Below are 144,179 nucleotides of genomic sequence, written 5' to 3'. Positions count from 1 at the left end.
TAAAATCTTGTTTTGTACTTTTCCCATACTTTGAGTAGTGCTGCCGTGACAAAGTGGTTGGAATTTTTTTTCTACCTTAGCTTTTTGGTACCATAGGTACCATAGGTACGCATGCCACCCCTGGCGAAGGTCGAAGCCCTCTAAGCTTAAGATTTTCCTTTTCACTAATGTGGCCCAATCCTTCACCCAAATTAGCACGAGTATTTATTTTACTCTCATTGCCTTTTACCAGCAATTTCTTCACTTCCCCAGATTATTTCTTGTTCATATTCAATATTCCTACAACTACTGAGTAAAACTGGGTGCCATGGCAAATGATAGACTGCCAAAACTGTGCCTGTTAGAGCAGATAGAAAATCAACATCAGACCTCTTGGCTAGTTCATCTGACAAAATACATTAGCAGTTGTGGACTTCCGATTCGGTATCCAAATCTCTTAGAACAACTAGACCCAAAAATAGTTGCTCAATGAGTACTGGATATAGAAGGCCAAAAAGACATTGCTACCCTCAGTAAAGCTGGCTCATTGAAATGGTTAAGCCGCTTTAAACATACTTTCCAAACAGCCCGGTATTAGACAGAAATGCCTAAACACCTCAGGAGGGTATTTACCAGAGCTCATTTTGAGCAGCTGGATACGATGGTCAAACACGGAAGGTTTAATAAAGTTCCATACAACAAACAACTTTGTATTTGTGGAGCATCAGAGGTGGAGGATATCGCACATGTACTGTTCAGCTGTGAATTGTATAAGAGAGAGAGAGAGACCAATGCCTTGGGCCATACATTATTCACAAAACACACTGGAACCCACATATTAAAACTTCTTTTTTGTTAGCTGGCCAGAATCCTAAAATAACACACAAAACAGTCCTTTTCTTATTCAAAGCAACACAGCTGAGAATTGCATATTTGGAATCAATTGGGGTAAACTGTGGAGGTGATGCAGATATTTGACCTGAATGAGATCTTGTTAACAGCTTGTTTATTTTAACTTCTTTTGTACCGCGGGTTGTATGTTGTATGTATGTCTATGTGTTAAATGTTTTGAGACGGCCGATGGGCTAATCAATAAAACGTGATTTGATATTCAATGTTCCCATTTTCAGAAAGGAAGGACATTAATCTACCTACTGAGACATTATGTAAACGGCACAAATAGGAATTGCAAAGTATGTGATGCAGTTAATGTAAAATATGAATACTCAGTGGCAACACTGTGGTAGGCAAGTCAAACACAGACAAACCTCATGTTCAGAACACTCTTCTGTTTATTAAAATGAAAGAGTTGTGAATGCATTGAATGTATTTTGATCTCCTCGCACCAAGTCTCACTGGTGACAAAGATGAATGCTTACCTTTGTTCAGCTGCACAAGACTCAAATGGCAATGAGGAATAGTGTTAATGGTGGTTTATTTGGTACTGAATGTTAATATGCTGCAGTTCATTATATTCAAGCATCTTTAAAATGTAGCAAGTACAAAACTACCATGGTTAAAGATATTAGAGATACTGAGATAGAAGCCTGTAAAATAAAAAAGCTGATGTAATTGAATATGGCATGCATTTGTGGGCGCTTTTCTTTGTCTAAAGGTCCTTGTGTCTTTTTCTCTACTGACATGATGCCTATGGAATTCTTACTCAAAAAGGATGGGTTTTGTCATTGCTTAGAGCATAACAAGTATGGTAGTTTTGTTTGTCTCCATTCATTTTTACGTCACACAAACCAACAATATTCATTTATGAAGGAACATATATCTAAAGAAGAATCACACTATTACTAACTCAAACTGAAACAGACAGTTGCTATACTAGCTCAGAGATTTTGGAAGTCCAAAAAATAACATTTTCAGCTCTTGAAGTAGTAGTGCTAACTTATTTCTATACACTCAGCAGTAAGCTTCACTGAGACGGACACATACTCTGGTAGGTTTCACTATGCAAAGATTTTGTAAAAATATTTTTTAAAATATATTTTCTCTCTTACTTGTTTAGGGTTTGAGATGTTATTCTTTCATGCTGGAAAAGTAGCTTCTGTCATATAACCCAGTTCAATGTGCATTTTATACAGCTGTGTGGAAGGGGCCTTAGTACCAACCAGAGAGAAAGTGGCAGCTCTATGGACTTTGTATTGTGGAAGCTTCTTGTCTAATCACCACATTAAATTGCCAATGTAGATGGAGGCAATGAGACATTTTTCACTGGAATTTTTAAAGTTCTGTGTCACTTTCCCTCATAGCTGAGGGCTTCCTTTCTCAAAAAATAACATAGAACAGGAAAGTAAAAAAGAACACTATGACAAGTAATTTCTCTCTGGTTGGAACTAATGCCCCTTCCATACAGCTGTATAAATCCACATTGAACTGGGTTATATGGCAGTGTGGACTCAGATAACCCAGTTCAAAGCAGATATTGTGGATTATCTGCCTTGGTATTCTGGGTTATATGGCTGTGTGGAAGGGCCCTAAGAGAGGCCATCTCACAGTCTTCAATGTGCCTGTTAGCTTCCTGTCCAAAGCATTAACCCATCATCACATAACAACAAAGGAACTTCATATGTATAGATCTGTACTGGATTGTGACCAGAGATGAAATATACCATCCCGAACAGTCTATAGGTTTAATGCGGTATGTCGATGGTCCAGGTATCAGCTCAAAAGCAGGGGTTTGGAGAGGTTAGCTTGGGTATTTTGCTGTTTTGGACCAAAAAAAACCCAACCAGGAAACTTTTTTTGTAAGCATACTGGCTGGTAGATTTGAGGATCTGTGGTTCAAAAAAGGAATGATTACAAAGTTATTTATTATTTATTTATTTACTGCATTTATATACCACTTTTCTCACCCCTGGGGGGACTCAAAGCAGTCTCCAACATAATAATGGCAAAATTTAATACCAAACCTAAATGTGAAAACCAAATCATAATATCTAAACAATAACATATAGCTATGAATTAAAAGCATTAAGACAATTAAAACATGAAACATAGACAACATTTAAACATTAAGATATAGAATTAAAGCATCCTAGTATAAATATTAAAATCAAATAATCCAAAACCATAATCCAAAGCCATTCCAATTGTCAATTGTACATATTCCCTGTTCATTTCTTGTACTGCAAAGGCTTGGTCCCACAGCCATGTCTTTGTTTTCTTTCTGAAGGCCAAGAAGGAGGGTGCTGATCTAATCTCACTGGGGAGAGAATTCCAGAGCTGAGGGGCCACCACTGAGAAGCCCCTGTTTCTCATTCCCACCAACCACACTTGTGAAGGAGGAGGGACCGAGAGCAGGGCCTCCCCCGAAAGTTTTTAACCTCCACGATGATTCATATAGAGAAATACATTCTGACAGGTAAACTGGGCCGGAACTGTTTTCAGTGTTAACCAGTATAGAGAAATGTCTATGATACTTAACTGGTACTTGAGAAGTCCAAGATAATCATCATGGGAACATGAAAACCTTGCCCCAATCTGACCAATATAAGATCATGCCAAGGAGAGGAAAGCCATGCCTTATGCCTTGAACTCATCTGAGGAAAAGTGGAATTTCAATGTAATAAATTACCATACTTCAGAACCATTGTTATATATTTTTCTGCGTACATACCCAAAAATGTAGAAATTACTTTATAACCATTGTTCAGTTATTGATTTGGGAGCATATTATTTTTTGGGAGAGAAAAAACAGTACAAACCTAGATCGATATATAGTGAGATGAAAAGAACCTCAGAATTGCTTTTTTCTTTTTAAAAAAACTGTTGACTGAAAACAAACCAAATATAGAAAAAAAAAAACAACATATGGTGGGCTGGCATGGTGTAGATCACAGTAATAACTCTGAAGTGTGCAGTTTGATCTTCAGTTATTTACTTATTAGCCTGGTTACTCTCAAGGGACAGCAAATGCACTTCCAATAACACAGGGAAAAGGTTATAAAAACCCCATAGTTTTCATTAATTGGCCCATAGAATAGTTTTAAAATGGGTTTAATAAACAAAAATGGGTCAAATTTTTAGCATGAAATAGTGTGGAATTGTTAACAGGTATTTTTGGCACAACTTATTTGCAGTAGGGTATCAACTAGTCATGGGCTCAAAATTTGTCTCAATTGTTTCATCTGTGTTTTTGTTTTGTGCCATCCATTCATTTAGCATGATACAGGAGACCCCTCACCAAACGGAAAAAGCAGTGAAATGAAAGAAAAGTGGGAATGGTAACCATTTGGTCCCCTGATTTTCGTCTAATTGGCAGCAATGGGAGGGATTACCAAGCTCCCGTTCCCCTCAGTTTTAGGGCTAGAGGGTCTCACCATTTCACTGATCCACAGGCTTACTCCAGCATTCATTTGAGTTGTTAGGGTTGGTGGGTTAGTAGGATAAACCCATCTCTGAATCCAGATAGGCAAAATGCAGTCTGTGTCTCATTGTTGCTATTTTTGCAGCCCTTGGCTCTTCTTCAGGCTCCATATCTTTCTAAATGGGTAGCAAGGCCCTCCTGCACTTTTCAATACACAATAACTTGGAAACAAACTCTCTTTAAGAAAGCACCTGTGACTGCCACGGCTTGCAGCTGAGCGCTGAGCACCAAGTGCCTCATAAGAGGTGCTCCACTCTACACTTGGCACTGAGCTGCAAGCCCTGGCAGTCATGGGCACATTGGGCCTGCAGACCACACACACACTCAAGGACCCAGCAACTACCAGGGCTTGCAGGTGAGCACTGAAAAACAAGTGCCTAGTAAGAGGCGTTCTACGCTCTACTCTGCACTCAGTGCTCAGCTGCAAGCCCTGGCAGTCATGGGGGCTTTGGGCCTGCACATACACACTCTTAAAGAGAAGCCTTGCTACCCATTTGATAATGGAGCCTGAAGAAAAGCCAAGGGTTGCAATAACAGCATCAATGAGCCACAGACTGCATTTTGCTTATTTGGATTCAGAGAGAGGGGTTTATCCCACCAACACTAACAATTCAAATGAATGCTAAAGAGAGCCTGAGGATCAGTGAAATGGTGAGACCCTAAAACTGAGGGGAAGGAGAGCGTAGGAAGCCCTCCCATGTTGGCCAATGGGACTAAAGTTTTCGTTCATCAGGACAAAACAATGAAACAACTCATTCAGAAAGGCCACATTTTTGGAAGCAGCACTTGAAAACGAAAACTTGGCCATACCTATGAAACAAACAGAAATGGATAGCGATTCTATACCAAAACACAAGACTAGTGTCAACAGCATTAATAATACACTTTCATGAAGGACCTATATTCGTAACTCCCACAAAGTGGAGCAATGACCCAATGCTCATATGCATCATATTTTCCTACACTTTATTATTGTATACTTGACAGCCAGCACCTATATTATGAAGTGGCTGATGAAAGCAATGTGTTTGAAGTGATCTGAAAAGTCTTTCATTCATTATTGAAAGCCTCTTTCCTTCTACCATAGACAAAGAAAGGTTCCCAGAACAGCTTATAAAGATCACTACTTAGATCTGGGATCTGAGAGAATAAGGGATGATTCCTCTATTTATTTACTCATTAAGGCAACAATTATTCCATCTGCATTCTATAAAATAGAACTCAGTGTAAAATTGATAAGAAAATGACATAATTTTTTTAATGAATTCCTTAAAAAAAGCATAGGCACAAGTAACCAGGTTTATCTATTCCTTACCATTTCCAAGTTCAAGCACTGTTTACATGTATGCATGACTTTTGGTTTCTCAACACTTAGATGTCTTCATAGTTGAATGTGGGAATTATTCATGTTTATGATTTGCTGCAAAATCTTATTCTCGGCTGTGGGTCATTCACACAGAGAGATATGGTTTCAAGTGAAGAAAGTCTCTGTGCATTGCAAACTTCTCAACCCTGCTTCATTAAGAAGAGAGCACTTGAAAAACACAATCCAGGACTTCTTTTCTCAGGTTGGCATTACTTTGCATTGCAAAAAGCACAATGTCAAATGGTGTGTCTTTGCTTTTGATGCCACAATATCATTCATGTTAGCATTTTGTAAGAACCATCTGGATCCAGCTGTACATGATTGCTATCCCTCTCTTTAGATTCCCAAGGAACCAAGTAAAGAAAGAATGATATTCAGCTGCACTTTTGAATGCTCTCATTTTAGCATATGGTGCATTACAAAAAGAACAGAAAACTTAAGAAAGTCAGCCCAGGGTAGCCCATGCCATCTGCCAGTGGCTTTTAAGTAAATGAATTATCAAAGAGTGAGAAAGAAAGACAGCAGAATGCCTCCTTTTCACTTGCACTTTGCTTTTATCATCTACATCTTCAATTCATAATTTCTTAATGGACAGAAAGAATCTTAGCACATTCAGCCACTGGTCTAAGAACTAACTAGCTTCCCAATAAATTTATTACTATTTTCATAATTTTTTCTCAGAAATTGTATCTGATCCTGGTTTGAACAATAGACTTACTATTGTAATTTTTCCCATTCTCTATTTTGGCTTTCAAGAATATGTATCTCCCTCCCTATCTTTGATTTGGTACAGAATTTCTATGTTTACATTTTTCTCCTTAAAATTGTTCAATCTCAATTTTTGGTCCTTTAGCTTCAGCTACTGTTTCTCATAAGTTGGAGTTCAAAAGTGGTTATTTATCTAATTTAGCCTTGTGTTTTTCCTAAATACATTTTTTTTGAGAGTAAGTGCTTCTAAGCAAGTCCCTGACTGGAGCCTTCTTCCGGTTCTTCCGGAGGTGGATAAAATCAATTGAAAGTCTTGAATAGAACAGGTGGCATACCAGTCTCCAGCCTGGTATGTTTTTGCAACACTTTCCCACTCATAGTCTAACACTGAATTATGCTAATATTACACATGTAACAATCTCTGGCTATCTGCTTATATATTTTTTGAAAATATTAAAAGTTGTCAAATCTAACTTTTGTATGGTGACTTGAAAGGTAATCAACCTCCTACCAATTTTATTCAGGTATAAAAATGTAATGAAAAAGGTCATATGAAGCCATTTAAAATTATTGTAATTACAGTTAGGGCAACAATAGGTGTTCTCCCCAACTTTAATTACAGAAACTCTGTTAAAACCTACGAAATGAAAAATGGAAACTTTGATTTCAGCTCAGCTGATGAGCTAAAATCAGCTGAGCTAACTCTATTCCCAGGAAACTAGAAAAAAGCATGGTGTATAGTTAGCCAAAGATAACTCAATATCACGTTATAAGCTGTGAGTACACAAACTTTCCAGTTTGATGGCCACATCTGTTATCAGTAGAAAGGGAAAAGGTCACGTGAACAATTTTCCATGCACTCGCATATATATGCATGTATATACAAAGGAATTGGGAGATTTCACTCCCTGCCCTCTGGCAACTAGTGTATTTGGTGAGGGGGAAGGGAGAATTATCCTTCACTGGTCATATTTGGGTAGCCATATCAAAAAGCAGGAAATGACACCTTTCACCCATCTATCAGTACATCTTAGTAATGTTTTCACACAATTATTTATTCTGGAACAGAAAGTGAATTTAAAACATCAGGTTTGCTTCAGAGTGCCTATACAGGCACCCTGGGAACCGACTGAAAGATCAAAGAGATCTCTTGCACCACATTCTAATCCAGATTAAGTTTCTCCATCAAAAACCAAAATGTTTTCACCCAGCTGCCATGGCCAGCTCTGATAGTGAGGATGAGGGGTTGCTAGATAGGCCAGCAGAGGAGGTCAGCAGATCGCAGAGTTCTCCTCATCCTAGCTCAGCCATTGATAAAGATGAGCCTTCAACAGAAGCAATCACTCCTTAGTATTCTGAGCAAGCTGAAGCAAGCACATCTGAACAGGCTTAAATATTCCCCCATTTTTGGAGCATCTGAGAGAAAGAGCAGAGTATCACAGGTCTAAGAGTTTAGCAGAGAAACTATCATTAAACAAACTACAGCATAGGATAAAAGACCCTAAGTGTTGAGTCTTGTTGTGGTGGACAACATCATTGTTGCTTGTCTTAAAACCTGATTCTGTTATTTTTTGGATTACAATTTCTGACCCTGGTATGTGGCCTTGGCTTTCATTTGTTCCTAACTTTTTGTGACTTGGCTCTGTTGCTTCAGTAGCTTGACTTTGGCTACTTAGATTTTGGAATTTGGCATTTGCTTGCATCTTTCTGGTTGTACTCTGTACTTCTTTTTTCTGGCTTGACTTTGGCTGACTCTCCTGTTGTTTGTTGAAGCTAAGTTCTTGATAATGTGGATGGGTTTACTAAACAAGCAGAAAATGTTCTATGAGATAATGTCTACTGAGACATCAAAAAATATGGACTGCAAGCCCTGTTGTTAAGATTCCTCACTGTTATTCAGCTGATGCAGATGTAAAAGATATAATTATACTGCTCAGTGAAATGCTTGCTGGCAGACTCTATAATGTCCTATGAATTGGTTCAGCATTCATGCCCTACCACTTGGCTCTGAAAAGGTTGTGTTTGCATAGAGATGTTTATACCTTTTTGAAGAGTGGGGGGAAGTGTGGCTACATTGCCAAACCATGAACTCAACTTTTAAAAGTGTGTAAGAAATCAATCTGGTACAGGAGGTACTTTTCAACATCTCAGTTCCTGCTATACATACAAGGTCAGCCGTTCTCCCAATCTGTGGCATGAAAAGAAAACCACTCGAGAATGGTAGGAAGGTTATGCAACACGGTAAATGTAGCCTCTACCTCTCTATGTCATTTTCTGTATTTGTTGTTTCAGAACTTCAGTATAAAGGTCAGTGAGAAATGAAGACATTTCAATAATGAAGACTTAATGTATATTCCAGAATATTTTTTCCTACAACATAAATAAGAAACTCAACTTTTATTATATCTGCTTTTGTTTGTGTTGTCCAACATTTGTAATATTTTACTCATTTGTGAGGTATTGTGTCTTGTACAAATCTTTGATTCATTACCACTTTTAGCATTTCAGTTTGTTCGTCTGTGATGCCATAACAGGCATAATTACCAATTATGACCTGCAAGTAATCATCATGACAGACCTGCTGAGCCAGGCCCACAGCTAAAAATGAAAACAGCTTTGCTGTCAAAGGCTTTCATGGCCACTGGGTTACTGTGAGTTTTTCAGGCTATATGACCATGTTCTAGTTCGAAAAACTCACAATAACCCAGAAAACAGCTTTGTTGTTCCACATCAACAAAGCAGTTCTAACATTTTCCATCTCTGAAAGGAACACGTCTTATGTAATTCTATTAAATCTTCACTGTGATTTTCCATATAGAACCAATCTACCTCTAATTTCTTTTTCCATTACAACAGAAGACACACTATATATATATGCTGGGAAAACAAACCATTCCATTCCAGCTTCTGTGAAGATCAAGCTAGGCTCTGAGGGAAATGTATTGTTATTGTTTGTACTATTCAGAGTCTTGATAATAGGACCCTATGATCTCTGTCATTAACACATCAGTCACTATCTCTTATGATGAACTCATACTTAAAAACAGCTGTGACAAATCAAAGTTGATCTCTTTATGTGCCTTGAATATCTAATATCAAGTAGTTTTCTCTCTGTAATGGAGACACTGGGCAAGATTTTTTTGTGTGGCATCCCATTCCTCCAAATGAGGAGAGTCGTAAAGATTATTGTTTGAGCTAGTACAGTGGGCTTACCTTATCTGCAAGGGTTTGGTTCAGGGATCTGCCACAAATAAACATTATTATTATTATTATTATTATTATTATTATTATTATTATTATTATCATCATCATCATCATCATCATCATCATCATCATCATCATTAAATTGTGGAAATTAATGTCAATGCTTTAGCATGTTTGTGCTCGCATCACCATCATTTATTAACATTGGGCTCTATGATCCATGGCTTCTGGAAACTGCCGATCTGGATTAGGCAGATCCAAAGGGTCCATTTTATTATTTTAGTACAATTAGGCATTGTCTGAAATATGCCACCTGTTTATTAGATCGCTTTATTGTATTATGGGATTATACTATGCACAACATGTCTATGCATGGTACCATCATGCAGTAGATCAGGGGTTCTCAAACTTTTAAAGCCTAAGGCCTCTGCAGAGGACAGTTTGAGAAGTACTGCAATAGATAGGCCTTCAAGTTAGAGTGCACTGCAGGATGTACTTGCACAATACCTTTGAAAGTACAAATGCTTGTGCCATTGTTATGCTTGAAGAACTCTATTAACACAGCCATGATCAGAATGCAATTCTTCCATAATGTCCTGAAAAGGTCAGCCACTAGTATACACACCTGGAGAATTTTAATCAATATAAACTGTAGCCAATGGAGTGTTATGGCCCAATTTTACCTCAGGGAAACTGTGTGTGTGTGTGTGTGATTACTTAGCTTCTGCTCTCTTTCCATTTTTGGAAGTATGGGTATAACCATTCATTTCTGTGCCTATCAATCTCTGAGATCCAGAGAAAAGAGCAATTACAATAAATATTTTAAATGCTAGTGACAAACTTAAATTAATTGACACATTTAAATATCCTGCAGCACTCTTTAGTTTAGATCAAGGAAGTGGTCCTTGCTTAATCCAATCTCATTATTCCAACATAGGTCAGCAGGGAATGCTTGGCTTTGTGCACTGAGAGGGAGGGAGCATACATTTGATGGTCTCCAGGGGAAGAAGACCAGAAACCTTTGCAACCAATGTAATAAACCATGATTTCATGCATGGGGTCAGCAAAAACAATATAAAGCATTCCTGCCCTTCCACTTGGTTCTTTATGATCTTTGCATTGTGATCCCTTCCCATGATGTTTCCTTGCTATCCCCCGCTTCCTCCCACTTCCCGTGGGCTCCATTTCTCTGCACTGCCAACACACTGCTGGCACAGAGCCCAACAGAATCCCGCCAGAAGTAACTTTGTATCATATGATGGGCTCAGGGGGACTCTGTGCTGGCTGCATGCTAGCAGTACAGAGAACTAAAGCGAAGAACAATGTGATGAGGTCCTGAAATTAGCTTCTTACTTTGGGGCCAAGTAGAAACTTTATCTTCTTAAACTGGGGCTTTTTGCTTACTCCACACTGTATCTGGAGGATATAGATTTTCAATGAGCAGGAAGTGGGGAAGGAGAGATATAACATTACTTTGGTGCAAAGTATAGTTCTAGAACTGTCCCTCTAAGTTCCTGGGATCCAGGCTTGAGGAGGACCATGTCCTTGAGATGCTTTTCACTTGTAAAAGTCCTGCGACTTGGGTGAAACTTCCTGGGTTTGCTTTCCAGCAAATGGTCAACTTAAGTGCAATCCAGTTGCTGGATTTCACCCTGGACCAAGTATTTCACCCAAGGGAAGACGGAGGAGTTATTTAAGGGGTGATACTTGCCCTCAGCTGAACCCCTCCTCTTGCTTCTTCTAGGAGGGTTCCACAGGTCAGTAAAGTGCCCCGTACTTATGGTTCCACAGTAGGTTTTATGGTTCCACAATAGGCCATGCAATAGCTTGTAGCATTATCAAACCAGGTTTTACGTCTGGCACTGAAAAGATGTCCAGGATCTTCATTGCAAAAGAGTAATCAAAACAAATTATAATAATACTTTTGCAATATCCCTGTAAGTCCCATCAAATGTCTTAAGTGTGTATATGCAACAGAATGTGATTTCACACAGTGCTGTGTGAAATTTGTGGTGCATTTGCTCACTAAATAGTCCCTGTGAGTCACCTCGTAACACTGGTGGAGTTATTGGTCTGCCTGAATAGAAGCTCAGTGAGAACTTAATGTAAAGTTACTGACATATTTTAAAAGAAGGAATTATATACTGTATAATTACTGCCTTCCCCCAATCACAGATTATGTTACTCTGGGCAATTCCAGTGTTTGAGGCAATAAAACAGCTATTAAAACAGATGTTACCATCTCTTACACCTAACACTGCTACCATTATAATGCCTACATCTCAGAAACAAAACATGTTTAGAAACTCTAGATAGTAATTTACAGTAAGAAACAATTACTGGCATCATTCCAAATACCTTAAAGAAAAATTTGGGAGGAATAAATGTACTGTCATTCCCATTAAATAAAAGGAGGAAAGGAAACTTACTCCAGACTTGCCATACTCCACACTTAAGTATAACAATCCCAAGAAAATAAACTGGTTGGTCTTCAGCAACTATCTAAACAGAGAGAATGGACCTTTAATACTTTATGCTGTCAGAATTCAAAATACAACTGAAGACCTGTCTCTTCCAGTAGGCTTACCCAGTCAATTTTAAACTGTGAACTTTACATTTTATTAATATTGGTGTCAGTTTTTGTTCTGTGTATTCTAATATAGGCATTTTAATAGGATTATATTTTATCTATATGTTTTAACCACCTTATATCCTGCCTCTAGTAGTAAGGAGAGGTCGGTAGCAAATACAATTTGATGATAATGATGAATTCTGTTAAATCGATGTTTCAAGTTATTTCAGTTGGCATTTTAAAATAATGCATAATATCTAAAATTAATTGTCCTTTTAACGGTTAAATATCCAAATGATGACTACACAAACCACAAAGCACTGATGCACATTAAGGGCTTTTTGTGTGCTTTTGTGGGAGTTTGTTGTCTGATCACTGAAATTTGAAGTGACCTTAGAACTGCATTAAATAACTAGTCAGTGTACAGGTGACCTATGACTCCAGGCAACAAACTTTCGAATCTCTATTCAGCAATGAAAACCCATTCAATGATCCTGAGCAAATCATACAGTCTCAGCTTGAAATGAAGGCAATGACAAATATCCTCTGAATAAATCTTGTCAAGAAACCCTTATGATATAGTTGCTGTAAGTCTGAATCAATTCTAAGGCACACAATACCAACAATGTCACCTTTATAGAAGTACATTGGAAGCGATAGAGAGTTCATTCCTACTGATTTTTATGAAAGCCCTGAATCTCTTCTAAACTATTCTGTATACCACCAGTGGTACATATATCATGAGTAAGGAATAATTGCTAAACTAATAACACATGGGCCATCTAGTCCAACCTCCTGTCATGCAGGAAAAGCACAATCCACTTAAAAGCCTCCAAAGAAGGAGCTTGTATTGTTCAGGTGGAATCTTCTTTACTGTAATTTGAACCCATTGTTCTGAGTCCTAGTCTCCAGGGATTTTTGGATTTTCTCCCTACTCTATCAAAATAACCTGGATGGATTTGTATGCTATGCCACTTGACTTGGGTTATGTACTTTTTGCTGTTTTTTTCTCAGGCAGCTATGTATCTCACACCTACTTGGAATACTGAAAAATAGCCCCGTGGTACTTGGCTTTCATGTAAGTGCAGCAGTCAATCTATTCTTGTTTTAAGTCTGAATTTTATAAGAACATATCCAAACCCATTTAGGTGACAGGTTTCAGCACTTTAAATATATTGATTATTTATGGATTAACCTCCTTACTAATATGAATGTCACTAATCACCACTAATTTAGATAAAATGCCAGAATCCATCAAAACAATCAACTCAGAGTTCAAAAATGCATGTTCACAAAGGGTGACTTTAGGTTTCTTTTAAAATTATTTTTTAATTAAAAAAACACAAAACTTACAAAAAGACATTTCAGATATATAAAACTACTGAGACTATAACTCTGCAACTAAACAACTATAAAAAGATGGTGATAGAAGCTCTCTACCTGATGGTAGTTATCTCTTATTAATCTGCTCCCTTGAAACAATAATGTAAGCATGAGGCAATAGTCTACTAATTCATGAATCCCAAAATTGATAAGTGCCTTCATTGTTGCTTTAAAAAAGTCATGAACAGGTCTCAACCTTTCCTAAAGCTAGTCAAATATTTCTTCTTAATCAGCCAATCAGTCAATATATCCATTACTACAGTTTAAGATATCTTCTTCGGTCATTCTTCTTGCATTGGGATAACTGGTTCTTTCCATCTCTGAGCATATACAATTCTTGTAAGCAGTTATCAGCAGTTATTGTAACATTCTCCCAAATGTTATTTCTAGACTGTTGTTCAGCATTTGCATCAAATAGAACACATCTTATGCTTTTTCTTAACAATATATTCCAAAATTGAATGTATTGTGGTCCAATATTTCTAGGCCTTTCTGCAAGACCATCACATTTGGTAAAATATCCCAACATTGTCCTCACATTTCCAACATTTCTTAATGTTGCCTTTATACATCTTAGAAAGCCCCTCTAGCCTAAAATACCATCCATAGAACATTGTGTAAATATTTTCTTTCAAAACCTTACTCAAAGTAAATTTCAAACTCTCATTGTTCCAAATGAATTTGTATACTAATATTTTGAGACCATTCAATTCTTCCTCTATTTCATATTTCAACTGCAATTTAAATATTTTAGCAATAAAGGAGTCATCATTAGTCTTGTGCACGGATTTGGTTTGGCCGACTCCCTTCGACCAATCCAGCTTGTTCAGCTGACCATAAGAGTAAAGCCACCTTGTTTTTGTTTTCAACCAAAACAGGCCATGAGACAGTCAGTCATGGCTCCTCCTCTTCTATTTGCCATCACATGGTGCTCAATGAGGCTGCTGTGTGCTCGCATGGGATTTTTCTGTGAGTTGTGTCTGTTGGGCCAATCAGAATAAAACTCCGTAACATGTGTTACACAAGCTGTGTCTATTTAATGAGGCAAGTTCCTCAATTGCTCTCAGGAGATGACCCAAATGTTATGAAACTTGGTGGGCTAACAATTATAGATGTGTCCTCCAAATGTGGTCATTTTCATCCCAACAGCCCTAAAAATGACAGGAAGGAGAGCCCAGGGAGCCCCCCATTGCCACCAATGGTCCGGATCTAGACACATTTTTCAGCTGTGGACCGAAAATGGCTATTCGGCCATCCAGGGGTCTCCCAAAATTCGGCAAACAGAAACGGATCAAGTTTGGCTGAAATGCACAAGCCTAGTCATCATCTGATCATGGTAAATTTTCAGGCTTTGATGTAACTGTTTCAAATACATCTTTGTTCATCTTAAATTGTTCACCTACTTCTATATGTAAACTGCTGCACCCTACACCATTAATTCCTCCCCCATCTTTAACCAGTATTGATCATTATCTATAGCTAATATTAACAAATTGTTATAAATTAACCAATTCCATTTAAAGGAATTTCTCTTCATGAGCAATGCTTCATGTGAAGAGCACCATAAAGACAATTCTGAATAAGATCTATTCTTATATTAATTCCAAACTTGCAATAATATTCTTCTTATGAAGGGATTGTTAAAACTTGAGTCTGATATTCTTTTGCGACATTTGTGATTTCAAGTGTTGAAGTTAGGAAGAAAAGCAAATATTTATTCTGTTCTGTGTGTTTCTAACTTACAGTAGTTCTGCCAAACAAACTTCAAGAATACCATTCAAGCCCAGCATAGCCTGTGAGATTAATAAAGTTGTTTTGTGGTACAAGAAACAGTGTACTTTTTCTGTCTATTTTCTCATTCTTTTCTATTTTGTTTGAAATGGCTGAGAAGCTTGCTCTTTTTTTCTCCCCCAAAGTTTACACCACATGGAAAAATAAATTAGTTCTACACCTATCTAGCCTCTAGCTAGTTGTAGAACTACAATAATGTATTTCTTCCATAATGTAACTTTGTGGATTGGGAGGACATGAAGTTCCCATTCCCAGCTATTCCAAAGAATCATAGAAAAAAAAACTTCTTGTACGATAAGATGTTAGCTTTCTGAACTAATCAGAAGGCATAGTTCTGATGTGTTGTCTTTCTCAATTATTCCTATAGGCAAGAAACCAGACCAGTAGGATCTATGGAATGGCAACCTCAATACCTATGCTGCTCAGGCTTTCTAAAAGGGGAAATAGGATTTTTTTTCAAACTGCCAGAGATTAGCACTTATACCTATTGGGTGCAATTGTTTGCACAACTTTCTGGGAAGAGTTCCAGAGATAAGCAGCCAGCAACTCAGGACAACACTGGTTCAAGAACGACCATTTTGAGTAGCCCTGCTCTCCAGGACCAACCTGGAAAACTAGCCATAAAAAGTGACGTAGAACAAGAAGGGGGAAAAAATCTGTCAACAAACAGGAAAATAAAGAAGAAAATGTAAATCAATAGTGGGGGATTTGCCAGAGAAAAATCCCATCCCTCTGCAACATGTGAGCATTGCAGGGTGGGAAGAATATCATCTTATTAACATGGAAAAGAGTATCAGAAGTTATTTTGCCTTTAGTGCTGGCATATCATACTCCATGGGGTGCAGGTCAATGCTACTGAGTCTTCTCCACAATGGAACTGTTCTTCAGCATTATAACCATGTTACAGAACACATGTATCAAAAGGTATTTCTGTCATGGAGAATATGTGCAAATTGATAATGTCTTTCAAATATTGGTACATTTAATTGCATGCATTTGTTAACCAATGTTTTTAGGGAGAAATTTGGGGGAGGTTAGTGGAATGGATTGTAATTTTTTGAGATCATGGCAGTTCCAAGGTCTCAAAGCAGTTGTAGGTGCAAGATGTGATCCAATAAACCAAGTCATTCTTCAGTGATTTGCAACCTAACATACTGAGCTAAAAAGAAATACTGAGTCTGTAATTTGAAAAATTTCACCTTGTTTCAGGCATGATTTTATGGTTCACCTTGCATCCAACATGTGTCATTCCTTCTGACTGAAAATTTCAGTTTCAGGAAAAAGGAATGTGCTTATGGATGAAGGGTTAGTTAACTTTGGAATGACAAAAATGTTTAAAAATTGTTATTTTGGAATCAGGATAATTCTAGCTGAGATAGACTGGGGCCAGGGCCGGCCCTAGGTAATTTCAAGTGTAAGCAAACAGAATCCCCCCCCCCAAACCAATCACTGAAAAATCAAAGCATTGGATAAGCGAAAATGTTGGATAATGAGGGACCAAGGAAAAGCCTATTAAACATCAAATTGCATTGTGATTTTACAAATTAAGCACCAAAACATCATGTATTACAACAAATCAACAGAAAAAGCAGTTCAATACATGGTAATGTTATGTAGGAATTACTATATTGCTAATTCAGAACCGCACATTGAACTGGGATATAGGGCAGTGTGGACTCAGATAACCCAGTTCAAAGCAGATATTGTGGGTTATTCTGCTTTGATATTCTGGATTATATGGCTGTGTGGAAGAGCCCTAAGGGTCCTTCCACACAGCCACATAACCCAGAATATCAAGGCAAATAATCCACATTATCTGCTTTGAACTGGATTATATAGAAGTGTGGACTCAGATAACCCAGATCCCTTGCCAGGCCCCAGTAAGATCCCAGCTGCTCCCTTCCCTTCTTCCTACCTTCACCACCTGGGATGGGCGCACCGGGGCCCCACCACCTGGGAGGAGGAGGCAACCCTGGGAGGAGGAGGAGGGGGTGTGTGCCTGCATGCATGCATGCATGCATGCATGTGCACATACGGGAGCACCTCAACTGCACCACCTAGAGGATGGCACCTTCAGCAACCGTGTACTTTGGCTAACGGTTGAACCGCCCCTGACTGGGGCCTTCCAGGAGAGATGCATTAAGGATGTACTGGAAAGCCTTTCATCGGCTTTGTCAAGACATTTTGGTCCTTTTATCTCACAATTATAGTACTGTGGTGAATTCACTTTAACTGCCATGACTGCATCTTATTGAATCCTGGGATTTGTATTTTGATGAAGTACTAGAATACTTTGGCTCAAAATTCTAAACACACTTTAGAATTTAACACACTGCGCCACCTGGGACTTCACAATTCTAAACACCTCTTCTAAAACTGCAAATCCCAGGATCCCATATGATGGAACTATGGCCGTTAAAGTGAAATCATAGTTCTATGGTTATGAAGAGGTGTTTATTAGGCTTGTCCGATCGATGGAAAAAATGTTTCAATTCTCGTTTCTAAAGTAGGGGGTGCCGGCTCTTCGATATAGAAATTATTTCTTAATTTTTCACCCAAAATGTTCGGATATTTCCGAAAATTCGTAATGTTTCTAAAATGTTTCTAAAATGGCGGACACGCATGCGCAATCGCCAAAAAACAGGAAACCGGGGGGGACTTTTCTGGGGGTCTCCCGCCCTCATTTCTTGAGCTATTCTCATCAAATTTGGTACAGTGGGAGAACACATTCCGCACTCTTTGCTCAACAAATTGCAGAATGTTTCCTGACTCCTATGATTTTTGGCGAATTTCCATAACTTTTTATAATACACTATTTTTCAATATTTGAAGAAACCTGTTCCTGGTTTGAAAGTCTTATTTCCTGTTCAATTGGGTTCTTATCACTGTAAAAGGCCCTCTTCTACTTGTGTAGACTTTGGATTAGAAATGCAGCACACGCCAAGCAATGCCTTGACAGGATTGGCAATGTCCTTTGGAAACTATAAATTGCTGTGGACCCTCTATTGAATCAAATCAATGTCTGACTTTGTGATTGCAGAAATAAAACTCAGCCCAAGGCTTGGGAATAGAAATGGAGCGTGAGGGAAGCAATGCCTTGGCGGGTGCCCCACGTCCTTTGGAAACTATTTCTTCCAATGTACCCTTTAGGTTTGAAAACAATGTGTGTCTTTGTGATTGCTGCAATAAGACTCAGCCCGGGGGCTTGGGATTACAAACGGGAGGGAAGCAATGCACTTGCAGGAACGCAGACGTCCGTTGGAAACTATTATTTTCAAGTCCCCCCCCCCTTTCAGGATTGCAAAGAAGGGCTGATGTGGTGATTGCTAAATTCAAAAAAAGAAAACAGAAAGGCAAAGGGACTCCCTCTGGAGTAGAAAAGTAAAGCACCCCAAGCTCTGCACTTGCAGGAACGCAGACGTCCTTTGGAAAATAAAAGTTCCCTAAAGCCACAGCAAGGACTCTGCCCCAAGCCAATTTCCCCCCCAAAAAAACACAATATCGAACCAGCAACAGACACTCTACTCTCAGTCACTTTGCCCTCTCTCCCCCAAGCAAGCAAGCAGCTTCCCAGCGCGCGCGAACCACCCTCTCTCCTCGGTATCCTAGCCCAGAATGGCTTGGCTCAGTTGGGGAGGGGATTTTTATAGAGATCCTCCACGTGGACGTGGCGGACGCTAGCCCCCACCTTTTTCAGCCATCGTGGAAGTCTCTGATTGGCCAGGGAGCGGTAGCCATGTTAGGCTGCGCTAGGTTCCCATTCATGTTAGGTTGCAGAAACAAAAAAATAATAATTTTTTTAAAAAAAAAATTTGGAAGGAAAAAATTTAACGAAAATTTTAAGAAACAATTAGAGAATGGGCCAACGATGGTTCGAATTACATTGCCAGTTGCACCCAGGGAAAACGTTTCAATACTCGTTTCAAAAATCGAGAACAATCCGAAATAATTACGAAACGAGAAACATAACAAAAATTTGGACAACCCTAGTGTTTATAAAGATTCTTGGGTGGCTATACGTGTACCATGGATGGCTTTATGAGTACAGTAACCTCCCTTCCCTCCAACCCAAGGAGGATGTGTGGGTGTGGTTCTGGACACCTTTCTTCAAGGTGTTAAGGCAAAGACTTTTCTCCACTGCAAGATCAATAGTTGAGTGTTAACTGATCTGCCCTAAGAAGGCTTTCCATTTCTGCTATAGCAATAAACATAGTCTGCCCATGAAATCTCATCTGTTTCATGTGCATATCTCCTATGGGACAACATAAGATTGCCAGACAGCTGGACAAAATATTTCTTACTCTCAGGCCCTAAGCATTCAATAGTAAAGTGTGAGGTTCGGCCCAATCCAGGTCTGGCTAGACTGCTGCCCTCTGGCAGAGAAAATCTAGATTGTGTGGCAGCAAAAGCTGTTTAACATGGAGTTCAGGGAGAGCTGAAAACCATGACCTGAGACCTGACACCTGAGAATGATCAAGAGATAAGTCTGTTTCTTTCTACCCAAAAATAAACAGATTACTCACAATCACCCTATCTATCAAAAAAAATGATAAAAGGCAAACAAGAGGAAGTAGCAACCATAAATCAATGTTTTCAGGCCCTTCTGTGGCCAACTGGGAGAACTGACTCATCATTCAGTTCACTGGGAATACTGGTGTCAAGTTGGAGCCGGAGCATGAAAGTTCCTGGTCCCACAAGGATTGCCTTCTCATGCTAGGCAGACAGACAAATCCTATCAGTCCTGGTTCCTACCTTTCAGAAATAATGGAAAGGACACATCATAATCACAAGTCCTTTTTACACTATAGGAAAATAATAATGAATTGGAATATTTCTCAAAAGTGATCCAGTCCAAACTCCTGCTAATGCAGGAGGTCTCCTCAAATACCATCACTGTGGCTAACCACTGAAGGTACATCATTGCTATTATTATCACAATGTGTGCTTTTCTGTTTACTATATCCTTATGAATCTAAACATTTAATACTAATGTTGTTTAATACTGTTTCAATATTTGTATATTTGTATATTTAAAATTGAACTGAAATGCTTTTAATTGTGAGCCACCTTGAGTCTCCATATGCAGAGAAAAAGCAGGATATAAATAAATAAAGAATCTTTAGTTAAAGTTTTCTAAATAAGAAAATCCCTAGAGCCTTTTGATAGGACAACCCTTATACACATAACCAGTGATAAGGGTGATGGAAGCTGCCATTCACTATGATCTGGGGACCTACAAGTTTCCAATCTCCAGTTTAAAAGATGCTGTCTAGAGTTCTCAAGCAGGCAAGGTGGGACTGAGAAAAGTCTTTGGCTATTGAAAAAGAGAAGTTAGGAACAGAGCAAATGATGAGTAGGACAGTAGCAAATAAGCAGCACATTGCAAAAAGTGATCTCAAAGTGTGGAAAGGAGAAGTGGATTCATGTTTTGTGACAATAAAATGGATTCAAACCATAAAAATAAATCTATGCTGCTTCAGAAGGACAAAAAATGTGTATAACAAAACTGGAGCAATTTGGTAAAAGACTTCCAGGGTAAGAACCCATTACAGAATGGATGTGGAAAGGATTGACGAAAAGAGTATTTGAAGAAATAAATACCATGCAGTTGTTCTAACCTTACTCGTGCCAAGCCACTGGAACTAATAAGAGTAGCAAGCACAGTGAGCTCAACAGATAGTTTTCTTGTATAGTCTGAGAGGTTGCCAAATCCAGCTGTATTGGGGATCTAATGAGATCATTTTGTCTGGTGTGCTTTTGTGGTGTAATGTATCCTTAAGATGGTTTGAACTTATGGCTCACTAAAAATAAAAACTTGAAAATTGTAGCAAGTTGGGCCACATTCTGCAGCCTTCATAATATATGCTGGGTATGCGCTTCTTTTTCAGAAATGTGGGATGCATCGAGATATAAAGATCAACACAGTTTACAGTGTTCCCTCACTTATCGCAGGGGTTTTGTTCCAGGACCACCCGCAATAAGTGAAAATTCGCAAAGTAGGGACATTATATTTATTTTAATATTTATACATTATTTTAGTAGTTATACACTATTTTATCAACCAGTCGTGTGTTGATAAATCGCCTCCTTCTCCTCCCGTTGCCGCTTGGGCTCCTTTTCTCTCCCTTTGGCTTCTCCTTCCTCCCTTCCTTAGGCTGTAAATTGAAATTATTTATGATATTCTTTTAGGGTTTATTGAAAAACCACAAAACAGCGAATCCGCGAAAGGTGAACCGTGAAGTAGTGAGGGAACACTGTATTGAAGTCCTACTTCCTAGGCTCCATTCTAAATAGTTCTACATCATTCGTTTGGCTCACTGTTGATTTAGGCCAACATGGCAACACCAAAACAAAGGAAGAATGTATCAGCAGATAGGGAAGTACGAATAAATTACTAAAACAGTCTTCCCCAAACCTTTGGTGGAAGAACATTGTAAAATTGGAGGAGGTGATAAGATAGTAGCACTTCCCACTTGTTATTGCTCCCAAAGTGACCTCAGATTTATTTATTTATTTATTTATTTACAACATTTATATCCCACCTTTCTCACTTGAAGGGACTCAGGGTGGCATACACAATGGGCAACAATTTGATGCCTACACATAGTTAAAACATAGCAATGAATAAAATCCAATTACAACACTTAAACAATATAAAAATATATAACATATGGTTAAAATCAGTTCATCCAATATCTTCGTACTGTGGCTGTAAGTCAGTCTGGGTCGTCTTTATCATTTAATCATTGAAAGCCTGGGCACATAGCCATGTTTTCAGGGCTTTTCTATTTATACATAGTGTTCACTGGCAGCTTGTTATGGCACAAACTATCCACTCACTTGCATCCACACAATAAAACAATGATGCACATAAGGTGGGAAATGAAAATGGTAAAATGGAAACCAATGAAGAAAGGACCCTGTTCTAGATGCTTCCATCATAGCCAACAACAAAGAAGGAGAGAATTCAACAAAGAATATGAGTGCCCCCCTGCCTTGAAAAAAATGACATTTTGAACTACAAATCCTAGACTCCTGGGAGTAACATCTCCAGATTTTGAGAAATAATTGAAACAATGCTCTTCTTTTCTGCTTCAAAATTGTAAACAGCATAATTTCTATATCTTGAAAATATGACCACTATTGCTTCCAACTGAACATTATTTTTTCTCCTGGGTCTCTTTCACATTACATAGTTATAGCACCCTTGTTCCACTTTAAACGACCAGAGCTAAAAGTATACAACTTTCTATGGAACTGTGGGGTGTGCAATTTAAGGATCAACATTGAATATTCTCTGCCAGAAAGCTCCAATAGTGCCTCAACAAACCATAAACTCCCAAATTCCATAGGATTGCAGCGAAAGCAGTTAAAACTGAAACATGGTGCTCTAATTGTGTAGAAGAAAAGAGATCCAAGGGAGAAAAAAATCTGGTATCTTTATTAGTCTGATCAATTATGTTTTTCACACATAATAAAAAGGAAGTAGAAGTTTCAATCCAAGAAACTTCTTTCTAAGGATTCCCAGGAAAATGTCTTAGCCATCTGTGTACTTTCTGACTGTCACATTGCAGCTCATTATAATCAGATCAAAATCAGTACAAGTAATTATGAAAATTATCTCCTTATTTCCACTCCCATCTTTGACTGATTAAACCCTCATAATATTTCTACCTCTTCAAATGTATTTTGCCACATGTCTTCAATTTAAAGGTGTTGTGGTGAGGTCAGAGTCTTTATTTTAAAAATGAAAAATAGTGTGTTTCTTTGGGAAGTACTACTCACAGCTAATATCGATGCTTCCTGTAATTGTTGATGGGGGTCACAACAAGATTTTAGTCTATACATTTTGCAGGGGTTCCTTCACAATTCACAATTGTAGTACCATGAGTCTTCTTCACCAGCCATGGCAGCATCCTATAGAATTAGGGAGACACTAGAGCTTTCTGCTTGAAAAGTATCAATACACATCCCTAAACTACAGATTCTGGGTTTACCACATGACAGAGACATGACAATTAAAAGTACAAGATAATTTTATAGTAAGAAAGTATCCTAGAATGCAGATGGGAAGATATGCCTGCATCTATTATGACTGAAGTCAGCTCCAAATGAAAGTCCTCCTTCTTCCAGCTCATGACTTCTATGGATGAAAACATCAGAGAAGTAGAAAGTAACCGCCCTCCATTGTGTTTGGACTTGGTTCTATGACCTACTGAATGCTAATTTGCCATACACAATAAGCTATAATAATAAATTATAGTTGAAGAATATTTAAAAGCAGCTGCATTAAAACAGTTTAAGGGTGCCTCAATTAAAATAATTGAAACTGTACAAATTGGATGGCAAATCCCATCATTCCTCACTATTAGTTCTACCAGCTAAGCCTGATGAGACTTGCCATCCAGCAACATTTGAGACATCACAAGAGATTTAAAACAGCCCATTCCCAAGATTAGTGTTCATAGAAATCCAGCAACAATTCCTTTCTTTTTGCTAACTAGATTACACTATGTTATATTTTGCAATCTATCAAGGTTCACCTTATTGTCTTTCTCCATTTGCTAAGAGAAAGCATGTTTTATTTATTTCCCTACAGGATATTCTATGTTAAGGTGCCAAAAAGGAAAATATAAAGATCTAAAAATCGAGCTGTAGTTCAGTTTTAGCTACTGTACACTGTACCCAAGCACTCAGCACCACCTCTGGACAACAGCAGAAAATGCAAGCAAGAACCTAGGTGAAAACAACTAGTTTAAATCCTAAGCACATGGGAGAGATTAATCTACCATGCAGATTCATAAACAAAGGCATCAAATCCTTTGTAGAAAATGACAGAACTGATAGGCAACAAAGGAGAAAGTGCAGGCTTCTTTCTAATATGGAAATCTAATCAAGAAGCAGAAGTGCTTTCTCCTCACATCCCCCAAAATGGTGTGTCGTGCATTGCAAAATGAGTTCATTCTTTGTATCTGGGATCAAAGAAATATTAAAGAACTGGTTCTACATTTGCTTCCTTTTGTAAAACAGTAATTTCAGCCAGAGTGCATTTCCATAATCAAACTTCATAAGTAGCTGTCTCTATACATATGTATGTCAACCTACATTGAATTCTACAATTATTTTTGTGCACAGGTTTGCTTAAAATCTTAGGACCATTCACAGCACACTTTTTTCTTTAAAGCAGGGCCGGGAAATCTCCTGCATCCGGACCAGATTAAGCCCACAGGGGTTTCCCATACAACCTGCCACTTCCCCTGCTGCTTGATGAGGATGGGGAAAGGGGTCCTTTACCGAAAAAAAAAATCTAATTTGAGGTAAGTAGTCTCCCCTCCTTCCATATCACTGTAAGGTTTTCAATAATACTTTTCTTTTATCTGTGGAATCGTTTAAAAGTCTAATTGTAGCATGATGGGTATTTTGCAGAGAGGACATTGTTAAAGTGTTGAAGTCCAAATTTCTTTCTTTCCCTAACTTGGAGACAACCCCATCACCTCTCCATGCAAGTATAGCAACAAGTGTTTTCCATGTCAGCAAGGCACAAAAAAACCCTCTGGGTTTTAGTAGTGTGAATTTTAGATGGAGCTATCCAGGGTGTTGAATCTATTTTAAGGGTAAGGTTTCGGTTCTTTAAAGCACGGAATGGATTCTCTGTTCCACCAACAGGAAAATAATTATTTGCCACAGTCTTCCCATTACATTGTATCAATATTTCAGGACAATTCTACTACCGTGTTTCCCCGAAAATAAGACAGTGTCTTCTATTATTTTTTGCTCCCAAAGATATGCTAGGTCTTATTTTCAGGGGATGTCTTATTTTTCCATGAAAAAGAATTCACATTTATTGTTGAACAAAAAATGAACATTTATTATATAATGTACAATAGTTGTCATCACAAACCAGCATAACCAGACAAACTGTGAATCCTATCAAGAATTTCTTCTTACTACCATTATTTCCATGTACAACACTCTATGGTATGCACATTTACCAATCCTGCATGCTCTGGTGTTCTGTTTGACAGGCGCTTGGCCTGCTTCCATACAAAAACTTTGCTAGGTCTTACTTTCAGGGGAGGTCTTATATTTAGCAATTCAGCAAAACTTCTACTAGGTCTTATTTTTCGGGGATGTCTTATTTTTGGGGAAACAGGGTATATCATGAGGCTGACCTGAATTTCTTAAACAAACCTGAAGTCTTGGCTTTGAGCAGTCACTGTCTACAATAATTTGAATGATATTGCTTGTGAGCCTTAGTCATATCCACCTTGGTGATTTGTGCCAATGTATATTGTTCCATTTAGTGTGACCTCTGGACACTCCTTGACAGTCTTATCACTTCCCCATTCTAATTCTCTTCTTTAATGGAAGAAAAGGAAAACTGCAATACAAATGTAATACATTTTGGTTCATCCATGGCCATCATGTTGGTGAGAGTAAAACACAAATGACCTTCTAGATTGTTGTAATCCTCATTATCTTCTTTTTCTCCTCCAGTACCTCCTTGTTATCTTTTCTTTTAAAAAGTTTTCTCTATATAGTTCTAATGTAGCAATGTGTAATGTGCTCTTTGCTGTGTTTGTTCCCTCAGAACAAGATGGTTGAAGTCCTCAAAACAAGAAGACTCACATACATGCAGGCCCGTAGCCAGGATTTTGATTGGGGGGGGGGGGGGGGTGGCTGAGTCTGAGTGAGAGAGGATCTACCCAAGCAAACCTTTTGTATCGTTATCCCAATACCCTCATGCATATGGGATATATTGAGCATGGTGATCAGATCATGATATGAATAAACATAACAGTTTAAATCATAAATGTTATTTATTTACTTTCATTAACAAAATGTTTAGAAAACTTTTTGACTTATTTTTTTACTTTACAGCAACAGTCTTCGTTTCTTCTCCCCAGCCATTTTGTCAATTACTTTTTCTGGTTTGATAGTGATTTCCCTATGGATGAAATCATTGCTAGTCCACTAAGTCTCTGGTCTGTCATTAAACTTCTAGATACACTTTTCACTCTCTTCATGGTTGAAAACAATCTTTCCACACTGCATGTCACTACTGGTAGAGTAGCTAACACAGTCAAAAGGAAATTTATTGACCAATAGTAAGTTTTGTCACACAGTTCCAACACTTTAAATACCTCAGTATCTTTCTTAATTGATGATGTAATATTACACCACATTATGTACTCAGTCTTTCTGGAAGCAAGTGCTGCATCATTTTCAAAGTATTCTGACAGTTGTTCCATATGGTGAACTTTGTCTAGGCTGAAAACCCAGGGCGCGAAGGCCTATTGCGGCCTCCGAATGGTCTGTGGTGCAGCTGCATCCTTTTTGGCGCCTGGACTGTCAGCACACTCCCCTTCCTCTCCCGGCACCGAAGGCTGAAACCAGGAAAGAGAGTGCGCTGAGGGCCCAGGCGCGGACAATGACACCACCGTGCCACGTACCAGTAAGGCCTTCTCGCGGACCACCCTGAGAATTTAGGGAAGGGCTGAAGCCCCTCAACGCCCCCCCCCCCCCCCGGCTACATGCCTGCATACATGTATTCCTTCTCCTCCAGTTCTTCAAGTCACAAAGAGAGTGTGCTCAATGAGGAATGATCTTGCTCTAAAAAAACAAAAAAGCATAGCAACATTACAGTTTACCACCCTTTCACTATCACTTTAATGCAAAATTGTCAGATGAAAAATCAACTCCTATGCAAATACTAGGGCCTAAGTATCTTAAATGAGCTATATCCCATCTGATCATGGAAGCTGAGAAAGGTTGGCCCTGGTTAGTGCTTTGATGAGAGAAGGAATGGCTATATTTTAGAGGAAGGAACTAGCAAAACCACCTTTGATTAAGAAAACTCTTAAACTCTATAAAGTTCCTGGAGTCACCATAAGTCAACAAGCAACTTGAACAGAAGCAATGGGACATTAGTTAATTTCTAAATTGGTTTTAGTACTGAAGCTGGTCATATCCCTTTAGATGAGCTACACCTGTTTTCTGCAAAAAGGTAATATTTCTGCTAAGCCTGCAGCTGATATTTCACCAGGCAGAAGCCATTTAAAGATAACCTTGAATGAAAAGCTTTCCATGCTTCTATGTGTCCAGATAAGTGGCTAATAATGTAATCCTCTATCAGCAATGTCTGCTTTAGTCTACTGAATTCATTAAGAATAAGTATTGGAATCCAGGATTGCAGCCAAGTACCTTATCTGGGAGGAAACTGACAAAGAATCTTTTAGTCAATAATGCTTTTCTTAACAGGATTGCCACTAGGCCCTAAATTCAAGGAAACATTTTTCCAGGACAATGGTCCATAACCTAAATCTAACTAGATTAGACTAATTTAGACTAGCAGTAGACTAAGTTAGAGGACACAAAGGAGCTTTGCTGCTGGAACAACAGCTTGGCGAACACTATATTACCCATGACCACAGGGAACCGCCAAAAGGCTAAACGGAGGGCTGCACAAACACAGCAAGGACCAAGTACGGAAAGCACAATAATCCCAAATAAACAGCTCAAGGGGAGGTCACAGGGGCTTACATGTCTTTACACCAATGCTCAGAGCATGGGAAATAAGCAAGACGAACTCCAACTCTTAGCACAGCACCACACATACAATGTCATAGGCATCACTGAAACCTGGTGGGATGACTCCCATCACTGGAATGTAGCCATTGAGGGCTATAACCTCTTTCACAGAAATAGAACAAAGGGGAGAGGAGGGGGAGTAGCTTTATATGTCAAAAACAGTTACATTGCAGAAGAAATGCAAGACTGTAATCTGGGAAACCAGCTTGAAAGCATCTGGATAAGAATCAAGGGAACTGGGACTCAAAAAGATCTTGTCGTGGGTGTCTACTACAGACCTCCAAGTCAGGATGAAGGACTCGATGAAGCCTTCTGTCAACAGCTGACCAAACAGGCACAAAGAAGAGATATAGTAGTCATGGGCGATTTCAATTATCCCGATATCTGCTGGAAAACAAACTCAGCCAAGAGTACAAAGTCCAACAAATTCCTTACTTGCCTTACAGACAATTTTATGGTCCAGAAAGTAGAAGAGGCAACAAGGGGATCAGCAATTCTTGATCTAATCTTAACAAATGTGGAAGACCTGATCAATACAGTTGAAGTCGTCGGATCCTTAGGGGCAAGTGACCATGTGCTCTTTCAGTTTGCAGTACAAAGGAATGCTGAAACTAAGACAAGTCAAACACGCATTCTGGACTTTAAGAGAGCTGACTTCCAAAAAATGAAGGAATTACTGAGCGGCATTCCATGGACGCCTGTATTAAAAAACAAGGGAGTTAAGGATGGATGGGAGTTTTTCAAAAGTGAAATACTCAAGGCGCAAATGCAAACAGTGCCAACAAAGAAGAAAAATAAGACAAGTGCAAAGAAGCCAGAATGGATGTCCAAAGAACTTCTAACTGAGCTAAAGCTCAAAAGGGACATGCACAAGAAGTGGAAAAGGGGAGAAATCACCAAAGAAGAATTCAAACGTATAGCCAACACCTGCAGGGAAAAGGTTCGCAAGGCTAAAGCGCAAAATGAGCTCAGGCTTGCCAGGGACATAAAAAACAACAAAAAGGCTTTTTTGCTTACGTTGGTAGAAAAAGGAAGAAAAAGGAGGCGATAGGGCCACTGCAAGGAGAAGATGGGGTGATGGCGACAGGGGATAGGGAAAAGGCAGAACTGCTTAATGCCTTCTTTGCCTCGGTCTTCTCACAAAAAGAAAGCCATCTTCAACCTCAACAACATGGAATGGACGAAGGATTGGGGGAAATCCAACCCCAAATAGGGAAACAAGTTGTCCAGGAACACCTGGCCTCTCTAAACGAATTCAAGTCCCCAGGGCCAGATCTGCTACATCCAAGAATATTGAAGGAACTAGCGGAAGTTATTTCAGAACCACTGGCAATTATCTTCGAGAGTTCTTGGAGAACAGGAGAAGTCCCCGAAGATTGGAGGAGGGCGAATGTGGTCCCTATCTTCAAGAAGGGAAAAAAGAACGACCCAAACAATTACCGTCCGGTCAGCCTCACATCGATACCAGGCAAGATTCTGGAAAAGATCATTAATGAAGTGGTCTGCAAACACTTAGAAACAAGTGCGGTCATTGCTAATAGTCAACACGGATTTACCAAAAACAAGTCATGCCAGACTAATCTGATCTCTTTTTTCGATAGAGTTATGAGTTGGGTCGATACAGGGAATGCTGTGGATGTAGCCTACCTGGATTTCAGTAAGGCCTTCGACAAAGTCCCCCACGACCTTCTGGCAAACAAACTAGTAAAATGTGGGCTAGACAAAACTACGGTTAGGTGGATCTGTAATTGGCTAAGCGAACGAACCCAAAGGGTGCTCACCAATGCGTCGTCTTCATCATGGAAAGTGACAAGTGGAGTGCCGCAGGGCTCCGTCCTGGGCCCGGTTCTGTTCAACATCTTTATTAACGACTTAGACGAAGGGTTAGAAGGCACGATCATCAAGTTTGCAGATGACACCAAACTGGGAGGGATAGCTAACACTCCAGAAGAAAGGAGCAGAATTCAAAACGATCTTGACAGACTAGAGCAGGGGTCCCCAAACTAAGGCCCGGGGGCCGGATGCGGCCCTCCAAGGTCATTTACCTGGCCCCTGCCCTCAGTTTTATAATATAATATTTTTATATCAGTTTTAATAATATAATATTGTATAATATTGATAGAAATATTATAATGTAATACAATGTAATAATAATAATAATACCATATAATAATATTAATTATATATTATATATTACATGTAATATTACTAATAATATTACAATATAGTGGTATAATTCAATATAATAATATATAATGCTAATATTGTTCTATGCTAATAATATAATATATTTTATCTATATATATAAAAGAGTGATGGCATCACGGCAGCGGACAAAACAACAAAAGTAAACACCCCACAACCTCGAAAATTGGCATCACAACCCCTCATCTATGCCTCTAGGTTGATACAACAAAAAGAAAAGAAAAATAAAGTCCTAATTAGGGGAAGAGGAATAATTGTTTTTATCCAATTGCTGCCAGTTAGAAGGCTAAGCTCCGCTCACTTGGTCTCCTAGCAACCCACTCAGCCCAGGGGACCCTTTACCTTAACTACCACCAATTCTTCAATACTTTATTTCCCATACCACCATACTTCGCCACAGCAACGCGTGGCCGGGCACAGCTAATATAGATATAAATTGTAAGCCGCTCTGAGTCCCCTTCGGGGTGAGAAGGACAGGATATAAATGTAGTAAATAAATAAATAATAAATAAATTTTTGACTTAGGCTCTCCCAAAATCTGAAATGACTTGAAGGCACACAATAACAATAATCCTAATTAACTTGACTATCTTGTTGGCCAGAAGCAGGTCCACACTTCCCATTGAAATCCTGATCAGTTTGAGTTGGTTAAAATTGTTTTTATTTTTTATTTTTAAATATTGTATTTTTCTTTCGTTGTTTTGTTGTTGTTGTTGTATTTGTACTACAAATAAGACATATGCAGTGTGCATAGGAATTTGTTCATTTTTTTTTCATCAAATGATCATTCGGCCCCTCAACAGTCTGAAGGATTGTGGACCGGCCCTCTGCTTTAAAAGTTTGAGGACCCCTGGACTAGAGAGATGGGCCGAAACTAACAAAATGAAGTTCAACAGGGACAAATGCAAGATACTTCACTTCGGCAGAAAAAATGGAATGCAAAGATACAGAATGATGCAGCTGCTAAGAAAGCCAACGGGATTCTGGCCTGCATCAATAGGGGAATAGTGTCTAGATCCAGGGAAGTCATGCTCCCCCTCTATTCTGCCTTGGTCAGACCACACCTGGAATACTGTGTCCAATTTTGGGCACCGCAGTTGAAGGGAGATGTTGACAAGCTGGAAAGCGTCCAGAGGAGGGCAACTAAAATGATTAAGGGTCTGGAGAACAAGCCCTATGAGGAGCGGCTTAAAGAGCTGGGCATGTTTAGCCTGCAGAAGAGAAGGCTGAGAGGAGACATGATAGCCATGTACAAATACGTGAAGGGAAGTCATAGGGAGGAGGGAGCAAGCTTGTTTTCTGCTGCCCTGCAGACTAGGACACGGAACAATGGCTTCAAACTACAGGAAAGGAGATTCCACCTGAACATCAGGAAGAACTTCGTCACTGTGAGGGCTGTTCGACAGTGGAACTCTCTCCCCCGGACTGTGGTAGAGGCTCCTTCTTTGGAGGCTTTTAAACAGAGGCTGGATGGCCATCTGTCGGGGGTGCTTTGAATGCGATTTCCTGCTTCTTAGCAGGGGGTTGGACTGGATGGCCCATGAGGTCTCTTCCAACTCTACTATTCTATGATTCTATGATTCTACCCAGCATCCTCATCCTCTGATGAGAGTTTCACTATTCTGGATAGCAGGGCCAGCATATCTAACTATGAACTATGATAATTTGAAATATAGGATCATCCTACAAAAAGCATGATGTGATGGGTTCATTGTTCTTGTTTTCAGATGTAACCTGAGATCATAATGTCCCAGAGGACTAGATAATAGAGTGATTCCTTGACTTAAGAGTTTAATTTATTCTGTGACTGAGCTCTTAACTCAGAATGCTCTTATCTCAAAGTGAATTTTTTGATTGAAATCAACTTAATCAATTCCACTTCCCAACCCCCTCAATTTTGTTATGTGCTTTTAAATAAGAAAATATATTGTATAAATAACAAATCTATCTATATATAAAGGTAATGGAATTTCAGTCTAGGAGTAAACAACAAAACTAAGAGCCACAGAACCACAAAACTTGGCAACAGAACCCAACGACCTTGCCGCTAGGTTCCTACAACAAAATCCAACATCTGAAACTGAACAGGGAGCCAAAAAACCCAAAAAACAGGGGAAAACTATCTGCACCTGCGCCGAACATGAACTGGTGTGCGCCCAACACACCCCACCCCCAACCCTCAACCGTGGCTCACACGCCTCTCACGTGCTCCCCTTTTCCTGCTGCCACCGCCATGTTTGCCACCATCCCCAAGGCACCACGCTAGAGGAGAAAGGCAACTAGCGGGGCTCACCATTTAAAATGGTATGGCTTGGGCACTGACGCTGCTGCTGAGCTCAGAGGAAGGAGGGAAGAAGGAAAGGAGAGAGGAAAGAGGGAAGGAGGGAGAGGAGGGAAGGAATGCTGCCCCTCTCTCCCACAAGGCCATTGCGGAAGGCCCATCGCCCCATCCCCATCACCTTGTTGTCGACCGCGTTTTTAGAGGATCGGGCCCCTTAAGGAGAGAGCCGATCCGGTCCTGAGAGAACGGACCTTGGCGGAGCCAATAGGAGAATATGAGCCGCAATACAACCTGAAGCCGAAATGAAGAAGGTCCGCCAAAGTTGAAGGAAAATCCGCCAAGGAGTCTTTATTGAGCGATTCAGCTGAAAAGGACTCTAGTAGTGATCATTCAGTCTACTAGGGTACCATATATCCAAAATAAAGCCATATTTATACAATGTTTCAGTCTGACAGCCCCTTGAATTTCCCGCCCTGCTCCCCCGCCCATCTGATCGCGGATAGGCTAGAGTGTTGAACGAGGCGGGCTTTCGTTTCCCGCCTTGCTCTGCTGGCCCAATAGGGAGCTGCTTTTTGTCCCCACTCGGGCCAATCAGAGAGGAGAAGGCGGGAGTTATTGAAACAATGAAGTTACTTGAGCAGGAAGGATCGGATTAATTCCTGCCCGGCCGAATTCTAAAGGGATTAATGACAGCAATCAAGGGTTCCTGTCACGTACACAGATTTCAGATATGTCTTGGGGTGTCAGGGGTGGAAGTAGGGATGGGTGGTGATGGGCTCAGCAGGGCGCCTTCCTGAGGTGTCCTGAACTTCCTTAGTGGAGGAGATATGACAATGTTTGCCTTGAGGGCGAATCACCTTTAGGTCAAAATACTCCGAATTCGGCGACTCAAGCCCTATATTGTCCATGCAATCTGAATCTGATTAGGTTAAGCGGCAGCGGATTAACCTTTTGTTTTTGGGAAGGTAAGCCTGGGCCATAGAAAATGGGGCAGGTCCTGGGGTTCAAGTTGAGTTCGAAATATTCCCTATCTGATTTCATGACTTGGCAATTATATGAAATAAAATGAAAAATAAAATAAAGTTGGAATATAAACCCAGCTGGGAAAAATACATATTTTCCGGGGATCCCAAAGAGTACAAATACATATAGGCAGATAGATAGATTTCAAGGAAGTAAGGGAGAATCCATAGAGGTGGGTTACATTGCATGAAGGGGAATCATGAATGATATAAACAATTTGAAAACATTTGATAAGAACGAAGTTCACAACATCTGGGGAACCCAATATGGAAATTCATAAAAGTGGAGTTTTAGCAGCATGATCTCACAATTCATGAAGTTAGCCCAACGATTAGAAATTCATACAACAGTGATTCATGAGGGTGTCTAGGTACATAGAATATGAAAATTCACGGATACATGAGGAAAAGAGTTCATCTGTGGTGGAAGGAATTCATAGAGATGGCATGGGGAAGGGGCACATGTGGGTTGCAGTCTTTGGAAGTATAAGAGTTCATAAGTCCAGGGATAGGCCTGGGGAAGAGTGTTCTTCTCCTTCATAAAATTATGAAGGTATGAATGAAACGTGGAGGGCGCCCGTCCAGGCACCCTCCTGGCAGGCTGTAGAGAGGGCGAAGGTCCTTGGAGAACTATGTCTCCCCAGCGGGAGAGCGATCCCCCATCCCCAGTTCACAGAAAGGGACCAGGGATCTCCTAAAACCATCCCGCGGGTCGCGGGGAGAGGAAAGTCCGGGATAAGGCTGGAAGAGAGCAGTCGGTTCCGTTTGACAGTCAGCTGATGAGGTGCCGAGAACTGGACCGATTTTGGTTCCGCTGGTGGTCCTTGAGTCAGGAGCCTTAGAAAGGATTAGGACTAAAAAAAGAGCGTGCTAGGGGTAATTTTGATAAAGATATGAGCCAATTTGTATCGTCCGCTGTATTAACCTATGGCGGGGAAGCCTCCGCCAGGGTTTAAAGATCAGATGGGTTAGTGAGAGAGAGAGGGAGAGAGAAATTGCATGCAAAGGAAGGAGTCAGAGAAAGACACAAAATAACCAGATAGAGAGTGTTACTGCTAAAATAAATGCTACTTTTATTGGGGGATTTGTTACATAGTTCAGGGAAGGGGAAAGTGAAGAAAAAAAAAGATCTTTTAATAATAGTCTGCTGCGGTCCCGCTCCGTTCCTTTTGGTGATGGATCTGCGGAACTCTCCGCTGCGGGTTCAAATTAATTTGAAAGCCGGGGTCTCGGTCATCAACCTCCATCATCTTCACTGTCTCCTCCTCCTCCTCTTTGCTCTCATCCTCGCTGTGCTCCTGAGCCTTGGTGCTGGCGCTGGCACTGCGGATGAAAGGAAAGCCAAGCGAGTGGTGCAGAAGGAGGCTGAGTTCGACCGGCTCTACTCCGAGTCCATCAACGCCACCCTCCTTGACATCTACGTCTTCAACCACAACATCACCCAGAACAGGGTCAGCTCCAAAGGGGGGAGAGGGGGAAAGGGGGCCTCTGCACCCGTGCAGAGCGCCCAGGGAAGGAGGAAAGGAGGAAGGGAAAGGAAGAGGAAGATGGCACCTGGAAGGGAAAGAGAGAAAAAGAGAAATGAAAGGAAGAGAGAAAGATGGAGGGAGAGAGAGAGAAAGGCAGTGAGAGAGAAAAAGAAACAGAGGAAGATAGAAAAGGAAGGAGGAAAGAAGGAAAGGGAGGTTGTTAGGAATATTGGGACTGGGAGTCCAAAACACCTGGAGGGACAGCCCAAGTTGGTTCATGCCTGAACTACACCTTCCAGGACTCAACATCCAGAGACATTTTTACATTGTAACTCCAGCTGTCTGTATGTATGTCTGTGTCTGTGTATGGCTGGACTTACACTTTCAAAATGACCCTGTTCAACCTTACAAACACATTATATTTCTTTAGAGAGAGAGAGAGAGAGAGAAAGAGAGAGAGAGAGAGAGAGACCCCTTGGACAGATAGGCCAGGTAATTATATAATATATATGCATATGTATATATGTGGGTGTGTGTATGTGTACGGCTGGAATTGCACTTTCAAAATGTCCCTGTTCAGACTTACAAATTATATTCATCTAAATTAACCATCAGGGCCAGCTAACACCTCCAAACAAAGGATTACCCCAGGGAAAAAACACCCAGGTTTCAAGCTGCAAGGCCATTACATGCTAATCAAGGTAACTAATCACACCATTCATACCTGCCGCACAGAGACTACTCACTGTATTCCAGCTCACCAAACAAGGATTCCCATAAGAAGAAAACGGCCAGGCTTTGAGGTTCCAAGGCTATTCACTACTATTCCACCTGACCAACAAATAATTCTGAAAAGCCACAGCAACGCATGGCCGGGCAAAGCTAGTACTATATAAATGCACTTATGGAACAATAAAAAAGGATGATCAACTTTAAAATAGTAGATGTACAAAGTCGTGGCAAGGAAACACATTTGCAACAACGAAATATTTATGGTCACTGTAACAACAATGCAAAACCTGCACATTCATGTGGAACAATAAAAGAAGAAAGTCAACTTAAAAATGGTAGAAGCACAAAGTGGTGGCAAGGAAGCACAAAAAACAAAGTGCTGAAGCATCATTTTCTTCATAATGTACTCATTCCAGCCTCCCCCCTCTCTTGCTCCCTCTTCCTCTCTCTCTTCATGAAGTCAAACATGCCAGGAATGAAAACCACACAAAATCAACCCAAAGTTCCTTGAAGCAGACAAGAGCAAAGGGGACAGCAATCTCCCAAAGTATACCAAGAGCACAAGGCATGGAGGTACGAGGCATTCTCATGCTAGCACTCCCTCTGGTGCTAGCTGTCAACTCAAACTCCTGCTCTTAAGGAGCAGGAGTTTGACTTCAAGGATGCCACCATCATCACCCTTTTCAAGAAAGGGGATAGAACAGACTGCTGGAACTATCGTGGTATCTCCCTTCTAACCTCCGCTGGGAAAATCCTCGCAAGAATCCTTGCAAACTGCCTTCTCCCTGTTTCAGAAGACACCCTCCCAGAATCCCAGAACGGCTTCCGTCCCTCCAGAGGAACAGTGAACATGATCTTCACTGCACGACAGCTCCAAGAAAAATGCAGGGAACAAAACCAACCTCTGTACATGGCATTCATTAACCTTGCAAAGGCATTCGACACAGTGAATCGCAGCGCTCTCTGAACCATCCTCCAAAAAATCTGATGCCCTGACAAATTTGTGAACATCCTGCGGCTTCTCCGTGATGACATGATGGCAACAGTCTTGGACAGCAACGGCTCCCAAAGTGACCCATTTAAAGTGGAATCAGGTGTCAAGTAGGGATGTGTTATTGCCCCCACCTTATTTTCCATCTTCATCGCTATGATACTTCACCTTGTTGATGGGAAGCTTCCCACCGGAGTGGAAATCATCTATCGGACAGATGGCAAGCTATTTAACCTCAGCAGACTGAAAGCCAAAACTGAGGTCACCACAACATCTGTTATAGAACTCCAATATGCTGATGACAACGTAGTCTGTGCGCATTCAGAAGAAGACCTACAAGCCACTCTAAACACCTTCGCAGAAGCATACGAGAAGCTTGGCCTCTCACTGAACATTGAGAAAACCAAAGTGCTCTTCCAACAGGCACCAGCTAATCCCTCTGCAATGCCAGGAATACAGCTTAATGGTGTAACATTAGAAAATGTTGACCATTTCCGCTACCTTGGCAGCCACCTCTCCACAAAAGTCAACATTGACACTGAAATACAACACCGCCTGAGCTCTGCGAACGCAGCATTTGAATCATGTTGAATCCTGTAAACCCAGCTAGTAGTCATTGATACTGATAGTGCTACAATGGGTCATGACTGGTAGTGTATGTAATTGTTATATCTGATCAATAGAGAAAGGAAGATGAAACTTCGTATGACTGATAAAGAGGTTTTCAGCCCATCCTCTTCACATCTTCTAAGACAGCAGGAGCAATCAAAAAAGAGTTGAGTACATGTCTACTTCAGAACTACCTCCCAAAGTAACTGATTTATTAAACAGGACCTAGTCATTGTTACATGGAAGCATCGTTTCTAGATTGTATCACTTTAGATTACATCTGAGGAAACATAATCTTGAATATCTATGCAAATTTCTCTGTCCAGGGGAATTCTCTGGGGGTGACATTTTTCCAAGAAGCCACCCTAGAAGTACTTTTCCAGTGTGTGATGGGAGCTGGTAGGCTCCATAACAAAAGTGCAAAAAGCCTGCCATAACCACCAAATTTTAGCCCATGTGAAGAGGTCCTTAGAGACTAACACCATAAGGTTATTGTGTTGTGATCAGCTTTTTGTTAGTTCAAGTATCTCTGTTCCAAACCTCAGAAGTAACATGTTGTTAAAAATGAGCTACCTAATTATTTTTTTAGTACCAAGAGGTAACATCAAGAACACTCACAAGTTGGAAAAACAGGTGTCTTTCAACACTTGAGGGAATGTCCCTTATGAAATTATGCTAAATATATTAGCTTGTTTGATATTTGGAATATCCTTTAATAGAGAACTTACTCTATTTGGTTGTTATTCCTATGATGATATGCACTTCAGCATTAGAAGACTGAATTCTATATTGTTTATGTAAAACTAGCTGAAGTAAACAACTTGTGGATATAAGAATGAAGGAAAAATGTTAAACTAAAGAGAAATCAACAAAAAGGAAGCAGGAAATCCTTTTAAAAAACTATTTATACATGAATGTACATATTTTGTATCTATATGTATAACTCTTCATTTTGTTTTTTTTGTTAAACATTTGAATAAAAGATGCATGTGTGTGTGTATGTGTGTGTATAAAAAGAGGGGGGGACTGAATTTTTACAGTATCTGTATACAAGCCAATCTATTTTGCTATGCCTGCCCCTAACATCTTGCTGAAAGCTGCTGCTAATTACAGGAATAATGATATTGGGTTTTAGGTATTCTGTTCTAGTATTTCAAATAACTCTGGAGGAAGTTCTTAACTAGTTGATCAGAAACAATGGAAAGAAAGTGTGTGTGATATCAAATGCCTTCAAATAAAAATAAATCACACTTAATGGGAAAATTGGTTCTTCATTTTTCCCTTGGTTCTTCATAGAGAGGAATAAGAATGGGTTGTATTCTTTATTTGAAAACGCTCACATGACTTTTGGGTCTGTGAAGAGAGAATTGAGCAAACCTGTTAGAGTCCAAGATGCTTCTTTACTATTGGACAACAGTTGTGCAGGAAAGCAAGGTTATGAGGGTATGTGAAAGTATGATAACATGCTGAAGAGAGGTACTGACATAAACAGAAGCCAGAGCCATGGCATGGAAGCCTAGTACAAACAAACTCACTGGATTAGTCAGTTAACAACCATGGGTTTCAAACCAGGTGTTGGGTCTCAAACCAGGAAACTATCTTCCGCAAAGAGTCACAACACTGGGGTTTTTTTTTATTTTAAAATCTCAGCTGTTGATTGATTACAGATCTTTTATCAGCTCATCTTTGAGACCTGCAATACCCTGGCCCTTCCTTTCCTATACTTGAGAGGTGTGGGCATGTTTAACCCCCTCTGTAGCTTGCTCAGATGTGCTTGCTTCAGTGTTTTTCAACCAGGGGGTCGGGACCCCTGGGGTGGTCATGAGGGGGGTTCAGAGGGGTCACCAAAGACCAGTATTTTCTGTTGGTCATGGGGGTTCTGTGTGGGAAGTTTGGCCCAATTTGATCATTGGTGGAGTTCAAGGGGCTCTTTGATTGTAGGTGAACTATAAATCCCAGCAACTACAACTCCCAAATGACAAAATCAATCTCCCCCAACCTCACCAGTATTCAAATTTGGGCGTTTCAGGTATTTGTGCCAAATTTGATCCAGTGAATGAAAATACATCCTACATATCAGATATTTACATTACGATTCATAGCAGTAGCAAAATGAAAGTTTTATTTCTCTGACTTTACTGGCAACCAAGAGGGTTAGAACTATGCCTTCAGTTATAGTGGCTGCTTTCTTGCTCTCTCACTTTCATCTTCTTATCTCACTTTTCCAAAGAAACACTCAAAGTTAATAATAAATGTAACTAAAAACATGCCAAAAAAAATCCCATATTGAATCAGAGGTTTTTTATACATACATCAAAATAGAATAAAGCAGCTTCAAGCATTTCACAATCATGGACCTGAAATTAATTCAATATTATCAAAGTAGAACACTGAAAAATTATCTTATAAAACATAATCTGAATGACCTCATTTGATTCCGTTCATTTCCCAAGTTGTTTAATTAGTTAACTATCTCAATTTGTAAGTGATTCAGATATAGAAATTGATATTTTTTAAAAGAAATCTAATACAGTCAGTTTAAACTAATTCGACAGAACAGCATATGAACAAATCAACAGAATCATAGGATCATACAGGTGGTAAAGACCACAAGGTCTATCCAAACCCTGCCATGCAGGAAGAAGTAATATGCTAATTGACTTGCTTCAGTTAGGGAAAATTACAAGGAATAGCAAACTTCATTTGAATGAATGAAATCTAGTCGATGCATATTATAGAGTTACACTGGATGACCAAAATTCCACATTTTGTCAGATTCAGGTAAATAAAATGGAGGTCATACAGTATAAGAACAGTGTGATGTCTATAGGTAAAATACAACACTTAATCAGGAGAAAAGAATGATATAAATTAATATCAACAGCATCGTCATCATCATCACATGAGTGGATCATGAGCACAAACATCTTGGATAATGCAAAATTCACAACTACCCTTTTGAAATATTGTCACTGAAGCAGCTTGGAGCACAATGGTTAGAACTAATTGAGTAACACTGGGTGATGTCTCTCAGAGGCACATGGTTTGGGAGAGTAGGAGCAGTGACAGAACAGCATTGTCACTTAGTACAAAGTCATCATAGCAATTGTGTTATGAAAAGACGTGATGTGAGAATTTTTTGGTAACTTAATGGGCACTCTTTTGTGCAGTGATTATTGGATCATTTATCATTTGGTATGATACATAAAAAATGCCATCAAAAGCTTGGGGCTGGGGGGTTTTTTAGCAACTACTCCACTATGGTGCATCTTAAGATTTCTTGTGCTTATCAGTATCATGTTTCATTGCAAATTTTGCTTTGACACCACATTGTCAGAGGGATGCACCCTTAAGTGAGAAATCAGTCTGATGTAACTTTGCCCATATCCGTTTGTCAAACTTTGCAGTAGCTGGTACCATATCACTAAAAAAATAAGCTGTTATTTGGTAGCTACAGAGAAATCATTACAATTCTAGTTTCGTACTGCGCCATCTGCATCTTAACAGACTATCTTGAGTATCCGCATAAATCTTTCAGCTTCTCCATATGGTTGTGGCCAGTAAGATACTATTTTATGAATATTGAACCAAAGATATTTTGAAAACTGAGTAATTCCCATACTTTGATAATGTAGTCTATTCACAATAGCAGGAATACCATTAAGATGAAAAAAAAAACCTTGTTAGAGAGGCAATGGCCATTTCTATCTTGGGATAACAGCTATAATCATCAATAAGAGCAGCAGCCAAACTGCTAACTAGTGCTTGCTAAAGGGAGCATACAACTCCTCTGTTGCAAAAGCTCCATTGGCTGCCAACCTGTTTCCGGGCACAATTCAAAGTGCTGATTTTGACCTACAAATTCCAATATGACTTCAGTCCAGGTTATCTGAATTACTGTGTATCTTTCAACAAACCTGTAAGACATCTATGATCTACTGGGAAGTGCTTTTCCTCTGTCCCACCATGTGCAAAGCGTGTTTGGTGGAAACACAAAAAAGGGTAATTTCAGTGGCTGCTCCCAGACTGTGGGACTTCCTCCCAAGAGAGACCAGGATGGCCCCATCCCTGCTGGCTCCCCGCAAGTAGATAAAGACCTTTCTCTGACAGCAGGCATTTAGCGATGGATATGGGGCACATTGCTGGGGAGGTTGTGGGTGGAATTCTTGGGGGAGGGGTTGTGAATTTTAAATGTAATTTTAATTATATTTATTATATTTTAACTGTTTTTCCACCTAAATTCAAACAGTACTATTTAAGTGGGTGGTTTGTTTTTGCAATTTTTATATTTGCTTTGTTTTAAACTGTGACTAGATTGTGTGGTTGTTAGCTGCCTAGAGTCTCCATAGGGAGAAAGGTGGGTATAAATAAAGTAAATAAAATAAATAAACAAACAACAATAATATGTTCTCCATTGGGAAGATTACAGAAAAAAAATACTGCAATCCACCAGTGGAGAAATCATTTGTAAGATTGTCAGCTCCAAGAAATAAGACTATGGACCTCTTCACATGGGACATTTTTGCCCCTTTTTACCACTTTTGATCACATCAAAGATGGGACCTGCAGTATGACACCACACAACGTATGGCAGACCCCACTCACATTCCTCCCAAAGTGGAGGAGAAGTGCCGAAAGTCACTTTCTCCTCCATTACAGGGAGGAAAGATTAGTTTGGGTAGTTCTAATGGAGCTACCTGCATTTTCCTTCCCTTTTTGCCATGTGATGGCAGAAAGGGCAGCAGGATAACATGCGTTGCCGCCCTTTCTGCCATTTGATGAGGGCTGGGAAAGAGTGCCAAAGTACCCTCTCCCATCCTCTTGTTGTCTTTCCTTTCGCCGACGATTGGGCCACTTGAAGAGGTCACAGATCTCTTAGAAGAGCTTTCATATTAACCATATCCTGGTGGCCTGTATAAACCAAATCAGTTGCCCACTTTCACAAAGAATAAAAGGGGGGGGGGGTGATACCCTAACAGAGATCATTCTTTGTGAATGTCAATAAGTTCTCTCTATGTTAACAAATGATCAGATCAACATCCTATCTGTTCGGAATATCTTTCCACCAGACCTTGCAAATAGTCTTCATGACTATTTTGAGACATGTATCAGCTTGTGTAGAAGTCTCTTATGAAATTAATTCCAAAAGATGCTGCAATTCATCTGTTTTTCAAAAAACAAGTTATTTCCATTTTCAAGGAGCATAAAGCACTTTGAATCAGTCTTCAAAGTGTTTTCAGCTGTGTGGGAAATACAAAAGTGTTTCAGCTGTGAGTTTTGGGGCTATGACATATCATTGTTAGCATGTTGGGAGTGTCAGTTTAACTGCTTCATTTCTGCACGGCCAAAGTAATGTATAAATATTAAAATAAATATCGTGTCCCTGCTTCGCAGATTTTCACTTATTGCGGGTGGTCCTGGAACCTTAACTACTCTGAACTGCATTATATGAATCTACACTGACCATATAATGCAGTTTCAAACTTCATTACATGGAAATGTAAATCCAGTCTGAGAATAAGAAAGAGAGGGAAAGAGATCCAGAGTAATCAGGTGCTAGTTTGCTGTCACCAGCTCGCATTGATTGTAGACAGTTTTCTGTGCTGTTAGCTAGCCATCTGTTTAGTTGGAAACAGTTTTAGGAATAGTCCACTGTAACATTTTCCTCTATAGTGAATGATATCCGTTAACACTGATTCTTAATCGTGTCATTTTTTATTTTTATTTTGTGTTACTTCTGTCAGCTCATGTTTGTTCATGGCATTACTAAACATGGGAATTGGTAAGAATGAAGTAAAAGAGAAAGCAGTAAATCTTGTTCTGATCCTATTAGTTCCAATATAAAGATTTCAGACATCATTAGAACAAAGAAAATAACTTGTGCAAGAAAATATGACATATCTGTTTTCTTCCTCAGTTTTGTAAGCTAAGCACAAATATGAGAGGTTCCAGTCACCGTATTATCAATTATAGTGTTTTGATAGCCTTTTATCACCCTTGGCTGAAGGTTTATGGCTGAGTCATTCATTTACTTATCCAGTTTAATAGTTTTGTAAGAATGGAGCTATGTGTTCCTCTGTGGCACATATTACTCACTACTAGGGTTGGGTATAAATAGCACGCACACACACAGAGTTCAAGCACAGCTTGACGGTACTCTAGAACATACTACAGCTTCTGGAAGACCTAACAGCTTTTGTGACTAGATGTGACTTTGTCCAATTTCTTAGGGAGAACAGATCTGGCCACAGTAGCTTTAAACAACTCCTCCTCTGTACATGAGGCAGGACATCGTGGGCAAGCATATATATGCAGAGTTGTTTGTTCTGCACCACAGTCACACAAGGTGGAGGATTCCTCCAGGTAGTGCCATCTTGCCAGTAACTCTAATAAAGTTAAATAAAATAAATTATACTTACCCAATAGTATAAAGCAGGGGTCCTCAAACTTTTTAAGTGGAGGGCCGATTCACAGTCCCTCAGACTGTAGGGTGCGGGACTAGGATGAAATAGTCCAAAATTAAGATGGTTGTTGTTGTGTGCCTTCAAGTTATTTCAGACTTAGGTCAACCCTAAGTCTAAGGTTTAGGACAGAGGCCAGGTCAATGACCTTGGAGGGCCTTAGTTTGGGGACCCCTGATCTAGACGATCTCATAAGACCATAGGTAAGCAAAGAGACCTCCAAAGACCTTCGGGTGAGAAGGGCAGGATATAAGTGTTGGAAATAAATAAGACCATCTAGACAATCTCATAAAACCATAGGTAAGGAAAAGGACCCTCAAAAACCATCTAGATGGTCTCCTAAGGTTGTAGCTAAGCAAAGAGACCTTCAAAGACCATCTAGATCAGGGGTCCCCAAACTAAGGCCCGGGGGCCGGATACGGCCCTCCAAGGTCATTTACCTGGCCCACGCCCTCAGTTTTATAATATAATATTTTTATATCAGTTTTAATAATATAATATATTGTATATATATATAATATTGATAATAATCTTATGTTATACAATATAATACTAATAGTAATACCATATAATAATATTAATTGTATGTTATATATTACATATTATATAATAGTATAGTGGTATAGTTCAATACAGTAATATATAATGCTAATATTGTGTTATGCTAATAATATAATATATTGTATGTACATACAGCTGCTCTGAGTCCCCTTCGGGGTGAGAAGGGCGGGATATAAATGTAGTAAATAAATGCAGTAAATAAATAATTAATTTTAGACTTAGGCTCGGCCAAAGTCTGACATGACTCGAAGGCACACAACAACAACAACAACAACAACAACAACAACCGTCCTAATTAACTTGACTATCTCATTGGCCAGTAGCAGGCCCACACATTCCATTGAAATCCTAATAGGTTTATGTTGGTTAAAATTGTTTTCATTTTTAAATATTGTATTGTTCTTTCGTTGTTGTTGTTGTTGCACTACAAATAAGACATGTGCAGTATGCATAGGAATTTGTATTTTTTTTTCAAATGATAATTCAGCCCCTCAACAGTCTGAAGGATTGTGGACCGGCCCTCTGCTTAAAAAGTTTGGGGACCCCTGATCTAGATGATCTCATAAGACCATAGGTAAGCAAAAAGACCTCCAAAGACCAGGTAGACTTAGATCAACCCTAAGTCTAAAGTTTAGGACATGGGCCAAGTAAATGACATTGGAGGGCCGCGTCCGGCCCCCAGGCCTTAGTTTGGGGACCCCTGGTATAAAGTATGCAAGCAAGATCACATTTTTTTCTAAACTAGTCAATGAGGCTCTTGTATTCAACCACAAAAAGGAGCCAATATCATACTCAAATATAATTAAGGTAAAATCCTTGAACTGGTAATAAAAACATCCAAAATAGATCCAAGATTATATCTTGTCACCAGTTTCTCTATTTTTCAGGACTAATTTGACATACTTGGCTAGTAAGACATGTAATAGTCATTTCCTTCTAACAAAAATGTTACTTTGGTGAGGAGATAGCATTGCTAATACAAACAGTCAGAGGGTCAAGCTACTGAGTTCTTAAATCTAAACATTAAGAGTATTCAAGAAAAAATTACATAAATCTTCTATCTTTCTACAACTATGTGGGCAATGCCTATCTGTGTTGTGTATGCATACACATATATTGCTCTTTGACTCCAATTAGATGCCAAGTATTCAGTCTGCACTTAGTTAAAATGATCTTAAGGTCAAATAAGCAAGTACAGAGGCAATTTTACAAGATAAATGGCAAAGTGCTTATATAACAGAACAGAATACTTGTGCAGAATTTTCCTGAAGAGCCTATCATCAAGTTTGCAGATGGGCCGAAACTAACAAAATGAAGTTCAACAGGGACAAATGCAAGATACTCCACTTAGGGAGAAAAAATGAAATGAAATACAGAATGGGGGACGCCTGGCTCAACAGCAGTAAGTGTGAAAAGGATCTTGGAGTCCTCGTGGACAACAAGTTAAACATGAGCCAACAATGTGATGTGGCAGCTAAAAATGGCAATGGGATTTTGGCTTGCATAAATAGGATCATTGTGTCTAGATCCAGAGAAGTATTGCTCCCCCTCTATTCTGCCTTGGTCAGACCACACCTGGAATACTGTGTCCATTTCTGGGCACCACAATTGAAGGGAGATGTTGACAAGCTGGAAAGTGTCCAGAGGAGGGTGACTAAAATGATCAAGGGTCTGGAGAACAAGCTCTATGAGGAGCGGCTTAAAGAGCTGGGCATGTTTAGCCTGCAGAAGAGAAGGCTGAGAGGAGACATGATAGCCATGTACAAATATGTGAGGGGAAGTCATAGGGAGGGAAGCTTGTTTTCTGCTGCCCTAGAGACTAGGACGTGGAACAATGGTTTTAAACTACAGGAAAGGAGATTCCACCTGAACATCAGGAAGGACTTCCTCACTGTGAGAGCTTTTTTGCAGTGGATCTCTCTGCCCCGGAGTGTGGTGGAGGCACCTTCTTTGGTGGCTTTTAAGCATGACCATCGGTCGGGGGTGCTTTAAATGTGATTTTCTGCTTCTTGGCAGGGGGTTGGACTGGATGGCCCATGAGGTCTCTTCCAATTCTATGATTCTGCGATTCTATCCACATTGCCAATGCCTTGGCACTTCTAGTTGGGCATCATTATAACCTTTTGCCACCAAATAACACAATGAGAATCTCAAACTAGGCACAAGATGAAACATTTTGTTGCCCATTATCCTAGGCTCATCTCTTCATATGTCATTAAAACTAAAGGGAAACTGGCTGAAAAATAATTTTAGGACAGTACAATATGACTGCTTTCTAGATCAAGATTTCATTAAGCAGAATGCAGACTCTATACATATTAATATCTTGGGAAAAGATCTGGAAATTCCCAGAGCTCTTATTAGAAATGTATGTTTTATTCAATCCTACCCTGACATATCTAAGTTAAACCAAACTGCAGCTGCGTACAACAACTGAGGCCCAATTTACTGTGCCATATAATGCTATTTGAAACTGCATTACATGGTCAATAGAGACTCATATAATGCAGTTTAACTGCACTGAACTACACATATGGGCCTCCACTCTATGATTCTATGTGATACAGGAACACCTAGTTCCTGAATTAATGAGCTAAACCCACTGAGAAAGAAAACACAATGGCCACTACTAAACTCACTTATAAAAGATAATCATCTAAATAGCGAACCACTCCTCTGCTCTCCATTTTAAACTTAATAGTCCATTTGAGGAATGCATTGAACCTCTCAAAGGCAATACATTACCTAAGTAGATCCAACTCACTATGAAAAATAATGATGCTTGGTAAGATAGAAAGCAGTAGGAAAGGATTGCATTTCAGATGGATAGACTTATTCAAGGAAGCCACAGCCCTGAGTCCATAACACCTGAGCAAAGCTGTTGGTGACAGGATGACTCTGTCCCCGTCTACACTGCCATATAAGGCAGTTTCATAATGCAGTTTATCTGCATTAAACACATACAATGTGTTCAATTGTAGACAAATACAATGCAGTTCAATGCAGTTAAATTGCATTATGAAACTGCCTTATATGGCATTGCAGATGGAGCATAGAGGCCTCTCATTCATGGGATTGCCATAAGTCTAAGCCGACTTGAAGATAACAACAAGATAATGAGCTATAAGGAAAGATCTGCATAGCAGTAAAATATAAGCTAAAATGACATCCTTGACTCAAGAAAGGTCATTTTTCAAAACTATAGAAAATTTGCAGATGTAATTTTGCATCATGGCACATGAATGTTCTCAAATAACTGCTCTTTACTCACTCTCCGCAAAGTTTTAGTAGTCTTTATAGTTTCCAAAGCTGTTAACAGTTAATACGAATTCAAGCAATCCCTTTTTACAAAATGTGACTGTTCTTGCAGCTTTTGGATTTGCCCTCCTCTACCTATGTGGGTTGTCCTTCAGTTGGACTGATCCATTAGCAAAAATGACTCCAAAATCATGTTAAGACAATGGATACATGTCACCCCTTGCACATACACATACAATTGCGCTAAGGGTAGAATGTTAAAAGGGGCTGCTTCCAATTTTGAGAAGTAAAAAATTGTAAAAGCTTCCCCATGTTAAGTTGCATTTCTCATTATAGCATAGGACATCAGAGCCAGTCAAATAAAATAGGTGATTTAAATTAGGAGTGGCAATACATTCGGGGAAGTAAGATTTTACCCCTTTATTTTACAGAAATAAGTAAGAAACAAATGAAGCCAACATTACAGTCACTGTGTGCAGACCAAAGTGTGTGGTTCATTCATTTCTCACCAGATAAACATTTCAAGAACATTTGTCCATTGCTACATTTGTGGTTTTGGAACTACTTCTCTGACTCATGCAAATGTAAGCTTGCAAGCCATGTTTAGAAGAAGACTGAAGCAGCAGTTATGCAGCTAGTCTTTTATTATCTATGGCTGAAGATAATTTTCCCCACAACAGTTTGTGATGTCTGTAGCACATGGGGCAGATTGTCTTTTTGATTTTCGATTTTTTCTTCTGCTATATATTTAGAAAATAATGTCCCCCTCCTCTCAGAATACCACAAAATCTGAATCTGAATTAATGTAAGAGAAAACCACAACAGTGTAATTTTAGTATTCTTACTGACATAAATCAAACTAATAGAGGAGCAATCTGCAATCCAGAGGCCAATTCAAAACCTGTTGAAATCAATATGTTCAGGTCTTTGATAGGAATGATGTGCCTCCTCACTAGTTTACTAGGTAGGAAGGGAGGGAAGAATATAAAGAAATACTGAATGGGGTGTCAGAAGAAGAAACTTATCAAGAAAAAGCACAGAAGCAAAAAAGAAAAAAGAATGAAAGGGAGCATGCCCCCTACACTTTAAACTTCGACTTCCTCCACCAGGATTCAAAGTGATATTTGTAATTATATTCACATTGAAAACAGATTTCCCAACAGTCCCCATAAGGTCCATACCCATTAGATGCAGGTCTTTCAAAAAAAAAAAGCCTGGATCTAATAGGGAATCAAATTAATTTGGGACAAAGCAGGTTTTTCCTGCTTTGTCCTGAATTAATCCTCTTTTATGGGAGGCATCGTTTGGATGCCTCCAGTAAAAGCCCAGCACGGCCCACATTTTGGGACATGTCTGGAAGGGCCATCTGATGACTAAACTGAAACTGTCATTCTTTGGCCATTTCTTTACTAGAAAAGACAAAAATGTTTGTTAAGTTAGAAGAAAGCAAGAAAAGACAATATTCCAGATAAAAACCACAGCCTGAGTCTGCAAGACCTAAATAGGGCTGTTGATGATAGAGTGACTTGGACTGATTTATGGGCTCAACATAAATTGAAATGAACACAAGACAGTTCACAAGAACAACAGAATTCTAAAACTACTAATTTACTGTATAGTCCCACTGAATTCAGGGGAACTAACTGTTAATGTGGGATCTGTGTATTGATAGTGTTTAAATGCAATTTGTGCCATGCTTGTATTGCAACTGATTGTATCATCCAGAATGTACCATAGTGTGGAAAGAGTTAATTGCCAAGAAGCTATGATGACCTTGATGTGTGGCTGGAACTAGAGAGTATCCAGACACAAGTGTATGTGTATAACTGATTGTGTCTGTTCAGTGGAGTTCTGTCTGCCTAGAGTTTGAGTCAAGTCCTGTGTTCATCTGTCATCTGTTAGTCTGTTTGTGCTTTGTAAATAGTTTTACCAACGTCTCTGAGTGTCTCTTCATTCTGCGCTCCACTGCTTCCATCCAACTACTGCTGTGCTGCAAATACTCTGACACTAACCTTCTAGTAAGTGTGTTGAGTAGGGAAGGAGATGGTATGAGTCTCTCCAGGTTTTTTTTTTTTTACTGCAGCTCCCATTTGCACGTGTATGGGTGACACACCTCCGTGAAGGGAAGGGGAACCAAGAACACCAACACGACAAGTTTTTTGGGTATAAAATAGGCCACAACTCTTTTATTGGTTATAGAACGAGGGTTGGCTGCCATGCATGGGTCCTGGATCAAAGATCGGCCAGCCCGCTGCTGACCAATGTCTCAAACCAAGCTGGGGTGCTTGGAACCAAAACCGGGCCAGCTGTACCTTTGCACCCCACGCAGGGGATTTCTGGGAAGAAGACGCCTCCTGCCAGCGCCATTGCGGAGCTGGAGGGCGCCCCACACTACAATAGGACATCGCCTGGTAAGTCAGGCAATGCATAACTGATAATCATAACCAGCTCTGGCAACTAATAGAGGAATTGAAATCCAAAAACATTTGGATTATCACACATGTTCTTCCAATGACATGTGGGAAGATGCTGTTTATTTTAAAATGTGGTGTTGAAAGTGCTGGTAATAAATAAGTCATGATTATTTTGCAAGTGAATAAAATGTTTCTGAGTATTATTTCAGGGCAGATATTCCAAATGAACCTCCTCTCTCAAATCCCAGTGTGTTTTCCTGCTCATTTTATATGTGTCTTGGTTAAGGAAAGGTGTTAAAGAGCATTGTGGCACATCTTCTAAAAACTCATATAATATTTATGGGGGTGGAGATGCAGATCCCAATTTTCTTCTCTTTTCCTTTTCTTAGGTGGCATCAGTTCATCATTTCATGTCAGCATGGTACCAACAAGCTGTTGCTAGGATGTTAATATTGTCATGGCAACAAGCAAACCACTTAGCAGCCCTCTCAAACAGAAATCTTTCCTTTCCTCTCCACCTACCCCCTTTCTCTCTTCATCTAGAAATATCCCCCTCCCCATTATTATTAAGCTCAAATAGAACCTTAAAACACGACATGGGTGATTACATCCTCTACCGAGTAAGACACATTTGCAAACTCAATTACTCTAATGAAACTTTGGATTGGTGTGTTGAGAAAGAAGGGATTTAACCTTCCCCTAGGAATAATGCATAATTGTTTGATATGGAGCCTTACTTTTAGGGATAAGTGGGCACTAATGATATATCATACTCCATCAAAACATTGCCTCAAGAATTAGAAGGAATATCCTGTCATTCTTAAATGCAAGTGGGTTGCTGGGAGACTCCAGAGCTCTCTTGCTGCCAGTTCCTTCTAGATTATTTAAGATGCGTCTGATCTCTGAAGAATGTTTGATGAGCACAAAGAGGCTGTGATGTGATTGCCACCTGTTGGGTTTGTAACTGTAACTACAGTATTGTGCATTGTGCTGTGAAAAAGCATATGGCTTCAAAAAAAAAGTCAAGCTAGCAGTTGCTCACATGGTTCCAAAGACTTCTTTCCAGGATACAAGCCCACATGCTCACAGATAGCAAAAGTATTGCTCACTTCAGACTATGGAGCATCATAGGAAATATGAAGAGCTGTGCTGGATCAATGCTATGGTCTGTATTATCCAGATTTCTGTTCCTACAATGGCCAATCAGATATCCATAGGAAATGCATAAGGATAACAATGCACTCTACCCTCCACTTAGGTTCTCTAGTTACTTCTATTCAGAGGCACAGAGTCTCTGTTCCTAGAGACCATGGCTAAATCCTATTATTAGTCCAAACTGGAAGAGATTCATTGAGTCAGTGATAATATGGGAACTGGAATGGAAGGAATATTAGATAAAATTCAAATAAATGGTAGAAACTGTGTTTCTCACATGCCAAGAAATCAATGTGGAGGAGGAAAAGATGGCCCTGAACTGATGAGAATTTTTAGTTAGGAAATTTTTCTGTCTAACTACCACATGGGTTTGTTGTTGTTTTGGTACATAAAAATGTGTAGGAAACAGCATATTTTAGGTTGAAAATATTTTTGTGCAGAAATATTTTATGTTCAGAAAATACTGCTTTCGGTACAAAAAAAGTGTTGCACTGAGTAGGTCCTGAATTGTGAACAGTTCTTAAGTAGTTTTGGGCATTTCTTTCACAAAAAGAAGAAGATGGCTAAGATTACTCATTCCTTCCATTAAGAATGAAATTTGAAATGAATGACAATACAAATTAAGTATCTCGTGTCCAAAATGCTCTGGACAGAAATGTTCCTTATTTCAATTATTTGTTTTTATTTTATATTCAAATACTTTGTATGTATATAAGGATATATAGAGTTTAATTACATATATTAATAAGTGAGAGGGAAGGCCATGAAACTTGCAATGAAAGCACCGTGCTACATTTTGAGACAGTTAACCAGCCTGGGGAAGGTGTTCCATCTTTGCAAGGAAGACATGATAAATCCAATGACTAAAGGAAGCAATGTCTGATTGCAGCTCCTTGTAGCTTTTGATTATCTATGCTGATTAACCTCTGCCTGACAATTGATTTAATACTGTCTAGGCCATGCATAAAGAATAGGTGGGAGATAATCCTACTAAGGTTACTTTATATGCCACTGTCTTCATTCAAGGTGATTTGAAAGAATCTGACAGGAGCATCAGGGGGTTGGATTTAAATGTAAAGCAATAACAAAGCCAAAAAAACAAAGAGAATAAGTCCATGCCAGGCAATTTAGATAATTTAGAACAGACTGCAAGAAAAGGGCAGTTCCAGTCCCTGAGGATACCAAATACAGGCACTCTTTGGGTTACAAACACCCAGCTTACACACTCATAGTTAAGAATGGGGGTGAGACAACAGGAAGTGAGAGGAAACTACCCCTCAGAAGGGAAATTCACTCCTGAAAGAATTATCATGGGAGAACGGTATCTCAGATGAGACTTTCTCATTAATCTTTGTTTCCAAAACAAGCCAATATTTTAAAAAATCCAATTATCACCGGAACAGAAGGGGGTGAAATCATCTGAACAGGGAGACAGACAGAAAAGGTATATACCTTTTCCTATGCTATCCAAAGCTAAAAATATATAGTTTATCTGAAGTTTATACTGGAAAATGTATCTGTTCCAACTTAGAAATAAATTCAACTTAAGAACAAACCTACAGAACCTATCTTGTTTGTAACTTGGGGACTGCATGTAATAGCTTCAGAAAAAGAGTTTGGGTTCCTCCAAAAAAGTATTTATAGAGAGAGAAATCAAATTAACTGTGGGGGAATTTTAGCTCTAAAACCATGGATAGCTCCTGGAAGAAATGTTCCAGCCCAAGTGAAAAAGGAATGGATTAATGCTCCCACATTTTGTTCAGCTTTGAATTTATTATCCTTTTCCTGAACATGTAGCTTCATCCAAACATATACCCATATATGAATTAACTTGCTCAATTCTATTATTATTACTTTTCCTTTTCAAAAACCAAAATTTTTGTTTCTGAATAGTTAATTAATAGATTATTGGTGCAATACTTGTTGAAGACCTTCAATAATCTCCTAAGACCCAAATCAGTGCTGTGCCATCAGTATAAAGAAGGATGAAAATTTCTGTTGACTTAGTATCTCATCAGACAGAGGTCCATATTCCACAGGGCAGTGGGGGAAACCGTCGGGCAGAGCCCCACATCACTTTCTTACCATCCCACAGCATTTACCATCTGTCCCTGGCTTCATTCTATGCTGTCCAGGCTTAGTCAATGAGAATATAGGTAGACACATGTGTTCTTGAGGCAGCCTCTCAACACACTGCCAGAAGTAGCCCTACATCATGTGATGGGCTCTGTCCTGGCTGCACCTCAGCAGTGTCCTGGACTGGGTGGAAGGGCCCATGTGATGGGGTTGTAAGTCTTTGGTGGCTGAGATGGTAAAAGCAGCAAGATTTGGAAAAAGTCCACTAAATAATAAATTAAATAAGGTATGGGCAAGAACACATCCCACTTCATACTTCAGTGTCATGGAGCCAAATCCCAGGGCTGGATTTCCAAGCCCTGAATCTGGCTTCATAACATAAAACAACCCTGCAAGCACCTGGCGGGAGAAGATAAAATGAGCCTGGGAACTCAGGGTTGAAAGTATAAACAATTATAATTGATGTAGTGTGTGGGAATGGTAGTAATGTGATCCGGAGGGTGGGGTTTGATGATGATATTTGCGTGTGCTATTACGTTGCATCAGAAGTGATAAAATTGAATGTATGTAAACATTAGGTCATTCTCGACTTTTCCAAAGTCATGTATTCTTCAATAAAGATTGGATTTGAGAGCAGCTATCTTTGATCTGCGTTCAGACTGATCCTTTGAAGTGAGCGTGACATTTAAGTCGAGAATCCCGTTTTCACCCTCCTGCGGAATTCGCAGTGAAGTGATAATGAGTGGAGAAGGAGATCAAAGCCCAAATGGAGCAGGGAGGCCTTTGCAAGGGGCCCGGCCGTTGGGAGAAGAGACGCTGCAAGCCATAGCTTCCTCTACGGGGTACCCCAGGCCGGACGGCGTGACCCAGAGGATTCCCAGGGGAGGAAGAGGCGTCTCTGCGGCTGCGGAAACCAGTTGGGGATCTGGAGGAAGCATGCCGGAGACCGTGGCCCTGCGGTTATCCATCCTGGAAACAAATTTATCCAGGCTGTCGGAAACCGTAGGGAGGTTGGTGCCACTATTGGAAGAGAATCTACAAAAGGAGCCCATCCGATATGGCGCCGAGAGAGAGCCAAGTAAAGAAGGAGATTGGAGCCAGAGGGGCCAGCGAGCATCAACGCAGAGTCCCGTGGCGGCGAGGGGCGAGGGAGATGAGGAATATTGGCAGGAGCTGGAGTTCCGAGACAGAATGGCACGCGAAGTGGAGCGCCAGCGAGCTCTGGGAACTCTGAGGCCGCCATCTCCAACAGAGCTCCCAACCCCCCGAATGGGCGTCGGGGTGGAAAGACCACTGGGGCCAGGGATCGGGTCCAGTGGATTAGCAGACGAAGGCGGAGAGGAGCAGGAGATCCAGGAAGAGGAGGAGAATGTGCTGTACGACGAGGGAAGACGAGATGCGGGGGCTACAGCGAGGCCCGTATGCGGATGGGTGGAAGGGCCGACAGCGGCGGCAGAATTTCGGGAGCCGCGCAGAATGACCACCGGAGTGGGGCGCGGCGTGTTCAGAGGGGCCGTCCAAGGAAACCCGATGCAACCCTTCCCCCTGCCTCCCAGACAGCACCAACGGGCCGCAGAATGGATGCCAAGGAGGGAAGATCTCAAACTAGAATACGGAGGGGAATCAGCTGAATTGAACTTTTTTCTAATTAGCATCAGAGGATACATGGAAGACAATGCACACACATTCCCCTCCGAAGCAAGCAGGGTTCGAGCCATCGGCAACACACTAAAGAGAGGAGCTGCAAGCTGGTATGTGCAACTACATGCCAGACGCGACCCATGCCTGAGGTCAGTGCCCCGCTTCCTCGCCGCACTGGAAAACCGGTTCAGAGACCGGCTAGAGCAATTGAGGGCTCGAGACCAGCTTAAAGGAATAAAGCAGAGGGACAAAACGGTGCCCGAGTACGCAGAGGAATTCCTCCACCTCGCGGAAAGGGTACCAGAGTGGTCTGAAGTGACCAAAGTGGAAATATTTAAAGAGGGACTACGCCCCGAGGTTTTCAGCTGGGCAGCGCACAGAGATGACCCCGAAACGCTCCAGGGATGGATTCAACTAGCGGGGCGCGTTGAGTCCACCCTGGCCCAAGTGAAGCGCTTCAGGAGCAGCGGCGGCCAGCAAAGACCGGTGGCAAGAGGCCGAGGAGAAACGAGGAAGCAGGAAAGGTCCGGAGGGAGGCCGGGGATTCCCTCCAGAGGAGACGACAACAAACCTAAACCGGGATGCTTTGTGTGTGGGAAGACGGGCCATCGAGCAGCAGAATGTTGGGCACGGAAGGGGGAGCCACCAAAACCCTCAAAACCCAAGCCAGCAACCGGGAGGCGTGCGGAGGAGGAGGTGCAAGCCCCAGAATCTTCGGAAAAACTGGTGAGTCGGGACAAACGCATGATAGTAGTGCCAATCTGCATCTCGGGGCTAGAGAATCGGGCCACCTGCAAGGCATTCGTGGATTGTGGTTGTTCTAGGAACATTATAACTCCGGAACTAGCAGGAGCGCTGAAGTGCCAGCAGATGGCGCTTGACTCCCCAATTGCATTTTCGCAGCTAGATGGATCAGTTGCTGCTGGGGAAGTATCTACAAAGGAAATACGGGGGGTCCCATGTAAAATAGGCAAATGGGAAGGAAGAATATCCTTTGTGATAGCCCCTATTGCCGCATACCACGTAATATTAGGGATACCATGGCTCGAACAGGCTAATCCTGAAATAGATTGGAGAGGAAAGAGCCTAGCATTTAAAGAACAGCAGACGCAATGGGAGATAAGCAAAATTGCAGAAGAGGAGGACGAGGGAGATGAAGCAGGTGAAATAGACCCACAGCTATTGCCACCTGAATACAGAGACTTTGTGGATGTTTTCAATCAGAAAGAAGCAAGTAAATTACCTCCCAAAAGGAATATAGAAGTAGAAATTGAAATAACCCCAGGAGCAAACTTACCAAAACCAAAAGTGTATCCCATGTCTGTGCAGGAGAAGGAGGAATTGAGGAAATATATTGATAAAAACCTGGCGCGAGGCTTCATTAAGCCATCCAATTCTCCTCTCGGGGCCCCAGTGTTATTTAGGAGAAAGAAAGACAACTCCCTAAGATTGTGCATTGATTATCGAAATTTAAATGCAATTACTAAGGACAATAAATACCCTATGCCCTTAGTAAAGGATTTAATTACCGTATTGAAGAAAGGGAGCATATTTACTAAACTGGATTTAATTGAAGCATATCATAAATTAAGAATCAAACCGGAGGATACTTGGAAAACTGCATTTTCCTGCGCATTCGGCCATTTTGAATATAAAATTTTGCCTTTCGGATTAAAAAACGGAGGCGGTTGCTTTATGCAGCTTATAAATGAAATACTACACCCATTGTTGTACAGAGGGGTATTCATATTCCTTGATGATATCTTGATTGTGAGCGAAGATAAGGAAAAGCACGTGAAATTGGTCCGGGAAGTGTTGCAGAGACTAAGAGAAGCAAAGCTGTACGCAAAACTGTCCAAATGTGAATTTAATAAAACTCAAATTGACTTTCTGGGGTATCGGATATCTCCAGAAGGGTTAGCTATGGATCCAGCTAAAGTATCAGATGTAAAAGAATGGGGAGTGCCTCAAACAAGGAGGCAATTGCAATCATTTCTGGGGTTTGCAAATTTTTATAGATCCTTCATAAAAGGCTTCGCGCAAATAACCGCACCCCTTACTGAACTTTTAAAAACAAAAGGGAAAGGGGAGACAGCAAAAGTAAAAGCTCCTGGCGCCAAACTGAGTTGGACGCCAGAATGCCAAAAGGCATTTGAAACCCTAAAAGAATGCTTCACAGAAGGACCCATCCTAAAACATCCAGATATCAGAAGCCCTTTCATAATCCATTGCGATGCCTCAGACTGTGCGTACGGGGCAGTACTATTGCAAAAAGATCAAAATGGGAACTTAAAACCCTGTGGATATTTGTCCCGGAAGTTCAGCGAAACTGAAAAATGTTGGCCAATATGGGAAAAAGAGGCATTAGCCATATTAAAAGCCTTAGAATGCTGGCGACACTTCCTCGAAGGAAGCGGAATCCCATTTGAAATTTGGTCTGACCATAAGAACCTCCAGTATTTAAAGTCTCCTCGAAAATTGTCCCCCAAACAAATTAGATGGGCGCAATACTTCAGCAGGTTCGATTTCCAATTAAAATTTTTTCAAGGGAAGCAGAATGTCTTGGCAGATGCTCTTTCACGCATGCCTCAACACGAAGGCATAACCACAGCAAAAGAGGGGACAATATTCTCTGATAAACAATGGGGCTTAGCTGTCAGGACAAGAGCGCAAACCCAAAAGGAGAACACGGCTATTGTTGAACTCGACGGGGAAGATAATTGGGGAAACGAACTGAAACAGTCTTATGAAGGAGATCAGTGGATCGCATCCAACGCAGAAAAGGGGGAGCAGAAGGGGGGATTTTGGTTTGTTAACAAGAAACTGTATATCCCAGCAATATTAAGGATTAAGATTTTGCATCGTTTTCACAATAACCAGAGCGCTGGTCATACAGGAATTACAAAAACAACGAAGGCAATAGCAAAACATTGTTGGTGGCCAGGAATGAGGAAGGACATAAAGAATCATGTTGTTCAATGTGATGATTGTGCCAGAAATAAATCGAGAGGAGGGAAGCCTATGGGATTATTACAAACAGTAGCGGAACCTACCAGACCTTGGGAATGTGTAGCTATGGACTTTGTGGGGGAACTGCCGGTTAGCAAAGGACATCGTTATATTTGGACAGTATTAGACCTGTTTTCTAAACAGGCCCACTTTATAGCACTGACGAAACTACCATCGGCCGAGAAACTAGCTGAATTGTACATAAACCATATTTACAAACTGCATGGATGTCCCAGTAGAGTGGTCAGTGACAGAGGAGTACAATTCACAGCAAAATTTTGGGAAAAATTCTTGGAAATGCTAGGAGCAGAAAGGAGTCTAAGTTCTGCTTTTCACCCCATGACAAACGGGGCAGTAGAACGTACTCAGCAGACACTTGGGCAGTTCCTTCGAATGTACTCTAACATGAGACAAAATGACTGGTCTAGGTGGTTGGCTTTTGCAGAACTAGCTTTTAATTCGACTATACATTCAGCAACAAATAAAACCCCCTTCGAAGTAGTTTACGGGTATGAAATACAGCCTTTGCCCCAGTTGCCAAGATGGACAGAGAATGAGGAAACAGAGGCAGGAAAATGGAAAACGCAAATGCTAGAATGCTGGAGTCAAGTGACTGCATCCTTAAAGGAAGCACACAAAAAGTATAAAGCGTTCGCAGACAGAAAGAGGGTGGAAGGCGATAAATTGGATAAAGGAGATCTAGTGTGGTTAAGTACCCAAAACATCAAATTGGGGCTACCTTCGAGAAAATTGGGCCCCAAATATATTGGACCATTCAGAATACAGGGTGTTATCAATGAAGTAACTTTCCAGTTGGCATTGCCAAAAAGTTTAGGGAAAATACACCCAGTATTCCATCGCAGCTTACTGAAAAAGTATATGGGGACTTTGGACAAAATGGACACATAGAGTTATTGTTTGATTTGTTTCAGGACTATGATGAAAGAAGAACCGGAGAGGAGGACGAAGAAAACGAGGGCGCCATGTCATGGAGCCAAATCCCAGGGCTGGATTTCCAAGCCCTGAATCTGGCTTCATAACATAAAACAACCCTGCAAGCACCTGGCGGGAGAAGATAAAATGAGCCTGGGAACTCAGGGTTGAAAGTATAAACAATTATAATTGATGTAGTGTGTGGGAATGGTAGTAATGTGATCCGGAAGGTGGGGTTTGATGATGATATTTCGGGGGCTATTACGTTGCATCAGAAGTGATAAAATTGAATGTATGTAAACATTAGGTCATTCTCGACTTTTCCAAAGTCATGTATTCTTCAATAAAGATTGGATTTGAGAGCAGCTATCTTTGATCTGCGTTCAGACTGATCCTTTGAAGTGAGCGTGACACTTCAGATGAAGGCAATCATATTTGACTAGTACAGTGAACCTGGACAGAGACTGGGTTAAAAATAAAAGTTGTGTATTGATAGAGTTCTGTTTTATTTTTTTCCAGAGACAGTCACATGGAATCAAACCAAATAGTCATTTTAAGTTAATACCTTATATACAGTAAAAAGCTTGCCTCTTTTGTTGTAGCGTATTTCAATGCACGTTGGGACAGAACCAGGCAGTGCTAGACATTGGAGTGGACTCCTTTAAAACCAAATTGTTGTTATCATTGATCCACATTTTAAATTTAAGTCATAAATAACTGTCCTACATCTTCCTGATGCTGGAGAATAAACAAATGGGTAGATGATTATAAGGTTCATCTTTAGAATCCTTCTTGTAAAAAGGAATAACTAAAGCCTTTACCCAGGCTGCAGGTATTATACTAGACTTGTCAATTAAGGAAAAAGAAATACCAGCCCACCAACTGTTATATTTCAGTAATTTTAAGGGAATACAGTATCATCAGATCAGAAAGCCTTGTCATGCTGGATCTAGGGCTTTATCAGACTAGCACTTTAAAGTGGGCAGCCCACATTTTTGGCATCTTTTGCTGCCTGCAGAATTCCTGGAAATGTAGTTTAGGGCAGGGCCTTTGAAATTCTAAGCTATAGAGCTCCTCGCCTTCCCAAACTACATATCCAAGAATTCTGCATGCAACAGAAGATGCCAAAAATGTGGGGGCTGCCCACTTTAAAGTGCTAGTCTGATAAAGCCCCTTCTCTGACCATGTAATATAGTTCAAAGCTAGCTTTAAACTGTGGTGGCAAGAGCAACAAACTTCCAGAGAAACACAACAAAAAAAAGCTCTTAATGTGCATCAGTAATCACAATACAGACCTCACACTGGTTCCTGTGTAATCATCTGTACAGTGAAATCTCTTTCTTTAATACTGTCTTGAAACTGCATTACATGATCAATATAGATGGACCTTAATGGTCCCTCAACTGTATCTACATTCAAAATAGGCCATTTTGAGTATCCAGAAGGAGGCATTTTAAATTTAGATGTGTAAAAGTCATTAAAATGTCAGTTTAACCTTTAATTGTGGGTACTTAAAGCACCTAAAAGTATCTGCCAAAACGTTCTACTACGGCTATATACATACAATAGAAGCTACTATTAGCTTTTGCCAAGTTTTTCTGGTAATCTCACTTTTTCCTCCAAGATAGAAGTCTTATATATTGCTTTCTTAGCTCATAATCTGCCTATCTGTTGGGGGTGCTTTGACCGTGCTTTTCCTGCATGGCAGGGGGTTGGACTTGATAGCCTATGTGGTCTCTTCCAATTCTATTCTTCTGATTCTATGATTCTATGTATAATATGGATGAGATAACAGATGCTCATTAATTGCACAATAGGTAAAATGTATAGATTTTTTCCCCTAAGATTGGCACACTCCCTGTTGAGCCACTTATTAATATGGGCTTTGGTGTGTTTTCTAGTGTTAATACTGACCTGCAGAGAGGAGTACAAATCCTATATAAGCTTCTCATTATCCAGAATACCATCCTCAGGGTTGGTATCTACTTTTATTTGGCTGCTGTATTTCATATGATGTTATAGAATGAGCTTGTTAAAAGAATTTCTCTATTTCAATGGACCATTTGATCTTTATTGTATGTGTGTCAAAAGTTGAGGTGGCAGGAGAGCATTGCTGTAAGTTCAACTTTAACAATCCAGAGAACATTCCAAAGGCAGATGGCCAGCGTCATAATTTTTTGCTACTCTAAAATTTTCAAAGATTTATGAACTGAAATGAAATCAATAACAATTGAACCCCATGAGGAAATGAATTTTTATCTGTATGTCATAAGTACTAAGACCTGTTCAGAACATACAGAACATTTTTTAAAAAACGAACTGGGGTTGACCAATCCCTGCAGGACTGATAGAACTATCTTTATAATGGCATGGTCATTAGAAAGCATGAGGGTTCTGGGAGATTTGAAGGGCGAGGGTGGATATTTTTTTTTGCACGTTTGTATCATAGAGAACTTTAGCACAATAATAATAATAATAATAATAATAATAATAATAATAATAATAATAATAATAATAACAACAACTTTATTTTTGTATCCCGCCTCCATCTCCCTGAAGGGACTCGGGGCGGCTCACATGGGAACAAGCGCAGACAACAACAGATTAAAATACAGATCAATAAATTTTAAAACATAATAAACACATAAAAATGTAAAGCAACATCAACAACCAATTAAAACTTAAGCAATAATAATAACTGGACATACAGAGGATAAAATGAATAGACTCTGAAGGGGTTCCTGAAATATATAAGGCCGATCGAAGCAGGGGGCAGGGGCAATCTCAATAACCACTGAGCCTAAAGCTAAAGAACAGTGTTAAAGTGCAGTATCTGATACAATTGTACACGAATTGAGTGACTGATGGGACCACTTACAATTTGAGGATGTCATTCATGGGACCATAGCTGCCTTGACAGTATATGAGAACATCATATACCCTGTTAGTTTTTTGGGGTGTTTTGATTAAATAGCAACACAATTTCCATGGATCAAGCACAGTGGTTCCCAGCCTTTGGTCTTCCAGTTGTTTTGGACTTCAACTCCCAGAAATCCCATACAGGAATTGTGGGAGATAAAGTCCAAAACACCTGGAGGACCAAAGGTTGGGAACCACTAATCAAGCCAGTCTAACATCTCTCTTCTTGATTAAAAATATTGAATACCCACAAACTTGTCCATAGGTTATTTTGCAACCTGAAGGCATGATGTATATGTATATATTAGACTGCATGCCTTTCACATGATATCTTTTTCATTTCATATCACATGCATATCTTACAGAGAATAGATACAATCCAAAAGATGTTATGATAGATCATACTCAAGCAGAGCCGGCCCTAGATAATTTTTAAGTGTAGGCGAACAGAATTTTGGCGCCCCCCCCCCCCAAAAAAAAAAACATTCACTGAAAAATAAAAGCATTGGATAAGCAAAAATGTTGGATAATAAGGAGGGATTAAGAAAAGCCTATTAAACATCAAATTACATTAAGATTATACAAATTAAGCACCAAAACATCATGTTTTACAACAAATCAACAGAAAAAGCAGTTCAATACATGGTAATGTTATGTAAAAGGTAAAGGTTTCCCCAGACATTAAGTCCAGTCATGTCTGATTCTGGGCGTTGGTGCTCATCTCCATTTCTGAGCCGAAAAGCCGGCGTTGTCTGTAGACACCTCCAAGGTCATGTGGCCGGCATGACTGCATGGAGTGCCATTACCTTCCCGCCGGAGCGGTACCTATTGATCTACTCGCATTGGCATGTTTTGAACTACTAGGTTGGCAGGAGCTGGAGCTAACAGTGGGCACTCACTCCGCTCCCGGGATTTGAACCTGCGACCTTTTGGTCTGCAAGTTCAGCAGCTCAGTGATTTAACACACTTCACCACCAGGGCTCCAATGTTATGTAGGAATTACTATATTTGCAAATTTGGCACCAAACGCTGAACAGGTATATAGGGCAGTGTGGACTTAGATAACCCAGTTCAAAGCAGATATTGTGAGTTATTCTGCCTTGGTATTCTGGGTTATATGGCTGTGTGACAGCCACTCATAAATTCCCACTCCCATGCATCCTACACATCCTCAGAATCTGCTGGAATTCTATGAAATGATCAAATGATAATGCATCACTTGAAATATGTAGTATTTATGCTTTTCTAAATGCACACAGAATTATTTTCCAGCAAAGATGTAACAGCAAGTGCACCTACCACCAGGCATGGGCAAACCTTGGCCCTCCAAGTGTTTTGGACTACAACTCCCACGATTCCTAATAGCCTCAAGCCCCTTCCGTTCCCTCCTTAGCCATTTAAGCTAATGGGTAAAACCTGGACACAGTATATTGAGAACATAGAAATGCTGGACCACTCTCACATCCACCATGTCAAACTACACAGAGAAGCCACTGAAATCCACAAGAAGCATGTGGACAATTTCAACAGAAAGGAGGAAACCATGAAAATGAACAATATCTGGCTACCAGTATTTAAAAACTCTAAAATCAGGACAGTAAATAAAGAACAACACACACAAAAACAGAGGAATTCCAGACATTAATCAATCAGGGGCAGCTCACACCTCCCAACAAAGGATTCCCTCAGGTAGGAAGCAGCCAGTCTTTGAAGCTGCAAGGCTATTCAGTGCTAATCAAGGTGGCCTATTGCAACATTCACACTTGCCTCCAACAGACAAGAGTTCTTTCTCTTCCAAGCTGGACTTTCAACAAATATTTAAGCCCCACTTCCCTAGTTTCAAACAGACCTCACAACCACTGAGGATGCTTGCCATAGATGTGGGCGAAACATCAGGAGAGAATGCTTCTGAAACATGGCCAGACAGCCTGGAAAACTCACAGCAACCCAATGATTCCGACCATTAATTTTTTTTCACAACACATATCCATGGAATGTTCAGGGTGGGAGAAAGAACTCTTGTCTGTCTGTTGGAGACCAGTGTGACTGTTGCCATTAATCATTTTGATTAGCATTGAAAAGCCTTGCAGCTTCAAAGCCTGGCTGTTTCCTGCCTGAGGGAATCCTTTGTTGGGAGGTGTTAATCAATCTGAAACATTCACGCTTGCCTCAGGCAGGCAAGAGTTCTTTCTCCCACCCTAAACATTTCACAGATATATAAACCTGACTTGCCTAGATTCCACTAGACCTCACAACCTATGAGGATGTCTGCCATAGATGTGGGTGAAGCGTCAGGAGAGAATGCTTCTGGAACCTGTTGTCGAAAGCTTTCATGGCCAGAATCACTGGTTTGCTGTGGGTTTCCCAGTCTGTCTGGCCATGTTTCAGAAGCATTCTCTCCTGATGTTTCTCCCACATCTATGGCAAGCATCCTCAGTGGTTGTGAGGTCTGTTTGAAACTAGGGAAGTGGGGCTTAAATATTTGTTGAAAGTCCAGGTTGAAAGGCAAGTGTGAATGTTGCAATAGGCCACCTTGATTAGCACTGAATAGCCTTGCAGCTTCAAAGACTGGCTGCTTCTTACCTGAGGGAATCCTTTGTTGGGAGGTGTGAGCTGCCCCTGATTGATTCATGTCTGGAATTCCCCTGTTTTTGTGTGTGTTGTTCTTTACTTACTGTCCTGATTTTAGAGTTTTTAAATACTGGTAGCCAGATATTGTTCATTTTCATGGTTTCCTCCTTTCTGTTGAAATTGTCCACATGCTTCTTGTGGATTTCAGTGGCTTCTCTGTGTAGTTTGACATGGTGGATGTGAGAGTGGTCCAGCATTTCTATGTTCTCAAATAATATACTGTGTCCAGGTTTTACCCCTTAGCTTAAATGGCTAAGGGGGAAAAGGAAGGGTCTTGAGGCTCTTAGAGGCCAGTGTGACTGTTGCCATTGAAAAGCCTTGCAGCTTCAAAGCCTGGCTATTTCCTGCCTGAGGGAATCCTTTGTTGGGAGATGTTAATCAATCTGGCCAATTTGAAACATTCACACTTGCCTCAGGCAGGGTACCTGGCATAGATAAAGGGGAAACTTACAGATGGAATGCTTCTGGAATGTGGCCACAGAGTCAGGAAATGTCATAGCGAGCCAGCGTTTACCTTCAAGGCCAGGAAAGCTTGAGTTAAAAGTGGGGAAGAGGAGGAAAGGAAGGGGAGAGCAAGAAACCGGAAGAAAGAAAGGAGTCAACTGGAAAACGAAACAGGGAAAGAAAGGCAGGGATGAAGAGGGAAGGGGGAAAAGAGCGAAGGAATCCAGAAAGGAAGAAAGGTAGGAAGGAAGGAAGGAAGGAAGGAAGGAAGGAAGGAAGGAAGGAAGGAAGGAAGCAAGCAAGCAAGCAAGCAAGCAAGCAGGGAGGGAGGGAAGGAAGGAAGGAAGGAGGGAGGGAGGGAGGGAGGGAGGGAGGGAAGGGAGAAAAGAAGGAAGCATGGAGGGAGGGAGGGAAGGAAGGAAGGAGGGAGGGAGAAAAGAAGAAAGGGAGAAAAAAAGGAAGGGAAGGAGGGAAGGGAGAAAGGAATGAAGGAAGGAAGGAAGGAAGGAAGCAGGGAAGGAGGGAAGGAGGGAAGGAGGGAGGGAGAAAAGAAGGAAGCAGGGAGGGAGGGAAGGAAGGAAAGAGAGAGGGAGGGAGAAAAGAAGAAAGGGAGAAAAAAAGAAGGAGGGAAGGGAGAAAGGAATGAAGGAAGGAGGAAAGAAGGAGGCAGGAGGTGCTGTTTTGAATCGCGGAGGGGGTGACGCTGCTTCTACCTGTTGCATGCGGAGGGCATGGCCTGGCGACCTGCTGCTGCCCTGGGAGGAGGTGTCTTGGCATGGGGGGCGTGGCCAGGCCGCATGGTGTGGGAGGCGTGGCCAGGTGGCGTGGAGGCGTGGCCACGCCTCCCGTCCAGCCTGGCTGCATGGTGGCAAGGCCCAGGCAGTCAGGCCGGGGCAGCAAGGGGCAGCAAGTTGGAAGGCCTGCCCCGAAGGTAAAGGAGGCGGGGGGTGGCGCCACCCCCGGGGGCCTCGACAGCGCCCCCAGGGGTGTGGCACCACAGGCAAATGCCTAAATTGCCTGACGGTTGGACCGTCTCTGCACTCAAGCCAACTGCTTTTGTTGTCTTTGCTTCTGCATCTGCTGGACTATACACCAAATAAATCTATTTTATGAGAATATCTCAGAAGAGAAGACAGTGATTGCTCTTTACTTTGCTCTATAATTGTAATAGTTGAGTCTTGTTGAAATAATACAAGAAGAGGTGTGAATGTGTGGGTGTGTTTTCCCCCGTTCCTAGCAATATGCTCAATATATTTTTAGAAACAGTTTCTAAATATTTTTCCATGTTTCACATAATATGGTTGTTTGTGTTTCCTTACTTCAATATGTAATAACATTTGCTTAATGATTTCTCTTAGACTTCAGCCCAAGCCTGACAGCATTTTTAGATGTTTTAATGAAACTCTGAGTTATTTCCAAAAAGCAAATAGTTCATTCAGCCTTTCATTTTTCTCTTATAACCTAATTACACAATATTGGCTTGGAAGGAAGAATCGGTTAAAGTATAATATTAATTCCATTGAAGCATCCATGTATATTATTGCTCCATGTGTGCATTTGTACTGTAGAACATATAATAAAACTTTCTCCCCAGAAGGATTCAGGGCAGTTTACATACATATAAAAATACAAACATTCAATGCCATACTTAAATCATTCAGTTTGACAAACTCAGTTTGACACTACTTCAACTGCAAAGGTTCAGTGCTATGGACTCATGGAAATTATAGTACAGGCACTTCCCAAGTTATGAACTGCATGGAGGAGCATGGAAATTTCACTACAAAAATGTCTGGAGGGCCATGACTGCTCCATAGACCACTTGCACTTAACATGAAAGAAATTGACATGTTAGATAATTCACATGAAAGATGTGATATGCACTGCTTCTTTTTGTCAGGATACTAAAGTTGCCCTCTCCAATCCCACATTCCAAAATCTGCTTGGATTAGTAGTAATGTAATTGATCAATGCCAATGATGGGATGTTTGCATAAATACCCTTAAGGTCCCAGATCCTATCTGACATTGAGAACCAGTTGGGGTGTTTGCTTTGGAAGAGGAAGGGAAAGAACTACTCTGGGCCTGAATATATTGCACAAGATTTCTCTAACTTAAAATGATACATTTTAATATATTGGGTTTATGGTTCCCGTCCCCTTGATCAGGTCATGTAAGTGTTATTTATTTCTATAATTGTATTTTTACTTTGCTTAATAATGTGTTATTATGTTGTTATGTAATGTTTGTGTTGTTTTTATGATTGGAAACCGCCCTGAGTCCCATCCGGGAGATAGGGCGATATATAAATAAAGTTTTATTATTATTATTATTATTATTATTATTATTCCATAATATCCAATTGTCAACTTTGGATTAATATAATCAGCCAAATGACAATGGGAATCATGCAGTTCTGTGGATGTTGGTGAATTTCTGTTGCCAGCAGCTTTACCCACCATAGATTTCACACTCCATATGTCTGAGCGAAATAAAGCAAGAGTCACAGTCAGCAGTCTGTTCTGGCAGATTTATTTTGTTTTTGTTATTTGTATGTCACCTTTCTCCCAATATAGGATCTAAGGTGGCTGAGTGAGTCCTACTATGTGTTGACATTTGTTTCAGTGGTGATATTACTTCAGATACTGAATCCTCTACACTATATAATGCAATGGGACATCCCTTTAATTCCCATGGTTCAAGGTGATGGAATCCTAAGAGTTGTAATTTAACAAGCTTTTTACCTTTTCTGCCAAAGAGTGCTGGTGCCTACAACTCCCATGATTCCATAGCTTTGAGGCATGACACTCAAAGTGGGATTAAACTGCATTAATTCTACAGTGTAAATGCAACCTAGACCTCCTCTACCCTGTAGTCGGAAGGCTTAGAAAGTGGGGTGCTTCCCCTTTCTCTTTCCCCAAATTTAGCTCTGGCTTATAGTTACAGGGCAGAAAAGTGCTTAGATGTTACAGCAGTTTCCAAGCCTGATGTAGCACATGGTGCGTGCTGGAGGTAAAATTTTGGCTCACCAAGAATTCCCATAGACTATCATTTTCCACCACCTCAAGAATGGTCTTTCTAGGGTTGATGGGAATTGTATTCTGTTGGGGAAGGCTGTCCTAGATATTAAGAGGAAGAGAGGAAGATACAGAATACCACTTGAATAACAAGTAAAATGACAATAGATGTCAATCCTGTGGTTGGCTGTGATTCTCTAATTTAAAAAAATAAACCAATTTTAAATAGTGTCAGTGTACCTCTATGTTCTTCTGGTCAAATTCTTAAATATTTAAGTGATGCTAAAATGTTTTATTAAATCTCATTTATTTTATCCAATTGAGTGCATCTCTACATCTCCCTGCTCAGTTTGAGCCAGCTAAAGTAAATATGTTTGAGTGATTTGACACATCAACTATAACACAGAAAAATACAGAATCATAAATCTAATGAGACAGAACAAATGTGACACTGATATCACAATAGATGCTTTTAATATTAAAGTAGCTGAAATACAAGAGTTTTTCCACTTTAATACTGAAAGCATGTTTGCAAGAACTGTTGCTTAATCTCAGTAAGATCATAAACATTTTGTCAATCAGTCCTGGCCAAACCAATCCATTAAGGAAGTTTATAAGTCAAATCACAGCAGAATAAGGCACAGCAAAGTTACCATTTTTTAATGGCGGTACACAGAAACTCCCCCATTTGCACTAAACTCTGATAAAGACCAAGCAAACTACAGATAAGAGGTGGACATCCTCCAACCCTGGGTTCAAAGCCAAGCATTTTTGGGTACTGATCCAGCAATCTATGGTTCTACAGAGAGGCTTCCACCTTGCACTATAGTATGGTGGTATCCCAACTTTTGTACAGTTTTTCCCATTCCAAAATTTTGAAGTACTTCTCCTAAGGCTTACTGGCTAGCACTAAAAGCTTTCTACTAGTATATGCTTGTATTTTGGCCCCACACTTCTGCCTTTAGTGCTGCTGAGCCCCCGAGAATGTCTTCTGAAATATAATTTGGCTTTGAAGCTGAAGGGGGTTCCTATCATTCCAGTTCTGAAAAACGTCCTTTTGCTTGGGAATCTTGGAGCAGTTTTATATGCTGATTGTGAAGGATGGGTCCCTTCTAAACTCAGTGGTTGGATCCATCCCAAGACCTTTATAGGACAAAAGGGCATGATTTCTGCCTCTATTACAGGCCCTTTATTTTTTTGCTCTTGCAAATATGTGTCAACAAGCTCCTGATTTGAAAGTGCAGCACCATTTTTGTAAAGTGTTCAGTTCAGCAGTTATGTCTTTGGCATGAGACTCGGGAACTCAGGAATCTCAAAGGCAGCATAGAATGAGTTTCAAAAAGCTCACTTTCTTCTCAGGCAGGTGTAACTTATCTTAAGGGACAACTCCAAAAGCCATTGGAGTTAATGAGATTTTTCCCTAATTGATTTCTGCAAGTTCATATGAGGAATGCAATGTGGGTAAGACAAAAAGTGAGGATTGATGAGAAAAGGCATGTTGGAATGGAAACCCGGAAAAAGATAAAAAAAATTTTTCCCATTGCTGTTAAAAACTGGCCTTCTCAATGCAGTAAGCATTCAGAATTATTTCGGCTTTCAGAAAGACTGGAACGAACATCTCTTGCACAAACTCATAGGCAAAACATTTTGCATGATATAGATATATATCAAATTTATATTATTATTCTTATATCATGGCATTTTTCCTATGAGAATGTGCTTAGTTTCCCCTTTTTTCTACTTTATCCTCACAACATCCCTGTGAAGTAGGTCAGGCTGAGAGGATGTGACCAACCCAAAGTCACCAAGTAAGTGGCTTAGTGGAGACTAGAACTAGATGTCCAGAGTGTCAATCCAACATTCTAAAATCGCTACTTCATGGCACATGAAGTAAGGAAATTAGCAAGGAAGATTGGCTAGCCAAACCCAAAGGGTGCTGACCAATGGTTCCTCCTCATCCAGAGAGAGAAGTGACCAGTGGGTGCTAAAGGGTCCTGTTTTGGTCTCAGTGCTCTTCAACATCTTTAGCAATGTCTTGGATGATGGAATAGAAGGCATGCTTACCAATTTGTGGATGGCACCAAATTGGGAGGGATAGCCAATACCCTGGACCAAGAGCAGAATCCAAAATGACCCTAACATATTAGAGAGCTGATCAACGATTTGGAAGCCAAGCCCTATGAGCAATGGCTTAGGGAGCTGGGTATACTTAGCTTGGAGACAAGAAGGCCGAGAGGGAAAATGATAGGCATGTCTAAATATTTGAAAGGATGTCACATTGAGGAGGGGACAAACTCTGCTATTCTGGAGGCTTGGGCACAATGGAGCAATGGATTCTAATTGCAGGGAAAAAAATTCCACCTAATAATTAGGACAAACTTCCTGATGGTAATAGCTGTTCAATGGTGAAACTCTCTGCCTTGGACTGTGGTGGAAACTCCTATTTTAGAGGCCTTTAAACAGAGGCTAGATGGCAGGGCCGGCCCCACTATAGAGGCACCTGACGCCGCCGCCTCGGGCGCAGGTCCGGGGGGGCGCCGTCAGGCTGGGCGGGAGGCGGGGCACCGCCCTGACGGTGCCCCGCCTCCCGCCCAGTGCGCCCTGGCCCGTCTGGCCTTTTCTAGCTGGCTAGACTGCAGCGGAGGTCCCTCCAGGCCGCAATCGCGGCCTGCAGGGACCTCCGCTGCAGTCTGGCCAGCTAGAAAAGGCCAGACGGGCGAGCGGGAGTAGCGTGGGAGGCGGGGCCAACTCTGGCCCCGCCCCCCACCCAGCGTGCCCTGGCCCCGCCTCCCACGCTGCGTGGGAGGCGGGGCCAAGGCACGCTGGGCGGGGGGGCCAGAGTTGGCCCCGCCTCCCACACTACTCCCGCTCGCCCGTCTGGCCTTTTCTAGCTGGCCAGACTGCAGCGGAGGTCCCTTCAGGCTGCAATCGCGGCCTGGAGGGACCTCCGCTGAAGTCTGGCCAGCTAGAAAAGGCCAGACGGGTGAGCGGGAGTAGCGTGGGAGGCGGGGCCAACTCTGGTGCTGCCCCCCTGCCCAGCGTGCCCTGGCCCTGCCTCCCACGCTGCGTGGGAGGCGGGGCCAGGGAACGCTCGGCGGGGGGCGGGGCCAACTCTGGCCCTGCCTCCCTCACTATTCGCCCTGGCCCCACCTCCCACGCAGCATGGGAGGCGGGGCCAGGGCACGCTGGGCGGGGCCAGGGCGCGGGAGGCGGGGCCGGTGGCGGGGGCGCTTTTCAGCACCCCCGCTTCACATTCAAAAATATCTCCGGCCGGCCCTGCTAGATGGCCATCTATTGATGGTACTTTGATTGTACTTTTTCTGCACAGCAGGGGGTTGAACTAGATGGCCCATGTGGTCTCTTCAAACTAGTATTCTATCAGTCTATGGGGAGGAAGTAATGGTTTAACGTTATTCAGTGCAACAGTTTACATACATAAGTAAGTGAAAAATTAAAGATGAATAAAAATTATGATTCTTTGATTGCTAAAATATTTAACTTGCATATAGGACAGAAGGTAAGCTCTTTAACCTTAGCAGGTTGACAGCCAAAAATAAGGTCACAACAACTTATGTTCTAGAACTCTAATATGCTGATGATAATGTAGTCTGTGCTCATTCAGAGGAAGAACTGCAAGTCACTTTAAACATCTACGCAAAAGCATATGAAACAGTTGGCCTCTTACTTAACATCAAGAAAACCAAAGTCCTCTATCAGCAGCCACCAACCAATTCCACTGCAATACCAAAAATAAAGCTTAATGGTATAACACTAGAAATTGTTGACCATTTCCACTACCTAGACAGCCACCTCTCCACAAGAGTCATTGATGCTGAAATACAACACTGCCTGAGCTTCGCAAGCACAGTTTTCTTTTTAATGAAACAAGATTGGAACATTCATAGCAGTACCAAGATGCTTGTTTATAAAGCTACTGTCCTCCCATCTCTAATGTACACCTGCAAAACATAAACCATCTACAAATGTCACTCTTGACTTTTGGAAAGATTCTATCAGTGTTGACTCCAAAAATCCTGCAAATCTCTTGGAAAGACAGGTAGGCAAACATCAGCATTCTGGAAGAAGCAAAAACCACCAGCATGGAAGTGATGATTCTTTGCCATCTACTTTGCTGGATTGGTCACATTGTACAAATGCCCACTCACCATCTCCCAAAACAGTTACTTTATTCCCAGCTCAAGAACAGAAAATTGAATGTCAATGAACAGCAAAAGGGATTTAAAGATGGATTTAAAGTTAACCTCAAAATTGTGGAATAAACACTGAGAACTGGGAATATCTGGCCCTCGAGCATTCTAACTGGAGGTCAGCTGTTACCAACAGTGCTATGGATTTTGATGAGGCGTGGATAGAGACAAAGGGGAGAAATGTATCAAGAGAAAGGTGCATCAAGCAAACCCTTGTTGGGACCACCTTTCATCTGGAAATATATGTTCTCATGAAAGTCTAAGCAGAACCAGTATAGGTCTCTATCATCACTTAGGGACCCACTGCCAAGACTCTACCCTTAAAAGACAATCATACTTTGCCATGGATGATTGCTGATGGTGATGATAAATAAAATTTTAGATATGAATTCAACAGTTACTGATCATATTGAAAATGTGTATCTGATGAGATATCCGAATATCATATTCCCAGATGCTGTGCACAACATCTCAAATGTGGTTTGACCAATGCAGAATAGCATAGAACTGTCACCACTCATGACTGAGACTTAATGCATTTGTTGCCATTGGCCAGGGCTGAATTATACACAAGTTCTTTATTCCTTGCCACAATTTTCTACATTTGGTTACAGAACCTGTATATAGAAGGATGGTTCAGAAAATGAGAGATCTCTGGCTTTCTCTCATATGCAGCTTATCGGGAACATTGCTGTCCAGAATGAGAAAAACTCACAGAAAATACCACATTCTTCCAACGAGTTTAGTAGACTGAGTGTGTAGTGACTGCAAGAAGGGCAAATAGTTTTGTTCAGACCTTTACACTAATATCCCTCCACAGGGACACAGAACTGAAATTGAGAAGGATCCCGTATGTAGAATGTGGGAGATTTTTTAAAAATAGCTTAGAATGGTTGGTTCTACACAATACTCTGATTACTTAAATTTACATGTTGGGACATGCCATCTAAATATTACAAAGGGGTAGAGGACTTTTCTATTACCTGCATAATACATGATAATTTTTATCATGTCAGAAGCGACTTGAGAACATACTGCAAGTCGCCTCTGATGTGAGAGAATTGGCTGTGTACAGAGACGCTGCCCAGGGGACGCCTGGATGTGTTACCATCCTGCTGGGGGTCTTCTCTCGTGTCCTGGCAAGCTAGAGCTGACAAACAGAAGCTCACCACATCCCGCGGATTCAAACTGGCAACCTTCAGGCCAGCAACCCAACCTTCAGGTCAGCAGTCCAGTTAGCACAAGGGTTTAACCCATTGTGCCACCGTGGCTCTTTATACCTGATAATGAAGGAGATGGATTTCTAAATTGTTCCTTCAACTGAAATCCCCTGGGGTGAGCTACAATGTCATTATCTGACTTGTTCACACTCACTGATTTGCTGCTCTGTGAGCTGACTCATTTGAAATGCTTTCTATTTGAAGTGATGTAGGATGTTATGAAAATTATTTCTTTGCCATTTGATCTCTGATGGCTAGTTTTATCACTCTCATCATGATCTGATGTTCCAGTTCTTTCAGTTATGATGGACTATATTTAAAACAGTGCTTACCATTACTCCAGGTCTGTATGGGGAGTACCATAAATCATGACTCAGGGAATAAACTAGAGATGAGGAGAGCTCCCAAGATTTCTTTTAATATGGATATGTCCACATTGTGATTCAGGTCTGGGTTATTTGGGTGATTTCATCCCCTTGTATGAGGTCTACAGGAGAGGCCCTTCTCTCGGTCCCACCGTAGTTTGTGGGAACAAGAGAACAGGCCCTCCTTCTCGGTGGCTGCCCCTCGACTCTGGAGCTCCCCACCCAGGGAAGCCAACATGGCCTCCTCCTTGCTGTCCCTCCAGCGGCAGGCTAAAGCCTTTTTATACAAACAGGCTTTTAAAAATAAAGGTGCTGAAGATCTGGTCAGGTGGGGGGCTGCTGTGGTTTTGTGTGCTTTTATGGTTTTAACCTGAATTGTTTTTAATATTGATCATGTTTAATACTGTTTTAATATGTGTATATTTGTATATTTTAAGTTGTATTGTAATACTTTTAACTGTGAAGTGCTTTGAGTCTCCATATGGAGAGAAAAAGCAGGATATAAATAAACATTAACATAATAATAATAATAATAATAATAATAATAATAATAATAATAATAATAATAGCTATAAATATGTTCTTTCAAGAACTATAAAAACAAGACATTTTGTATTTAAGTATGCCCATTCCTATCATCTTCAAAGAGAAAAAAGGAATATAAAGTGTTCCATCACAGGCCATTTAATAATTCCCTTATAAATTTTATGTATCTCAAATGGACAACTTTTTATTAATTTGATATCTTTTCTACATTAAAAAAGACATCTTTTTGCTGCTTTCTCACACATACACATAAATCAATTTTCAATTGTCAGTCTGAGGTTTTTCTTCCATCAACTGAGTCATCAACATTGCCCTTTTATTTACATTCATAGAGTTGTACATTCTGTGTTTGCCCAAGATTTCTCTTTTGATGTTGAACTCATTACTAATAAAGGCTTTTCTTATATCTCCAGATATATCCTCCATAATATTCCCAGGGGCAAAGTAATGCAATACCTACTCCAAGACAACTGGATCCAAAGCAAAGTCTGGCTAGATCAGTTTAAATTCAAATTCAAATGCCCGATTAACCTGATTGAGCAGTTTTTTTCAAACTGATTGTCATCCATCTTCATAGATGTGTGGGACAGTGATATTTTTCAACCATTAAATGTTATGTGTGAGTTAATCCTATATTAGGGTAAAGAAGTACATGTATTTATGAGAAATATGGGTACACTGTGTGTTACGAGTCAGACGCCAGCCAATACAAATAACTCAGTTTATTGCAGAAACAACACAAAAGAGCCTAGAAAACAACCAAAAAGGGCTCAAAACACTTTCTCTTCAGTGTGAAGTAACAATGTCCAAAAAAGAACTCAAAAAATCTGAACTCGGGATATAATCCGGATTATCCTGGGAAATAATCCGGATTAAAACAAACTATGCCAAAACGGCTGGAAACTCTTTCCACCTACTCGTTGGAGCTTAGCAAACACAGGAAAGCTATCAGAAACAGCAACCAACGGCCACGCCATGCCCCGAAACGTCGTTGTGAAGCCAATCCGCATCGTAAAGGAGAAGTCACAGCCGCCACATCTAGTCCGCGTCGTTAGGGAGAAGTCACAGGCGTTGAGTTCCAATCCATGTCATTAGGGAGTAGCCACGAGCACCGAGTTCCAGTCCGCATCATTAGGGAGAAGTCACAGGCATCAAGTTCCAATCCGCGTTGTTAGGAAGAAGTCACAGGTATCAATTTCCAGTCCAAGGTAAACACAAAGAGCCAAAGCAATGGAGGCAAGCCGGCAGCTAATGCATAAAACCAACACAGAACAATCCAGCACAAACCCACACAATGCCAGCCCCCGTTGCCACTAAAAACCCGGGTTAACCCTTACGTCCCAAAGCAGTCTTCCAAACATGTCATCTGAAACAGATCCCGAAAGCTCCCAACAAACACCTTGCCGATTGCAAGGTTACATTAGCAACAAACTTACTTTTATTTACAAGTCCTCCTCAGAACTTGAGCCAGCTAACGCCCTAACCACAGCTGAACCCTGTTGCTTCAACTCCTCATCAGAGCTGGAGTCGCTCAACGCCCCACCAACCCCACCTCCAGCTGCTGCCCTTTTACGATCTCTCCAGCCAGTCCACATTCTATCCAAACCCATAACTCCCCAGGATCCATCTGTATCTTCTCTGTGCCATCCCTCAAATGTACCACTGCTTGTAGGTTCTTCAAAAACATCCTGGATCTCTTGAACCCTAATCCAATCCATCTCTTCACTCCCAGAGTCCAATATCCCATCCTCCTGACTCCCAGTCCCACAATCTCCTTCAAAACCCTCAAAGGAATCATCATCAGTCGGTTCCATAAGTATTTCCCGGATTCTCTTCCTTTGTTGCTCCTCATCGGAGTCTTGCTCACGAGTCGTTTTCCTGCCTCTTCTAACACAACTAGTAGAATCTCTACTCAAAGACTCCATCACAACACTGTGGCTCAATACAAGTATGCATGCTTTTCACTCAAAATCTAGGTTCATTCTTTAACATCTCCAGTTAAAGCATTTCAGGAAGATTGCAGTCATACATTCTGAAGTATTGGCTTTCATACCTTTCAAATGTACCTTTCATACATTTCATAGAGATACCTATGTGAAACAACAAAGCTTATGGCCGACTGAGTGACATGAGGATGTGATTGAAAGGGTGTGACCAAGTTCAACAGTTATCAGTGAAGAATGCCAAAACTATACTATTTTTGGGAGAAAAAACACTGGATTGATATACAAATTGAGTATCCTTTATCCAAAACTTCAAAATCTGGAATCCTCCAAAATCCAAAATTGTCTACATGAGTGGCAGAGAATGTGACATATTTGGTTTCCAATAAAATGTGTGTCATGCACAAAACTATTCTAAAAGTCATGTGTATAAGATGTACATGAAACATAAGTGAATTTTGTGTTTAGACTTGGTCTCATCTCCAAAAAAATCTCATTATGCATATGCAGATATTTCAAAATCCAAAATATGGAACACTTCCAGTCCTAAGCATTTTGAAAAAGCGGAGCTCAAAATTTACTGAATTTAAAAAAACAGGAGGGGGCAATCCTAGATCAGTCAATATATTTGATTGTGCTAATGATTATAATATAATTATGTGAGTGGCATGATTATGAATTTTATCAGAGCATAGCAACTGACAGGGATCAAAGTTGTTATCCAATCTGATGTGCTGCAATGAAGGTATATACACCTAAAGACTCCTAAAAAATGCCCAACCAACCTTTGTTTACAGACCTCCAAAGATGGAAAGTTCATCTTTTTCCCAGGCAATCTCAAACAGCTTTTACTATAAAAGAAACAGACATCTCTGTAATGTTAATGTGCAATCTTTTTTCTAGTAATTCAGGTGGTTCACATATTCTGTCTGGCGTTTTGTTAGTAGTATACGCAGGCATAAGCTAAGCATATAACTATTCTTAGTACCTACAGAAATTGGTTTTCTCTATCTCCTGTAGCAAAGGCTCCCCTCTGGACTTATTATACAGCTGCTGAAACCCCTACAGCCATTCCATTTCTGATGGGTAGATCACAAAAAGGAGATCACAAAAACCTCTGGCAATGTCCTGATAGCCAAATACAAAGCAATTATATAAGCAGATGATGTCATATTTAGTTATGCTCTTCTGTGTTCCCCTTTCTCCCTATCAGAAATGGACTGGTTATGATGGGCCTACACTGGGTCTATGGTATCATATTATGCCAGGTCATGGTTAACGAACAGCCTAAGATTCAAACAAAGTCCCGATATTAACACATAGACAGTCCAAAGCTAAAGTCCCCATAGACTTATAGCTTTTGTACACACTAATCATTGGAAGTGAGGTACATTCCAAGTTCAGAGTAGAAATTGTTGTGACCATTCCAAAAGAGTTCAAAAATCTATATAACAAACAGCAAACCAGAAGTCCAATCCAAAGTCAACAAAGCCAGGAGTCAGAAGAGTCCGAGGTTGAAGTAAGAATCCAAAACACAGTCCAGTCCAGAGTCAACAAGGCTGATCCAAAGGTTCAGAGCTATACCACAAAGAAAGACATTGCCACCTTCCACAAGACTGAAACTTTGGAAACCTTTTATCATATGTTCTCAGATGTTATTGGGCATGTAGAGCCTGTTTCTCTGTTAATCGGGCAGATCTGCAGGATGCAGCATCCTTTTGTTTGTATTCTAAAAGGGACAAAGTACTTAACCCTGGGGGTGTACAATTCGGTTAAATCCTGTGCCATTTTTGGTGTCCGGATTTCGGTGACCCCCCCCCCCATCCATTTTTCAGGAGCCTCCAAATTTGGCTGAGGGAAAAAATCCATTTTTTTGTGTTCAGCAGCCGAAAGATCCAAGAAGATCTGGCCCATTGACAACAATGAGGAAGTTATGAGATTCCCCTTTCCATAATTTTTAGGGCATAAGTCTTAAAAAACCTTTCCTTTATTCTCCTTCAGATAGCCCTGGGTTAAAGTATCAGGCTTAAGAAACTGCTGCTTCTAATGTCCTTCCCTTTAATCTCCTTCAGATAGACTTGTGGAGTAACTGAATTCTCAAGGGAGTCAGGCTATCCCCTCCCTTCAGTAAACCACCACAATATTTAAACAAATACTACCTCCCCCAATGCCCTTTTACAGCCCATAAATGAAATTGTGAAAGAAAAACATTGGAATTGAGTCCAAAAGCAAGATCCTAAGAGCAGCTAAGGCACTGAGATAGATAGAAAATGGAGCACTTAAGTGGCTTTCTTCTTCTGATTGGCGCAGACAGGCAGCAGGGCTCACAGGGAAACCTGCTTCCCTCTCAGCACTCCATGTATAGCCAAAAGAAACTTATGGCAGCCATTTTCAACAGCCACGTGATCTGTTGCGGCTGATTAAAAAATGGCGGCAGCACTATTATGGCTGGCCAAAAGAGCCAAACCAGCTGGAGCCTGTTTTTCAAAATGGATACATACAAAACCCTACTTAACCCTTCATCACCCACCCCTGATGTACTGGCTTATACTTGCTCTACCTGCTGGGAAGTGGTAACTAGCTACTGCTGAGGGCTTCTCTTCTGCAATCAGTAAATTAGGCTGGGAGGGCTGCTGGTCTACCACTTTAACACTGGCCCTTCAAACAGCCCCTCATCCTCACTGTCAGAGCTGACCAGGACAAATGGCCAGTCTGAAGGGTGCAAAGGTTAAGTATAATACTTTTAATACAACTTAGAGGTGCAGAACTTGGGCATGGATTTGAAGGAGGTACTAGTATTTGGAATTTGTTTGTTTTTTTCAAGTTATACTAGGATACCTGACACAGTATGGCAATATATGCCTACAAATAGATTGCTACATCTAGATTGTGGGCCTCAAAGCCTGCTTATTTGTACTGTTTTGAGTTTCAAAGTACCATGATCAAACTTTGTTCACTGAAGAATTAGAATATGTACCGATGTAAAATCTATTACTATTATTTATAAGTTTTAGTCTCACAAACATGACTGTTTAAGTACAGCAAGGGAAAATAAAGTGAATGCTTACATTGAATATTCTTAACCCTCACTGGCTACATTAGAGCTTGCACTTTAATTTTATAAATGATATAATTATATAGCACTAAAGGCACTGCAAGAACCATCTAATCCAGACATGTTGACATGCAGAGATATGCAAATAAAGCACTCCTCTGAGATATCTATCTAAACTCTAAAGACCTCCAAAGCAATATATTTGACTGTGAAATAGTTCCTACTTCTTCCTAATGTTCAGGAATAATCACTTTTGTAATTTGAATCCATTGGTTTATGTTCTGGTCTCTGAAGCAGCAGAAAACAAGCCTGCTCTATTTCTCAATCTTCTCTTCTCCAAACATATACAACTCCCTAACTCATAGGTTTTGGGTTCTCTTTTAAAACCTGTCTCTTAAAGCTAACTAGACAGTATGTTATATATAAACATAGTGATGGAGTGATTGCTTCCATATTAATTTTGTCCCATAAATAAGATATGTATCAATAGCTTCCTCATTATATAATGAGGAGATAAGAGTTGAACCATCTTTATTATATTTAAAGGTGATATTATTCAGGGCATGTGGAAGCCACTGTGGTAGCAATTGAGCATTATGTTTTGTTGTGTAATGTTGATCTGGATTTAGCAGACAATCTGGAATAAAAATCAACAGACCTAAGGGCACATGATGTTGCACTGAATTATGTTTGCTATGTCAAATTCTGTAAATGATACATCTGCAATATTAGTGGTCACATCTGTTTAAATTATATCAAACATTTGAAATCACTTTGAATTACTTGCAATTACAAATGCTAATTCTGCCCTCTCTGTTCTGTATATGATTATAAAACTACCACAGCTATTCGAAAAAAGAAGTACTTGAGCAAATATTCCTTCAGTAATTAATTAAACTAACCGTGTGCTCTGGATTTTGGCTTCTTACTACATTTTAATGTACTGCTTATGTGTATTTGATTCTAGTTTGAAAAAGGAAACCTGGGAAATAGTATTGCAAAAAAACTAAGGAAAACGACTATCCCAGCTAGCATTTTTATCTTATGTCCACTGCCAGTTACCATTTACTTTTATGAATAGGATTTACAGGAACTGAAAACTGATATATACCAAGTTCCATTTCTGAATGAAAAAGTAATAAATATAGTTGTGTCAAACTATGCATAACACCAGGAATCTTTCATAATTCAAAATAATATGAACAGCCTTTTCCTACAAAGCTGTTACTCAAGAAAATCTCAGGAAATTGCTAAGTTAACCATACAAATCATATTCCAATACCATTAAACATCTCTTATGGCCATTGATTTCACTGGACCTAAGAATTCTGAAGATTTTATAGTGCAAACCTCTGTGTCCAGTTTCTGCACTCCACATTAGAAATACACTAGTAATTTTAGCTGTACAAAAAAAGAGGTAGACTGCATTATAGTTGAATAGGCTCAATCAAAGAAACTATGGTGCTAAACTTGTAAGGGCTAGGAAGAACACCATTTCTTGGAGTTCTTTCATTTATAGGAATCACTGTAAATCAAAACTGGCTTGACAACACAGGACAATAGCAACCAGTGTTATAGTAACAGTTGCTGATTTTTATTGTTATATGCAAAATGCATTGAAGATACACATTTCTAGGATATATTTTTTATCTTGCTTTCTTTTGATGTCATCCGTAACTTCGTGATACTGCAAGTATTTATAGAATCATATGATTCTATGAGAAGAGACCACAAGGGCCATTCAGTCCAAATCTTTGCCATGGAGGAACACACAATCAAAGCATACCTGACAGATGGCCACCATCTCTGTTTTAAAATCTGCACATATTGATATTCTATTACACTTCAAGGCAATATAATTGAAGAGCTGCTATTTTCAGGAAATTTTCTTAATGTTTAGGGAGAATCCTGAATCCATTTCTCCATGCCCTAGTCTCTGAAGCAGCAAAAAAAAAAAAAAACCATGTTTGCTCCAATCTATCCTTTTGGTTCTTTCCTTCTGTATTACATGGTTTATGTATAAAAGTAAGATTTTCCCCAAAGCCAATCAAGTGATTTAGATAAAGTCAATCATGCTTAAGTACTGAAACAGTGCAAAGTATCTGCAGATGAAAACTTTACTGATGCACAAGAAAAACTGGGAAGTAGGCTTCTGGATATTACGAATGACTGCAATTGCTATTCTCCATTACTAGCCTATGCTAGCTAGAGTCCAGTGGGTCTGCAGTCCAAAAATATGTAGAGATATACAAGTTGCCCATTCTACCTGTAGAGTTGTCACCTTCTTCTAGGCTTGCTGTTGAGTAACACTAGGTGCTTTTTGTCACCTTGACGTGGTGAGGGGGCTTGTGTGTTCCAATGAACCTGCGGGCACAGCCATGGGAGTCACACACTCCCAGGAGTGGCCACAAGGGAGGATCCAGACCAAGAACAATCTGAAGACCCAAAGACCTCAACGGTGGAGCAGGCAGAGGATAACATAGTACATGTTACAATGGCTGTGAAGGTGGAAGAAGGCTGCAACAGACTGAGAAGCCACTCTCGTTGTGTTAATCACACCACTGCTGGGACCTCAATCTGTGAAGACTGTGTGTTGACCGGCCGTGCACCGACCTCCACACATTAAAAAAATCACACACAGGCGTCTTCCAAGAAATGGAGGACCATCATCCTCAAACTATGAGGGATCGCCTAAGTTTTTGGAGACCTGTCATTTCCACTGTTTCAACTGTTACTGTAAATGCCCTGCCCAATTTACCAGGCAGGGAGGTCCCAGTGGCTGGCGCAGCTCACCCGCCATCCTCTCTTTAGGGTTCTCCTCCCAGGAGCCCCCACACCCTGTGCTTTTTGGTGAACTCAGCCGGGCAGTCAATCGGGTTAGCTCCAGCCTGTGCCTGGATCAGCTGTACATGGGCCTTGCTTTGTTCTGCCAGCACAGACAAAGTGGGGGCTGACCAGCGCTGGGTGCCAGTCACCTCTCAGATGTCCCATCCCTTCCACCCTGAAATTGTATAACTGTATGCATTTATTGTTTGATTGCATAGCATTTTCTTTTGTCACAACTTGGGAGCATGTGGCATGGGCCCTGTATCCAGTTTTTGTACCTCCCACCTTTATTGGTGTGGGGGGAATGTCCTCGTGGTGTAGGGGTGCAGCAGTACTGGTGTCCCAGGCCAGAACCGGTTGGCTCACTGCTAGGGACCCCTACTGTTGTGAAGTGGTATCCGTTAGCATTGGGCTGTCCGATTCTTGATCCAGGGCCCATGCATGGCTGTAAACCCTGTTTCTCATTGTCACCAATAAACAAGTTGTGGCCTTTGGTTATCCCAAACCTATTGTATCTGTCTTTATGAGTTTCTGGTCGGGGGGAGGATGGTCGCCACTGCTCACACAACTTGTAGTTATCTCACAAAAATTATTTCCCACTTTAAAAACAAGGTAGACAGCAACTACTCTGTTTCCTGAGCAATGAGAAATCCAGAGACAACACTATAAAATTTATCATCCTTTAGATGATAAATTACTGCAAATTGATGGTGTCTTTCTAATATATTTGCTTTATTTTCTAATGCAGAGGCAGAATAAAGTAAAAGTCAATGCATTCTTTCAGCAGGTTGCATGGACGCTAAACCTGCATCAAGTTAATAGAAGAAAAATCTTGCATCACCTTCCAGCAGCTCCTTGGCTCCAGAACTCAGAAATATAACTTACTGGAGTACAATTCCAAGAATTCTCCAGCCAGCATTGCCAAATAGCTTTTCAAAACTCTGCAGTCCTAGTCTGCAAGTCTTCCTTCTGCTGTTTTTGAATTCAAGCCAGACATTTCTTTGAATTGTTTATTTGTCCTTTAAATAAATACCTGATGGTTGTCAGATACCTACAGCTATGGCTAACATGGACCATTAAAGTCCTTTTATCAACTCTTTGACCCCCATTAAGCAATACCCTAAGCAGAACCATAGCGACAAATCTGTTCACAGTAAGATAGATTTAAACAGCCAAGGTTTTATTGAGACAACCAAGCTACTTTCTCAACATCTTTTATGGTTTGAATAATGTTTTCAGTGTTGTGCCCTATAGGCCTAATTAAACTACATACAGTACTTGCAAAAAGAGTCATGCTGGAAAAGAATAGATGCTGATATTTTGGGATAAATGTGCAAAAGGCAGAAAGAAACTGGGAGTTTCTTTTTGTTTGGCATTACTCTTTTCAACCCCCTTAATTTAATATGTATATTATTTCAGGCAATGTTTTATTCTAGAAGAATTTATAGGAATGAAATATAAAAAGCATTTGGGTTGGGTTGGGCAGAAAAATACTATCAGCAGTATTGTTCCTGATGTCAGTATTTTCATCCTCCAAGACTTCAAATTTATGGTATCAGCAATGACTGTAAGGGTGGCCACGGGCTTCTTGCCCCTGTGGGTATACTTTTCCATGATGTCAAAGCAACCAACAACTTTATTCTAGAGTATTGCAGAAAAGCTAAAGAGGAATACAACTTCCTTCCCCTGCCAGTGCAAGGAAAGTCCATAGCCATATGAAAGGGGGTTTAGTTTGAATGCTTTCAAGTCTCTGCTTTTCGGCAGAATTTGGAAAAACTCCTGTTTTAGGAGTAGAAAGTGGTCTTCCATGAACCACTGTTGATCTCTGAGTCATTGTTGATATGCTGTCACTTGGTCACTGTTGATCTGCTGGTCTCTGGATGAATTTCCAAGACACATTGGCACAGGCCAGACTGGGTAGGAGTTTCTAGGAATTGCTTTCAAAAAGTTAAATTTATACATTTTGTTTCTAATGGACCCAGGATCAATAATAATAATAAAAACTATCATATATTTCTATTTATTACCAGCCTTTCCTAACAGCTCGAGGTGTAAAGATGATATATTCTAACAACACAGTTAAAGTACATCATCATAATAAAATGCATTCAATAAAAACATAATAAAACATTAAAACATATTTCTATAAAATGTACACTTTAGGAAGTGTTAAGAAAGGGGGAGAGAAATCATCTTCTGAGCTCAGGAATTGCTATGGAACAGGAGAAAATGTCAAAGTTGCCTGTGTTGAATCGCTACAGTGATGTAGTATACGGGGCATTCCTATGGGCAGTCTCCTACTAAGCATTGATATTTCTCTCTCAAAATCTTGCTTCATGAGCCTGGCATGGTAATTTTTAAAAATTAATTTAATAATTTAAAATACCAAATTTTCATAATATCACCACTTTGTTTTTCCTGTTATTTGTCCTTCTTAGTAATCTTGAGTTTCAAAATAGCTATATGGCTACCTTTAAACTTTTGTTTTGGACTTCCGTGATTGCGAGCAATGAAATTGGGAGGAAGGAGCTCAGAGAAGGGGGGATCCAAATCAATGTCTCCTGTCTCCTTGGGAGTAGCAGAATTAGAAGGGAAAGTCTAAATCCCCAAAGTGGTGACTATCTTATAAGAATATTGCCTTGGGTTTACTTGGGAGTAGCAGGATTGGAAAGGAAAGTCTATATTCCCAAAGTTATTTTTTCAAGGTGTTTTTTTTTATTGAGTGGGTGGGAACTGCACTTACTCATGTGATTAATCTGAAAACAGCTGCTTTCAGGAGAAAAGGCAAGAAAGAACAAAGTGTGATGGGATCGGAGATATGATATGATTTGCTTTCTAATGCAATGGGACATAGTGCTATGGTAATATGAGGCTTTCCTTCCCTCATAGGATGACGTCCTTAGATTTAAACATGTTTTATTTTCCAAGAGGAAGCATTACAACAAATGTAAGACTTAAGAACAATCTGCAGAGACAAAGGATATGAGGACTGGGGTGTAACTCATGGTAGAGCAAATGCTTTGTATGTAAAAGGAGCGTGGCTCGGTCTATGGTATCTTCAGGTTTAAAATTTTCTGATGGGGGGGGGGGAGAGAAAATACTGCTCAATATCTCAAAAAACCACTGCCAAAAGATGCCAAGAGTTTGCCCCAACACAAAACATATTGCAATCTTCTGCAGATATTTTCTCCCTGGTCTCCCATTTTTGAGCGTAACGGTACAAACACAGTAAATGTTTGGTTATAATAAAAACTCAGAATTTTACTATTAAAACAAATAATCTGTCCCAACTAAACTTAAGCTCATTTGGCTCCCCTTAGGTAGCTTTAGGGGAGATTAAGGTTATATAACTTTTCAGTTCACTTAATTTGGATTGGATCATGCCCAACATTCAACTTCAATCCCTCTTTGATAACTAGTTTGTTCTATCAATTGTCCTGAACACAGCTCCATAAAATATCAGGGGTATTTAGAGCTCCTTCCAAAACATTAGGAGTTCTGAGAAGAATTAAGAACTTCTAAATTATGTGGACCTTATGTCCTCAAATTACTATCATAGAAAGCAACTGAACTGAAAAGACCTGACCTTTGTCAAAACTTTGCCTCATGTCTTTTATTAACGAAGTAGAACAAGTGAAACTACCTTAAGCATACTGAATAAAAGAAATAAAATGGAAGTCAGATAACCCAGCTAAATCTTAGTAATTTGTTCTCAAAACATTTTTCTTACATTCAGTGAAAAGTGACAGTCCCATATGTGTTCAGCATTCAGGTCTGACATAGCTTTTTTGGCAGTAATTCTAAAAAATAAACTTGGATATATTCCTGGATTTCTAAAGTCCTCCTGAAAAGCCACATATACTTGTATTCTACTGCCCAAGTGGGCTGGAATTTAGCATTTATACCAAACAAATTTGCTGATCATTCAGATTCCCTGGTGGTTGGGTCCACATATTTCAGTCCACCTGAAAAGAGACCAAGCATGTACCTATCAGGACAAATTAATGCAGTTTGACAACACTTGAACGACTATGTGGCTCAATGCTATGGAATCATGGGAGTTTTAGTTTTACAATATCTTTACCCAAGTGTGTCAGTACTTCACCAAACTATAATTTCCATGATTCCATAGCACTGAACCATGCAAGTTCAAGTTCTGTAAAACTGCATTAATTCAACAGTGTAGATGTTCCCTAGGGGCCCCTGGTGGCACAGTGTGTTAAAGCACTGAGCTGCTGAACTTGCGGACCAAAAGGTCCCAGGTTCAAATCCCAGGAGCGGAATGAGCACCCACCGTTAGCCCCAGCTCCTGCCAACCTAGCAGTTCGAAAACATGCAAACGTGAGATCAATAGGTACCGCTCCAGCGGGAAGGTAATGGCGCTCCATGCAGTCATGCCAGCCACATGACCTTAGAAATGTCTATGGACAACACCGGCTCTTCAGCTTAGAAATGGAGATGAGCACCAACCCCCAGAGTCGGTCACGACTGGACATAACGTCAGGGGAAACCTTTACCATTACCTAGATGTTCCCCTAGCTAAAGAAAGGAAAGAGGTTGATTTTCATTTATTTTATTCATTATTTTTTCAACATTTGTGACTTCTATACATCTTCTTTAGAAGAATGGACAGAAGAATAGAAGGCAGAAATCCATAGTGGAAAGGGACATCGCATATACCCTGAAATAGAGGGTCGTTGAACAATCCTTTCTCACATTTCCCCTTTTCTTCTTGTAAGCCTCATTTTTGCCATTAAGTAAACATCCCCACCATTTCCTGTCTACTTCCAATAAAGCAGTCCATCATCATTCTCAATACTGATGTTTCTTGCAGACTTTTTAAAATTGAACCAGCCAATCTATAGTACTTGTGACAACAAATTGGTTTAAACTTATGGTAAAGAAGTTGTTTTCAACTTATGTTAACCTAAGATAAATCTATCACAAGGTTCTCTAAGGCTGATAGTATGTGACTTTCCTAAGGTAACCCAGTGGGTTTTCATGGTTGACAGGGGATTTGAACCTTGTTTGACACTTTTCATCTCTTTTAAGATAATTCTCCAGAGTCATAGTCTAGCACCCAAACCACTATGCTATATTTATCGAATCAGGAGGTTGTCAGTGGATGAGATGCTACAGCTAGATTTTCTTTGTCCAGGAAAGGCTATAGTTGCCAGACCAGCCAAAGCTTCAAGTCACAGTAATACAGATGGACACAAGACCTATGTCCCAAACTACATGCTTGCTTTTTCAGAGGGAATGTAACCCTATCCAGGACAGGCTGTTTATGTAATTTCCGGGTTTGATACAAGCTCTCCATAGCATATCACCTGAGAGCTCATTAGCACAATCTTTACTATTCTAAAAGAGTTTGATGCTGGAGAGGAAGGGAGATAACATAGAAAGGGCTTTGGTGCCAGTAGTTATCTGGCTTCTCTCTCCTTAAATTCAGAGATGGGCAACCACTACAAGCCTTGGAGGTCAATGTTCTGCTATTAAACATATGTGAACTGAATAGATTGCCAATCTCCCCCCACTAAGTGTGTGTGAGAGAGAGACAAACACACACACATTTATGTATTTATGTATTTATTTATTTATTTATTTACAGTATTTATATTCCACCCTTCTCACCCCGAAGGGGACTCAGGGTGGATCACAATGTACATATACATGGCAAACATTCAATGCCATTAGACCTACGACACACACAGACAGAGACACAGAGGCTATTTAACATTTTTTTCCAGCTGCTGACTTCATGAGCGTATGCTCGATTCTGGCCACAGGGGGAGCTGCTCCTTCATCATCCACTGTGATGCCAAGTCCTTGATGGAATACTTCTTCATCTTCCAGCACGCAGGCTGCTGGACATTATTATGATGATGTAAATTAGTTAAATTAGCCTCCCCGCATAAGTGGTCTTTAAATTTCCTACTTGACAGATGTAACTGTCTTTCACGTTGCTTAGGTAAGCAAGCTGGGGCTATTTAATGGTCGAGTACTTAATCCGACCCGGGCTTCGAACTCATGACCTCTCGGCCAGTAGTGATTTATTGCAGCTGGCTACTAACCAGCTGTGACACAAAAACCAGCTGTTCCTTTTCTTTAAAGCACAACTGGGAGAGCAGCCTATTTAAAGGGTGAATGGTTTCTCCTAGAGATATTCAGCATAGACAATTTGGCCTCTTTTGAGAGAAAAAAGCAGTCCAGAATATTTGTAGATGCCAATGCCCCCAAAAGCAACCTTGAGAGGGGTGCAAGCCTTGTTCTAGTCCTGTTCCGGCAACTCATAAAAAGATTGGACAGTTCATTTAGTATCTGAAGTAGTTTGTTTTTTTAATCATGTGCATCTACCAGAACAATTGCTTTTTGTTTTGTCCTTGTGATTGGCCCATTGATTTCACTTGAGACCAAGAAGTGGAGGGACAGCTGCAAGAAGCACTAAAGAATCCAATCAAAGGAAAAAGGTGATAGATTGAGAATGCTGCTGGTGGTGGCAGCAGTGAGCAGAGATTCAGACATTTGGTGCTTTTCTTTTTCTGAAAATACCTTCCCCAAATTTTCACCCAGGGAAATTGGCCTTGACATCAAAAGATTATGCTCCCCTACATAATTTCAACTTTTTCACAAATCAAATGAGTCACTTGGGCAGAAAAAGCATTATCCCCAAATTCCCTCAGGGTAGTTGCAAAGGATTTGTTTACAGGTAGAACTGCCACTAAGTCCTTGCCTGCCTGCTATATGGCTCTCAGAGCTTGGATGAAAATTACATTCTGAACAATGTTTGTTAGTCTCAAAAGTGCTACAAGATTCCTTTGCATTCTGAAGAAAGGCAGACAATCTTCCTTTCCCTGCTTCCTAGTTTTATTCAGAACATGAAAGAGCTGGCAGACCCTTGGGCATAAGCTCCTGTGTTGTTAAAAAAAGAATTATAGTGATTACCTAAAACATTTTTTCCACCTCAGAAGCTAGAATTGTTTTTTCTTTCTTCTATATCCTATTGGCATTGTGTGCATTTAACTGTGAATTATGAGTGAAATAAAACCAAAAGCCCTCCCCTTAAAGACAGAAATGCATTATCTCAGGGAGCAGTTACTATGGGCTACAACTATATACTCAAGGTGAATGTTGTATCCTGCACAGGCTACACTTCAGCAAGAACAGAGACCCAGGAGCATGAATAATAAATCTGAAAGAAAAAAGGAAATTGACACCAAGTGCTTTTAGATGGACTGAATTTGATTTTAAAAGCCCAACATATTAGTTGGATTCAATCAAGATTAACAGAAAAACATATTTACTTAAGAGTAAAGGTAAAGGTTTTCACCTGACATTAAGTCTAGTCGTGTCCAAATCTGGGGGTTGCTGCTCATCTCCATGTCTAAGCCAAAGAGCAGGCATTATCCATAGATGCCTCCAGGATCATGTGGCAAGCATGACTTCATGGCGTTCCATTACCTTCCCTTCAGAGCAGTACCTATTGATCTACTCACATTTGCATGTTTTTAAACTGCTAGGTTGGCAGAAGCTGGGGCTAACAGCAGGAGATCACCCCGCTCCCCGGATTCGAACCGCCGATCTTTCAGCAGCAAGTTCAGCAGCTCAGCGGTTTAACCCACTGCGCCATTGGGGGCAGATATATTTACTTAAAATATTTTATTTATTTTTATTTTATAGCCTATCCCACCCCAAACTAGCCTGTTGACAGACTTCCACACTAGTGGGTCAGCCAACAGACTCTGAGCACTAATCCTTCTTGTACAAAAGCTATCCAAAGAACTGAACCTATTGTGGTAACAGGTTGGCTTTGGTTGGTGATGGCAATGATCATGATGCAGCTGTCAGAATTCTGTTCCAGCTGCACAATGACCAAACTTCTCTTTCCAAAAACCCATCCACATTTTCTTTGATGCATCCCCTCTCCTAAATGACTGTTGCTCACGCTAGTGGAGAGCAGTAGAGTAGAAGTGACTCAATCAACCCTTTTCTTTTAGTGGGATGCACAGCAGAAATGCCATTCAGAGGGATTTCCCAAGGATACCAGATGATCCCTGGAGATACCTTTGTCTCCAATTAAAGAAGAATAGTAGGGCTTGGCTTTCCAACTCCAACTACTGTTTATGGGGAGAGGGGTCTGCCCCAGTGAGAAGGTGACTGTGTGTGTGTGGAGGGGAGTTTACACTGGGAGACATATAGCTGATTGCTAAAGATACATCTCCACATACAATTTCTCACCTATTGTGTTTAGCACCTAGATAGCTTTATCATTCATGAACTTTTTAATTGTCCCTTAAAACCACCGAAGTAAGCTTCTATCACCATCTCTGTGGATAGCAAATTCCTCAGTTTAACTCTGAGTCGTTTAAAGAAGTATTTGTCTTTTATGTTTCTGAACATTCAGCTTCAGTAAATGACATTGAACACAAGTATGATGAGGTAAGCATGTGAAGAAAGGTCTCCCTTTCCATTTTCTCCACACACAACTTGACTTTCTACACCTGTCACCCCCTGCAATTGTTTTTCTCCCATCTGAGCTATAAAAATATCTCAAACTTTGTAACCTTTTCTCAGAGGAGAGTTACTCCAGCCCCTTGATAATTTCAGTTGCCCTTTTCAGCAAGCAAAAAATGAAAGGTTAAATCTCCCTTGCTTCCCAGTGACATGACTTATACTTCAATGGCATCAAAAACATTCACAGCTGACTTGAATGAAAGATAACTTTTAAATGTTTGCACTTTATACTGTTCACAGCATTGAATGTTTCCTGTTTTTGTTTATGGAAGCCACCCTGAGTCCCTTTGGGGAGAGAGGACAAGTTAGAAATAAGGTCATTGTTATTATAACTATGACAACATATTTAAAAGTGTCATTGAAAGTGTCATGTCATGTACAAAACACATTTTAATTCTTAAATAATCTAGAATTTAAAGAAACAAAAATTGCTTCCAAGAACTAGATTAAGGTTCATCTGCTCATTACCTTTGTTTGGCAACAGCTTGTCTTTTAGTGTTTATAAGCCAGTTATAGGAGCTATGCAGCATTCATTTTTGGAAATATCGTACATGAAGTTTAACAATTATCAGCCATTTGTTTCATGCTCACAATAACTAATACGTTATAGAATCCACAATGCAATAGTGAGTGTGTACCTATAAGCCAAGATTATAGGGGGGTTTTTTTAGATCAGATCAGATTTTAAATCAAATATTCAGTTTGGGAGGTGTACCCAGCTACACCTCCCCTCCTGAGTAATTTTGTGTGCGACATTCAGAAGCAAGAACTCCATAACAATTCCTCCTCATACTAGCGATCGCTGGTGATTGGAGGATGGAAATGTCGATCTATAGCGTCTTGATTGACAAGTAAACAGACTTGTCACTCATAGCAGCTGCTACAAAGTGAGTTCAAACTGTAAGATTTTTACAATCCCTACATATTCTCTATGAAGGGTTTATGAATATAAATCAGTTTCTAATTGGTAACTGCAATCATAACTGCCATTGTGAATTCTAACAATTTAATATTTTACCTTTGACAGCCTTTAAATATCCTAAGAATATCATGTGACAATATCATATGAGTATTTGGGTGAATTTGAGATTTGGGTGAATTAGAATTTTGTTATAGCGTATTTTTACAAGGATTTACCACCATTTGCAGAATACTAATATGGCAAGAAAAAACTGACAGATTTGCCACATTTCAGTAAATTTTTAATCAGGATTTTGTCATGTTCTTCTATGCCCACAGGTCAACTGTGGATGAACGGATCTGATCATATGTTTTTAAATTTATTTATTGTAATTTTATATTTAATATTTTTAATTGTTTTTAATTGTTTAATATCGATTTTGTGTAGGCATCAAATTGTTGCCATTGTTGTAAGCCGCCCTGAGTCCCTTTGGGCGAGAAGGGCGGGATATAAATGCTGGAAATAAATAAATAATAAATTGCCAAGTGTGGGTTCTCATGTCTGGGTATGGGTGTGGACCCTGGTCTCCAAGTTAGTCCAGTACTCATCATGTTGGCACTATTTTGGAATATCAGAATTTACCAAAAATTCAAATGTGGCATTAAGCAAAACTGGCAGAATTGCCCAGAGTTGTCCTTGTAGAATGATTTTAAACACCTTTACATGGAAGTTATGTCCTTTCCCAGCAATGTTTGGCACTGTCAGTTTAACATTCATTCTTTATGTTCTATTTTGTCTCTGCAGGTTTAATCTGCAATTTACCAAAAACACAGACAGGCAAAAACTGGGATGTGATCCAAAATCATTTTGAAGTGAGGTACATCGTTGGCATGGTACGGCAATAGCTCCTTTTTCTACCTATTTCCTGACATACAGAATTCCTGTAAAGGAGCACTAAGGGAAGGCTTTTGGGAGTCAATATATTCATGTGAGGGAAGGCAAATCAAGCAAAAGCAAGTGTTTCTGTCAAGGGATTGTGAAATCCAATAACGATTCTGCTTTTATGCCAAACAACCTTTTGTAGGATACATATTTCTCAACAATTTGAAAGGGAAATGACAAAGCTCTCCCCTGCCAAAGAACCATATGCTTTCATTTTCTTGTATCCTTTCAGACAGGACCATCATTTTCCAAGGTATGATTCTTCCAGCCCTTGCACAAGAAAATGAACTGGTATGATGAAGCATAAGGAATGTCACTGTTAATGTCACTTTTGAAGTCTATAGCCTCCCATGGTGCTAGGAAGCATTGCAATTCATGTGAAGACGCTGCTGCATTGCTCATGGTCACCAGTGAAACAATGTCGAGTCTTCTTCAAAGTTTGCCCAGGATAAATATATAGAAGAAGGGAACTAAGATTGTTTCATCAGGGAGGAAATGTTTACATCAAACCAAATACATCCATTGTCTAAAGCATAATTCTTTTGTTTTTGTTAGTTTCAGGCAGAGAGAAGGTCTATACAGACCACTGAAACATCATAACCTACCCACTGTAGTTCTTTTCTTTCCTACATGGATACACACGAGCTGCTACTTCACCAGTTGTAACATGTGTGTGTGTGTGTGTGTGTGTGTATATACATTATATATACTGGAAACTTGATATCTGCATGTTTAATTTTTAAAAGAGTAAAATTCAGGATGCTAAATTCCATGCATCATCAAACTCTGCCATGGCCTGGCACAATGGAAGAAGCACAGACTGTAAGGAATTTGGGGAAGTCCTTAGATAAAAAAAATTGTTCCAAAATATTTCCTTTTGACCAACTGCAGTGTCTATGATATACAATGTTCCATCCAAATCTTCTATCTTTGAATGGGGTGAAGACTTCCTAATCCAGTTTGTGAAAATATCACAGATGCTCTTTCTAAAAGGTAAAGGTAAACGTTTTCCCTGACATTAAGTCTAGTCATGTCTGACTCTGGGGGATGTTGCTCATCTCCATTTCTAAGCCAAAGAGCTGGCATTGTCCGTAGACACCTCCAAGGTCATGTGGCCAGCATGACTTCATGGAGCACTGTTACCTTCCCGCCAAAGCGGTACCTATTGATCTACTCACATTTGCATGTTTTTGAACTGCTAGGTTGGCAGAAGCTGGGGCTAACAGCAGGTGCTCACCCTGCTCCCCGAATTCAAACCACCGACCTTTCAGTCAACAGGTTCAGAAACTCAGCAGTTTATGCCACCGGGATCTCGAATGCTCTTTCTAAAACCCTGCAAGTTGCTCAAAATTTGCATTTCAGGGAGTCCCTTCTCTACACTGTGAGGCTTTCATATGCACAGCAACATGCCTGTTAGAAGTCCCCAGTTTTAAGACCTTGCGTCTAACAACAACCAGACGCAGAGCCTTTTCAGTAGTGGCGCCATCTCTTTGGAACACCTTGCCACCTGAAGTTCGTGCCTTGCGGGACTTGTTGGCCTTCCGTAGGGCATGTAAGACACACCTGTTTCGACAGGCTTTTGAGTTCTGTTGTTGATGTTTTAAAAGGTGCTTTTAGGATGTTTTTAAAGATATTTTTTAAGATGTTTTTTAAAGATGTTTTTAAGATGTTTTTAAATTGTTCATTTTAGCCAGTTCTTGTAAGCCGCTCCGAGCCCTAGGGGAGTGGCGGCATATAAGTTTGAAAAATAAATAAATAAATAAATAAATAAAATAGTTCATACGCTTGTTTTACAAATGACACTTCACATGACAAGGGTCAGTCTAGCAAGTGGGAGGGTTATGTTTGCTCATCAACAAAAAAGGCATTGCATTTGAATTTTGTAACACGGTAAGAGCTCTGAAATAAAAGAAGTTCTCTTCATGAAAACACCTTAATGTTTTTTGGGGAGGCCAGGCAGTGAGAATATAACAAATGCATCTGAAAATAGAGGAACGAGAAAGCCCATAATTTCAAAGAGGTAACGCAATGGAATTAACTCTTACATCCAAGACAGGAATGGGCAGCAGTATCCTAAAACTTGTCATCACATAAACTCAAAATACAAAGTCCAATATTAATAACCCTAAAAGTACGACTGAGATTAAGACATACATGAATATCTGTTTATTGTTTGTGTTTATTGATTATTGACATCATCAATAAATAATCCTGGGTCTTTCTCAAATTGGCAATTAGAAGGAAAAGTCACAATGGTTGCTTCAAAAGATACTTTCTGCCACACAGCATGTCATCCAAAGAGGCAATGCTTAGTTTGCAGCAGGCTGTTGATTCTTTCTTGAGCTCAGTCATATACTCAAAGAAACTACCATGAAAAGCAATGTTTCAGACCAAAGTACCTTGTCACAAACAACATGTTGGGGTGACATGTGGTTTTTGGTTAACATTTCTTCTCACCATTAATGGGCTATGCCCAAACCAATTTGCAGCTGATCCTTGACTTTGCCCTACGTTTTGTCTGCCTGGCTTGGCAGCTTCACATACAGGGTTTCAAGAGGAGCAGCCATGCTAGTTTGCTGAAGCAAAAATAACAATGCATCATGTCACACCTTGCAGATGAACACACTTTCTCTGGCCTAATATTTTTTCTTAACTATAAAGGAAACTACTAATTAAAAAAATAGAATTATAAGCACCTTTCCTACATAAGAGGCAGGTAAACTAATCCCCACATGGCATTTTCCTAGTTTAAAACATCCATCCAGAAGTATTTGGTGTGATTTTTAACTGTTATAATGTTTAAATTTTTATGTCTATTTTAAAAAAATATTTAATATTTTAAGCTTTGATTATATATGTGTTTTGGGGCATCAAATTGTGCCATGTGTAGGCTGCCTTGAGCCCCCTTCGGGGTGAGAAAGGCGAGGTATAAATGGGGCAAATAAATAAATAAACAGCCTACTATAAAATGCCATCACCCTAATCTGATGGCTAGTTTTAACATCATGGATTACTTTCATAGATCTCATATTTAGTTGGAGTTTCTTTGTCTCCATGTTTCCAGGTTCCCAGTTTATGAAGGTAGAAAGGGTAGGCTAACTTTTAAAGGTCTTTTTTAAATCCAAGTAAGCTGAGTTTCTAGTGCTGTGCATGTCTTCTACTGCTCAATGTCTGTCTGTCTGTCTCTGTCTCTATTTCCCTCTTCACATATTCCTTGACATAGTCTCCCCCATTCCTCATGAGTGCATGACAATATGCAAAGAAAGACTCACAAGTGACCATGTGTTGTGTGTTCGTCCATTGTCAAAACTCACCTGCTAATTGGCAACAGCCAAAACATACCCAAGAGTAGTGAATTACAAAACTCTCAATTTCATCACATTGCTATTGGGGAAAGTAATTGCTGGAGTAACTCATTGTACACCACAAGCTGTGGACATTATCAAAGAGATTTAAAGACAGGCTTAAAGCTAATCTAAAAAATAAACACCAAGATCTGGGAAGCCCTGGCATTCGAATGTTCTAACTGGAGGTCAGCTGTTACCAACAGTGCTGTGGATTTTGAAGAGACACAAATAGGGGACGAAAGGGAGAAATGTGCCAAGTGGAAGGCACAACAACCAAATACTTGTAGTGACTCCCTTCCATTTAGAAATAATGATGATGATGATGATAATAATAATGATAATAATAATTTTATTTCTTACCTGCTCCTGCGCCTGGCTCTAGGCTAATCACAGCAGAGTCAAAACACACAAACATTGCAAAAATTTTATAAACCCAAATATTAAAATGTAGTTCTATAAAAGGTACATGTTAAAATATATTTCTATAAAATACATATTAAACACACGGAACAGAAATTAAAACACAGAACACAAGTTTAAAAGTCATGCTTAAGACTAGCCGGGGAGGTCTGCCAGAAGAAACAGGTCTAGATGGATTTAAAATTCTGACAGCTCATTTAGCTGTTGAAGGTCTTCTGGCAGGTCGTTCCACATTCTTGGGGTGGCCAATGAAAAGGTCCTCTGGGTGACAGTCATCAATCAGGTTCTGGTGGGTTAGAGTAGCCACCCTCAAAATACTTAAGTGTTTGGGGTGGATTGTACAGGAGAAGATGATCCTGTAGGTAACCTGGACCCAAACGATGTAGAGCAGTGGTTCTCAACCTGGGGTCCCCAGATGTGTCTGGCCTACAACTCCTGGAAACCCCAGCCAGTTTACCAGCTGTTAGGATTTCTAGGAGTTGAAGGCTAAAAACACCTGCGGAGTCCAGATTGAGAACCACGGATGTAGGGCTTTAAAGGTCAAACCAACACCTTGTACTTTGCCCAGAATCTAATTGGCAGGCAATTAAGTGACTTTAGGATAGGTGCAATATGCTCACTCCTGGATGTTCCTGTAACCAAGCTGTCTGCCATATTTTGGACCAGCTGGATTTTCCAAACTTGGTACAAAGGTAGTCTAATATAAAGTGCATTGCAGAAGCCCAGCCTTAAGGTTACCAGTCTGTGCTCTACTATCTTTAAGTCCCCCAAATCTAGGAATGGGCACAGCTGGCATATCAGCTGAAGTTGGTAATAAACTGGTAATCTATGTCCTCATTGCAAAAGATCATGGAGATCCAGAACAGGTTTCTACAGTCACTGCCCTTGGAAGACCATCATACTTGGCCACGAGTGATTGCCTATGATGATAACATCACACTGCCCATCACCAGAACTACTGAATTAATTGAATTCATGTAAGTGTTAACCTACCCAGTTATCACTGATTCAGTATGTTTACTGGAGCTGGAGCTAATAAATGGATTTAGGTTGATATCTCAACCAGTGGGATTGTTTCTAATGCAGATTCAAGCCTGAAAGTCATATTTCTAGAAGGACTGCTCTCGGACACACTGTTCCTGCCTCTTCTCTCTGGGCTGCTATGATAACATTCTATATAAGCAGAGAGGGATTTAATTGTATTATCTATTGCCATGCACCTTAAGTGTGTACAAAAAAGAGTTGCTATTTCCATTTTAGAGAGTAATTAAGGAATGGCTCAGAAGGAAATACTCTCATTCCCTTTATTAATTATCAAGGGTTCTCTCATGCCATAGTGTTTTTTGTAAGCTATTATCATTGCCACTTTAAAAATATGCCATTTGACTGTAGAGTTTTGTCTGCTTTTTGATCTGAATAGCTGCTGTATACTCAAATTTGTGTTACATGGATTATATGGGCAGTAATTAGACACTACTCTTGTTACTATATTATTAAACCTCTTGAGGCACTTAACTTCAACAATAGGCTAATAACAGACTGTTTACAACAATTTTTAGTATGTGGTGAAACAATGAGAATCAACAGCCCCACAACTATAAACATACTCTAAGGTTTTGCGCAACTCTCCTCCATCTTTCATTCTTGACAGACTAGAGAGATGGGCCGAAACTAACAAAATGAAGTTCAACAGGGACAAATGCAAGATACTTCACTTCGGCAGAAAAAATGGAAATCAAAGATACAGAATGGGGGACGCCTGGCTTGACAGCAGTGTGTGCGAAAAAGATCTTGGAGTCCTCGTGGACAACAAGTTAAACATGAGCCTACAATGTGATGCGGCAGCTAAAAAAGCCAATGGGATTTTGGCCTGCATCAATAGGGGAATAACGTCTAGATCCAGGGAAGTCATGCTCCCCCTCTATTCTGCCTTGGTCAGACCACACCTGGAATACTGTGTCCAGTTTTGGGCACCGCAGATGAAGGGAGATGCTGACAAGCTGGAAAGCGTCCAGAGGAGGGCGACTAAAATGATTAAGGGTCTGGAGAACAAGCCCTATGAGGAGAGGCTTAAAGAGCTGGGCATGTTTAGCCTGCAGAAGAGAAGGGTGAGAGGAGACATGATAGCCATGTACAAATATGTGAGGGGAAGTCATAGGGAGGAGGGAGCAAGCTTATTTTCTGCTGCCCTGCAGACTAGGACACGGAACAATGGCTTCAAACTACAGGAAAGGAGATTCCACCTGAACATCAGGAAGAACTTCCTCACTGTGAGGGCTGTTCGGCAGTGGAACTCTCTCCCCCGGAATGTGGTGGAGGCTCCTTCTTTGGAAGCTTTTAAGCAGAGGCTGGATGGCCATCTGTCGGGGGTGCTTTGAATGCGATTTCCTGCTTCTTAGCGGGGGGTTGGACTAGATGGCCCTTGAGGTCTCTTCCAACTCTACTATTCTATGATTCTATGATTCTATGATTCAACGAGAAGGCTTGATTTCTTTCTTGTCTGTCCCTGTAGTCTTTCACTCTGACACTGAAGTGAACACCTGACCAGATTGTAAAACCTGGCACAGGGCAGTAGAGGCACTGCAGTTATTCCTTTTCCCCTTCCTGGCACTATGCAAAGTCGTGATTTGTTTGTTGGGACCCTAAGTGACTGATTCTAACATTGGACGTGACTTCTTTGTAAATCTTTCCTGGAAAAGAATGGATGATAACCACTGGGTGCTGCTGCGTATTTTCCAGTCTTGTTTATGTTCCAAGAAAAGTGGAAGAAAGGGAAAAGAAAGCCAACAATTTTGTCACCTCACTTAACCCTATGAATAAGGAGTTTACTAAGTTGTTGAGGTTGCTAACAGAGGTGTGCTTACATCCAAACAGTGTAGAGCTTACTCCTAAGTAGGAATGATAGAGTAGAGCTTACTCTAGGACTGTCTAGGACTGCACTAGCATCCCAACCTTCTTCCCTTGAGACCTGCTTGTCCTTGCTTCCTCCTCCTCCTCCTCTACCACCACCACGGTCAGTATTTTGCCCAAGACTGTCATTATTTCCACCAGCAGGACAGTCGTGATTGTTGTGCCTACCTGCCATGGAGTGGGGCGGGGGGCTTCCCTCTGCCGTCTCCTCCTCCCCGTACAGCAGGTTGGGATAAAAAAGAGCCCCTTCCTGCTTGCCCATCCCCTGCTCCCCCCTGCCTGAGGCTCCTCCTCCTCCTCCTCTCCTGGCCCCTCCGTTGAACTCGGACACGTGTGCGTGTTCGTGGGCTCTCTCGCGCGCGAGTGTGCCTGTGCGTGTCAGAGCCGGCGGCGGGGAATGCACGTGTGAGTGCGCGCACTCGAGGAACATCTGGAGGGAGAAAGAACCGGGTTTCGCTTCTTGCTTTCTCTTTCTCTGTCCTCGGGCTTCTTTGTCGTTCCCCTTCCCCTCCTCTCCCATTTCACCCTGCACGCATACAGCACCCCTGCTCTCTGTGCCACCTGGAGAAGGATGAGAGGGGAGCTGCTCCCACCCATGGAAGGAGGCTGTTCCCGAGGCTGGGGCGCTTGAGGTGGGAGGGCTGCGGGGCGGCAGAGAGAGAGAAAGAGAGCGAGCCCTGAATGGGACTGCTGGGTCTCCCTCCGCTGGCTTCCTTTTCTCCCTCTTCCTCGCCGTCGGCGGCTTCCCTGGCGGGGAGCTGCTGCGCCGCCGCCTGATCAGCCCCAGCGACAGCTGCCTGGCCGCCCCTGGGATCAGCACCACGGACAGCGCCGCTCGTTCAGCACCAGGGCCAGCTCCCCCCTCCCCCTTCGCCTCTGCAGCCCGGGACGCGGAGCATGGAGGGCCCCGGCTGGAACCTGAGCGAGCCCAACGGCACCCAGCGGTGGTGCGGCAGCGGCCCCAACAGCAGCCTGGGAGGCCCTGGGGGCAATCCCTGCGCCCCCGGCAGCCCTTCCATGGTCACCGCCATCGTCATCATGGCCCTCTACTCCGTGGTCTGCGTGGTGGGACTCTTCGGCAACTTCTTGGTCATGTATGTCATCGTCAGGTAAGGCTGAGCCAGTGGTAAGGGAGAGAAAGGAGGAGGAGGACCCAGAGGAAGGAAAGAGGGAAGGAAAGAAGCAAGAACGGGGCAGCTGGTGGGCAGGCGAAAGAGGGAAAGTTGGAGGTGGGAGGGGCATCCTCGGTTTCTATTTATTTTTGTTTATTTGCTTCATTGTTACCCTCTTTTCCTCATCATATAGGATCTCAAGGCAGCGATGGTAAATATTTATTTATTTATTTATTTATTTACAGTATTTATATGCCGCCCTTCTCACCCCAAAGGGGACTCAGGGCGGATTACAATGAACACATATATGGCAAACATTCAATGCCAGCAGACAAAAAACATATATAGACAGACACAGAGGCATTTAACATTTTTTTCCAGCTTCACGATTCCGGCCACAGGGGGAGCTGTTGCTTCACTGTTCACTAGTGGCTGTACTTCCTCATTCCATTCCTCGTGTTTTGCTAGCAGTTTTATGATGTTGTAAATTAGTTAAATTAGCCTCCCGCATAAAGCGTACCTAAATTTCCCTAATTGACAGATGCAACTGTCTTTTGGGGCTGCATAGGTCAACAGCAAGCCGGGCTATTTAATGGTCGGGGGCTTAACCCGACCTGGGCTTCGAACTCATGACCTCTCGGTCAGTAGTGATTTATTGCAGCTGGTTACTAGCCAGCTGCGCCACAGCCCGGCCCAGGACACAGTGCAAATCGAAACAATGCACATTAAAATATGAGTATAAAATGAATAATTAAATAAAAACAGTTAGGGGTTGCATGGCCAGAATCAATGGGGTTTGCTGTGAATTTCCCCGGGCTGTATGGCTATGTTCCAGAAGCATTCTCTCCTAACGTTTCGCCCGCATCTTTGGCAGGCATCTCAGAGGTTGTGAGGTCTGTTGGAAACTAGGCAAGTGGGGAGATATAATCTGTGGAATGTTTAGGGTGGGAGAAATGGAAACATTCACACCTGCCTCCAACAGACAAGAATTCTTTCTCCCACCCTGGATATTCCACAGATATATTAACCCCGCTTGCATAGTTTCCACTATACCTCACAACCTCTGAGAACGCCATACGGCCATTCAACCCGGAAAACTCACAGCAACACAATTAGGGGTTGACTGTCTGAGAGGTGGATCAGCTTCGTTCCAGCAAAGTGGCAAAAAGGCGAATGGTTCATTCCGTCGTGAGCTTCGTGGCTGCCACCCGAGTTCGATGGCCTCAGGAAGAGCTTCTCTCTTTCCCTCGGGGAGAGAAAGGGAAGGCTCCTATTGCCCTTTCCCAAGTGTCCTCCCCAGCTCCTGTGTCCGGGTGAGTCCATTCTTTCCGGGGGCTGCCCAAGATGCTGAACCGATTGTTCCAAAAATCGGCATTTTGTAAGTGAGAGTGATCTTGCGAAAGTCCTCTCTGCGCACCTCAAGAGAGCAGCTGAGGAAGAGCGAAGCCTGGCAGGGAGCAAATCTCGGCCGCGTTCTTGTGGCCCCCCACCAACTCGCACCCAGGTTTCCTTTTTACTTTCCACCCCGTCAAGAAAAACAATATTAGAAAATGGCAGTGTGAGGGAGAAAGATACTCGGAAGGCACGTTATTGTCAATACATCTTAGTTGGATGTCAAAGGATTAATGTGTGCTGCGACGCTCCTGTGCTGGCAGCGAGAGAAGGTTGAAAAAAAAAGCAACAGTCCACAGATGTGGGCATCTCATCCAATCCATTTGTGGGCGGGGTGCTTTGGGAAACCAAAGGGCATTCCGAAAGGGGAGGGGCTCTTCTGCTTGGGTTCCCACTTCAATGGAGAATGTATGGTTGGTTAGGAGCCCTCTCTCACACTCTGCTGAAAGATATGGAATGGAATAAAGTTCGCAAATTCAATCAAATAAAAGCTATGGAGGGGGGAGTGTGCAATTAAAAAAGAACTCTTGTGCACTTTAAATATTCAAGTAATAAGTTGCATTTTCTTAATTTTTTAAAATGTAATTGATAACAGGAACAGTTGGTTGCTGTGAGTTTTCCAGGCTGTATGGCCATGTTGCAGAAGCATTCTCTCCTGAAATTTTGCCCACATCTGTGGCAGGCATCCTCAGAGGTGTGAGGTCTGTTGGAAACTGGCAAGCGCGATTTATACAGCAGAGTCTCACTTATCCAAACCTCGTTTATCCAAGCCTCTGGATTATCCAAGCCATTTTTGTAGTCAATGTTTTCAATATATCGTGATATTTTGGTGCTAAATTCGTAAATACAGTAATTACAACATAACATTACTGCGTATTGAACTACCTTTTCTGTCAAATTTGTTGTATAACATGAAGTTTTGGTGCTTAATTTATAAAATCATAACCTAATTTGATGTTTAATAGGCTTTTCCTTAATCCCTCCTTATTATCCAAGATATTCGCTTATCCAAGCTTCTGCCGGCCCGTTTATCTTGGATAAGTGAGACTCTACTGTATATCCATGGAAAGTCCAGGTTGGGAGAAAAAACCCTTGTCTCTTTGAAGCAAGTGTGAATGTTGCAATTGATCAACTTGATTTGCATTTAATGGCCTTGCAGATTCAAAGCCTGGCTTCTTCCTGCCTGAGGAAATCCTTTGTTGAGAGGTGTTAGATGGCCCTGATTGTTTCCTGTCTGTAATTCCTCTGTTTTCTGCATGTTGTTCTTTATTTACTGTCCTGATTTTAGAGTTTTTTTAAAATACCACTAGCCAGATTTTGTTCATTTTCATGGTTTTCCCCTTTCTGTTGAAATTGTCCACATGCTTGTGGATTTCAGTGGCTTTTCTGTGTAGTTTGACATGGAGGTTGTTAGAGTGGTCCAGCATTTCTGTGTTCTCAAATAATACGCTGTGTCCAGGTTGGTTCTTCAAGTGCTCTGCTATGGCTGACTTCTCTCGTTGAGTTAGTCTGCAGTGCCTTTCATGTTCCTTGATTCGTGTTTGGGTAATGCTGCGTTTGTTGGTCCTTATGTAGACTTGTCCACACCTGCAGAGATGAGAGGATTCCACTTGTCCTTTGCTGAATGTAGCATTTATTGGATTTTCTTGATGGGTCTGCATTTGTAGATTGTGTTTCTTCATCAGCTTCCCTATGCAGTACCATTAACAATCAAAACAAACAGACCATGATCTTCTAGAATCAAAAACTCTGATAAAATGTCATGCAATGGAACACCTGGACGCTAAGTATGTTTGCATATACAGAAAGATTTTCTATGTATTTTACAGAGATGTGTATGAATTACAGAAAGATATCACTTTACATTTCTATTTAAAGCCCCGATAATTCCTTTATAAAGTTTACAAATCATTGAAAGATAGTGCCTTATATGCCCAAGATTTCAGTCTTAGAGACCTAGCCAAGATAATTGGATATATGTCTACTCAAAAGTGCATCAGACTAATGAAGATCAGCAGCACCTAATTCCACGTAAGTGTGTTCTTTTTTGGCAATACATTCCTCATACACATACAACTATCATTTCCCAGATAAATCCACTAAGAATGGCAATTTTTTCATAGACAGGCAAGAGGCCACTACAGCTAGAAATGTAAACCGAAAGTATGCACTATACAACAGTAATTAAACCAAAATATAATCCATGTGTTACCAACACATATACATTCATAGAAAGTAAAACTCTATATTGTATTGTAATTTTTTCATAGAATCATACATTCTTTTCATAGAATCATAGAATTGTAGAGTTAGAAGATCTCGTGGGCCATCCAGTCCAACTCCCTGCCAAGAAGCAGGAAAATCACATTCAAAGCATCCCCAACAGATGGCCATCCCACCTCTGTTTAAAAGCCTCCAAAGAAGGAGCCTCCACCACACTCCAATGTTTTCCAATGTTTATTTCTTAATCCTATGGAAATCTGCAGTGAAATGCCTTGTTTTCCTTTTAAATCAGATTTTTAAATGCTCCTCTTTGAAAGAGATGGAATGTATCTGATGGGCAAGTAATTTTTTTTCTAAAGCAGAACTACAGTAAATGCTTTCTCCAAAATATATAGGATAGAAGCTATTGCAAAGAAATGTCAAATAATTGTCCATTTTTAATAAAAGAAGCACTGTTCAATTAGATTTGTTTGAGGAATGTCAGCTAGAAAAGGCAATTAAATTTGTTCATTGCACCCAGGCTAACATTTAGAAGAAATGAGATTGCCATCACTTTCTATAAGAACACAGCACCATCTATTGAAATGATTAGTAACAACAGGTGGAAATTGCTACTGCTTGGAGCCACCCGAAAAGGTGTCACCTTAAGAAATAGTAGACAGGAGCATATTTATTGTCTTTGCAAAACCCTTGCTTCCCAAGTATCACAGTCTGGAAAGACAGGAGTCTTTTTAAAATCCTCTATATTTTCAAGTTTAGTTAGATTAGATAAAAGGTGCAGAGAAGGAGAGGCTTGTAGGCTATCATCACACAAGATGTTTAGGATTATCGTCAGCTGCATATATTCCTTTTGGTGGAACCAGACCTCCCACAAGTTCCTGTACTCCTAATATGTTGGACTACAATGTGATGGGCTATCAAGATCCAGCCTAGGCATTGGCTATGCTAGCTGGAGGTAGGTGGAGTTGACCAGGATGTATTTAATATGCCAGCTTTGGGAAGCCTGCTATAGAATATGAATTCTATCAGTATACTCTCATTTTCACCAACAGTCACTTTCCATTTTCCTTTTCCATTTGATATATGCTATCAACTGAACAGTGTGCTGCCTCTCCACATTTTTGGTCTCCTGAGAATCCTGAGAAGGTTTTGACTGTAAAACCTTTGGCACTCAGTATTTGAATTCACGGTTGTAAAGAGTAATAAATGCTATATCCATGCACTGCTGTGGTTATTTGGTCAAGTTCTGAACCTCCTCCAAAGATCTCTGGTTCCATGGAAGCATTCTGAAAATGCAAAGCATTGAAAAATCCCTCTATAAACATTTTTTCTGTCATTCATTTCATCAGCAGTGATATGACATATCTATATTTCTTTTATTTATTTTTATTTTAAAATGACTAACAGCAACACAGCTGACCAAGCAATACAAACATTAATGTTAAATACAGTTCTAGAGTTTTGGGGAAAATGGAAGGAGAAAGGAAGAGAGTCAACCAAGGGCAAGATGGATGGACGGTATCCTTGAAGTGACTGGCATGAACTTAAAGGAACTGGGGGCGGTGATGGCCAACAGGGAGCTCTGGCGTGGACTGGTCCATGAGGTCACAAAGAGTCGGAAATGACTATGTGATTGAAGAAGAACAGTTCTAGACCAATATAATTACACAAAATGTTTTTGATAGCATAACATGAAAAGATGAAGCTTAAAATAATCTCTGATGTAACCCACACATCTTGCTTATTTATTAGTGAAATGAAAGGGGCCCAAATTGCAACAAATGTGTCATTTTAAAGTTTCTATTTGCTCCATCTGGTATTGTATTTCAATTTTTCTGAAAGAGCAATTTCTCATAATCTTACCAACAGTGAAGTTAGAGAATAGATCTTCCACAGTTCTCCACATTCTAACCATGCAAATCCTAGCAATATAGCAATAAGATCTTTATGCAGAACATTTGCCTTAACTCCTTCAAAACAGTTAATAGTAATAAAATAAAATAATAATAAAATTGATGTGTCTTTTCCTTTTAAAATGTAAAGATAAAGGTTCTCCCCTGACATTAAGTCTAGTCATGTCCGACTCTGGGGGTTGGTGCTCATCTCCATTTCTAAGCTGAAGATCTGGCATTGTCCATAGACACCTCCAAGGTCATGTGGCTGACATGACTGCATGGAGTGCTGTTACCTTCTCTTCAGAGCGGTAACTATTAATCTACTCACATTTGCATGTTTTTGAACTGCTAGGTTGACAGAAGCTGGGGCTGACAGTGAGAGCTCACCCCACTCCCTGCATTCGAACTGCAGTAATGCAGGACACAGTAACCACATATGATTTGTTGAATTATCTATAATTATTTTGAAATTATATCCATTTACAGTTGGCCTTCCATATCCACCAATTCTGCATCTATATATTCCAACATCCATGACTTGAAAATTCCAAAAAGCAAGTCTTGATTTCTCCCTGAAACCATGCAGAACCATTGTTAATGTCAATGAAACTAGGCATGGTAGGTGGATTCCCCTCTGCAGGTTGTTCATTCAAAGAACAACTCTTAGACTTCTGTTGCTCACTTTATCCCTCACCTTCCAATCTCTTTAGGGGTGTAATAACTGGATGCTAAAATGGCTGTAATGCTGGAAAAGCAGGTGTGGTTTGAATTAGATTAAAAACGATTTCCAGAAAGTGAGAAAGAATAATAAAACAACAAAATTTGTTGACATACAGGCAGGTTAAGCAGCTGGCACAACCCTTCTCAACCTTTCTAGCTTCAGGTCCTAGTTCAGGTCCTCAGAGGAGCACAATATAATAATTGTCATATCTATAGTTCTTGCTCTCTCTTTCCCTCAATCCCACTCTCACTCTCTTAATCTCTCTCTGTGTTTGTGTGTGTTCCCATGGTATCTCTTGGAGAATTTAATTTAGCTGTCTCCATACTTTTGAAATAATGTAGCAACTCAGTTTGAGTCCAAGTAACCATTTCCTAAATTCCTGATTTCTATACTCTTGGTTCCCATCTAACGAAATCTATATTTACATCTGACCCTATCTTGATCTTTTCCATTTCCGTCTGTTCTCTGGTCCTTTCACTAACTGTCCTTATTTGACAACGGAACATATAGGCCTCTCCTCTTACTTACGTGTCCTCACGTATGTAAGACACTCACCTGCTTTCCTCACTGTTCCATGAGCTGCCTTTAGCTGGGTCTGCTTAGGCCATCAAACACAATGAGTTAACCCTTCTCCAAAATTAACTGATTATCTGATTTAGTATAAGTCAGTTTCTTCTAAGCCTGTGAAACCTATATATATATATATATATATATATATATATATATATATATATATTCTCTTCCCCTCTGGAAAGGAAATCTATTCGAGATAAATGATCTAAAGTGGACATGCAGCCTTAGGGGGAAAGGATGAAACACATTTACCCTACTTCCCTCACACTGTTACTCCCATGGCTGAATTTTTCCTATCTTCTTTTTATTTGAAAAAATAAGCATCATACATAATCTAAATGTTCTTTGGTGAGCCATTATCTTTTGGGATAGAACTGTTGTAGAGATAAAACATTCTGCAGATCAAAGGGATTTGTAGAAATGTTTTTTAGTCTCCTAATGGTAAAGACTGCCTTTCACAAGAAATAGTTTCTAATTCACCTACTTAAATATATTTAATGGGTTTTTTATGCCTGAAGAATATTACAAACTCAAAGCTGCTTTTCATTTCCTGAAATTGTGTGGTGAAAGCTTCACGCTTGATAAAGATGTGAACTTTTTCATACCCTCAAGACATACTACGTCTTCCATGGTAAGAAAATGGGATAAGATTTAGGAAGTAAACAAGGGCAGATATAGCTGTGTGTGTGTGTGTGTTGAAGTTATCTGATGAATTATGCCAACTCTATGCATTTCATAGAGTTTTCTTAGGCAAGAAATACTTAGATGTGGTTTTGCCAGTTTCCTGTTCTAAAATACAGCCTGAAAGCACCCTGCTTAACTTCCAAGATAAGTTAGGCTCTACCCACCAGAAAATGGATTGGTGGTACAGGTAATAAGATGTAACTGATGGAGATGCTGAACTCTTTCTTCCACCATGACCAAAAATCTGTGTACATTGTTATCATGTTTTTAGTTTTGCCTGCATATATTACTAATACAATATCGGTTAAAGTGTTGCAGCTAAATAGAAACCACAATGACAATTTTACAATGTGGGGAAATGTCTATTACATTTTCATAATCAGTGAAGACATTTTAGATTAACACCAGAGCTTGGAATAATTAATATTTCACTGACCACTCTGGTTGGAGGATTGTGGGCGCTGAAATGCAAACAAGTACAATTTTTCCAATATCTGAGAAAAATTAGTGTGAGGACTTTCAAAAAGATATTTCTTCAGTGTCACACAAAAAGTAGAAAAGTCTGCAAATCATGCTCATCTCACTATTTTGTCGGGACAATCCATTACTCATAACATTTTTTCATATGATATAATGTTAGATTGCAGAATTCATGACCTTATTATGAATTATGATAGCTATCGATTCAGATGACTTGAAATCAAATAAACTCATAGAGGCTAAGAATTTCAGAGGCTACTAGTTATGAAGACTGCATGTTCCCTTCAGAACCAGAGTTCTTGATATTTTAAGGCACATTTAAGATGATGTATAAAGAAAGTTCAGCCTATGACTCTCTTTATGCAGCTTCCTCCAGATCCATGCTTAGAAACTATATAGTCACAATTTAGAGCAGGATGCTACTGAGAACCCAGAACACAATGACCTACTTCATTTCTTTAGTCAGGAAGACAAAACTTCTTGAAATAATTGTCTAATGTTAAAAGGTCAGTAAAATATCCATAATTATGCCCCACTAGCCTTGTCTTCTGATGAATGCCTCCGTAATAGCATTTGAGCTACACAACCCAATACTACTTTCCAAGCCTTCATTTTAAATTGTACTAGAGTCTAAGGCAAGGGCTGGTTGCCCTTTCTGTGAGGGGCAAATGACACAATTTAACACCCAAGATTACTTTGCTTATATCATGTGAGCTTCAGTTTGTTAAAAAATACTGGTGAATAGAGACCTTGTATAAAGCACTCTGTGTGTACACATATTTGTGCATATGCATGTATTTTTGGGGGGGGGGGTTGATTTGGAAAGAATCAAATTAAATCAAAATACAGTTTTCAAGAGTGAAAGCTATAATCAACTGAAAATTCTCAACTGCATTTATGTTTTCTTATCTTAGAGAATACAAAACTTGTAAGAATCATTGTGTTTGTTTCTTTGTGAAGAACTACAACAGAGTGTGTGGCCACCTAGTGATGAAATCTCAAGCATTCCTAGTTGGAGAAGGAATTGCTAGTGAGGAAATGCAAAAAACCTGTAGAATTGCTTGAGCTCCTATAAAGGAGGTAAGCAAAGGTTGTGTCTGTTAAGTCACAATAATATTATGCATATATATCCACCAAAATATTGACACGTAGCAGTGTAGTGTTTCTAAAATAGATATTTCAGGATTAAATTCTCACAAGCCAAATTCCACACATGGGATTCTCCCACTGGAGGGTGTGGGGAGGGGATTTGTAGTAATTCAGCTTCATCCTTTTTTCCCACCCCAGCTCTTTGTGCTCTTCAAAAACTGTTCTGAGAAGGGTTGGTAGACCAACCAACAGTATAGCAGTCTGTGGAGGACTGTATGGAGAAGGAGGGGACTGATACAAATGATTCACCACCCTATTTTTCAGTTGAAAACTTTATTCTAACTCACACTTCCCCCCAATTGATTTTGATCAATGTTTCTTTGTCTAAGGTTGTGGATTTCCCTCCAATGGGAGGCTGGGCTGGGAACTTCTCTGCTCTCCTTTTGCCAGAAGCTGAAGAACGTTTTGTTGAAATATGCATTTGCTGATTGACTGGTTGTGTGGGAGTCTTTGTGGAGAATCTTTGTGCTGTATTTTAATCTTCATTGTAATATTTTGAAGCAATATTATTCATTTTATAACCATATTATTTTTTTTAAAAAAAATACAGTAGTAAGATCTCCATGAAAGTCAGAAAAAGCATTATTTTTTTTAAAAAAAATACCTGAGGGAAAACTTTCCTAGGAATCTGTAGGAAGTTGACCATAGAGTCATGCTGAAGGATGTAGCGATTCCTAGAAAGAATATATTAATCAAATCTGAAAATAATCAAAGCCACAAAAGTTAAACCATAAATGCATTTAATTGTGCATTCACTTCCTTTTAATCATGTTTTCAGTTGTGGTTTGTTTTCAACTTGTTTGAAGTCTTCTTACAGACTTGTTGTAAGTCTTTCAACTTGTTGTAAGTCTTAAGAACTGCGAGAGATGATAGATGATAGATAGATAGTCCCAAGATTATTTAATCTGCAATGACAAGATATTGGGTAGGAAAGCTTAGCGATAACTTTCCTTGGTATTTTGCTGGACTACATAAACTAACCACTATTCTTTACTGAAGGGCAGCCATCAAGGAGTGTTTGAAAATGTCATAGGCAGGGAATGATGGTTTGGAGCAGTTTCGGCCTCCCTCACCCCCCCCCCCCCCCTTTCCAGTAACAATCAGGTAGGCTATTCATGAACACTGATTATCTAAAAAGTAAATTGCAAGACTTTGCTCAGAATGAGGGCTTTTCTATCTTGAATGTGCCTTATACTTTGAAAAAAGCTATTCAAGCAAGTGGACTGTCCTGAATCGATTGCCATTCAATTTCATTCTGTTTTTGTGCACTTGAACCATCATGAGGCAGAGAAATAGAAATGTCATTCAATGCATTTTCTATTATATTGATGTGTCACAATACAGTTATGGAACATCTGCCTGAAAGCTTCTAGTAAGAGTTCAAATTAGATCATCCAGGCAAAAGTTCTCCCAATTCAAATAAAAAGCAAACTCTTAATTGATTCTAGCAAAGCATCTTTTATCATCAGAATGACAGTTGATGAATTGATTTACCTTTCCTCTATTTACTTTTTTTTTTTTTTTTGCATCTCCAGGAGAACGGAAAGCTCTCTTTGCATAATGTTTACAAGAGGCAGAGAAAAAAATGTTATTCAATGCACTTTCCATTATACTAACGTGTCACAATATGGTTATTCAAAGATAGCCAATTTTCCACAGATATTGCTGAAAGCTATATTTTATATGAATGAACTGGCCAAACTATCACAAATCCTGTGTAAAATCATACCACATATTTTTGACATTAAAATGTGTGGTATATAATTCGGAGCGAATTACTGGGAGCAGTCAACCTCCTGTTCAAGGAGCTCCATTGGCTACCGATCACTTTCTGGTCCCAATTCAAGGTGCAGGTTATCACCTACAAAGCCCTAAATGGTTCAGGACCTGCCTACCTTCATGACCGCCTTTCCCTCTACGAACCTGCATGATCTCTTTGATCTTCCGGGGAGGCTATTCTCTCGCTTCCACTTCCATCACAAGCACGGTTGTTGGAACGAGGGAGAGGGCCTTCTCTGTGGTGGCCCCCGGCTCTGGAATTCCCTCCCCAGGGAGATTAGGCAAGCACCCACCCTGTCAGCCTTTAGAAAACAGTTAAAAACCTGGCTTTTCCAGTGTACCTTTGAATAATCAATCCCCATGACAGACCCCTTCTAAAGGAAAATTGCCATATTGTGCACTTTATTCTGCTCCCTTATTGGAAATAACTTGACCTCCTACCCCTCCCCTAATTCTTCTAGAGAAGACTTCAGCACTTTGTCCAGTCACCTTACTAAATGGTCTTGCAATCACATAGCTTTGCACTTTTGTCTTGACTGCCCCCCCCCCTCCATTTTATCCATTAAGTGGTGGTCTTTGCTTTATATCATCTTATCATTCTATTTTATTACTACTGTGTTATATTGTATTGTTACGTTTTTAATCTGTTTATTTTACCTGTTTGGTGATGCTGTCTATATATGCTTATAATTTTGTTGATGTTTCTGTTCTTTGGGCTTGGCCCCATGTTAGCCGCCCCAAGTCCCTTCAGGGAGATGGAGGCAGGATAGAAAAATAAAGTATTATTATTATTATATTGAAATCTGAAATATATACAGAAAGTCTTTACTTTCTGTATACTTGTTTGTTTAAGAAAACCTTATGAAATCCACAGGGTCAACATAAAGTCAACAGGTGACAGGCACATAGACATACAGTGGCAGGAAAGCTCCTATCTGGTGGAGGTTACTGGGGATGAGAGAAGCAAAAAAACTTCCTCATTGATTCCACTTCCATGATTTCTGTTATTCACCAGAAACAGAGGAGAAACAGAATTTATAAATGGAGATTACTTGGGGACAGGTTGGCATGGTAAATCCATGCCAAAACCTGGAGCGATTCTTAGATAACAGTGCCTTTTTGTGGGTTTGTTTTCAATATTTTTTATTTTTACATAATGGTCAGTTACATTTTGACAGTGATTATATATAGAGGGGGGGAAGAGAGAAAGTGGGATATAAGGTTGTCATCACCATCATTGTGATCCTAGCTTCTTGAATAGACTCTGAATCACTGATTGAGACTATGAAAGTGGGATAATAGCATGAAGTGAATAGTTGATAGCCCTGTTATTTTACCATGGTTCATATTTGATTCATATTGGCCCATCTTTCTCCCATTGTCTGCTACCCAATATGTAATATAGATAGGTTTATGCATGTGCCTAAGATCATCTGTTAACTTATGTTGCCACCATGAATTTCACAGAGTTTTCTTAAGCAGGAGATACTCAGGGGTGCGTTGCCAGTTTCTTCCTCTGAAATATTACATACAGCACCATTCATTTGCAGTCTCCAATTCAAGTATTGACCAGGGCTGACCCTGCTTAGCTTTCAAGATCACATGGACTTCTATGAGGTCTTTGTCCAGTTGGAAATAAACATTGTTTCCTCAACATTTCTACTACTATATATAGAAAGAATTATTGTAGAGTGCTAGAAATTTAACAATGAAAGAATATTTCATGGAAAGGCAGAATAATACCTTCAACTTGCACCTCCATTCCCCCCCCCCCCATCATAAATACCTCCCTACAACTATTTTTTCTCTTAATAGAGACACAGGAAACTAAAGCTTGCACATTTTGGTTGAATAATGTGTGTTATCACTGAGCTGTATCCCCTGAAAGGGGACCCCTTCATACTTGAGACATTCGAACTAATCCTTGATAGTACAAACAGTTATATGATTGTACTGTATTTAGGAGGGGGGATTCTAAAGCACTCTGGAAGAAGTCCATAGTTAAATGAAAACAATTCTATTCAAAAGAAATGCATATTTGAAATAGAAAGCACTCAAGGCTGTGGTTTCTTTGAATATTCATTTTTAATTCATTTTTATTTTTAAGTTACATTTTTATTTTTATTTCATTGCTAGGTAACTGGAGTGCTAGAAAGGCAATGTATAAATTAATTAACATCAGGTTGATGCTGAAGGATGATTGATTGATTGACTGATTGATTCAAAATAAATCTAATAACAAAGTAAGATGTAAGATAGAAAAATTTACTTACTGAAATCTCTGTGCTTGAATCATCAAATAAAAATCAAACAACCTATTAATTGCCTCAGCAGCTGAAGATCTTCCAGAATCGATCACTTCTACAATCTCTCCAAAGACCTTATGAGAAGAACAGTTTCTATCAGTGCTGTCTTCATGCATGGGCATGCTGGGCAGTTGCCTGAGGGCCCCAACAGCATAGAATCATAGAATCATAGAATCATAGAATAGTAGAGTTGGAAGAGACCACATGGGCCATCTAGTCCAACCCCCTGCTAAGAAGCAGGAAATCGCATTCAAAGCACCCCCGACAGATGGCCATCCAGCCTCTGCTTAAAAGCCTCCAAGGAAGGAGCCTCCACCACAGCCCCGGGGAGAGAGTTCCACTGTCGAACAGCTCTCACAGTGAGGAAGTTCTTCCTGATGTTCAGGTGGAAATCTAATCTATGCACAGACCAGAATTTAGCACTGATTTTCTGACCAACTGCCTCAACATTCAAATCTCTTACTAACTCGGTCAAAGGAGAAGAATTATGACTTGTAGTAAACGGTTGACATGTTTTCATTTGCAAGAGACATTTTACCATTTTTGTTGCATGAAATGTTATGAAAGCAGAATATTGCAACAGATTCACAGGAGGCAATTAATGGCTGGAGCCAATTATTGCTAACAGTGTGCCTTTCCAGCCTCTGCTGTTTGCATTCTAAGAATTCTATTTGTGTGGTGAAGCGTTAGAGAAAGTGGAGGAAAGTGAAGTGAGGAAAAAGAAGCTGTAGACTTAGTACATGGTACCAATAAATATAAGTTTATTTTATCAATAAGTTTCAGTTTTATTCCTGTGAGTAGTTGTGTAGGCAGGGCCCAGTGCATTGTTTTGCCGGGTCATATATTGCTGTTAAGACCGTATAAGTTTCTGTATGAAGAAAGTCATTCCAAACAAGGGATGACTTTTCTCATGGCCATTCAAACATGGATGTTCAGACAGGCCTTTGACAGTGAGTAGGCTAAATGGGCCCATATGAAACTGACACTTGGCACTTTGTGAATTGATGGCAGTTATCTACTGTTGTTTTAAAATTGCATTATTCTGATTTTATGCTACATGTGTGGTCAGAGGTTGTTGTAGAATTTTATGTGACTTGCTTTATACTTTTGTAACATTTTTACCTGCTGCATGTTATATGTGCACCCTGGAGTGCCTTTGTAAGACACCCTGAGTCCCTTTGGGGAGATGGTGGTAGGATATAAAGTTATTATTATTATTATTATTATTATTATTATTATTATTATTATTATTCCTCATATAAAGAGCAATAATTTCTTTCATAGAAAGATATGGGTTCTTGAAAAGAATAGGGACCATTAAGCTACAGGCTGGATATGACCGTAAATGTTTTTTGGAATTCCCGTTTCATAGTTTTAGAGTATAATTGAAAGGAGTTTAAATATCTTGTCTACTACTGAGGCTTGAAGGTCCATGATTATCATTTAAGAAAGCTGTTACCGATAACTGAGCTAAGGGGAAATTTGTTTTGAGCTGTGCCCTACACAGTTTGGGTCTAGCCTATTTGCATGACCACGTCTGCCCCTATGAACCTGCCCAGGCTCTGAGGTCCTCTGAGGAGGTCCTTCTCATGGTCCCACCTCCATCACAAGCAAGGCTGATGGGGATGAGGGAAAGGGCTTTTTCAGTGGCTGCCCCCTGGCTATGGAATGCCCTCCCCAAGGAGAGGGCTTTCCATAGCCAGGGGGCAACTGAAAACGTTTAGGAAATAACTGAAAACATGGCTCTGGAAGCAGGCTTTCGAAAATGGCTAATGGTAATCTAAGTGATGGAAGCTCAAAAAGAGACTAATTTTAACTGGCTCTTATAGCCTTTTTTTTTTTAACAAGAATAAGTTTTATGATGTTTTTAGTGTATCTCATGTCTTAATTATCACATTGTTTTATATTTGTGATTGCTGTTATGAGTTATTATTAACATGGTTTTGTGCTTTATTTTTTATTGTGTATCATGATTTATTTTTCTTTGATTTGTTGTTTTAGTTTTAACTTTCTCTGGATCGTAAATGTGATTGTTATTATTTATTTTGTTTTTCCTTGTTGTAAGCTGCTCCAAGTCCCCTTGGAGAGTTCCAAGATGCTCAGTGGATACAAAATCTATGAATGCTTAAGTCCCATTATATCCAATAGCATAGGTAAAATGGTATCTCTCATAAAATGAAAAAGGCAAAGTTTGCTTTTTGATTTTTTAAAAAAGGTTTTCAAACCATGGATGGTGGAATTTGTGGGTTCTGTGGATATCTATAGATATGGGAGGCTGCAAATATCCACCTACTTTGCAGTATTTTGCCAGTCTGAGCCAACTAAGATTCCATTTGAACCTTCCACTTTCTTTTTAGGAATTCAGTCTTTTCTTTGTGTGGAATCCAAGATCTGAAACCAAAGTGGGAAAGTCTACTTTTTAAATCTTTTTCTTTCTTTTTTTTTGACACCTTCCATGATCTCTCTCTCTCTCTCTCTCTCTCTCTCTCTCTCTCTCTCTCTCTCTCTCTCTCTGCGATGGCTGGAGCCTAATAGGGCAATGCATCTGCTCCCGCTTTTACTCTGTGCTTTAAGGATCCAGCCTTTGCTGAAGTCTTTCCACAATTAGGTTCAGCACTTTGAACAGTTCTTTAAAGTTGGGACTTAAACCTAGTGCAAATTCACAACCTCATTAACATTAAAACCCAGAAGCAGCCACCAGGTCAGTGGCTACATGAAATTAGGCCAATTGGGCTAACAACTACAAAGCATCTTATGAGCTTATGTTGGACGATAGTGGATTTTTAAAATATATTTTTTATCCTTTGTCTACTGACTCTGTAAGGCTTACAAAAAAGAAACACAAATAAAATGTGCAGTGCTGCTTTTATTAATATTTAGCTCTTGTTGTAAATCTGAATAAAAACATGAAAAATGAGAAAGTGACAAAGGAAAAGTAAGTTTCATTATATACAAATCCCCACAACTGCTACATATTTTATCAAGAAAAAAGCACTTGCTTTTTAAATCTTTCCTATTCTGAGATGGTTAGAACAGAGTAAGATTGTAAACATTCTTCCTATAAACAGGAAATCAGCTATATTAAAGTTAGATGGTATTCTAGCTAGGGAAAATGAGATTATTTCATAACAAAAAGGAGAGGAAATGCTACATGATCATTTTATATGAACATAAAAAGCAATATGGAAAATATGAGAAGAAATGAAATGCCAAAGTTATTACTAAAATATGTGGACTATGGTATGTTACACTATATGTACTTGGGACTAAGTCTAGTTGTTAGAATATATACATTGCATAAGCTACTGAATGGAAAAGTCAAACATATGAAAATCCCATTGATTCAAGGGTCTGTTCTATTTGGAACCAATTATAGCCAGCAGTTAGATTTAGACCCAACACCTATGTAGATAGCTGGCCATGGGATCCAGTTGTAACTGAAAGGTTTTTTTTCTGGTACTTGTTTACAGTATTTATATTCCATCCTTCTCACCCCGAAAGGGACTCAGGGCAGATCATAATGTATATATACATGGCAAACATTCAATGTCATTAGACATACGACATACAGACAGAGATAGAGGCAAAGACACAGAGGCAATTTAACATTTTTCAGCTTCTGGCTTCATGAGGATATGCTCGATTCCGGCCACAGGGGGAGCTGCTGCTTCATCATTCACTGTGACACTGAGCAGTACCTAAATGTCCTACTTGATAGAGGCAACTATCTTTCAGGTTGCTTAGGTCAACAATGAGCTAGGCCATTTTTTTAATTGGTCGGGCACTCAATCCGACCCGAGCTTGTTCAAACTCATGACATCTCGGTCAATAGTGACTTATAGCAGCTGGCTACTAACCAATAGAAGTATTTTTTTTTTCTTTTTCTAAGGAATATCAGTATATGCATGAATAGTACACATAAATATTTGGTTGTCTAAACAAAATCTGGTTTAAAAATAAATAACTAAGTCAGAAAAACAAGAACATTGGAGTTTACTCACCACTTAGCACAATCAGCAGTCACATAGGTTATCTGCTCATAATCTTCTCCTCTATAGTGTAATGTGTTATATTTCTATTGAAAAGACTTTTTCTTCGCCCAACTTGGAAATACCCTAATATTCTCTGGTGGTCTTTCAACCAAACACTAAACAAATCTGACCCTCACTTTCCAAAATTAGATAAAATTAGAGTATGGTATTTATTATTCACCTTCCCAGAATTACACAGGCTGGCTAAAACTATGAATAATAGCAAATCCTACTGAACAATTATTTTTGGCAGAAATAACACAGAGTCATGCTGTAGAGCCTATGAAATGCATAGAGAGGATCTATTTCGTCAGATGTGAATAAATGAAATCAATGATACTTGTCCACAGATATGAAGTGGGGGGGGGGGTCATAGTGTACATGGATATTAAAATTACAACACTGTTTAAGATTCAAAACTATGACTACAGCTATTGATTTCTTGCCTACAATTGCTCACAAAATTCTGCCAAGAATGATAAAGAGCAGAGGTCTTATATAATTAAAGATAAAGACAGTAGATTTCCTTTTTGCAGCACATTCTGGACATTGTTTCCTTTGCTCTTTTCCTTCAGTCCAAGGACATCTTATGTTAGACATTTATTAATTACGCTCTGATAGTGCAGAGTTAAAGCAAAATATTCAACATGATCACAATAAGATTCTATTCAGTAGGACTGACACTCTGTTCTGAGGGAATGCTTTAGCAGGAGTAGGAATATATAGCCATACACTGTATGTTGAGCTCACGAATGTATCTATAAAATATTTAACCCTCATATTAGTTCAGACTACTGCTTCCATAATTTTTTACCATCAGTGAAACTGACTAGGACTTCTGGAAATGTGCAATACAAAACATCTAGAGATCCAATGTGACATCATTCTGGTAAATGAACTTCTTTCCTAATTTACTAGTATCAAACTATTTCTTACTCAATACTTGAAATACTTTTTTTTTTGCAAAATTAGTTACAATGTGTTATGGTGGATAAAAGTTCCAATGATGGAAAATTAACAGAGTATTTTTTGAAAACCATGTGGAGAATATCAGGCCCTTCGTATCTTATTGGACTGCAGTTCTCATCAACCATTGCCAGAAAAACCAATGGTAAGGAATGCTGGAAATTACAGTATAACAACATCTGGAAGTCCATATGTTTCCCACCTTTGTTAAACTGCAGAGATATTCATGGTGCAGAAAACCTCTCCTATCTCTGTTTCTGTAGAAACAACAATATACGTAACACAATGTTCACCCTGCTTCTCATTTTTCACATGGATGACTCTAGCAAGCAGTCTATTGATCTTTGTGCTTTTGTTCCTTTTTAGATACACCAAAATGAAGACAGCCACCAACATCTATATTTTCAACCTTGCCCTGGCAGATGCATTAGCGACAAGCACATTGCCATTCCAAAGTGTGAATTACCTCCTGGGAACATGGCCATTTGGAACCACTATTTGTAAGATTGTTATATCTATAGATTACTATAACATGTTCACAAGCATTTTCACCCTCTGCACAATGAGTGTGGATCGCTACATAGCCGTTTGCCACCCTGTCAAGGCTCTGGATTTCCGGACCCCCAAAAATGCCAAAATTGTCAATGTCTGCAACTGGATTGTTTCTTCAGCCATTGGCATTCCAGTTATGGTGATGGCAACTACAAAAGAGAGCCATGGTGAGTAAAAAAAAAAAAAAAAAAGGAGGGGAGTACTCTCTATCATCAAATATTCATTTAATAAAGATAATTATGTCTAGAAGTTGCAGATCAAGCATATTGCATCTAAACACTTTGTGAGGATCAGTTCATGTAAAACAATCCCTTAAAAGAAACGTACAAAACTAAGGAGGTCAATGTTCCATGACAGAACAAGCCAGATTGCATGTGTTTTGTAATCTTCCTTTTACTTCAGCCAGTGTGTGATCTTAGAGAGGAGATGTATACGGTTGCAGGTGCAAGTGTAGCCATGTCTATATCTACTCATCTGTGCTGCAAGATTTAACTGGTTTAGGTTACAATCTGAAACCAACTAATTTGGGAGTAAATGCATTGAACTCAGGGGGGTGAATTGCTGAGCATATCTAAATTGATGCTCCCCATGGATGTTATCTTTAAGCCATCTGCTGATATAGTTCCTAGGAAAGAAACACACGACTTTAGCCATTAGACACAGATGTGGCACCATTTCTGGCACATTTGGCAGGGGGAACTGCCCCCGCTCATCAGATAGTTTAAGATTAAGAACTGGCTTATACTATGTTGTTATAAATCAATAAACTGATCAGCTAAAACTTTCACTCCATGACTAGTTGCCCATGCTGAGGGATGGTATGAGATAGGATGTGTAAAGACACATGTTTGAAAGGAGGGAAAGAAATATATGGTGCATATGTAAGAGAGAAGTATACTGGTGTGTATATGAGAGAGAGGATGGTTTGTGATAGTGGGTATGGATTATTTCATTTCAATTTGATTTAAATATATGCATCTTTTAATGAATAACCTTTGCCCTCATTAAAGACTTCTTCTAATAAACCTCAAGCCATTTATATGGCCCACAGTAGCTGTTTCCATTTGTTCAATATACTCCTCATATGCAATAATACATTCAATTTCCATAGGCCATTTGATCCCAATACAGGCAGTCCCCAAGTTAAGAACATGATAACTCTTTCAGGAGTGACTTTCCCTTCTGAGGGGTAGATTTCTCTCACTTCTTGTTGTCTTGTCCTCATCCTTGTGGAGAGGGGGTGGGATAAAAATAAAGTTGTTATTATTATTATTATTATTATTATTATTATTATTATTATTATTATTATTAATAGCTATGAGTTGTTTATTAGTCCGATGTTTGTAATTCAGAGACTGCCTGTACTGTGCTATATTGTATTTTACTGCATTGCATTGTGCTGTATTGTAGTCTGTCATATTTATTTATACCTCAGCTTTTATCAATTGAGGGTCCCAAAGTGGCTCGATTTCCAAACATTAATAGCATTAGAGCTATAGCACTCTCAAAAAACAAAACATGGCCCAAGTAACTTGTATTTGGGGTGTTAACATACAGGAGACAAACAGTGGCTATATTTCATATTGGGCGCAGAAGCCATTCTTCAGGGTGAATCTTACAATTTTAAAAAATCAAATGGAACAGCAGTATTTAGACATTAATAATTGCAAACAGTCATGTTATACTACACACCCTAGACTAGAAATAGCAGCAATTTGTTTGCTGCCCAGAGTCAGTCAAAATATTCTCCATATGTGGTTCCTGCTCAGCTTTCAGAAGAACTTGACCATAAGGTAAAGACAGTGGTTCTCAACCTGTGGGTCCCCAGGTGTTTTGGCCCAAAAATCCTAGTCAGTTTACCAGCTGTTAGGATTTTTGGGAGCTGAAGGCCAAAACATCTAAGGACTCACAGGTTGAGAACCACTGGTCTAGGAGGACCTAGATATTCCTAGAGAGACCATATTAATCAAATCCATGATCACTGGCTGCCCTAAGACTGTGAAATGACCTGCCGGAAGAGATTTGACTGCTAAATCAGCTTGTCGTAATTTAAGATACAACTGAAGACCTATCTCTTCTGGCAGACCTTCTCAGTCAATTTTAACTATGAATTTGAAATTCACATTCTATGTCTATTATATTTTAATCTTTGTTCCATGTATTTTAAAATATGTATTTTAATATACGCATTTTATTGAATGTATTTTATTATGATGATGTATTTAACAGTTGTCCCCTGCCTCAAGCCATGAGGAGTGGTGGCTAATTAAAACTCTTATTATTGTTATTGTTATTATTATTTAAACAGATCTGCAAAAGTTCAACACAAGTAGAAAGCCAATTGTATTGTATGATTTTTGAAACATTAGAGTCTCTATTAAAATCATCTCTACCTCAAGATTTAAGGTGGGTTAATGGGACAATCCAACCAATTATAAAATGTTGTTTGGATTGCAAATGTTAGAAAAAGGAGTTGCTATTTCACTAGGAGTTCAAAACACTTTCTCTCATAAATCATTCATATTTTCAAGTGACCTCTGCTTCTAAAGAAGTGTTTCCCAAGGTGGTGCCCACCAGATGTAAGCTATGATGGCTAGTGGCAATGAAAGTTGTTCAATTCATCTGGAGGGCAACAGGTTTGGAAAGCCTACTCTGAATAAACATTGTCCATATAATTTTGGCATGGTTATGTCTGGCATCTCCCAATATTTTCTCTTCACAATTCTATCTGTCTGCCTTCGTCTTGCATAAACTACACATATTATTTCATTCCCTATATATATCCAATTATCAACTCTAAACTAAATGTGAGGGTGCTTCAAAATGGGGGTTGATTTTGCAGAACAAATATAAGTAGGGACAATTTAGAAAGGCACTTAACATTGATATTCTCATGTTATAGTTATAGATTTGATTTGGTGCTGAAGTAGGATGAAAAGAAAGTTTGGAAGAAAATCAACAGTCTGCTAATATGCATTCCTTTTTCTTCTTCTTTTTATAGGCTCAATTGATTGCACACTTACATTCTCTCATCCAGCATGGTATTGGGAGAACCTTCTGAAAATCTGTGTTTTCATCTTTGCCTTCATCATGCCTGTCTTAATCATTACCGTGTGCTATGGACTCATGATTTTACGCCTGAAGAGTGTTCGAATGCTCTCTGGCTCCAAGGAAAAGGATAGGAATCTCCGAAGAATCACCAGGATGGTCCTTGTGGTAGTGGCTGTCTTCATCGTCTGCTGGACTCCCATCCATATTTATGTGATCATTAAAGCCCTGGTCCATATTCCTGAAACTACTTTCCAGACAGTCTCCTGGCATGTCTGCATTGCTTTGGGGTACACAAATAGCTGCCTTAATCCCGTCCTTTATGCATTTCTAGATGAGAACTTCAAAAGGTGTTTCAGGGAATTCTGCATCCCAACAGCTTCAACCATTGAGCAGCAAAACTCCACTCGTGTTCGACAAAACACTCGTGACCATGCTTCCACTGCCAATACAGTGGATAGAACTAACCAGCAGGTATGACTAGCAGTGGAGATGTTATCTCTGGATTCAGAAAATCCTCCTGGAGATGACATGAATTCTGAAATTACAGTCTTTACTGAAGTGTAGTTTTTGGCAGTTTTATAGTGCCTGTTTGATTTTTCCTCCCTAGTTGGATTGATACACATTAATGGAAAAACTAATTCATTTGAGCCAAGCCTAAATTGATTCCAGGAAGCTAGGAAGCTCCCCTGTGATTCAGGCCCTGACTGTAAATTATTGTGTTATTTATCTTATAGATAGGAAAGGAGATACTTTTATGGTGTTTTTCTGCAGAAAGTATGTTATTCCTCAATCTTGTGGAAATTATTCTGAGTTGCTTGCACCAAATCAAAGTACTGGTGCAATTAACTACAAACTGTGAGTCCTAGCTGACAACAGGCCTCATAGCAAGATCAGCAAGCCACCTGACAGCCTTGCTCAGTAATACTAAGCTCTTGATTTAATGATATTTTGGAAAGGGCCATGTATAGTCATAATATATATTTAAGACAGCTCTTCTCAGATTAAGGGTCCTTTGGCCCATTCTGCTATATAGGACCCTGATAATCTGCCCCAAACCCTATCTTGACAGCTCCACTGACTCACAATATGCACTTTTATAAATGTTCTATAAACCTGTGGACAAAAGTACATTGTGACCCTTCCTTCATGAACACAGTTTGGTTACCTGTTTTTCCATGCATGTCTTAGAGCAGGTACACAGAGTGATTAGACCAGGCATGGGAAAGCATTTCACTGGAAAGAATCAGCATTCCTACATTAATTAAAGCACAATAGGGAGATATTTTTGTGCACAAGCTTGTGTGGGCTAAATTCAGAAAAAGTACACTGCTCAGTTCTCCTTTTCATATGAATACCCTCAACAATCAATTCAATCCATGTGGTTAAGAAAAGCTGTTGACATAACTGTGTTCTCAATTATATAATTGTGTTCCTTTCACTTTAAGTAGTAGATATAATTAATTTGCCCCACACATGATACACACAAACACACACACACGTGAACTTTCAGATTTATTCTTTATATCAGTAGAGAGAAAACAATGGCTCTGCACATGTTTTGGACTACAAACTCTGATAATTTCCTATAATTTCTGTCTGGATCTGATGGGTATTTTTTGGTCAAAATAGTTGGAGCATCAATGGTTCTTCTCCACTGCTCTCCATCTGCTGACAGTCTTTCTTGATCCTTTATTTTCTTTTACTCTAACACATGGTGACTCTCTTGTCTTAAGGACAATATCTCCTCTTTTTGATCTGTCACAGGGCCCTTCCATACAGTCATATAACCCAGAATATCAAGGCAAATAATCCACAATATCTGCTTTGAACTGGATTATCTGGGTCCACACTGCCATATAATCCAGTTCACTGTGGATTTTATACAGCTGTGTGGAAGGGGTCACAGAAAGCAGTAATCAGTCCACATGGTGGGAATAAAGCAATGGTAGTAGAGGAAATACAACTTTAGATGGCAGCTGCAACAACAGTTGATACCAATGCTATGGGCAGAGGGAGGGAGCATGGAAATACATGAACCCATTTTGCAATCAAGATTCAGATCTAGGGGTCATTTCCTTCTGGTTTAGTTCAGGTCAGAATTTACTTGAGGGAGAATGGGTACTTGTACTTTTGGGGAGGGTCGATTCTTGATACTTGGATTATGTATTGAGTTGATGGCTGAAGTCTGAGCTGAACTAGATAGCTTTGGGCTGGCTCTAATTCCTTCTAAGTGTAGTGGATTTTCTTATGAAGCTACTAGAATTATAGCTTTGTTAAGATGTAGCTTAATGGGGATTCAGTTTGTGGGAAAAGGAGTGGATAAAAAAAATCTTTTAGGTTTCATTTTTTTAACAGTGCCAAACATGGATAGAAATGGGGGTCTGAGTAACGAATTATTTATATTCTAATCCCAAGGCACATTTTACAAAACTCACTCTAGGCATTGTTTTAGGAGTGGGATCATGATGCAACCATTCTTTTTACACCTCCATTTTTCACTATTGAAAAAGCCTTTCAGACATCACAACTCCCTGGTCCCTGTTGCTATGTTTCTGAAGCTTTACAGAGATACCTATGCCCATATGGTACACATGAAGTAGCATCTATCTCTTTCCCCATGGCCCATTTTCATTTAAAAATAATGATGATGTGACACTTTAATATGCTCACCCTGATAATTTCCTTCCTGTTTAAGTAGCTTGGACCCAGTGAACATCAAGATTGTTTGTAATTTGCAGGTTAAACAGCAGCAGTCCTAACATATTGCCCTAATCCCTTGCTGTAGCAATTCTAACCTGATTTGTTTTCTAATTCATCATGCATTTTGCCATCCAACATTATGACCAAAATCCTTATTGGCGTCTTAAATGTGTATAAGTTCCCTGCATGCTTTTTGTAGTTGAATATTTTGTCTTATGTGGAAAGTCCACTTTGAATTCAATGTTAGAGAAGCATATTGAAGTGCCATTATGCATACAGATGTGTGTTACATATGGACACATCTTATACACTGTACATATATGAACTACATGTACATGTCTGCATGTGCATTCAGTTGCACATTTTGGTGTCATAATTCTGTCCCGCAACATTACAATTCAACACAAATGCAGCATGGCACAAATAATATGTAGAGACTCACGCTATACAACTCTTATGTAGGATCTTGGCCAATATTTCCATAGACAAGGACAGTTTAATAGACAAGGACAGTTGTTATATAATACACTGGAAAAGGATACATACAAATGAAACTGATTGCTTCATTTGGAAGCCAATATCCTGTTCAGCGTAATTATACTGAAAAGGGCACACAACACTTTATTTGTTGCCTGTGTTTGAGCTAAAATGATAAATTAGAAAGTCAAAATTGTCATAACATTAAAAGTGAAAATACAATAACTTTACTAAAGATCTGTTCAAGCAGGAATTTTATGTCACTATATAATGATAATTTGGAATGTGGTATCATCAGAAGCAATTTGAATGTCTAAAATGGGTTTCATTCATGTGCCCATTTTTTTAAAAAAGACTCATACATTTCAAAAATCCAGGAATCACTGAGAGCATCTTTTGTTTGCTGTACTTCAGAAAATTCCAAATGCCCTCTTTCTTTACCTGTGAAATCTCTTTCATGGTCTGGAAACTTTGAGGAGCAGCTGCATGCGTCCAAAAAAGTAATTTCTATATTTTGCACAGAATTTTGCCCTTCCTCTGAGAGTTCCAAGTAGGATATGTGAGTCTACACCTTCTTTTTATTCCAATGACAATATCATGTAAGTTAGGCTGGGTGGAAAGGAAGTGACGGGACTAAAGTAACTCAATGAATTTCATAGCTAAACAAATTTGTACCTGGGTCTCTTCCATCCTGGTCCAAGTACTGCCATTCTCCAGCTTTCAAATTCTTATTACATTTTATATTCAAAACAATTAATATGTTCCAGCTGATGGCCCTGTTCTGCTACACCCACCCAGAGGTCCAACGTTCAAATTATTTCTAATGTTTCACAAGCCAAAGTACCTTCACTAATATTTGATCTCTTTAAATGGAAAACGTTTCAAATGTATTGGCTAAGAATCACACTTGGCCTAGGCAATTTTTAATTCCTGTTGGCTTATATTATTTAAATCAAATGAGAAAATTTAGACCTAAATTACATGCAATCTCACATGCAATTTTATTCATGAGTGATTCCCAAATCCCCTTGATGCAAAGCCAAAGCAGATGAATTAGGTTTTTTAATTCAGCCAAGCCTTCTGTACACACAACTTACTACAGAGCTACCAAGTTAAACAAAACAAAAGCCCTATCATAGTATTCCATTATTTAAAATCTTTTAAAATAACTGAAGGAAGTGAACATATCTGAGATCTCCTGAGAGATATACGTGCTAATCTGTTCCATCACAGCCAACAATTTTGTAGTTCAGCAGGTTGAAAATGTTTCTGTTCAGAGTACAACACTCTGGCAACTCCATTAAAGATGTTATTCTGGAATGCATTTTTATGAACTATGCCGCACTTTGATTTCTGAATTATTATTCTGAGATACAAGTACACCATACCTGAGGGAAGGGGGAGAGTGCAGAAGGAAGAGGCAGTGATAATTTCTTTACGGCTGTAAAATATCTGTAAGGGAAGATCTGAATTTCTTTGAGGGGTACTATGGCCCTCCGAGGCCCTCTGAGACCTTGAGAGGGGACAAAGTGACAGTCACACACTCATGTACAAATGCACTCTGTCAGCCTAGCCATCAACAACAGAAGGGGGGAATTCAAAGGCTCAGCAGTGAGACTGCAAGGGAGGGATTGGGGAAAACAGCTGCCTATGGCTGGCAGATGTAGTCTTTCTTGCCTAGCCACTTCTGTGGAGCTTTAGAAAAAGCACAACTGCAAGTAAATCATCTCAATGGCATTCAGACCAATATTAGTGGAAAATGGGTGAAGTTGTTCTGGCCTTGATGTTTAAATACCACAAAAGGAAATGGGAATTTACCATCCCATCAGAGATAGGCTCCTTGCTTAAATGACAAGTAACATATAAAATTGGGCTGATACTTCAAGCACTCTTTTTATTGCAGAAAATAGATATCAGGTTTTTATTGGGTTATTCTGTATAGGTACTCATAAAGCAGAAGAATAATTAACAATCGGTGCTCGAAATTTAATGCATTTCTTTGGAGCAGGGCACATATCTCTATTTCCACAATAAATTTGGGGTTTATAGGACCAAAATCTGAGTAGTAAAGCAGTGAAACTTTAGTCAGCTCAGTGGAAGTATCCTTGTTTACAGAATGCAGTTCTTCTCTGAATTAATCCCCTTGCTGAGATAAGAGCTTTCCTTGCCACTGCTGGAATTTATTATTCGGAACTCTGCAATTCACAAGTGCATTAGATCTTTGGTGAGAGGAACACTTCAGACGAATGCTAGACAATTAGTCTAAAGCATTATCTCATGGTCTGAGCCCAAAGGGGAAGTAATATATCAGCTTCAGACCTTGATGTCTCTATAAACAAACTTTTCTCAATCAATCAGTCTCATTCATCAGAGCAGGAATAGCTATGTGTTACAGGAAAGGACAAACACATATTGAAAATTACCTGTTGAGAGCTCACTGGTGTTGTTGGAAACAAAAATAATAGATTAGTAAACTGGGAGAGACACACCATGAGTGAAAAACTTTCAACGTTTAAAAGAAACGTATACATTGATTGTGGTTAATATATGTACATGCCTTTTCCTATTTTATCATTTAGTCTTTGAGGTGTTGGTCTGCCTTCTGAAACAATAGATCACCATCCTTTGCTCATTAATCTTCCATGTGAAATACTGTAATATTTTACTCCCAATATTAACAAATGTACAGTTGTACACAAAAACATACTGTGCAGTGGTGTGCCTGCATTACTTGTCTAACAGAATTACTCCCCAGGGTATAATCAGACCTCAGTCCCGCCAAATAATGGGGGCATGGCTTGAAATCCTATGTCAAATGATAGACATCAAATACGGGAAGCATAGATGTGGAAAAGGAAACAAAAGAGCCAGAGGAACATAGGAAACAGCTAAGTGAATGGCCTAGAAAGATTACTTGTGGATACTAATTCTCAGAACCTGCACACTAGATGGAGCAAGGCCTAAGAGTTGTAGGGGTGGCAAAGATAAATGAGAAAAAATCAAGGTTCTTTCAATGACATATTGTTAGGTTGGGAAAATGTAAGGTGCATGGTTCAAAGGCATCAGGAAGATAATGGGTTTGGGAAAAGGTCTAAAGGAAGAGAGTGAATGATATCGGCCATGTGTTCTGGCAAACAGTTACAAACTTAAAGAGGAGCAAGAGAAAAGAATATGTGACCATTGGAGGGAGCAGAAGTCCTCCAGATGACCAAGAGTGTTGGAGTGAGCCCAATGAAAGCTGATGCCTGGGGCTGGAAGATGGTGATATCCCTATAGAGTTCATTGAATTTTTAATTATGGGTGCCAAAGCATCAGATCCCTCCTGTTCTTGGAAGCTAACCTGCATCAGCCCTATGTAATAATTTGATAGGGCACCACTAATGAATACTAGGTACTGTAGGCTATATTACAGAGGTAGAAACTAGCAAAACCACCTCTGAATATTCCTTGCCTAGGAAAACTCTGTGAAATTCATGAGGTCACCATAACTTGACAAGGGACTTGAAGACACACACACCAAGCTGCCAAGTGCATCACAACGGCTCGCGTACACATAATAAGGCCTCCGTGTACCAGAGGCCATTGGTGCTCTGTGTTCCAGTGAGGTGATGCATCGAGGTTGATGTTGGAACTAGTTCAGGTCTTCAGCCTCTGCTGTTTTACAATGTGATGTGAAAGAGCAATCCTGTCTTGTCAGAAACACTTCACTCTGCTTTGTTCAATGCAAAAGAAGAAGCAGGTGCTGAGCAAATTCTGCAAATATTTTTGCAAGCAGCCCTGTAGAGAAATTAGCTCATTTCTCACTGTATTTCTTTCCTTTCAGTTGGAACTTCTGGAAGCTGATGCCACGCCACAGCCATGAAAGCCTCCCTTCCCCCTACTGTGTAGCAACCAAAGCCAGTGTTATTGAGTGGCTGCACTGTTGGTGGCAGGAAAACACAGGAGATGGATTATTCCCCATCTCTTGCTCATCCCACCTTAAAGCAAATGTCTGCCTAAATAAAAATAGCATAAGAATGGTTGCCTCAAGGCAAATTCCCATTGCACATTTTGGAAACACGGGACTTCAAAGTAGATGAAAAATTGACTTTCATCCTATAGTATATTAACTTACAGTCCCCAAGAATGTACCCATTGTAAACACAATAGTTCTGGCTTCATGCCCATTTTTCTTAAAACAATTTCTTAAAATTGGACTCGCCGCTCCCTATCCTTTTAGAACCAAAAAGGGAAAAAAATGAAGACATGAGGGAAGATTACATGAAGGAGATTATTACTCAATCGTGCATCCTGTTATTGGTATTTAGGGGTTTACGTAATCTAAGCATGTGCCATGTAGGATTGTTAATCATAAAAATGCTTATAGCATATTCTTTTATGAATGAGATGGTTTACAAGTTAGCCACAAATAACAAGACAAATAAAAGCTACCTCTGAGATTTTTTAATGTATTAGATGAAAGTGAAGTCCACCACTGCATTAAAAACAAGATTTCATCCAAAGAAGTCTCTATCCACATTCTGTCTTGACTTGAACATTGGAAGATCTGTCCCAACACATATATAAGTATTTTAGCTACAAAATTATGATATGTTCATTTAAGGCTGCCAGAAGGAAGTAATATGTGAACAAGGACAAGAAAATGTATTTTTTCTTTGAATGTGTGTATCTAAAACCAAGAAACAGTATGTCATGTAAATACCATTGCTGATCTACACTGCTGCTATTTTGAAAGTGAAATACATAGTAATGAATCATTTCTAAAGGCCTCATTTGTCCAACTTAACTTAATTCAAATAGCCTGGTGTGATTTTTAAAGAACCTTTATGTTTAAAAAATATAGTAACTTGTGTGTATATACTATTATACCTATTAAATAATCTCTGTGTGTTTGTTGTATGTATAATTACAAATGTAAAATAGTTAAGCATTTATAAGCATAATTTTAAAATGTATTGCTTATGCAGCAGGAAGTTACATATTTCTTCTAAACTGAACATAGTTTTGTATACAAACACCATGTAAGGTTTTCTGTTCCATTAACAATACTGCATCTCAGCTTTAGAACACCTAATGTAATTAACAGCTTTTAAAAAGCCTGCCCTGTCAAAACAGTCTTGTCTTTCACATAAGCAATGGTAATGATCACATAGATAATTTGTCAATATATAATATTTTATATTTGTTGTTTACTGTATGTTGTAATTAAATGGACAAAAAATGACCCAGGAAGCAAAAAGCACATAGATGAATGTGTGTGTGTTGTAAAGAACATCATAGCCACTCTGTTTTCAGAAATGTCTACAACTGCATTTTCTTTGCTGCCTTTTTTGCTCAGTTATGTAAGCAGCATCTATTGTTAAAGATATCAGAGCTCTGTAAAAGATCAATTCTCTATCTTGAGTAAAAGCTAATGTTCAATTAATTATGTAAGATCAATCTACATTAGCTTTTTGTATCCATGTGTACCAGGCTATGTAAAAATGTCAAAGTGCCTTATTTCTCTCATGCATCATAATTTCCTTTTGAAATAGGAAGGGGGGGGGGAGGCGGCTTTGGTGGCAGTTTCAAACAATGGTAAACTACTTTTATTTTAATGCAATCACTTCTTTATTAATTGGTTTTGGAGTTTTTCCTTTCATAGAAGAACAGTTCATTGAACAGGTTAGTGTCAAGCTTAACTAATTCTGAGCCTCACCTGTGCAACAACTCCAGTTCTCACTTTGAAAATATGATCCACCGAGTTACCATAAAATTTGGCTAAAATCAGCCTGAGAACAAAAACAGAAAACAATGGGAACAGAAGATCCAAGAATAAATGATAATGAGAAGAAAGAAGTGAGGAATGTGATCCTTAATAGCATGCAGATTTCATGGATTCCAGTTTTCTTGATTCTGGGGGAGTTATCACGACTTATTCAGAGGCTCTACTATTCTCTATTCTGTATTCTATTCTCGTATAGTATATTTCTCTCTATTCTTCTTTGAATGCAGGTTCAGAAATATGGAAATAGGTCAAACACATAGATCTGAATCCTATTGTTATACTGGATTAGTGTAGACCAGGCATGGATAAACGTCAGCCCTCCAGGTGTTTTGGACTTCAACTCCCACAATTCCTAACAACCAGTAGCATTGAATAGCCTTTCAGCTAACACCTCCCAACAAGGGATTCCCCCAGACAGTAAACAGCCAGACCCTGAAACTGAAAGGCTATGCTAATCAAGGTGGCCAGTTGAGACATTAACATCTGCCTCAAACAGACAAGAGTTCTTTCTCCTATTCTGAACATTCTGCAGATAAATAAACCTCACTTACATAGTTTCCAACATACCTTAACAACCTCGGAGGATGCCTGCCATAGATGCAGGCAAAACATCAGGAGAAAATGCTTATTGGAACATGGTCATAGAGTCCGGAAAACTCACAGCAACCCAGTGATTCCGGCCATGAAAGCCTTCAACAACACAGGACGTTTCAGTTTCTATCATGCCTATTCCTGCACCAGTCTTGCTTGTCTCCCCTATGCACAAAGCAAAGACAGGGATGGGATGAGGCCCTAACTGAGGCTCTCCGGGGAGGATGCTCACCATCTGCCCTCCTCTTCCTTCCCATCCTGACCCACCTGCCTGGCACATCACTTCCCTGCCCTGCACTTCCTTCTGGGAATGGAGAAAAATCTGTGGTCACTACTATTGCTGCCCCATTGCTTTCCCCACTTGGCCAGCATCCCTGCAAGACCTGAAAGTGGCCAATGGGCAACAGTGCATCATTCCTTGAATGGCTGCTACACGCAGGACTCTGGACATGGAGAGAAGGTTCTTAAGACAGACAATGAATTGACAGTGTTACCCAGTGTAGTTCACACACATACATATCCTAGTAACAACACAGTGATGGCATAATCCTATTGCCTTTTCTAAATAAACTATTTCCTGAAGTCTGAATGCTAAAATGGTATATATGTTATTGTTAATGCTGTGTTAAAAAAAAAAAACGACACAGCTGAATTCAGTGGGGCTGCTCTTTCTCTCAGCGTTACCCTGAAGGCATCTGATTCTGTCTGATCTTGAAAGCTAAACAAAGTCAGTCCTGGTGAATACTTGAATGCTGTAAATTATATTTCCGAGAAAGGACCTGGCAAGGCTGCCTCTGAGTATTCCTTGCCTAAGAAAACCTTCTGAAATTCATGGAGGTCACCATAAGTCAACAGTCGACTTGAAGGCACGTGTTGTCATCTGCCTTCTAGTAATTTCTGACTACTGGCAAGGCTATCACAAGGTTTTCTTGGCAAGATTTGTTAGGAAGCAGAGTTGCCATTGCCTCTCTCCAAGGTATAGTGTGACTTACCCAATGTCATCCAGTGGGTTTCCACTGAGCAGAAATTTAAATCTTGTTCTCCAGGCTTATAGTCCAATGCTAAAATTACTACTGCATGCTAGCTCTCTGAAGACACATATACGCACACCACCAAATCCTTCAAAGCTGCAGGTGTGTGTAAAGAGATTCTGTGGGCTGGATCTCATTATCCTGACATCAGACAGATAAAAGCTTTCAATTCTACACCACACCACCCTACCTAGCTTAATTTGACTTCTGCATTTCCTCACTGACCTCCTTTGAAACTGCGAGTTCCTTTGGGTGGGGCCACAGTGTTGGAAGATTGACCGGATAAATTGCTGCCATACTTTGTGTGTGTGTGTGTTTTAAAACAAACAAACAAACAAACAACCCAAATAGTATTTCTGCTTTCACAGACTCTTTTCTGTCAATTCCCAGCACCAGCTGTCATACTTTACTCACTCCCACAAGTGGGTTTCTATTTAATTCCATGACATATTGGAATAATATGTTCCCTTCTCTTCATCTCATTTTTGTTTTTCTTTCAGAGTGAGAGTGCTATAATGCATCAGTCAAATTGAGACAGGAGAAAATTTATTCTTGAAACCACAAGATCAACTCAGAAAACTGTCTCAATTAAAAAGAAAACATTTGAAAAAATCTAGGAAATCATTATAACTTGTGTGTGCATGTGCTTTGAGATCATCTGTCAACCTATAGTAACCATGAATTTCACAGGGTTTCTTTTTTAAGCAAGTAACATTCAAAGGTGGTCTTGCCAATTCCTTTTTATGAAAAATAACATAAAGCACCTTCTATTCATTGGTGATCTTCCACCCTAAACTGACCCTGCTTAACTTCCAAAATTAGATAAAATTTGATATCTTCATGGTATTTAGCTTCTCAGTACAACTAGCTCTGCAACTGAATGAAATGAGCAATTGAAGACGTGATAACTAACTACTAGCAAAACCTAACTAGCTATATTGTGGGAACTCATGCTTCTTTAGAGCAGTGGTTCTCAACCTGTGGGTCCCCAGGTGTTTCAACCTACAACTCCCAGGTATCCCAGCCAGTTTAAGATGGTAGCATCTTATGTAGTGTGTGTAGTAACCTTTGAAGCAGAGTAAAACCATTGTTGGAACCTATTACAACCAGGGGTGGTGCTTGGCTCAGAGTGCTCAGCCTGGAAGGGAAGGGGGAGGAGCTGCCTGAATGACTGGCAGCCCCTGGCTGTCTATCATTCAGGTGGCTTTGCAGGGACAGCCATCCTGCTTCAGCGCCGAGGCCTGAAGAGAGAGATTTATTTTTCAGTGAGTGGTTGGGGGGGGGGGGGGGCATCAAAATACTGTTTGCTTACACTTGAAAATTACCTAGGACTGGCCCTGATTACAACATACCGACCAACACTACACAGATGGAAACCAGCTCATGTGTTCAATCAAGCAACATCAAAGTGTGGTAAGATGGCAAAAGTAATTCATGAGGAAGAACACACAATTTAAGAGGAGCTGCAGCAGTTAGCTTTTGTCTGAGTCTCCTCTCCCCTTTGCTGAGTTAACTGTCTAGTTTTGCACTTTGAACTCACCTAGGTAAGCTAGGACAAAGGGGAGAAATGGGAAGAAGAGAGCAAAACAGTTAAAAGAAGCAACTAAAAAGTAGGTGACTGAAGGTTAATAGGGACTTTCCCTGCTGAACTGAAACAGTTGGTGAGCATGCCACATTATTACTAGGGCCTTAGAAATTGGTTTTTTAAAGAAATCAAAACCAAATGGGTGCATGGAAAGGCAGGAAAACAGAAAAAAGGACATAATGATCCATAAAATGATCCAGACCACAACTGGAATACTGTGTCCAATTTTGGGCACCACAGTTGAAGGGAGATGTTGACAAGCTGGAAAGCGTCCAGAAGAGGGCGACTAAAATGATTAAGGGTCTGGAGAACAAGCCCTATGAGGAGCGGCTTAAAGAGCTTGGCATGTTTAGCCTGCAGAAGAGAAGGCTGAGAGGAGACATGATAGCCATGTACAAATACGTGAAGGGAAGTCATAGGGAGGAGGGAGCAAGCTTGTTTTCTGCTGCCCTGCAGACTAGGACACGGAACAATGGCTTCAAACTACAGGAAAGGAGATTCCACCTGAACATCAGGAAGAACTTCCTCACTGTGAGGGCTGTTCGACAGTGGAACTCTCTCCCCCGGGCTGTGGTGGAGGCTCCTTCCTTGGAGGCTTTTAAGCAGAGGCTGGATGGCCATCTGTCGGGGGTGCTTTGAATGTGATTTCCTGCTTCTTGGCAGGGGGTTGGACTGGATGGCCCATGTGGTCTCTTCCAACTCTACTATTCTATGATTCTATGATTCTATGAAAATACAGAGAAATGACACATGAGACATATCAATACTGCTCATAATCACACACATGTATTGACCTTTTAAAGAAATCACCTTTCAGGTAAGAACAACATACTTTGGAATATTGTGGAAAGAAGCTAAATTATATTGATCTATAATTTTTTACAAATATTGAGAAGTAAAACAATGAATGCCATACCTCTGGAGGAACACTGTGTCAAGAAAAATAATGTTTGGAACAAAACTGAGAAAATGGTATGCTATCAAAGAAGGAAATAAGTTATTAAAACGTCAGAGGTCAACTGACTAGAGAATAATCTGGATGAGTCCCACAAAATGAGTCCCAAACTAAGATATTTATAAGCATATGTGAAGTCCCTTTAAAATCTATTTTAAAGGATAGGTTCACATTTTATTGAACAGATGAAAAGTGGTATATGGATGCATTGAACACAGTGGTGTTGTGATGGCATGCCGGGGTTTAAAGGAAAACTATAATGTCTGGCTATACCCGGTGGCTATTGGTATATCCTCTGATGTACTTCAGTTCTTTAAAACAAAGACTCTTGGGGCAGGATAAAGTTAACCAAATAAGTTTACTGGAAACAAAAGGCAAAGTTAACTTCACTCAGGGTTCTTGAAAGGTGAATCAATATAATATATTACAAAGACGAAGTTTGTTGGTTGAACATAGTTACACTGGTAATAAATACTTGACTTTATTTGTATAATATGAGGTAAAATACTTGACTATAATGGTGGTAAGTCACTTGGTAAAATGCTCAATTATTGAAGGTAGAATACTGGACTATATTGTTAAATACTTGGCTATAGAGATAATACAGAACTAAGATGGTAAAATACAGAACTATGGTGAAGTACACTAAGCTATATTGGTAAAGTACTGTTTTGGTGGTAAATACTGGACTTTGCTATGGTAAATTCTGGACTATGATAACTATATGGCAAGGTACTCGAAGCTATGTTGGTAAAATACATGCTAAGGATGCCTGTCTGGATTGCCAAGGCCAAGGAACCCAGACAATTACTGGCCTTCTCCTCTAAAACTCTAACACAGAATAAAAAGGAGGGAAAAGCCTTTCAGGCAAGTTCTGGTGTGCTTACACAAAGGACCCAGTAATTGTGGGGCGTATACCTGTGGTTTCCAGAAAAAAAATGCTTTCTCTGGGCATTTCCTAGACCCTTTGGGTAATTATTCTTCTGGAAGATACCATAGAGTCGCACTGGAGAGTCTAAAAAAAAATCCTAGAAGGGATAACTAAAGGACCTCTAACACAACTGAGACCAGAATTGAGATAATTTAAAAATCTCCTCCCACCTTTCCCTTCCCCCCCTCTTTTTTTTCTCTTTCCTTTATCTTCTTTTCCACAGCATACCTCCCCCCCCTTTAACCCCATGTTTAGTTATGTTTATATATGTTTTTGAAAATTGTTTAATAAAAATTATTTAAAATGTTAGGTCACACCCTTAGTTTCATGTTAGCAGCAGTCAGTCTGAGAACATATCCCCTGCACATATAGGGGTCTTAACTATATTGCAGAGTTCTTCCCACCCGCAATGGCAAATAGACCCAGCTTCTTCTTGGAGAGATGAAGTTCTGCTACTTTGAGTACATTTTGGAACTCTTTTTTAAAAGGTGGATATAATCTTCAGGAAAGAGAATGAAATTATAAAGCACTCACAAGTAGGTTCCCACATTCAGCAGCATTTATAGACACTTGAAATTACTATAAATCATTATTTCTTTTATGCTGAGAGTAGGTAGGTGTCTCCGAGCACCACAAGATCTCTTCAACAGTTAGTCTTAAGTACAAGAATTTGAAGTGTTCTCTAGGTTTAATAGAATCATTTTGATGTGCATTATTCAGTGCACCTTGTTTAAAGTACTTATGGGAAAGCCTGAAGACAAAGCATAAACAATGTTAAACTGTGCTGTTCCAAGAAAAGGTGAAATATTTGTTTGAACACTGCAATAAATCAGGACATCTTGCAATTTTCCCCTTGGTGCACTAATAGAAAAGCATTTGAAACAAACATGGTTTTCATTGGTGTAGTCTCTAAAGTCAAGTACTCAAAGATATTGACTTACCGGAAGCAACACTAGTACAGATCAAAGTAAATAGCCAGCCTAAACAATAGATCTAGGCTGCTCTGTAATACTGAGAAACTGAACAATGTCATAACTATTTATTATTCTGTAAAATTGCTACTATTAAAATAATAATGTTTCTTTGCAAAAAAAAAAAAGCAGCTAGCAAGAGCTGAACTAGCTGTTCAGAACCCAGCTGGTACCATATCCTAGAATGTGGAAATATTCATCAGAATCCCCTAAGACCTTTGCATACTATGTAGCATTGTAATGACATGGATATGTAGTGAATTCTAGCATATCCTCTCCCAAAACCCACTTTTCCATAAGCAGACACTGATCTACCTGATGTTCCCACTCCCTCCCATTAGCTATCTCTGGCAGAAAAACATCACTTTTGCACACACATACACCCCTTGTCATGGAAATAATTCAAACAAGAGGTAGAGTGAGCATCTCGGGAATAGAGTTCTGTCAGTTTCAGTGACTGCTTACCATTGAAGTTTATGGCAATTTCATGGTCCACATGACCATGAAATTACCTTGGCTGTTAAGTTTTTAAGCTACAACTCTCAGTTTTTCTCTGCCAGCAAGGCTACTAACAAGTAGCACTTCTCACCTCTATGATCAGTGGTGTGACTGGTGGCTCTCACATCAATGGGTTGATAAATCCACTCCAAGTTTTACCCCAGTCTTTAAAGAAAATGACCAAGATGATGACCCTCCCCAAGTCCAAATAGATTTAGCTCCTTTAGTACCTGTACTGGTTTCACCACCCCACTGACATGGGAGCCACCAGCTACCACATTTGAATTGATTAGTCTACTTTATTGTTGGAGGCTGCTGCATAGTAAAAAAAAAAATCAATCTGATTAAGACTCATCACATGGACCTTGAGAAGTGTTGGAGACTGTCTGTCTAGTGAAGAGTCTTACCTTTCGATACCCATTCATCTCACTACAAGTTCTGTCTTTTCATCTTTAGGTTTTTGTCCATTGTTGCTCATGTTCCAAATCATCACACGGAAAAGCCTTTTCTCCTCCCTCTCCATATTACTTTTTTTTAAAAATGGAAGTGTTTAAATGTTAGGGTTTAATATAATGCATATAGAACTAATTACAGCATTTATTTGGAATTCATTAAAATAAATCAGGATAAAATTATTGCTTTTTAAATACTATACATGACATGACATAGGTAATATTAATATCCATAATTTAAAAATACATTAAAATCTATTTATATTCACAATTTGAATACAAAGAAATACTGAAATACTCAAGAGGGAGAGCAGTGCTTTTTTAGAATTTTTCTATGCCTCTATCATGTCATATCTGTCATTAAAAAAATGAAATCACAGATAGAAAAATATTAGTACTTAAAACAGAAGAGAAAGATTGCTGCTCTCTAAAAGACCACCCATTATGCAACAAAACAGGATGGGCAATTTTGACTGTTCCCATTCTACATATTTTTCAGCTGAATGGTTCTGATGTGCGGCAGGAACTCAGAACCCGATTATCCACCCATGTTCTGAGCTCCTTCCTTTCAGCATGCTTCATCTCCATTTCAAGGACAAAAAGCAATGGATGATGGTCAGAAATAGGCAAACATCATGTGATGGGCTCTATGCCTCTTCATCCTTGAAATGGAGATGAAGTGTCCTACAGTGGGGAAAACACTTCATGTGATGAGGTCCTACATCTTGGATAACTTTGTCATGTTAATCATTAATCTAACGGCTCAAAAAGAGAATCTCCTAGTAATAAGCAGAAGATCAATGCACAAGTGTGCTATAGGCCAGAGGCCAGGCCCTTCCCTGAGTCTTTTAATATGTTTCTGCCAGCTACAGATGTTCTGCTCAGAACAAAATGTAATAAGAAAGTCAGTAGAATACTGATAAGATTACATTTCTTCAATCCTTTTTTAAAAATATCGCTGTTTGCTTGAGAACAAAAACAATAATAAAATACAATTTAAGAACAATTTTTATTATCCTTCCTTGGGAAACAATCCAGTACACTGATGCTAACAGAAGCCGATATTTAAGATAAGAACTTTGTTCCACTCAGAGGAAAAAAATAGTTCACAGGGATGCATTGCTTACCAAGGCATACGACTGATGTAATAAAAATAATGACAACTGAGCAAAGTTAAGAGAGATTTCCATTCAGGGGAAATATGTAGTTGGGACCTTCTGATTTGTAACTTCCTTATTCATTGGAACTCTACAAATTGTCATGGTTTGCAGCTTCCAGTGTTCCATATGTTGGCTTTGCTGGCTAGCAGTGATGGGGATTGCAGTCCAACAACATCTAACCAGTTCTACCCTATACTTTTTCAGTCGCCCTCTCTTTTACATATTCTTTATCCTGGTACCAGCCAGTTCATTTTGCTGCCTAAGGCAGAAAAGCAAATAACTATAACCTTCATCTATGTCAGGGTGAATAACATCCAAAGCCAATGAAATTACATTGACACAAGAAGAGGCAAGTAAAAATGAAATCCCACAAAACCTCCTTCCCTGGTTTTAAAACCAATTTCCCTGCCAAAGAAAGCTACAAGCAGTGGATGTAGCGCGCGCGCGTGTGTGTGTGTGTGTGTGTGTGTCTGTCTGTCTGTCTGTCTGTCCGTCTATCTATCTATATAAGAGATTTTCAAGCGGAAATATGGAACAGTCTTCACTATTGCCAGTTTAGTTTTAGGCTGGCTAGTATACAGGAGTTCGTTCTATATAATATAAAGTCCAGTTCAAGCCTTGGAAAAGGAGACCCTCTTGTAAAAGACTCAGGCTCTGTCAAGAATTCTGGAATCCTAACTGCCATTCAGTAAAGAGTTTCTTCATTTCCAATGGAACTTCATTGTTAACAATCAGCTTTGATGCCATCACAAGACATTTTTGTCAAGACTGAAAGACCTCTTTCTGGTTGCCTATATAAAGGCAGAGGTTCTGTTTGCTCCTGTGATCACAACTCCTCATAAGTCAGTGAAGGAAAGAGGCTTTTCCTCCCTTCCCAAGATCTTGGGGCAATTGACATTTCCTTGTTTCCTGATTATACCTTTAGAGTTCCAAAGGTCTCCTATACATGCACAACAAACAGTATCATAACAATTTGTTCCCCAGTGACATGACTACAAGGCAAACTCCTCCAAGGTTAGATATCACACAGGAGCCTGGGATACTTGTGAGTTGTCCTCTGCTTGGATGATTTGAGTCAGGCTTTAGATACATTCAGCTGCCTGAACCTAGAGAGTTGAAATCGGGAACATCAGGTGCCACACTGTTATACTGCATACCAAATGCAGGCTGTAGTGAGCATGGCTGGTATCTGCATTTCCTGCATTTATCAGATTAAAAACAAAAAGCCAACAGTTGTTTGTTTTTCTGTACAAAAGAAAAAAACAAATGCAATACTGCTGGCCTTTTTCATCCAGTAATTTGTATTGGCGTCCATGTTCCCACAGCAGCCCTATCCCTGACTAAAGGTGACATATTTTATTTGGTTTTTGTTGTGTACTTTCAAGTCATTTTCCAACTTATAGTGATGCTAAGATGAAACTGGGGCTGAGAGTGTGTGACTCGCCCAAGGCCATCCAGTGGTTTCCATAGGAGAATCAAACCCAAGCTTCCAGGGTCATAATCCAGTGCACTGTGGTGCCTAATGCCTCCCTTGTGGATAGCACATAACCATTCACTCTCTTTTCCTGCTTCTAGCTTTTCAGATTTTTGCATATTGTTTCTGTGACAGCCATTTGTGTGAGATTAATGGTGGCACTATACCACATCCTCGAGAGAAGGAGCATAATGATTCTGCATTGTGGCAGCTCAGCCTCCAAGACATCTCCTAATAAAATGGCCTAATAAAAACTCATTGATACAATCCATCGATCTAACTGCTAGGCAAATAGCTATAGCTCTTTGTTTCAACCATTTAGAATGAATTCTTATGTAAATATAAGCATATCCAAGGCATCTTCAAGTGATCAATACACCCATGATGACAAACCAGAATTAAAATGAAAATATATGGTACTCAGTGTGTGTAATATCATGAAAATCCAGTAGATGGTGCATGAGGATCTGGTTTCATCTTATCCAACTCATATTTAATATGTAGCTTAATCTAAACTGAATGCAACGTTATTGGGGGGCACTATACACAACTGAGGGGAAGTTTTAAAATACAATATCCATCTTTTTGCCATTCATATTAGAACACTGTCTTTCCTTTTTTGAAAAAAAAATTAGATTACTGTTTAACTTAATTTCATGATACTTGAAATCATAGGTGCATAGGATCATAGGACCCCGGGGGGGGGGGGGGGGGGCTCACAAGCATTATTCAGTCTAATCTCTTGACCTGCAGAAATACAAATAAGTTAAATCTGAAGTCTCATGAGAAATAAATTAATAGCATAGCTTTCTTGAACTTTTGGTCTGTCCTTAGTGTTAAAATAATCAATTCTGAAAGACAATCTTATTTTATTACAGTGGTAATTTTGAGGCTGCAGTCCTATAACCCCATAAGGTTTCACAGTCGGCATCATTTCAGAAAGGGTGACCATTTCTGAATTTTAGTCCAAACCCAGAAAGAGTAATGCACGGTTCTGCTTCTATTTGAGGTACATCAAATGGTTAGACCAGTGTCTGCATCTCAGGGTTGCTGTAGATTTAAAAATTTAAAAGAGAACTGTGTGTTCTACCATAAGATCCTTGTAATAACATGAACAAAACATATGAATGTACAATATATTATATGAATGTATTATCATGAACAGCAATCATTGGCACATTGTACTGTATTCAACTAGGGGTATGGATCCATAGATGGTTTGTATTCAGTCTTCAACAGAACCATAAATGTTCCACAAATCCTTCCTTAAACTCCAGGGAACTACATTGAATGATGTGGTTATGTTCAGGATACAGAAGGTTAACATATCCAGTCCCTTCCCACCTGTGAGTAAGGCTGTGACAATCAGAAGCAGGACTTCTGTCTTAATTTCTCATGCCATCACAGCATGAAGCTGAATATGTTATTCTCTGCACCCCAGTCACTAGCAGCACAGACCTCCATCACTTAGAGCAGATGTTGGTAAGTTTGAGAGGTCAGGTCAGAAGATGGCATTTTATTACACGCACATGTGTAATTAAGTCAGTGGTATAGGATCTTGGCCAAGATTAATTAACAATAATAAAAAGAAAAAGGAGAAAGCAGGGGAAAGAATGTAGCAGTACCGAGACTGATTTGTTTTAGCAAAAGCATTTATGGATATCAGTCCAGAAAAAGCACATGCTAAAATAAAACCAGTTAGCCTCAGAGGTGCAGCTAGCTTTCTCTCCTATTACTCTCCCCTCCCCCTTGTAATGCTGAAACAGAACAACACAGCAATTTTTATTTATTTATTTATTTATTTATTTATTTATTTATTTATTAAACTTATATGCCGCCACTCCCCTAGGGCTCGGGGCGGCTTACAAGAAAGGCTAAAATCTAACAATTTAAAAACATCTTTAAAATATCTTTTAAAAAAAATCTTTAAAACACTCCCCCAAGGTTCGGAGTGGCTTGGGGAAAATAATATTAAACCCTCAGGGAAAAAGCAGGAAGTTTTCTACGTGAAGCAAGTAATCAGCTAATTTAAGAAAATGATTTGAAAAATGGTTCTGAAGCTGCTGCAAAAATATAATATCAGTAATGAGTTGCCCTGGTCTCCTTAGACAAGAAAGAAACAAGAATAGCAGCCCTGTTCTAACAGTAGGATAATATGTAGGAGGATGGGTAGAGGTTTTTAAAGCAGAACTTGTAACACTCCAAGAGACAGTTTAAAAATCATGAAAAATATAAAGCAGAAATGTCAGTTGTTTTATGAAGAGTTGACACAAGTAGAGAAACACCAGCTGTGCACATCTCAAGAAAGCCACACTGTTTCCTTCCTATTATCAGATATTTCAGCTCTCCAGTGAGTGAAAGGGTACTTTCTATAATTAAAATGGGTATCCTTTTAAAAAAAATAAAAAAATACTCACTTGAAGCAAATTAGTGATTTATAATGCTGGATTACTCTTCTGGAACTCTTTTAAAACTTTTCAACTTGCATGGAGATAGAGAAAAATGCTTTATTTTTAGTAGTACTAACATTTTATCTCCTTGTAAGAGATTATTGGCAGTGTCCTTGTTAAAATTTCTATATAATAAACATTTTTAATATAGATTTCTAATTTTTTATACAGTTCTTTTTTTAAAAAAACTCACCCGTAGGACACTGGCTGGCCACCTGAATGAACACACTATTGAACTAGATAAACCCTTGATCTGATACAGCAAATTGTTCACATATTCCCATGGATAGTAAATAATTACATAGATTTTGAGAACAAGGCACATTGTGCCTTGATCTTGAAGACAAATGTATATCCTACTGAAACCTTGTGGTATCTTTATAAAGAATTTGTGTGTTATTTGATGGGGGGCATGGCATTAGAGCCTATCTTAGGCAGATGGAGGCAACTGCCTATGAGCATCAAGTACTTGGTGGGCAGGGCCTACAGCTGAGCACTCAATGCTCATAGGCCAAGCTCACAGAGCCTACAGTGCTCAAAACTCATAGGCCCTGTGAGCCAGGCCTACAAGTGTCAAGTGCCTGGCACTTGGCTGTAGGCCCTGCCTGCTGGGCCTACTAGCACTGAGTGTTTGGCGCTCGACTGTAGGCCCTGTGTGCCGGGCCTATGAGCATCAAGCACCCAGTGCTTGGCAGTAGGCCCTGCCAGACGGAGCTTACAGCCAAGCATCGAAAATCAGCTGACTACGCAGTTACCATTCCCTCCTTTTTTCCGTTTCACTGCTTCTTTTGTTCTGAAGGTGTGATGAGTCATGGGCCATGTAGTCCCGTTCCTGGCACTGTGGTGCTAGATGAAGAGGAAAACTTGGGTTTTTCACCGTTTCAGTCAGAATTGGAACTTTCCCAGCCAGATTTGGAAACCTTGCACCTGCAAGAGATTTGTCTTCCAGAAGTCTGTCAAACAAGCCCTGAACCTAAATCTCCTACGTTTTCTCGCCATGAGTTTTGTAAACAACAGAGGGGAGTTCAAGCGGCCTCTCGCAGGAGTGCGAGGATAGCTGCTAAGCATTCAGCTGATTAAGTCTGCTTTCCATGGGAAACTTTAAGGAGTCACACATCTGGACTCAGAGAATAGCTTTCGTTTCTGGTTCTCCAGAGAACTGCTCTTTGGCGGGAAAACGGGACCCTATTTAGGTGTTTTACCCACAAAGGGATCTTGCGGAGTCAA

The 144,179-nt window shown here is 39.9% G+C and overlaps 2 protein-coding genes across 3 annotated transcripts; one reads left to right on the top strand and one right to left on the bottom strand.

Annotated features, from left to right (window-relative positions):
• Window positions 1-32,780: 32,780 nt before the first annotated feature.
• Window positions 32,781-99,593, bottom strand: LOC134299444 (uncharacterized). The gene is made up of 3 exons (XM_062982263.1): window positions 99,590-99,593; window positions 99,165-99,504; window positions 32,781-35,034 (listed from the first exon to the last, which is right to left on the bottom strand). Exons 1-3 carry the CDS (start codon window positions 99,591-99,593, stop codon window positions 34,614-34,616), a joined length of 765 nt encoding a protein of 254 aa, XP_062838333.1. The 3' UTR covers window positions 32,781-34,613.
• On the top strand, window positions 99,503-130,582 carry oprm1 (opioid receptor mu 1). 2 transcript variants are annotated; one of them, XM_003215799.4, is made up of 4 exons: window positions 99,503-100,105; window positions 118,674-119,026; window positions 121,861-122,381; window positions 128,911-130,582. In XM_003215799.4, the coding sequence occupies exons 1-4, from the start codon at window positions 99,894-99,896 to the stop codon at window positions 128,947-128,949; spliced, it is 1,125 nt and encodes a 374-aa protein (XP_003215847.2). In that variant the 5' UTR covers window positions 99,503-99,893; the 3' UTR covers window positions 128,950-130,582. The 2 variants fall into 2 exon arrangements, with proteins under 2 accessions (XP_003215847.2, XP_008121933.2); XM_008123726.3 differs by lacking the exon at window positions 99,503-100,105 and adding an exon at window positions 100,185-101,421.
• Window positions 130,583-144,179: the final 13,597 nt, after the last annotated feature.

The sequence above is a fragment of the Anolis carolinensis genome, chromosome 1 (assembly GCF_035594765.1).
Source record: "Anolis carolinensis isolate JA03-04 chromosome 1, rAnoCar3.1.pri, whole genome shotgun sequence".
Taxonomy (NCBI): domain Eukaryota; kingdom Metazoa; phylum Chordata; class Lepidosauria; order Squamata; family Dactyloidae; genus Anolis; species Anolis carolinensis.
This window is presented reverse-complemented; position numbering and strand designations above follow the sequence as displayed.

Coding starts and splice junctions, on each gene's coding strand:
- LOC134299444 (XM_062982263.1), bottom strand. Junction 35,035..99,164: donor CCCGCCCCACTCCATGGCAG/GTAGGCACAACA, acceptor TTTCCCTTCCAG/GTGCCATCTTCCTCTTCCTT.
- oprm1 (XM_003215799.4), top strand. CDS start 99,894: ATGGAGGGCCCCGGCTGGAACCTGAGCGAGCCCAACGGCACCCAGCGG. Junction 100,106..118,673: donor GTCATGTATGTCATCGTCAG/GTAAGGCTGAGC, acceptor GTTCCTTTTTAG/ATACACCAAAATGAAGACAG. Junction 122,382..128,910: donor TGGATAGAACTAACCAGCAG/GTATGACTAGCA, acceptor CTTTCCTTTCAG/TTGGAACTTCTGGAAGCTGA.